This window comes from Carassius auratus, chromosome 44, assembly GCF_003368295.1.
Source record: "Carassius auratus strain Wakin chromosome 44, ASM336829v1, whole genome shotgun sequence".
Taxonomy (NCBI): domain Eukaryota; kingdom Metazoa; phylum Chordata; class Actinopteri; order Cypriniformes; family Cyprinidae; genus Carassius; species Carassius auratus.
This window is the reverse complement of record NC_039286.1, coordinates 11,321,601-11,465,779: the sequence shown is the minus strand read 5'-3', so window position 1 is coordinate 11,465,779 and position 144,179 is coordinate 11,321,601. Positions and strand designations below refer to the sequence as shown.

General features: G+C 37.2%; 10 protein-coding genes and 2 long non-coding RNA genes across 18 annotated transcripts in view; 5 read left to right on the top strand and 7 right to left on the bottom strand.

Moving 5' to 3' along the window:
- Positions 1 to 3,265, top strand: part of LOC113062508 (transmembrane protein 79-like) — a 5,856-nt gene extending 2,591 nt beyond the window's left edge. Inside the window, exons 3-5 of the mRNA XM_026232411.1 lie at positions 616 to 798; positions 904 to 1,126; positions 2,434 to 3,265. Coding sequence (XP_026088196.1) covers positions 616 to 798; positions 904 to 1,126; positions 2,434 to 2,626 — 599 coding nt within the window. The 3' untranslated portion in view covers positions 2,627 to 3,265. The remainder of the gene's footprint in view (positions 1 to 615; positions 799 to 903; positions 1,127 to 2,433) is intronic.
- A 754-nt stretch (positions 3,266 to 4,019) lies between these two features.
- On the bottom strand, positions 4,020 to 11,254 carry LOC113062500 (glycosylated lysosomal membrane protein-like). Its single transcript, XM_026232401.1, has 6 exons — positions 11,057 to 11,254; positions 8,783 to 9,055; positions 8,340 to 8,534; positions 8,051 to 8,269; positions 6,075 to 6,340; positions 4,020 to 4,765 (listed from the first exon to the last, which is right to left on the bottom strand). The coding sequence occupies exons 1-6, from the start codon at positions 11,153 to 11,155 to the stop codon at positions 4,594 to 4,596; spliced, it is 1,224 nt and encodes a 407-aa protein (XP_026088186.1). The 5' UTR covers positions 11,156 to 11,254; the 3' UTR covers positions 4,020 to 4,593.
- A 1,848-nt stretch (positions 11,255 to 13,102) lies between these two features.
- Positions 13,103 to 16,311, top strand: LOC113062515 (uncharacterized). Its single transcript, XM_026232424.1, has 5 exons — positions 13,103 to 13,229; positions 13,677 to 13,717; positions 15,163 to 15,462; positions 15,620 to 15,958; positions 16,053 to 16,311. Exons 1-5 carry the CDS (start codon positions 13,216 to 13,218, stop codon positions 16,142 to 16,144), a joined length of 786 nt encoding a protein of 261 aa, XP_026088209.1. The 5' UTR covers positions 13,103 to 13,215; the 3' UTR covers positions 16,145 to 16,311.
- Positions 16,312 to 28,903: 12,592 nt separating this feature from the next.
- Positions 28,904 to 38,527, top strand: LOC113062522 (uncharacterized). The gene is made up of 6 exons (XM_026232431.1): positions 28,904 to 28,989; positions 29,330 to 29,388; positions 36,962 to 37,267; positions 37,407 to 37,655; positions 37,767 to 37,781; positions 37,867 to 38,527. Coding segments are annotated over exons 1-6 (765 nt in total). The 5' UTR covers positions 28,904 to 28,987; the 3' UTR covers positions 38,001 to 38,527.
- Positions 38,528 to 38,985: 458 nt separating this feature from the next.
- LOC113062517 (uncharacterized) lies at positions 38,986 to 41,824 on the bottom strand. Its single transcript, XM_026232426.1, has 6 exons — positions 41,459 to 41,824; positions 40,725 to 40,774; positions 40,139 to 40,438; positions 39,805 to 40,056; positions 39,670 to 39,717; positions 38,986 to 39,598 (listed from the first exon to the last, which is right to left on the bottom strand). Coding segments are annotated over exons 1-6 (780 nt in total). The 5' UTR covers positions 41,461 to 41,824; the 3' UTR covers positions 38,986 to 39,470.
- Positions 41,825 to 65,871: 24,047 nt separating this feature from the next.
- LOC113062513 (uncharacterized) lies at positions 65,872 to 68,492 on the bottom strand. 2 transcript variants are annotated; one of them, XM_026232417.1, is made up of 6 exons: positions 68,373 to 68,492; positions 67,609 to 67,683; positions 67,104 to 67,376; positions 66,726 to 66,977; positions 66,590 to 66,634; positions 65,872 to 66,495 (listed from the first exon to the last, which is right to left on the bottom strand). In XM_026232417.1, the coding sequence occupies exons 1-6, from the start codon at positions 68,407 to 68,409 to the stop codon at positions 66,350 to 66,352; spliced, it is 828 nt and encodes a 275-aa protein (XP_026088202.1). In that variant the 5' UTR covers positions 68,410 to 68,492; the 3' UTR covers positions 65,872 to 66,349. The 2 variants fall into 2 exon arrangements, with proteins under 2 accessions (XP_026088202.1, XP_026088203.1); XM_026232418.1 differs by having other exon boundaries at positions 65,873 to 66,495; positions 67,609 to 67,649; positions 68,373 to 68,459.
- Positions 68,493 to 68,685: 193 nt separating this feature from the next.
- Positions 68,686 to 76,630, top strand: LOC113062505 (uncharacterized). 4 transcript variants are annotated; one of them, XM_026232405.1, is made up of 5 exons: positions 68,686 to 68,804; positions 73,689 to 73,857; positions 74,007 to 74,048; positions 74,129 to 74,185; positions 74,273 to 76,630. In XM_026232405.1, exon 5 carries the CDS (start codon positions 75,326 to 75,328, stop codon positions 76,421 to 76,423), a length of 1,098 nt encoding a protein of 365 aa, XP_026088190.1. In that variant the 5' UTR covers positions 68,686 to 68,804; positions 73,689 to 73,857; positions 74,007 to 74,048; positions 74,129 to 74,185; positions 74,273 to 75,325; the 3' UTR covers positions 76,424 to 76,630. The 4 variants fall into 3 exon arrangements, with proteins under 4 accessions (XP_026088190.1, XP_026088192.1, XP_026088191.1 ...); XM_026232406.1 differs by lacking the exon at positions 68,686 to 68,804 and having other exon boundaries at positions 72,737 to 73,857; XM_026232407.1 differs by lacking the exon at positions 73,689 to 73,857 and having other exon boundaries at positions 68,744 to 68,804.
- A 262-nt stretch (positions 76,631 to 76,892) lies between these two features.
- Positions 76,893 to 92,914, top strand: LOC113062510 (uncharacterized). 2 transcript variants are annotated; one of them, XM_026232414.1, is made up of 7 exons: positions 76,893 to 77,718; positions 81,320 to 81,484; positions 85,963 to 85,997; positions 86,105 to 86,377; positions 91,152 to 91,397; positions 92,278 to 92,337; positions 92,435 to 92,914. In XM_026232414.1, exons 1-7 carry the CDS (start codon positions 77,660 to 77,662, stop codon positions 92,560 to 92,562), a joined length of 966 nt encoding a protein of 321 aa, XP_026088199.1. In that variant the 5' UTR covers positions 76,893 to 77,659; the 3' UTR covers positions 92,563 to 92,914. The 2 variants fall into 2 exon arrangements, with proteins under 2 accessions (XP_026088199.1, XP_026088200.1); XM_026232415.1 differs by lacking the exon at positions 76,893 to 77,718 and adding an exon at positions 77,751 to 78,214.
- On the bottom strand, positions 88,249 to 90,500 carry LOC113062539 (uncharacterized). The gene is made up of 3 exons (XR_003278554.1): positions 89,073 to 90,500; positions 88,901 to 88,968; positions 88,249 to 88,752 (listed from the first exon to the last, which is right to left on the bottom strand). It is a non-coding gene; the product is annotated as an uncharacterized LOC113062539 (long non-coding RNA).
- Positions 92,915 to 98,951: 6,037 nt separating the features above from the next.
- Positions 98,952 to 109,783, bottom strand: LOC113062528 (uncharacterized). 2 transcript variants are annotated; one of them, XM_026232440.1, is made up of 4 exons: positions 109,714 to 109,783; positions 101,471 to 101,842; positions 100,012 to 100,038; positions 98,952 to 99,868 (listed from the first exon to the last, which is right to left on the bottom strand). In XM_026232440.1, the coding sequence occupies exons 1-4, from the start codon at positions 109,781 to 109,783 to the stop codon at positions 99,696 to 99,698; spliced, it is 642 nt and encodes a 213-aa protein (XP_026088225.1). In that variant the 3' UTR covers positions 98,952 to 99,695. The 2 variants fall into 2 exon arrangements, with proteins under 2 accessions (XP_026088225.1, XP_026088223.1); XM_026232438.1 differs by lacking the exon at positions 109,714 to 109,783 and adding an exon at positions 101,948 to 102,054.
- A 1,242-nt stretch (positions 109,784 to 111,025) lies between these two features.
- On the bottom strand, positions 111,026 to 119,263 carry LOC113062511 (uncharacterized). Its single transcript, XM_026232416.1, has 7 exons — positions 118,414 to 119,263; positions 117,135 to 117,277; positions 113,909 to 113,943; positions 113,534 to 113,806; positions 113,145 to 113,390; positions 112,959 to 113,018; positions 111,026 to 112,869 (listed from the first exon to the last, which is right to left on the bottom strand). The coding sequence occupies exons 1-7, from the start codon at positions 118,441 to 118,443 to the stop codon at positions 112,799 to 112,801; spliced, it is 858 nt and encodes a 285-aa protein (XP_026088201.1). The 5' UTR covers positions 118,444 to 119,263; the 3' UTR covers positions 111,026 to 112,798.
- Positions 119,264 to 138,824: 19,561 nt separating this feature from the next.
- On the bottom strand, positions 138,825 to 139,927 carry LOC113062488 (uncharacterized). The gene is made up of 2 exons (XR_003278540.1): positions 139,489 to 139,927; positions 138,825 to 139,034 (listed from the first exon to the last, which is right to left on the bottom strand). It is a non-coding gene; the product is annotated as an uncharacterized LOC113062488 (long non-coding RNA).
- Positions 139,928 to 144,179: the final 4,252 nt, after the last annotated feature.

Genomic DNA, 144,179 nt, shown 5'->3' with positions numbered 1-144,179 from the left:
TAATATATTGCTTTTATTATTATTTTAGTTTATTCACATCAAGTTAAACCAAACAAAAATGAAGCAAATAAGCTGAAATGCATATGTTTAAGTTGCTTTAATATTTTCTTATCCTTCAGTTAAAGTTAGCATTATATTTTAGTTTTACTTATTTTATTAATATTTTGAATGTTTTTTTTTTAGTATTTTTATATTTCCTGTTTTTGTTGTCATTTTTTTAATAAGATTTTTTTTAATAAGACTTTTTATTAGTTTCAATTTAAGTTATTTTAGTAAGTTAAACTAAATAACAATGAGAAATGTTGTGTTAGCAACTAAAATAAATTGTTTATTCACGTTATTCCAGTTAACATTTATCTTACGTAACATATATTTTTTGATATTTAAATTTTAACTTGTATTTCAAGTTACAATATAAAATATCTAAACTTTTTTGTTAAATAGTTACTTAAAATACATGTTAAATTCAAATGGAGTCGTTATGTTTATTTCGAGTAACTTTTTTATATGATACAATAATAACCTGGGTCAAGCAGAGTGCATTGCATTGTGGGATACAGTATCAAAAGTTTATTGACATGTTGTTGATCACAGATCTGTGTCTCTCTCTCTCAGACAGTTGTGTGGACGCTATGCGATTGTGTGTTTGTGTAACGGCTGCCGCGGTGTTTTTCCCGTTACTAACATGGGGAGGATACAAGCTCCTCCCCTTTGATGCCCCTCCCCTCGACAGCTCCGCCCTCAGACTGATCTACACACTGCGCTGTGCATTCTTTGCCATCATTCCCATCGTGCTGGGTGAGCAAATATGCATATATTTATATATATATATAAATTATAGACACACAAAAGAGTTGTACTGCACAATATGTTTGTGGAAACCGTGATGCATTTGATTTTCAGGAGTGCTGGTTCAGGGTGTGTCTCGTGTGAGGTTCGGGACGCTGAAGCCTCTGTTTGACGGGACGTGGGAGAATCGTGAGGTGGTTGTTCACCATCATTTCGTGCGAGACTCGCTGCACCTGTACCTGCTCTACTTCCTGCAGCTCGCGGTCATGGCAACGTACACCCAACAGGAAATGCTCAAACTGGTGCCGCTCCTCACCATCATCTTCGTCCTCGGCAGGTGCGTGTTGGGAGCTACTTTTAAGACACTTATATGTGACCCTGGAGCACAAAACCAGTCATGAGGGCCAATCTCTCGAAATTGAGATCTATACATTATCTGAAAACTGAATAAATGATCTCTCCAGTGATGTGTGGTTTGTGAGGAAGACAATATTTGGAGGAGATGCAACTATTTGAAAATCTGAGGGAGCAAAAAAATCTAAATATTGAGAAAATCATCTTTAAAGTTGTCCAAATTAATTCTTAGCAATGCATGTTACTAATCAAAAATTAAGTTTTGATATATTTACCGTAGGACATTTACTAAATATGTTCATGGAACATGATCTGATTTTTGGCATAAAATAAAAATGTATAATGTTGACCCATACAATGTATTTTTGGCCATTTCTACAAATATACCCCAAGACTTCAGACTGCTTCTGTGCTCCAGGGACACTGATGTAACATTTACATTAATCACAACACTCCAAAATTGTTACCAATATTTATGTTACAATGTTTAAACATTTTCTTTGAAAATGTTACTTTTAAAACTTAATGTAATATTTACACTACTACAGTACGCTAAAATGACTAAATATGTTACACTGGGGAATTGAAGATATTTTCAACTGTATTAATAAATAAATTCAATAAATAAAAGTTACATGTTTCATTCTTGGAAAAAAGTTAGTTTATATTTATTGCAATACTCTAAAATTACATTGTGTTGCATTTTTGGGGAAGGGAGAGCTTTTCACTTATATTTTCATGTAAATAAATCTTATACACAATGTTACGTTTATTGTGTAAATGTTTCTTCTAAGACTTAATGTAACATTTACATTATTGCAATGATCTAAAAATGTGCTTCTTAGAAAAATGATACTTTTAAGTTGGAAAGTGTTACTTCTAAGACTTTTAAATGTAGCACTTGCATTATTAAAATTCTCTAAAGTTACGTCACTGTTACATTGAGGCAGAGATTTTCAACTATTAAAAATAAATTCAATATTATCCATTACAAGGGAGAGATTTTGAACTGTGTTTGCAAGTAAATTCAATGAATGGAAATGTTACGTGTTTCCTACTTGGAAAAATGTTACTTATGACTTTTAAATGTAGCATTTACATGATTAAAATACCAAGTAAATAAATGTAATATGTTTTTATTTGGAAATAGAGATCTGGATATTATGCTGGGTATTCAGAAAGTAACGCGTTAAGTACTTGTTGATTCCAAAAAGTAGACCTTTTTTTTTTCTTCTTTTCAGTTTACACAATTTCTGAATGTATGTGTGTGTGTGTGTGTTTTATTCTCAGGTTGATCTACTGGGTGTGTGTTGTGTTCGGCAGCAGTGTACGAGCGTTTGGATTCGCTCTCTCCTTCCTGCCTCTGCTTGTTCTGCTGGGCGCAAACCTTTATTTCATTGGCTCAGTGAGCGGACAGGAGGCGGTGTTTCATTTGGCCCCGCCCCCAACAGCTCCGCCCCCTAAACAGAGGTGGTGGGGCTGAAAACCACTTCTGAATAAAAAGTGAGTGCTTTACCGCAGACTTCACATCCATCCATCCAGAAGATCAAAACATAAAGACTGAATGAAAGACTCCGCTCGCACTGAAAGGAAGAGAGGATGAATGAGACGAAACTCAATGTGTGTCATGAGACAAAACCAGTTTGACTGCTGCAAACGCTCCCGATTCAGCCTTTCAGGAAATCTGACCTGAGTAGTGACTCACTATGACTTCACACACTGATATATATACACACACACACACACGCGCGCATCTGAAATCAGAAGGAAACAAAAATCTGACTTGAAGAAAATGAAGCTTGTTTGAAGGATCATTATAATGTCTTGTTTTATTTCATGATAATTAAACATTCACATCCTAAATTCTCACTATTGCTCAAAAAATTTATTATCTTCACTGTATTGTGGAAAAAAAATTACTGGTATATTAAAAAAAAAAAAAAAAAAGTGATGTCACAATGCAAGAATAAGGGAACTAAAACAGTTAGATGTAATTGAATTGTAACCTTGATGTATATTTTCGTCTTTGATAATAATTGTAATGTTCTTTATTCTACATGAAGGTTTTTTTTATGTTGTTTTTTTGTCGTGCTGTCATTAAAATTGCTGATATTTCACTAAATCATGCCATATTCCTCATATGGTTTCTTATGCCTAGAATCTCATGTTTCCATCTGCACATGATGTTCATGAATAAATGATACAAAAGATGTTTGATTCAGATGCAGCAGATTCTACAGTAAAATCACTTCACTAAAACACTTTCTGTAATCCATAACCAGGAGAATTACTAACATAAGATTCAGCCTTATATCGTAGACTGAGAGCTTTTTATGAATGTGTTATCTGTATTTTTTCTTTTGATGTGATTAGTACACGTCCTGGGGTTTTAAAATGGTATGGGTGTGTATTTAATGTTTTGGCTACACATCGCAATAAGTCTGCGAAACATGCCCCACTTTAGGGGCAATTCACCCTATGCAATATATTTTTAATATTTAATATTTCTCCTAAAAGATTCTACAGTAAAATTACTTTACTAAAAAAAAAATTTCAATCTTTTAAACTTTAATATAAAAAAATTAAAAATATTTTTTTTATATCAGAAAATAATGATCAAAAAATACAAAAAAATGTAGTTTAAAGGAATAAAAATAAAATGTGCTTTATAATTGTAATTAGTCTAAAACAATATTTAAAAATTGCTCAATTATTATTTTTACCAATAATTTAAATACAAATGTTCAAACGTGTGTTATTTTATTTAGTAACGTTTATCATGTCACAGTTTTCAACCATCGTGTCTAAAATCTAAAGTTTCCATCTGTACACAACGTGAGATTGTGTTTATGATGAAATGATGCACAAGATGAAACTCCACAAGAAAGTGTTGGATACATTTATATAGCGAAAAATATTTTATAAATCACTTAAGGCAACAACAAAAGGAAAGATTTCATGGTGCAAACCAACGCTTACAACTCGTCTTAATCGCATTATCCACAGTTATGTTAAAAACATCAGAAATAAACATAGTGAGAATCCCTGAGAACCTCCAGCTGTGCAGTTTTGATTAAATATGAAAGCATTTGCATCAGGATTAAAGAGAAAATAATGTTTTAAATCTTTAAAATGTGCATTTTTTTGTGTGCAATTGCAAATGTGCAATTTTACAAGAAGGATTTTGGCACAAGTCTGAAAAATGATGGCGTAAAAACAATCAAATAGTAACTCCTTTGCACTTTTAGGTTTGATTTGGATCGACTGGCCAATGAGGTTTAAGTATAAAGCTGTAAAAAATATCAATGTAACACTTTTAAATCCAAACCCATCTGGAGAGAGTTTGTCTGGGTAATTGGTCAGCAGTGTTTAATGGTCAGTAACGTGTTTCTAATGGTCCAGTCAGGAACCAGGTGTGTGCATTGGGGGCGGGGCTTGTACCATAAGGTCTCAGTTGATTGGCTCGTAGCCTGAAGACTGTGACCTCTTCTTGCGGAGCCAAACAAACACTCCACCCACGATAATGATGACCAGAGGAGTGCCAAGTCCAACGGTTATGATGATAATGATTAACGTGGAGAACGAATCGGCTGGAGGATCGCCCAGGCCCACTAAAACCGTCCTGTGAAGTGAAGCAGAGGTCAGGATTCAGACAAAGTCCTCAGTCAGTGTATTTAGAGTCTCTATCAGTCAGTCACTGGTTATTTGAGGCCTATAAAACATTGATCTGTTTGTCTAATCGCCCTGCAATTTATGACTTAGACCAAACACGTGAGTTTGGGGGCGGGGCTATTTCTTTGACTGACCAATGGTAGATGAGGGTGTTCAGGAAACCTGTCTGAAAACAGTCAGCTTTAGCATCCAAAATAAATGTTTTTGTTTACATAATATGTGTGTGTGTACTGGGTATATTTATTATGTATATATGAATACACACATATACAGCATATATTTGAAAAATATTAACACATGTATACGTTTATATTCATGTAATTTATATTAAATATTTAATATATAAAACAAAATATTTCTCTTAATTATATACAGGTATTTATATATACATATTAAATAAACAGTACACACACATATATTAAAAATGTTTTAATTTTGGATACGATTAATTGTTTGACAGCACTAGTTACAAGTAACAAATAAATATTTATTATAATAATATCATAGTATTTTTTAAAATATTTTTCTTAAAATATACTACAGTAAAATAACTTTACTAAAAAGTTTAAAAACAAAGTTAAAATAAAATGCCCCATAAAAATGCAATCAATGAAGTAATAAACTTTTATTTGGATAAACTTGGATGATTAATTGTTTGACTGCACTAATTTTAAATATCAAACAATTCTCCAAACAATTACTACGGTAAAATTACTTTACAAAAATTTTTCACACAAAAAAAACACGCTTAATTATTATTATTAAAAAAATCAATATCCATATTATATATATATATATATATATATATATATATATATATATATATATATATATATATATATCATTCAGTTGGGCAATCAGACACAAAAAATATTATCAAAATTAACTAAATGTAATATTCACTAAATATATACAGTACTTTTAATATTTTCTCATATTCAAAAATAATATTTCTAATATTTTATTATTTTCTTCAGGTTGGCAAGTGAACCAAAAATAATTATATTTTATGTAAAAAAAAAAAAATACAGTAAAATCTGGACGGACTGTAGAAAAATGTATTCAAGTTAAAAATATTGTTTAACATAATTGAATATTTATATATTAATTTATACCAGCAAATTTTTTTTTTTTGGTTAAATCAGGTAGAAAATAGCTAATAATCGCAGGTTAACAGTTATTTAAAAAGTACATCTGATCCTCACAGCCTCGTTTTATTGATTGTTCTCAGTTCAGTCTCTATTTCTCATCACACTCACCAGCTGATGTATTTGGTGTCGCTGTAAAACGCTGGGTCTTTTTCGATGCCGAAGCTGATGTTGAGGCCGTACGTCTGAGTATCATTTGTGAAATACGCCTGAACCAGACGGGACTGAGGGATGTGGGTCATGGACACGAGCTGGGAGTGTTTGCACGGGGTGGCGTCCTCAAACACCGGATCAGCTTTACGATACGCCACGGGCTTCCACTGATTATAACCCCAAACACCAGTGCTGTTCACCGGAGACGACACCCACTGAGACACCTGACACGAGAGACTCACAATCAACTCAACACAACCTACACCAGATCTCACATTTACACTGTTGCAGTCACGCTTTTATCCAATGCAACATTTCGGTAAGACTTAAAGCCTTTATGAATAATGCATTATAAAGGAAGTGCACTGAAATCCATTGTATCTTTTCCACACACACAAAAAAAGTAAAGTGTTACTAGCATTTGAATTTTTTTAACCCCTTCTGTCACACACCATTTTTGAACATAGACGTGAAAGTGCACTATCCGAACTTAAATTGTTATAATTAATTAAAACACTTTTATGGACTATTTTTAAAGAAGACAATCAGCTGCTTATTGAAGATGGGGAATCATGTCAAAATATGAAAGTATCACAAAGTTACAGAAGTTTAAATTTACTGTTAAGAAAATGCACTGTACATTTTATATGAAATAAAAATACAAAGTTACTCTAAAATTGCTTTAAAAGTAAAGCATTTTGTATAAATAAGTTATGTTTCAAATTTGAAGTTGATCTTAAAAAAAGGTTTCTGTGACATTTTATTTAGTGCTCCATTGACATTCACAAAATAACTACAAAATATGAATTCTTGAGACTCTCCTTTCCATTGATATGTATTTTGTCAAGATTATTAAAAGTCTTGATTGTAAAATACCATAACACATTAAGTATTTTGACTCTTAATATCATCACTCACCATGACCACGCAATGTCCGATTTCAAAATGGCTTTCACAGGATGAATTTAAACTTTTTAAGCTATCAAATGAAAATCTAATTTAGGGTGATAACTAAAATATTTGATTGGGTAAAAAGGCAATAAAATATGTAATGGCTGCCGTTTAAATCAGTAGAGTGCTGGAGATGATTAAAGCCTCATAAATGCACAGGTTAATGTGTTTTAAGTACTTTACTGTAATATAAAACAAAAATACAAGTGTTTTTGTTGTGTCTTCATGAACCTGTACGTTATTGTCATTATCTTGAATACTTGATACTGCTGATCAACACTGATAAACGTAATCTGTTGCTGTTCTGTCGTGTATTTGTTATTTTTATTAACTAATGTTAATGAATCAATACTGTAGTAAAGGTATCGCTCACTGTTGATTGATAAATTAACCTACAAAAAAACTCTATTTTGTCTTTGTTTAAAGGGGTCATCGGATACCCATCCCTTAGGGTCATAATGCAAAGCCTGTAGTGTAAAAAACACTTTTTTTTTTTTGTGCTTTGCCATTTTGTAGCATGTTCCTTTAAATGTTAATGAGCTCTGCTGACTCCGCCCCTCTCTTCCGAGCTGCTCTCTGAGAGAATGTTTACTTTAGCTGCATTCAACTTGAAATTTGATAATTAGCAAATTATTAGGAAAGGTGGTTTGCAAAGATTCAAATAATGCTGGACTGATGACTCAAGGGGCGGGGCTAAGGTGAGACGCCAGTCTAACTGTCAATCAAACTATCGTGGGAGGGGCCAGTTTGTGTGATGTCACAGATGAGATCGGCTTGATTTCACAAAGGGAAAAAAATAAAACCCAGGGCAGATTTTTATCATTTTAGGGTGGTTGTGTACATACACTGCCAACACACATTTCAATTTAAACAACTTGTATAACCATGTAGCATCCGATGACTCCTTTTAAGTATCATATAGTGAGGTGAGAATAGTTTATCAAACCGAATCCTGACGTGGTCAGGTTTGCTGTGGTTTTCACCTTGAAGATGGAGGGTGTGTACTCATCGTCTATGGAGCTGTAAACATCCACTCGTCCCTCGAATCCAGAGTCGCCTACAGACTGAAACTCCAGAGCGAATCTGGAGTGGTTTCCTCGTGGCGTCACACCCTTCAGCCACACGTGAAGCTGCGAGGAGTTAGCGTTATGATGGAGACTCGGCCAGGGTTGATCACGACCCACTGACTCAAACGCTGAGAACTGACGATAGAAGAGAAATCAGACACAGCTCTACACAGAACCTGCTGTGTGTTCCTGTAGTTCTGCTCACCTGCAGACAAAGGGAGCCGTTGACGAAACTCTCCGTATTCTCTCCGCCGCACAGCTGTAATGTGTGATTTGACTGATCGCCCGTTTTGTTCAGGTCTGACCAGATGAAGTTCTGGAGCTCGTATGGAGGGTAAAAGCTGGACTCTGCGGTCTGCTGGGGGTCTGCGGTGTTATTGACATCATCATACTCCCAAACCTGAGAAACACACAGAAGCGTTTACACACTTTAATCTGTCTGTCTCTAAAGGCATCAGTGTCCCAAAGACAAGAACACACTAATCTGAATGTGAATTCTAATAATAATACTAATAAATCTTATAGCCTAAAAAACACACAGTACTCATAAAACAGTAAGCAAATGTTCTACTTCCACCGTGGTTCTGAAGTGTGCAAAAAGTATTCAGAGTATGTGATTTGGGACTGATTTGAGACTTTCACACTCACTCTGGTGAACACTAGTGCGCTGCTGTAGAGCACACTACTCTGCGGCTCCACCTTCAGGCTTCTGGGTGAACTGCTTTTGATGAAGGAAGGCCAGTCCACCTGCACTGATGACTGTGTGCTGTTCGTGTGAACCATTAACAGCGCTGGAGCTCCATGATTACACAACAGGAAGTGAAGGGTGTCATTGAGCCCCAGACCTTGCACATGAACCAGATTCACTCCAGGAGGAAGAACCCACGGATGAGTCAGACCGGGATTCAACTCTACAGACACCTGAGACCACGAGAGAGAAGACCACACATTACATTACACAACCCTTTATACCATCAGCTGAACTACACACGTCAGATTCGTTTCACACTATGTGTTGAACATGTACTAAATATATCAGTAAGGTAAACTTATCTAGCTGTTAATTGCAAAAACTCAGTTTTGATAGTTACAATAAAAAATGTTATGATCCATATGTTAGAAAAATAGAAATATAACAAAAAGATAGAATAGAAAAAGAATAGAGAATGCTAGTGTTAGAGGGTCATTTTTATAATAAATAGAAATATAACAATTAGATAGAATAGAAAAAGAATAAAAAATGCTAACGTTAAAGAGTCATTCTTATAATAAATAAAAATAAAACGAGAGAATAAAAAATTTATAGAAAATGCTAGTATTAAAGGCCATTTTGATAAAAATAGAAATAAAATAAGATAGAATAGAAAAAGAATAGAAAATGCTAGTGTTAGAGGGTCATTTTTATAATAAATAGAAATATAACAAGAAGATAGAATAGAAAAAGAATAGAAAATGCTAGTGTTAGAGGGTCATTTTTATAATAAATAGAAATATAACAAGAAGATAGAATAGAAAAATAGAAAATGCTAGTATTAAAGGCCATTTTGATAAAAATAGAAATAAAATAAGATAGAATAGAAAAAGAATAGAAAATGCTAGTGTTAGAGGGTCATTTTTATAATAAATAGAAATATAACAAGAAGATAGAATAGAAAAAGGATAGAAAATGCTAGTGTTAGAGGGTCATTTTTATAATAAATAGAAATATAACAAGAAGATAGAATAGAAAAATAGAAAATGCTAACGTTAAAGAGTCATTCTTATAATAAATAAAAATAAAACGAGAGAATAAAAAATGTATAGAAAATGCTAGTATTAAAGGCCATTTTTATAAAAATAGAAATAAAATAAGATAGAATAGAAAAAGAATAGAAAATGCTAGTGTTAGAGGGTCATTTTTATAATAAATAGAAATAAATCAAGAAGATAGAATAGAAAAAGAACAGGAAATGCTAACGTTAAAGGGTCATTTTTAATAAATAAAAATAAAACAAGAGAATAAAAAAGGAATAGAAAATGCTAGTATTAAAGGGTAATTTTATAATGAATTAAAATAAAACAAGAAGATAGAATAGAAAAAGAATAGAGTGCAAGGGTCAAGAGGTTTTTCTTTCTTAGAATAAAGAGTGCTAGAGTTAGAGGCTCAAATAAATGTTAAATAATAAAAACATAAAATTAAAAATCCCTCACTTTTAGGAAGAAAACCCTCATATTTAAGCCCAGGTTTAGTTTAAATATTTACATTTACATTTACATTTAATCATTTAGCAGACGCTTTTATCCAAAGCGACTTACAAATGAACATTAAATATTTAATATGTTTATCGCATTTCAATTAAAGATTATTTATAGCTTGCCAAACATCCAGAATGAAATGAAATGAAGTTCAAATGAATAATTCATCATCATTATCAACCGCTAAAAATACAGTAGCAAATGTAGAATTATGAAATAATATTATTGGTTTCAAAAGGTCCACATCAATCAGAGCTCTAAAAATATAATACACATGCTCCTGTCACTAATTATCCTGAAATATTATGAAGTTCTGCTCAAAAACAAACAAAGAGGAAGCTAATAGCTAACAGTAGATATACAATAGAGCTGCTATTGTGACTGCCTTGCATATTTACCATGGTATTAATTATGTAAATACCATTGTGAACTACATGTCATCAGAGTACTGTGGTAATATCAATCACTGAACCACTGTAAAATACTTTTGTGGTAAAATAATACATACTTGACACATTCATATAAATAAACCCCAGTGTGTCAGGATTAAAACACGAAGCGTAAAAGCACTTCTTCTTCTAAACGGTGTCTGTAATGTAAGTATTTGCAGCTTTGTTGTTGTTGTTGCAGCGGGATAAAGTTTGTTTGTTTGTTTGTTTTGTATCTCAGACAGTGATTGGTTTCTACCTTTCGTCGGAATTTATCTCCATTTCCCAGGAGTCCAAGCGCAGCACCAAACACGAGAAACAGCACAGAAAAGATCAAATTCGCTGTAAACGTCGACATGTTTTAAACTACAATCCCAGAAGAGGAATAAAGAAGTGATATTTCTGCTGTTCTGCTAACGTTAGCATCAGATCATGTGAGCCGTGCTGCAGGGTTGCCAGGTTTCCCAACAAAACCCACCGAATCGCTAAAATTCACGTTGTATTTTTATTATTATAATTTTTTTCTGTTTGATTATTATTATATATTTTTTCGACTTGCATTTTTTTAGCATTGATTTTCGTGAATGAAACCCCATTGTAAATTTAACTGGAACCGCTAACATGCGTGAAGTTTTTAAATATATAATATGTAAAATGTTTTAAATATAGCTCAGACTCATTCTGTATGATTTTGGCAATACATTTATGTCTGATTAGACTTCTCAAAAAAACAAATTAGCTTGCTAAGTAACAAAAAGTTTTGAGGTCATTGGACACGTCATTGTGCAATGCATTCTGGGAAGTGGTGTTTTTTTTCAAAGAGTTGAAACTTAACAAAAATAATTTGTCTGAAACATAATTAAGTAGCTAAATACATAAAGAAAAGGAGAAAATTAGGTTTTTGTGTGCAAGGTTAAATTCCAGTGTTAAAATTAAAAAATTTAAGGCTTTTTTCCTTTTCGTTAGTTTACAATTAGATTAGTTACAATGCACTCAGGATCTCACAGCAGCAACAAACATTAATCAACCACACACACTGGATAAAAACTTTACTCTGTTTTATTTTGAGCGACTCTGAAAACACAACCGAGAAAGATTTAAATCTCTTAAGTTGGGATGCCAACTAATGTTAATATCATGTAAAATAATGTTTTTCTATTTTAATATACATTAAAACCTAATTAATTTTTGTGATGCAAAGCTGTATTTTCAGCATCATTCCTCCAGTCTTCAGTGTCACGTGATCTTCAGAAATCATGAAAATATGATGATTTATTATCAGAGCTGACTCTGTTGCTGCTTCAGATTTCTTTGGAAACTTGTGATACTTTTCTTCAGCATTCTTTGATGAATATTTTAATTGATTTAAAATAAAAATCTAACAATATACACAACAGTTCAAATGTTTGGTGTCAGTACATTTTTATTCTTTTTTATTTTTGTTTGGAAAGAAATTAAAACTTTAACGAGGATGTGTCAAAGTGATAAGAAGTGATAGCAAAGATTTACATTGTTAGAAAAGATTTCTATTTTGAATACATGCTGTTCTTTTTAAACTTTTTATTCATCAAAGAATCCTGAACATTTTTTGCAGTTACCAAAACAAATATGAACAGTTGATAATTATAACAATAATTCAGTATATAAGAATGATTCCTGAAGATCATGTGACACTTTATACTGGAGTAATGATGCTGGAAATTCAGCTTTGCATCACAGAAATAAATTATATTTTAAAGGATATTAAACAGAAACCATTATTTTATATTCTAATAACATTATGCAAGATTACTGTTTTTTTTCTAAAGTGATTCAGTCTTTAGCTAACAATTTGTTATTTATTTTTTTGTTTTTGGCCATGGCAAAGCAGCGTAAGCTAATACTATAACAGATAACCAATGCACACTGGAAATTACCAAGCCCTGCACATCACATGCAGACAAATATATATATTACTCTCCCTGGTTTTAATTAAAAGGTCCCCCTCGGCGAGTCCCTAATGAGCCCGGGGCCATATGCACTTTCTGACCTCGCTGACGTTACACCCCTGTGTTTGAGTGTTAAACGAGAATCTGACCAACCCTGGGATCTATGGACTCATCCAGCCTGAAATACAGGTTTTGATTCAGGAACAGTCACAGTGACAGGCGTTCTCTCTAAAGAAAAGTCAGCTAAAGTTAATTATTCAATTTATAAGTAAATTACTAAACACACAGTTCACAAAATGATGTCAGTGAAAACATTCAAAGTTATGCTGATCTTCAGAGAGACCGGTCGGCTTCGAATGAATGCCTATAGAGACAGAGGAGTTTAGTCACACCCCTCTTACATTAGTGAGGAAGAATTCCCTCTTTGGAAGCGCTGTGTGTGTGTGTGTGTGTGTGTGTTAAACGTCTGACGGCTGAACAAGAGACATGCATGAGTTTTACCATGTAAGTTCTCATTTTAAACTCGATTCGTTTCATTTTGTTACTATACACATCGTTTTTGTTTGTTTGTGTGTTTTGTGGTAAACTAAAGCTGCTAAGGAAACAGTTATCATGTTTAGGATGAATGCATCTATAAAGTGATGATCAGATGATGGTTTTTATTCACTGGCATTGGTTTCACAGTTGAGAGGACTGCTTGGTCCTGTTCTCTGTGGATCTGGATTTAAATGAGCATTTGCCACAGAGGATTACACTGGAATAAATTCAGAATTATAGTTAGATTTTTTTTATCATGCAACTTCCATGTGTTAAATTTTCAGGCAAAATGAAAGTGAGTTTTTATTTTATCATTATTATTATCATTATTATTACATGATTCTCACATCAACCTGCTGTGTAAAACTGTCTGTAGTGAAGCCTGTATCAGCTGCTCTTCTGTGTTCCCATCAGGTTGAAGCTTCTGCTGCTATTATGGGTTTTCAATTACAGTGGTGAGTGTAGTAGTTTTTGTTTCTCACACAGCACTCAACTGTGTGTTTTTTGGGCTTAAATGGTCAAATACACACACTTTTCTGTTAAAACAATGTGTCTTCTTTAACAAAATCGTGTATGTCTCAAGTGAACGTAACAACTGAGAGAGAAAGTGAATGTGTCCAGTCCTTCTTAAAGGGACAGCAGCCTAATTTCATTTCACTAACGACAGACAGCAGAAGACTAACCCTATATATATATATACATGATCCAAAAATAGGTTTAATCTCCATACTTTCACCATAATTGCAGCAATTTCAGGTAATTATTAACACATAATGTGCATTAATTTTGCATAAGATTTGCATTTGAATGTATATTAAGACATTATATAAAAAAAACACTTGATTTTTATAAGTTTAGATTTTTAAATGTTACATTAAGAAAGGTTAATTACTCACATCCCAGTGTTATTTGGTGATATTCACATAAACATTCAACATAAGTGTATTTTACTAAAATGCAATCAGATACGTAATTTAACGTTTTTAAAACATAAGGCAACCAATTGCATTCAGCGAATCTCTTTATTGTATTTGTTCAGTATTGCTATTTTCTCCATTGCATTGCAGTGTCAGTTAAATTACCAAATGGTTTATTTAATAACTTATTCGCCTCACCAGAACGGCACGGGAGAGAGAAGTTGGTTATCAATCTATAACATGAGCAGGTGATTACTGATAGAAAGCCAGTTATCAGATGAGTTGTGAAACTATATGCAAACATCAGCTTATATGAAAAGCAGGTGCTAGATATATAAAGAAAACACCATATGAATTATTCACAAGCAGAAAGCTGGATGTTTCTTCATAATGCTGATATCTGGATCAATGTGTTTTGTTTGCAAACAAGAGAAAGGCCTATTAGAATAGATGCGAACAAGGTATTTTCATTGACTATGACAAAAAGAGGCTTATCCAGTGTATTATCCCAACACAAATAAGCTCTGAGCTTCTGAAATTAGAGATTTAATGCTGCTTCAAAGAGTGCACCCCGCATAAATATGCAGATGTCATTCCCGAAACTTTGTTCTACATTTAAAAGGATTATATACTGGGAAGCTTGAAAAGAGAGCTCACAACCACTAAAAAGCTGTCACTGTTTGATTAGTGAGTGTATAGACGATGTATAATACATAGATTGTGCCAAAACTGGTTTTGGTTCAGGTGTTGCCTGCTCATGACACGCTTTTCTTCCTCATTCTTCAGTTCCTATGGAAGCCTATGGGAGTTTCCCAACGGCTCTGAGGCCAGTTGCATAAACACACATTATGATAATATAAACTAGTTTGACCAACAAGCAGTCTGCCAAAGAGTACTTCACTTCTTTTTAAAAAATTTAAACAAGGAATGTTTTTTCAGTATCAGTTTTGACACTTTAATTGAATGTCTATTTGTGTTTGCAGAAACCATCCCTATACATGCGGCAGGAAAAAAGGGAGGCAGTGTCATCTTACCGTGTGAATTTAAGGCCAGGGAGATTTTTCATATTCGACTGAACAGACAGCCAACTTCCTTTGAAGGAGAAATCTTTGTGTATGATAAGAAATACTGCAGTAAGCGAGTTTGTAAAAAAGGAGCGTGTGACGTCGTCATCAAGGATCTGAGACTGAGTGATGCTGGGAAATACATTTTAAACGTCTATTACAATAATGCTGAGTCCCTGCTGGCGCCACAAGTCAGGTCGTACCAACTTCATATTTATGGTAAAGTCAAAACTGATCAAACCATCGGCTTTCTCTTAGCAAATGTGTGATATTGCATGAGGGTCTACCGAACATCCTGCTTAATATTCAGATTAGTCTGGGTTTTTATAAAATTATGTTGATACCATTTTACCAATGTCTTTCTGTTTCTCCTCAGATGATATTTCGGTCAAAATCGGTGAGGTGCTGAAGCTGGATGTTCTGTTGCCAGATGCTCTTCAAGTTATGCATCAGAACACAAGCAGCGCAGAGTGGAAGATGGTGTGGAAGAGAGGCAGCAAGTCAAGGGTTAATATAAAACAAGATCGACTGAAGGACAGTAATGGGAGTCTGAGCATTAAAAGGTTTATGGCTGAAGATGCAGGAACATACAGAGTTCTGGGCTATGAAGGAGAAATCTTGATCACAGTCACAGTCACAGTCACTGAAGAGAAATCAAAATCCCCTACAGAATCAAAAGGAAATCTGAACTACACGGATGATGAACAAAAACGTAGTAAGTAGGCATTACAAAATATTTAAATAGTAAGCATAAAAATAAATATATATATATTAAAAACAGTGTTCTTTCCCTCTCCTTCTTGCTGTAGATCACTGGAGTTTGTTCGGGCCGGCGGGACTGGTTGTGTTGTTTGTATTGTTTCTGATTCTGATTGCTGCTATCATCAAAAAGATGCAGTGACTTCTCTAACATCTGGACATAGGCTCTGTCCATCTGTCTTCGGGGGCCAAGAAATCTGTAGAGGATTTTGTCAACATATTCATGCAATATACACTGTATTTACAACCCTAATTCCAAAGAAGAAGTGATGCTGTGTAGAATGTAAATAAAAAAACAGAATGCAATGATTTGTAAATGTCATAAACCCATGTTTTATTCACAGTGGAACATATGGGAAACCAATCAGATTATTAAAATGTACAATTTCATGGGGAAAAGTAAGGTAATTTTGGGACAAGAAAAGGCTGGAACAGTAAGTGTTTCTAAAAATAAAATTTTACTAATTAGGGTAACTTTCAACAGGTCAGAAACATGATTGGATATAAAAAACACCGGTGAGAGAGTTCTTGTGCAAAGCTTGCATGCGGGTGCATGGGTTTTATTCTGACTACAGAATCCCAAAGTAGTGTTTTGTCAATTGCTTTATTGCATGGAATCTTTTTACTGTGTGTTCCTGAGTTTTGGCTTCATGAGGATTCCATTTCATAAGGAAATAATTTAATTCCTTACAGTATACAATATACAATAGCAACGGACCCATAATGGATCCTTGGGGTATACCTGCGAGTATACTTAAGGTTGTTGTTGATTTATAATTCTGTACTTGTACATATTGTGTTCGATTTGAGAAATATGATTTTATCCAATTCAAAATCTCTGGAGAAAGACTGAAAACAAATAATTATTAGGGATCCTCTGAACACAGAGACCAAACTGTGCTTGATGAAGTGGATAAATCAACTACAAACAACTGAAACAAAACACTACAAAATAATACAGTCTGCTTATAAAAATGAGACGAAACCACATGAATCGACCGGGAGATGATAGCAGCAGAGTAGATGAGGAATTAAATAATTTGAAATAAAATTAACATCGGAATAACGTCATCCAAAATAATTTTCTGGTACTCAACAGGGGTGTAAATTGCAAACTAAATTCTAATATGAATAATTTCCTGCAACCGGCAAAAAGGTATGTTTTGAACATTAGAAATGAAATTAGACATTAGAAACTCATTCATCTAAAACTGTAACGCACAGATAATAAGTTTGATTCTACTGAGAGGCTTGCAACCAAGCTTGAGCATTTAACCCTTTCAGAAGACATCTACAACATTTCCTGAGAGAGAATTAGTCAAACAGTCAAATTAATTAAATTAAATGGATTGAAAATCACTCAATAGTAGTAAAACCTCTGATCTCACCATATTTTGCCTCAACAATACGGTTTTAAAGCTTGGTTTTATTTTATATTTCATAAACTTTCCATAAACTTTTATGATTCTCAGGCTTGGTCTTTAAGCAAACAGACAAACATGAAGGGACCATAAATCTAAACAATGTGTACTTTGCATTTGCCTCTGCTTTGGGTTTCCCCAACCCCCAAACTTTCTCAGACTCAAAGAGATTCTCAACCGAATCAACTTAGGGATATCTCAGTTCATAAACAAAATAAATTTGTGTCCAGTCCCAAATTGTAGTCACAAAAATCCTTTGACCCATGCTTTCAGTATGTGCTTGTAGTTCATTGAATGTTTACAGCAGAAAAACCTGTAACTGGTTTCCAGTTTGACCTGCAGCTGTGCACACAATGCACATAAGAAATGATAATATTTTGTGCCTATATATTTAATATATAGGCACAAGAACAAATCGAAGGCGTATCTTCAAAAAGGTCAGTGAGATGATAACAACTCATTCTGAACAAGTTGCTCAGGAAGACCACCAGAGACCAGTAATAAAAGTACTTTAAGTTATGCAATTTTAAGTGTAATTTAATGTGCATTGTAACAACCTTATTATATATTATACTACAATGGTTTTTAGTCTCATTACTAGTCATCACTGATTTAGAAGAATAAAGAAAGTGAAACCATAAAGAAATCCAACCATGGCTATAAAATAAATCAAAATCTGTTTTCATTGATCTGCACCTCAGTAACAACGGAAGGAATATGTTTTGTCTTTTCTCTTGCATCAAAACCACAAGCACAGCTGTGAAATTGTTAGAAAACAAAACCATCCCTCTCTGGGAGTGCCAGCTCACACAGAATCTGATCAGAGAGCTCATTCTTTACTGGTCATGTCATTAAGGTTGTGTGTAATGTTAAAATCAGGCAGAGATTCACAAATCTTTACAGGGATGACAATGGTCAAATGTATGAATGCTATAAGAAAATGCCAATTGCTAAGCTAACAGTACAGCACCAAATCTGGCAAACTAATGCCCTGAGCACAGATCCGACTAGTCTAAACAGTATCATTTAAAGAGATGTTTGAGATCTGGGTGTAATAATGTCTGCAACACAGCAGACTGTGTAAACTCATCTGTAACAGCAGTTTAAAGTCAAGTTCCACCTACAGCAACTTGTAAACACACACACAAGTGTGGCTCAGTGTTAGAGCATTGTGTTAGCAGCGCAAAAGGTTGTGGGTTCCATTCAAATTCATACATACAGAACACACTCTCATTATTACAACTGCACAATAAACACACCTGGCTTAAATCATTAGCCGGGTGGATTCTTAAAGTATTATTGCTTATGGTACATTTACACCCCCTAGTTGTAGAAGATTCAAGATTTTTATTCTTAACATACACAATTATATCTAGCATATATAACCAGCAGTGAAATGTGAGTCAGGTCCGCTCCATGGACCAAAGAAAACAACACAGATGAAAATATACATAAATATAGCTATGTAACAATGAAATAAAAGTAAACAAAAATATAAGAAAAAAAATTGTATATTGTAGAATTAAATATACAACGCAGAATAATGTGCATGAGTGTAAACTGTAGTCTTAAATATTAAGGTACACAGGGATGTACAAGAGGCAAATGAGCAAACAGTGAATGATGAATATCTTACTGATAAAGTGAACATTAAGTGGAAGCATGAGGATGTTAAGAAGCTGGTTTAGAGTTTAAGAGCCTGATGGCCTGGGGGAAGAAACTTCTCATGAGTCTCTCAGTTTTTGCCATCAGGCTACGGAAGCACTTACCAGATGGCAGCAAAGTGAAAAGATGGTTACTGGGGTGGATGGAGTCTTTGATGATTTTTGCAGCTCTACTTCTGCAGCGTTTGAGGTAGATGTCCTGCAGAGAGGGAGAGCAGACCCTGAAATGCGCTCAGCTAAGCGCACAACTCTCTGCAGGGCTTTGCAGTCTTGACTGGAGCTGTTCCCATACCACACTGAGATACACTGAGTCAATACACTTTCTATAGCCCCAGAATAGAAAGTTTTCAGGATTGCTGGTGAGACCCTGAATTTCCTCAGCTGTCGCAGATGGTACAGTCTTTGCCTGGATTTATTAACCTGTGTTTGAATGTGAGTAGTCCAAGTGAGGTCCTCCGAGATGTTTACACCAAGGTACTTGAAGCTGCTCACCCTCTCCACAGGGGTCCCGCTGATCATAAGAGGAGTATAGGGCTGCTGCGGTCTCTTCCTGAAGTCCACAATCAGTTCTTTAGTTTTGCTCACATTCAGAGAGAGACAGTTGTCCTGGCACCATGATGTCAATTTCTCTACCTCATCCAAGTATGCGGTCTCATTATTGTTGTGAATGAGGCCCAGAACCACAGTATCATCAGCAAAACTAAGTTTACATGTTGAAATTATATCAGTAACATCATAAGTTGCATCACCAGGGGTTCAGGGTAGTTCCTCCAGTTCCTGTGGGGGATCTGCTGGAACCGGTGTGTGATCTCTGTGCTGACGTCTCCATATGAAGACAGAAATCACAATCACAGCCAGAATCACCAAACACACGACAACTGACACAATCCAGTTCTCTACAGATGGAGGAGGAAGATGGGAAGAGAGCACATTTAATTTTCTTTCATTATTAAACTCACTGCTTGAAGATGTTGTAAAGCTCTTAATGTCTTTGTGACTTACTGCGTTGTTCAGTGTCGTCCAGTTTTTCCTTTGATTCTAGAAGATATTGAGAGGTCAGTCACACAGTTCAGCATCAATGTGATGTTCAGATCATGATGAATAAACCTTAGTTGTCCACATGCTTTATAAATAATATTTCCTCATACCTGAGTTTCTCTCACCTGTGATTGTGACTGTGATCAAGATTTCTCCTTCAGTGTCCAGAACTCTGTATGTTCCTGCATCACTGTCCAGAAATGATTTAATGATCAGGTTTCCATCATTATCATCATTCATTCGGTCGCTCTGAACCCCGTGATCTCTCGTCCAAACCTCCTTCCACTCTCCACTAGAGTTTGTCTTCACTTTATCAGCATCAGACACCAGAACAGACATCTTTAGTGGCTTTCCTATTTTCCCAGATATCTCATCTGAGGAGAAACAGAAAGATATTAATCATTATTATAATGCTGTCAATCAATCAAAGCCAAAAATGTCACACTAAGCCACTGGAAGGAACACGGAGCCAAGGATAATCAAGATAGTCTTTATTAATCCAACACAGCAGTAAAGCCAACGATGGCGATGGGGGGAGGAGCCATGGAGGAGGAATGGGCGCGGACTCCAGGGGGCAGACCAATGACGGCGGAGCAGGTGGAGGAGGAGCCTGACATAATGAGGAAACAGAGGATGAAGGAGGGCTAGATGGGACCAGCGGAGACAACGGAGAGAGGAAAGGGGGTAGTTCAACCTCCAGTTCTGATTCTCAATCAATAAGATCCTCCTCCTCATTTTGGCCCTTTTGGTGTTCCATAGTCTGTTCACCATCAGCCGTGATGCAGGGGCAGAGTGAAAACTGATGGAGGAAAAAACACGGAAAACAAACAGAGGGTAGAAACTCAATTTACACTGTTTGATCAGTTATTAATTTACCATGAATATGAAGTTGGTACGTCCTGATTTGTCGCTCCAGCTCTGTCCGATCATTATTGTAATAAATTCTCAAAGTGTATTTCCCAGCGTCACTGAAGATCAGATTCTTGAAGACGACGTCACAGTTTCCTTCCTTAAACACTCGTCCACTGCATCCTTCATTTTGACAAACATCAATTCCTCCAGACTCACCGATTAGCTTAATATGAAAAATATTTTTGGCCTCAGATTCACATGTGAGTGTGATGTTTCCTCCCTTCTTTCCTGACACAGATATAGATGTGTTTTCTGCAAATACAGACAATTAAAATTCAATAAGATTCAATTTAAAGTGTCTATACTGAAACATACATGTGTGTGGCGAGGAAGGTGGAAAGCTGCAGTGGGAGAAAGAATGTGGGGACGAGTGGTAATAAGGATTATAAATGATTAATGGTTAACACCTGTTTGTAATTCCAGTGATTGGGGAAGAGAGGAGTTATAAGCGCCCAGCAGACCGGGGAAAGGGAGAGATAGATGGATCTTTGGGAGAGCCAGAGCTGAGCCGAGTCAAGTGTGTGTGCGCGCGCATATATGTGTGAAGGCAGAGAGCCGAGTCGCAGTTTACTTTGGTTTACCTTGTTTTATTTTGAGTTAATAAAGAGCCTTTTTCACCACCCCTGACTTCCTTGTCCAGTATCTATCAAACTGTTTTACAATGTGTTTCAGTCTATTCTCTGTAATTAATGTTATTATAAAATATTATAATAGAGTTAAGTCAGTATTTTCTTCTGCTGCAGATATTTCATCTCAGTGGAAGTGGATTCATCAGCTGTGAACTGATGGAGGAGTTTCTCTAATATTTAAGATCAGAAATGAATGTAAATATTAAGGATGTTCATTGCTCATCAGAAACATGATCTATTTTGTCTTTGTGCTCTTCATCTAGACTCTCAACCTCAGGTTTCTTCATCGTCTCTACATGAAATAAAATCATTAAATGCTGAATCTCAAGCACTAATGACTAATGAGATCTGCTTCATGAATGAACAGAAAACAGCAGCTTCATCAGAATCTAAATCTAACACTGAACACCAAGAATGAATAGAGTTTCTGAACATAAATGACACTGACCGCTGTGATAAACCTGACAAAACAGCAGCAGAAGAAGATTGAAGCATCTGAACCTGATGAGAATAAGAGACAGATACAGACACACATCACAAACACATTAATACAGACAGAAAACACTGATCTGAGAGAGAAAACACTACACAACTCACACAATACACAGACTACTAACATTCAGTTTCAGTGGCACATCTAGATCACAGGATTATTCAGTCATTTTTCATAAATCACTGAAGTAAGCTATAACGATTTAAACTCTAATGAATGTTTCGTCATGTTTCATTTATCTGACAAATAATTTTGTTTTGTGTCATGTGGCACAGCAGCCACGATAGCACTGTATAACTGATTTAGACTCATGTTTTTTTTATTTCCATTTTATTCAAAATATTCCCAAACTTGTTTGCTATATCAAGAAATATCTCCATTCTCAAATATGTGTGAGTAAATGCATGTTGCAGCTTAGTTCATCTATAATGGGAGATGGACAAAGTAGCATACTAGTGTTATTTATTAACTATGCAAAACTTAATTACTTAAGTAGGACTATATGGGTGTTATGTCATGAAATATTTTAAATGCAACAAACTTTGTATTTAAATGTTTGTAAGTAACAAATTATAACACTTTCATGGTACAGAAAGAGAGCAAAGAACATTTATGGAAAAAATATCACTGTCTTCAGTCTAGCCAGAGTTCAAGCACTCTCTTAAACTCCCATTAAAAGAAATTAAAAGTCAAACTGCACATTTCACCCAAATATGTTTTGTGTGATACGATTCCAAATTTAGGATGCCAGAGCGAGGGCTAAAGCTTGTTGACACGGGACACTGGCAAATGTGTGTGTACAGAGTAATCAAACAATTCTCACATCAATGTAGAAAACATTTGACTGCACTGAGTTATCGATGTAGAACACTTTAAAACTTACATTAATAAATCCATTAATAAAAAAGTATTATCATAATCAGTGCATAATAATAAGCATGTTGAATTTTTTAGCACCCTTAGCATTATTAACAGGTTATAAGGCAACCCTTTTCAACGAATAAACTGTCACTGGGAGTGCTCGTCACACCCCCCCCCCCCCCAAGCGTCGTTCTGGTCCTGCGAAGACATGTAGAAAGTAGGGGTGAAATTAGGGGAGGGTGGGGAATGACCCCTGACAGACCTGCATAAGCGGTCCAGATCCGGGAGAGGCCATCAGCATTCGCGTTGGCGGCCCCAGCTCGAAGGCGGGCTTCGAAGTGGAAGTCCTGGAGCGCTAGGAACCAGCGAGTCACCCTGGCGTTGGTGTCCTTGGCGCGGGCCATCCACTGTAGGGGCGCATGGTCGGTTACCAGGGTGAACTTGCAGCCCAGGAGGTAGTACCGGAGCTCCAGGACTGCCCACCTGATGGCCAGGGCTTCCTTCTCCACGGCGGCGTACTTCCTCTCGACGGGGGACAGCTTCCTGCTGATGTAGATGATCGGATGCTCCTCACCTTCCTGAATTTGGGAGAGGACCGCTCCTAGTCCTGTGTCGGAAGCATCCGTCTGCAACAGGAAGGGGCAGCCAAAGTCCGGGGCGCGGAGTACCTGGGAGAAGGCTTCTTCCGCCGACGGGGTCCAGCATACTTTCTCCGGCTGCCCCGGTCGTGGATGCGTTGAGCAGTATTGGCTGCCGCGAGGTGTCCTGCCATGGGGTGGGAATGGGCCAGCTCTAGAATGGTCTCGGTCTTGGCTCGAGGCACAACTAGTAACTTTTTCTCCTCCCCCCTATGCTGGGCGACACAATACAGCAGGCCATTCTCGACAACAAAATGTGGGAGAGGGTGGGGCCGGGGGAGGATGTCCTCTCCATCCACGACTCGCACCTGGCTCCAACAGTGCTTGAGTCGGTCGTCCTCCCGCTGTTCCTTGGCGAAAGAGCCCCCTCCAGCGGCCTGTTGGTAGACATCATAAAACAGATTAGTGGACTGGGAGGGGGCCTCACCTTCTCTCCCACTGTCGGAGACGAGCAGGGCCGGTCGGCGGCGGGGTCCAGGCGGCCGACTCGGTCTTCGACGGTTCCCCTTGGGGCTGGCAGGCTGAGTGGCGGCGGACAGCAGCTTCTCGAAGCCGGGCCAATCCCTTCCGAGCAGTACGGCCACCGGCAGGTCCTTCACCAGGCCTACCTCCACCGGCCAGGTGCCCTGGGGGGAAGAAATGACCATCTCACGGGCCGGTACTTAGCGAGTGTCTCCGTGCACACAGGTTATCGGTAGGAAGTTTTTCTGTCCGCTTCGAGGGGCGCACAGTCACGACTGGATGAGGGTGACCGCACTGCCTGAGTCCAATAGGGCCCGGAACCGTCTTCCATCCACCTTCACCTCTGCTTCAGGGGCTCCCGTCGGCACCCGTTGGTGGAGGATGCAGCCTGCCAGCCAGGCTCGCGGAGGCGACGGTGGTTCTGCACTGGGCATGGGCTCGTCTCGCGTTGGGGGAACCGTCGGCCTGCTGACTGGTCGCGCGGTGCCTTCGAGCGGGTGTCGCTCCTGGACCACCCTCCGGGGGAATGGCGGCAGCCGGTCCCCTGCCCCGCTGCGATGGACAGCATCCGCCAGCTCGATCGCCTCCACCTGCTTTGGGGTGGGGTTTCCTGCCAACAGCCAGTGCTGGGCGATGGGGCTGAGTTCGGCCACCTGGGCACGGGCTGGCACCCAGGGCTTGTATTCCCACTCATGGAACTGCTTGGTGGCGCTCACAGGGGAGAGGCCCAGCCTCGCCAGGATCTCTCGCTTCACTTCGATATAATTGTCGGCACTCGTCAGGGGGAGCGAGAAGTAAGCCCTCTGTGCTTCACCGGTGAGGAGGGGTGCCAGCGTACATGCCCACTCGTCCTCTGGCCATCCCTCTCAGTGGGCGGTGTTTTCGAAGACCTGAAGGAAGGCTTCCACATCGTCATCGGCCGTCATCTTAGGTAACAGACGGGTGGCTTGTGCCCGAGGCTCAGGTAGCGGAACGCGCTGGGCCGCGGCTGCCCGGACGGCGGCGAGTTCATCCTCCATCCTGCCCAGGCGAGTGGCGAGGTGTTCCGCTATTTGCTGCTGGCGGATGCTTACTTCAGCGAGGTATTGTAAGACGTCCTCCATCGCGGGGACGCACGTGCTGCCTTCCTTGGTGCTGGTGAAGACACAGGGAAAGAAAAGAAAAAAAATTAGGCGTTGGGGCGGTGATCTTGTCGGTGATTCCTCACTGTTCTGCCCACATTCTCCACCACTGTCACAGGGTGAAGAATCACTCAACAAGAGATGCGTGAATTAAATGCCCCGAAGGGTGGGTTTATTGATAAGTGAAGGGTGCCTGGTGAAGTGTCCTGATCCGCTTTCTGCTGCTTGGTGCTTCCCGTGTGCTCTCCGTGCTCTTCGGTGCCAATCAAGGTGAAAGTGGGTGTCCTGACGTGCTCCAAAGTGTGTGGGCTGTCGGTCACTCGCTGCTTTCTGTGAAGGAAGGAGAGGGGGATTAGACCAGTGTTGCATTCGGTTCGAGAACCTCTTCTGAGTGTAACATGTGCTCCTTTTAAATGTGCTGGCTGATGGGGAGCAGCTGTGACCGATCAGCCGGTGACGAGGACGTGCAGGTGTTTTGCTTTGGTTTCCAGGGCGACGCTGATTCCTCTGGGAGTGCTCGTCACAAAACACAACTATTAGTATGATGAGACAAAAACACACAGGCTTTATATTTAAAAGAATTTGAAAAAAACTTACATTGTAAAAGTTCTGCATGACTTTTAGATTCTGGCTGTTTAATTCAGTAAACCACTGCACATTTATTGAGATATGAGTAATGACAAAACCACAAGTATCACCCCCCCTCCCACACACACACACAGGTCAAAGTCTTTCACAGTGTATGTGTTTGGCTCCTCCCACTAAAGGAGAGTCTGTGTTTGGCTCCTCCCACTAAAGGGGGGGGGGGGTGTTTGGCTCCTCCCACTAAAAAAAGAGAGTCTGTGTTTGGCTCCTCCCACTAAATGAGAGTATGTGTTCGGCTCCTCCCACTAAAGGGGGGGGGGGGTTGTTTGGCTCCTCCTACTAAATGAGAGTATGTGTTTGGCTCCTCCCACTAAATGAGAGTATGTGTTTGTCTCCTCCCACTAAAAGAGAGTCTGTGTTTGGCTCCTCCCACTAAATGAGAGTATGTGTTTGGCTCCTCCCACTAAATGAGAGTATGTGTTTGGCTCCTCCCACTAAAAGAGAGTCTGTGTTTGGCTCCTCCCACTAAATGAGAGTATGTGTTTGGCTCCTCTTACTAAAGGAGAGTCTGTGTTTGGCTCCTTCCACTAAAGGAGAGTTTTGCTGTTTGCAGTCAGATGAAGTTCATTTTCAACAGTTTGAGCAGCAGATTTCAGCTCAGATTGTGATTAATTTGTGATGTGTCTCCTAGCAATAAAGCACATGTTTCTGCTTGAGTTTGTTCATTTAGATTGACTGTGTGTGATCTTCAGTTATTTAGTGTATGATGATACTAGTTTTTAGCTTGGCTATGCCTCATCATCCGTGTAGAACTTGATTTTGTAGAAGATATTGAAAGGTCAGTCACACAGTTTAGCATTTAATGTTCAAATCATGAACAAAAAAGACATGCAGAAAAGAAAAGTTATTTCTTCCCGGTGCAGATCACTGGGGTTTGTTCGGGCCAGCTGTATATCAGTTTGTTTCTGATATTTCTGCAATATATTTATTTTTTTCATTCCACTGTATTTTCAACCCCATGCCAGGATTCTGTTTGTCAACAGTTAAAAATGCCTAGTTAAAGATCTGCACTGGTAAATGAAAGGTTACCAGCTCTATGTAATGAATTAGAAGGCATGGTTTGTATTGAATCCATCACCTAAACAATCATGACAGTATTCACTATAAAACATTTGGGAATGCATGACAATCTCTGAAAAAATTCTGTATGAATTCAATATTTTGCTAATTATTTTAACACTATATTAACGATGGATTATGAAATGGAAATTGCAATTGTCTTTTTTCCTCTATTGTGATATATATCAAGTAAAATGGGCTTGATTTTGTCAAAAGTGAATTGATTGGACGGTTATGTGACTGTGGTTTGCTAATGGTGGTTTTCAAATCTTATGTGTCTTCTGCTGTTTTGTCTTGTCAATAACGGTCAGTATAAATATAAACCTTAAACCTATATATATATATATATTCTAACCATTTATTTATTTTCAGTTCCAGCTACAGTTACTTGATAGTTTCTATGTTGTGTCACTCAGACAATTTACTTTAGTTGATTGTATATTGCTGGTTGAAATTTCACAATATATAACGTCATTGTGACATCACTGATTAATCTTTGCAGTTAATCTGTTAAAAACATTGTTTAGGAATTCACTTGGTTCCCCTTAAAATGTCTAGAGGAGGCATTGAGAGCTGTACAAAAACCTTAATCAGTGTGTTAAAAAAATACATTATTAAAAAAAAAAATTTTCTTCCCACTTTCCCTCTTCCAGCTGTTTGGATTTGTCTTTTGACTTCTGTAATGTCTTTTTGTCTGTGTTTTTGGTTCTAGTGCTTCTGGACATTTTTCAAACTGGAGTCATCACTGAAACATCAACGTCTGCACAGAAATGTGGAACGTGGATCAAAAGAGTCTCAATTCAATAAACTGTAAAAGAGCATCAACATCACTGGTTACTGGAAATCTGCTTTCAGAGTTAAAAGATCTGCAGGAGATTCTGGCAACAATATATTTGCAATAAACATTTATTTACAACATATATGAACATATGGACTGCATTCCTACAGCACTGTTGTGTTTGTTGACTGTCTCTACATTTAAAGTGACTTACAGATAAACCAGAGTTCTGTGGCTAGAAATGATCTGATCAGACAGAGAATTATTTTTATTTATCTTTTTTTTTTTTGTATGCGGTGATGCATGTTCAGATTAACAGTGATTTGTTCTGAGTATAACTGTATTCTTGTTTATAATATATTTATTTGTATAGCATCTTTGTATTGTTATAAGCTATTTAATGTACTGTACATGCAGCAGGATATTGAAAACTACATTAGAAAACCATTAGGGTTTTAAATACAGTAAATCTTGGGGGGAATGCAACGCTTGAACTGGAATACAGCTCTTGAAAGTATCTAATCTAATCAGATTTAAACAATTACATGTTTTAATCTCTAAAGAAGAATTCAGAAGTGATGTTTCTTCAGTGTTGTGACTTCGGATAAGTCACGAGAAATATTCAGCTTATCTGAGATCAGATTTTACTGTCTGCTTCATCATGAACATGAAGAAACAGGAAACCGACCTTCCTTTATAATTCTTAAACTCATATGCAAATTATTCAACAAATAAATCACAAAATCATGTTGAATCAGAATCATTTTCTGACGGCTCAATGTGTTTTAACAGAACAGTCACTAATGATCATCACACTATTCGTTAGTAGGAGGCTCTAAATATTCCATGTTCACCAAAGTTACTTTCAGTTTTGTTTTAATCCTGCAAAACCTGCTGGTTTGCAAAACAAAACACTCAGGTAAAATGTTTTCTATCTATGTTTTAATTAGTGGTTCAACGGATCACAAATCTCACGGTTCGGATCACAATATGTTTTCTTTTATCGCAGCTGTTTTGTAGTTTGATGATCTCTAATGACAGCAGCAGTATTTATAGGGCGCTGTCTCTTTAAGACCTGATGCAGAGATCTGATAGATACACAACACATTTCTTTCTCAGCTGTTTTCTTTAACTTGACACATCTGTCTGTGTTTACCTGAATGACTGTCCAGAAGGGTATTTTGTCATAGTTTAATGTGTCTGTTCAGAGGATTCAGAAGAGGATTCAGTTTGGTGTTCAAAAGACTCATGCAGAAGTTTCACCATGTAAGTTTAGATGGTATTAAATATAAAGCGTGTGTGTTTTTGTGTTATTATAACCTATCGATGTGTTTCTATTTCTGTAAACTTAACCTGCGATGAAGAAATGTGTTGACATGTTTATGCTGAATGTCTGATGAAAAATAATTGTATAAAGTTTTGTGTCCATTGGACATTTGTGTTTGACGGATCCGTCTTCTTGAGGATTACACTGGCATCATTAATAAAACTAAGATTCAGATTTGTTTCTTATTCTTATTATAATGTTCTAATCAGAAGCCGAGTAAAGTATTTTATCTTTTGTGGCGTATGTCTCTGTCTAATAACAGCCTTCTATTTTCATCAGGTCCAAATGCTTGAATCTTCTTCTTCTTCTGCTGATGTTTTGTTTCTTCTATCAAAAGGGTCAGTGTCATTTGTTTGTTAATGGACTGAAACTTTTTTAAGTGTTAGAGTTATTAAATCTAGTCAATTATTTATCACACCACTCATCCAAGTGATTTCTTAAAAATTGAATAAACCCTAAATGGTTCGGACTCTAAACAATATCCAGCAAATATTTTAAGCTATTTAACACAAAGCATAGGATAGCTAAATTGTAATCTAAATTTATTAAATGTAGCTTTGTTTTCCTCTTTTTTCCTGAAACATTCTGGAAATCAATATCCAAACACCATGAAGTGAAATACATTAAAAATAATAGTTCATCCACATTTAAGATTCTGTCACCATTTGCTAACCCTCTTTGTGTTTATCAGAAGAAAGAAACTCATAAAGGTTTCAAATGACTTGAGGGTGAGTCCATGATGACAGAAACTATCCCTTTAAGATATGCATTTTAGGATAACTATCTATTGCCACGTTTCCACTGACAATACCAAAAACCTTTTTTCCCAGGAACTATTTTCCCTCAGACCTGTTGCTTTCTGTGTTTCCAGCGTGGTGTAAAGTACCGGGAAGATAATGCAAATAGCCTGGTGACGTAGGTCTGCGCATGTTACCCAATACAAAATAGTCTATTCAAATTTTGGATGTACATCCTCGGTAGCTCAGACTTTGTGCAATCGACTCAGGAATGTGATGTCCACGACGACACAAATCCGGTAATTCTGTTTGATGACTTGGCTACTGCTGTTTTCCTCTCTGTAAATCTACAATTAAACGAAATAGGATATCAAATACCATTGCCTCCTTTCATTTTTATTTACACATAATAACAGATGCAGAAATGTAGGCTACTTAGTTCATGGAAATGTGTATACATACAGCCATTACAATGAAACGAAATAGACAAAAGATTACCTGTTAGATTTACCCAAAACAAATTATATTTTATGTTTAACCACTAAAGAGACATCAGAGCCAGCGGCACACATCATAAGGTCTAGCCGAGGTGAGGTAATTTTTTAAATAGACACTGTCTTTTAAAAAAAAAACACAGATTTGACTTTGAAACAACTACATTCTTGCCTAAAATACTTTTAAAATTAAATTTCATGACACAGTAACAGTATTATTTTGAAAATGATCTGAATAAATGGTGGTTGAAATCACAATGCTGCGTGAACTCAACCAATCAGGATGTTTAGCGCTGAAGTCTCGTCCCAAAAGTTCCAGAACTTTGAAAAAGTAGTACCTCGCCAGCAGGGACAATTGCCCCGTTTCCACTGAAATTACCCAGGAAATTGTGTCAGGGAATTTTTCCCCCAGGAACTACAACCGCATTTCCACCGCAGGAACTTTACTCCAGGGGGGCAGGGTTTCATATTTTATTGAAGCACCCCTGGGCGCCGCCATTGGCTAGCGGACCCCCACCTGCTGTTAACATTAAATTGACTCCCATTCATTTTGGCGTCACTTTAACAGCGAATAACTTTACATCCGAGGCGTTTAAAGACTCCATTTGTCCATTCATTATTTATAAAGAAACACAATACCACCTTCAATACCACCTGAGTATGGGTCACCATACTTGGCTGAATGTCACTTTCACTTCACAAAATACACGTAATAACCTGCGACTCTCTGTCAGACAGTAGAGAAATTACCATATGGACAGGAGGAGAAGCTCGCAGGGAATCATTTACTGTCTATGAGGCTATTGGGGGGACGTGGAGGTATAAAGTCAAGGGAGAAGCCCATAGAGAGTCCATAAAAGCAACGGGACAAAATTGTTCAACAACGTCTGCAAGATTCGGTGGGTGATTTAGATTTCTCTTGATAGAGTGATGAGAAGACAATTGTCAGACTGGTTGCTCACGTGACATTTACGTCATCAAGCTCAGTTAGAGTCTGCGCAGTACGCCTGACCCCCAGAAAGTGCGTGCTTCTAATTGATTTCACTTGTCTCCGTTAAATCCAAAGGGGTCGCTGCTTCCATTTCTTTTACTGTCTATGATTTATTCATGCAAACAGCCACACCTGCAGACCGACTTGACCCATGACTGGAGAAGCACTGCAGCTTGGAGATCTCTAAATAGGGGTGGGAGCTCCAAAATAGAGTGGGAGCTCCAAAATAGGGCGTGGCTTCCTCCCATTGACAGACAGGCGCATCCACTTCAGTGCCCCACAGCTGATTCTGAAGTTTTTATCGGTTGTGTCAGTTAAAATGTTTCCTACACTAAAGCCCCTTTCACACTGCACGTCGGACCCGCAATATTCCCGTAACATTGCCTGGTCGCCTTCTGTGTGAAAGCAACCACGTCCCGGAATTGCTTACCGAATCGAACCCGGGTCGGGGACATAGTAACATTGCGGTAATCGATCCGGAACGAGCGCTGTGTGAACAAAAGCCAGATCTAATTCTGTATCGAAGTGATGACGCGCGTTATCGCGCGACTTTTTTTTACCGGCTGTTTTGAAGGAAGATCAACATTCGTGACGAAAATATATGTGCAAACTGTAATGAAGCAGAGATCAGTTAGTTCCTCACTTTCCGCACTGACGCCGAGATCGTTTGCTTGCTTCAGTTAAAGTATAACGTGCCAAGCGCTGTCGACTCATACATTACACGTCACGCGCTGATGTCACGTGTCGTTACGGGATCTTCAAGGGTTGTGTGTGAAAGCACGCACATATACCGGGTCATCACTGGCAGTGTGAAAGTGCCAAATCTAGCGACCAGGGAACAATTACAGGAACACTTTACCCCTGTATTTGCCGGAATGGCAGTGTGAAAGGGGCTTAAGTAACAAAAAACGCTAACCCCCTAAACCTACCCCACACCTTACCTTGACCACTGAAATGGACTGAATGGCGGGATTGGTACTGAATAGCGTGGTAAAGAGAGTTGCAGTTCAAGAGATAAACAGTTAATAAGATCATGCGATATGAGACTCACCAGACAATGGCACCTTGGGGGAGTCGTGGCCTAATGGTTAGAGAGTCAGACTCGCAAATGAAGGGTTGTGAGTTCAAGTCTCTGGCCAGCAGGAAATTTAGGTGGGGGGGAGTGCATGTACAGTGCTTGTACAGCTTTCTCTCAACCCTCAATACCACGACTGAGGTGCCCTTGAGCAAGGCATCGAACCCCCAACTGCTCCCCAGGCGCCGCAGCATAAATTATCAAGCTCAGTTTGAGTCTGCGCAGTACGCCCGACCCCCAGGAAGTGCTGCTTCTAATTGACTTCACTTGTCTCCGTTGAATCCAATGGGGTCGCTGCGTCCATTTCTTTTATTGTCTATGATTTATTCATGCAAACAGTGACACCTGCAGACTGACTTGACCCATGACTGGAGAAGGGTATAACTGCAGCTTGGAGATCTCTAAATAGGGGTGGGAGCTCCAAAACAGAGTGGGAGCTCCAAAATAGGGCGTGGCTTCCTCCCATTGACAGACAGGCGCATCCACTTCAGTGCCCCACAGCTGATTCTGATGTTTTTATCGGTTGTGTCAGTTAAAGTGTTTCCTACACTAAGCAACAAAAGACACTAACCCCTAAACCTACCCCACACCTTACAATAACCACTGAAATGGACTGAATGGCGGGATTGGCGCTGAATAGCGTGGTAAAGAAAGTTGCAGTTCAAGAGAGAAAAAGTTAATAAGATCATGCGATATGAGACTCACCAGACAATGGCACCTTGGGGGAGTCGTGGCCTAATGGTTAGAGAGTCAGACTCGCAAATGAAGGGTTGTGAGTTCAAGTCTCTGGCCAGCAGGAACTGTGGGTGGGGGGAGTGCATGTATAGTTCTCTCTCCACCTTCAATACCACGACTTAGGTGCCCTTGAGCAAGGCATCGAACCCCCAACTGCTCCCCGGGCGCCGCAGCATAAATGGCTGCCCACTGCTCCGGGTGTGTCCTCACAGTGTGTGTGTGTGTGTTCACTGCTCTGTGTGTGTGCACTTTGGATGGGTTAAAAGCAGAGCACGAATTCCGAGTATGGGTCACCATACTTGGCTGTATGTCACGTCACTTTTTTAAGTTACACCCAGCATCACTAACCCCTCCTAGCCTGCGAATTTCATGTCCCGGGACAGCCCCGTTGCTTGGAATAAAATGATAGAGTAAAATATTTCCCCTCCACTGGGACACTCCTGAGTGATTCCTGTTTAAATAATTTTATTTTAGATGAACTAGAAACAATGTTTAATTTATAAAGTTTTATTTTGAAATGTAAGTCAGTAACAATTGGCTGAAGCCACAGCCAGTGGTGAAAGTCTTTGTGAAAGGAGACCCCGCCCCATTTTGGAGGTTCTGCCCAATTTTGAAGATCTTCAGTCTGCAGTTATACCCACTTGGATGCAAAGACCAAGAAGGGCACACTTCAGATGGAGTCTTCAGCATTTATCCACAAGCTTCCCCTCCAGCAGCCAATCAGAGCAACCAGGTGATTGATGACAATCGGAACCAGCTGATCTTCATTAAAGGGGGGGTGAAATGCTCGTTTTCACTCAATATCCTGTTAATCTTGAGTACCTATAGAGTAGTACTGCATCCTTCATAACTCCAAAAAGTCTTTAGTTTTATTATATTCATAAGAGAAAGATAGTCTGTACCGATTTTTCCCAGAAAAACACAAGCATCTGGAGGCGTGGCATGTGGGCGGAGCTAAAGAATCACGAGCGCCAGTAGGATTTGCGTCGAGAGCGTTTGGAAGCTGTGACAGCTGTGAAGGCTGAAACTGAACGAGAGCAGCAGCAGCAACGACTCGCTCCAAGCGGGGCTCGAACCCGGGTCTCTGGCAGGGGATGCGGACGCACTAACAAGGAAGCAGAGATATTTGAAGCAGTTTTACTCACCGCCTGCGGTTCCAACACACGATCGTGGCCCTTTTTCGTTGGGACTGCATTATCCTTATGAAATAAACGATGTGCAAATCCGGCGTCAAACTGGGACTTGTTTGTAAAACAAGCATTTTCGAAATGCAGGGAAAAAACACAAACACTTGCACAACTCCGTTGATGCTCTGTAAAAATAAACTCCATCCACTGGTCCCTTAATGCAGTTTCTCTTTTGGTAATCTGTGCAGGGTTGTCTTGCCCTGGCAACCAAAAACACACTTCTTTTGTGACATTTCGCGACGCTCTCGCTCTGATCAGTGAATGCCTGTGCTCTCTCAGTGCTCTGCTATACCCGGCAGACGTCCCCTTATAAGGAAATTCCACGCCATCTAACGTCACACAGAGCCATACTCGAAAAATCTTTCCAAAACTTGTGACAAACCGGAAGGAGTATTTTTGGAACAGAAATACTCCTTCAAACGTACAACTTAATTTTTGAAACTTTGTCCATGTTTAGCATGGGAATCCAACTCTTTAACAGTGTAAAAAACTCAGTATGCATGAAATAGCATTTCACCCCCCCTTTAAACTTTTGGATGGCGTAGAGAGAATAGAGACAAAACACTGCCAAAACAAACTGTAATCAACATAGTGGCAATAATTAAATACTGCACAAATAACACCTTAAATTACGCCTAAGGACATAACTGTAGGTTATTCCAGAGTTTAGGCGCCAAATAGGAAAAGGATCTGCCGCCCGCAGTTGATTTTGATATTCTAGGTATTATCAAATTGCCTGAGTTTTGAGAACGTAGCGGACGTAGAGGAGTATAATGTAAAAGGAGCTCATTCAAATACTGAGGTGCTAAACCATTCAGGGCTTTATAAGTAATAAGCAATATTTTAAAATCTATACAATGTTTGATAGGGAGCCAGTGCAGTGTGGACAGGACCGGGCTAATATGGTCATACTTCCTGGTTCTAGTAAGAGCTCTTGCTGTTGCATTTGGGACTAGCTGTAGTTTGTTTACTAAGCGTGCAGAACAACCACCCAATAAAGCATTACAATAGTCTAACCTTGAGGTCATAAATGCATGGATTAACATTTCTGCATTTGACATTGAGAGCATAGGCCGTAATTTAGATATATTTTTGAGATGGAAAAATGCAGTTTTACAAATGCTAGAAACGTGGCTTTCTAAGTAAAGATTGTGATCAAATAGCACACCTAGGCTCCTAACTGATGACGAAGAATTGACAGAGCAACCATCAAGTCTTAGACAGTGTTCTAGGTTATTACATGCAGAGTTTTTAGGTCCTATAATTAACACCTCTGTTTTTTTTTTCAGAATTTAGCAGTAAGAAATTACTCATCATCCAGTTTTTTATATCGACTATGCATTCCATTAGTTTTTCAAACTGGTGTGTTTCACCGGGCCGTGAAGAAATATAGAGCTGAGTATCATCAGCATAACAGTGAAAGCTAACACCATGTTTCCTGATGATATCTCCCAAGGGTAACATATAAAGCGTGAAGAGTAGCGGCCCTAGTACTGAGCCTTGAGGTACTCATTCACTGCTTGAGGTACTCATTCAGTGCTACGAACTGATGGTGGTCATATAAGTATGATTAAAACCATGATAATGTACTTCCATTAATGCCAACAAAGTGTTCAATCTATGCAAAAGAATGTTGTGGTCAATTGTGTCAAACGCAGCACTAAGATCCAATAAAACTAATAGAGAGATACACCCACGATCAGATGATAAGAGCAGATCATTTGTAACTCTAAGGAGAGCAGTCTCAGTACTATGATACGGTCTAAATCCTGACTGGAAATCCTCACATATACCATTTTTCTCCAAGAAGGAATATAATTGTGAGGATACCACCTTTTCTAGTATCTTGGACAGAAAAGGGAGATTCGAGATTGGTCGCACTGTCTGATGCGATACTGTGGCTGACGGCTGAATGGTTACAATTTTAACTCTTAATAGAATCGATTTTAGAAGTAAAGTAGTTTATAAAGTTATTACTGCTGTGATGTTGGGAAAATGTTATTTTAAAAGTATTTCTAGCAAGAATGTAGTGGTTTAAAACTCAAATCTGTGGTTTATTTATAAAGAGAGTGCCTATTTAAAAATAAGTTCCAACACTGCATTTCTGAGGGGCTTTTTTTTGTTCCTGAGGTGGAAACACAAAGAGTACCAGCCCAAAGTCCCTAGTTTCTGGGTAAAGTTCCTGCGGTTTATGTGTTTTCCTCATGTGTACAGTAAATTTATTTGAATGTTGCTCAAATCGTAGTAATGTTGGTTAATCGTAGGTTAGTCATATAGTCTATAACACAACCCAAAATCTGTCCATTTGAGTTTATAGCTGATACTGGGATTGATTTCACAGCATATTACACCATCACACTTCATAAGATGAACCGTTTCTGAACTCTGCAGAACGTGAGAATTATCAGCTGCCATTCAAACACAATCTCATGCTTTCATGAGCAAAAGATCACCAACAACCTTAAAGTTTAATATTATCATTACAATTTCTGATGCTAAATATTGGAGAAATGCCACAATCAGTTCACAGTTGTTGAATCCACACGAATGTGTGGTGAAACGTCTTGAAAATAAAAGCTGAGTAAAATAATCACTAGAATATGATAACATTGATTACAGAGAATAAACAGATACACCACATGTATTTTTCACATGTATTGATTCTTTGAATTGAATGGATCTGTTTTTGCAGAAATCCTGCCAGCAGGAAACTCATCTATATCTGTGTCGGGAAAAAAGAGAGGAAACATCACACTCAGATGTGAACATGAGGACGATAATATTGTTCACGTTGAGTTGTTCACTCCATCAAGAAACATATCTGTGTGTGAGACTGAAGAATGTAGAGGACGAGTGTTTAAAGAAGGAAACTGTGACGTCGTCATCAAGAATCTGATCTTCAGTGACGCTGGGAAATACACTTTGAGAATCTATTACAATAATGATCAGACAGAGCTGAAGCCAAAAAAGGACTGGACGTACCATCTTCATATTCATGGTGAAGACTAAACTGATCAAACATCAGCATCTGCTTCTTTAAATGATTACATCTGGTCACCAATCATAAATCTGTGTTTATGGTCTTGATAGATTGACAGCATTATAATAATGATTAATATCTTTCTGTTTCTCCTCAGATGAGATTTCTGTGAAAACAGGCGAGGAGCTAAAGATGTCTGTTCTGTGGATCGATGCTGATAAAGTGAAGACAAACTCTAGTGGAGAGTGGAAGGAGGTTTGGACGAGAGATCACGGGGTTCAGAGCGACCGAATGAATGATGATAATGATGGAAACCTGATCATTAAATCATTTCTGGACAGCGATGCAGGAACATACAGAGTTCTGGACACTGAAGGAGAAATCTTGATTACAGTCACAATCACAGGTGAGCGGGTGTTTAGAAATATTTCTAACATCATGAGTTTGGGATTTGATATGTTAAACTGACTAATGTTATCAAATCTTGTTCATATTTCGTCATATCTATCTGGTTCAGCGGGAGAAAACACAGGTAAGACAGAAGAGCAGTAAAGTAAGAAGCTCTAAAAAACATGAACAATCATTTTAAAAATATAAAATTTGTTCTTTCTTTCTAGTTTCGCACCGTTCTGCTCCAGAGCATTGGAGCTGGGTAGAAAATGTTCATTTTGGTTTTGTGATTATTGTATTTTTCATGTATATAGTGATTATAGCAGTTCAGTTTTTGCTTATGTTTGCTGGAATTATCTGATGTAATTACACTTGCTGTTTTATTAAGAATATATTTGCTATAAGTTGGATTGCAACATTGCTGTTCATAGTATTTATCGTCTTTAATTGATTTTTCCATACATTTCTGTCATCATGGCATTTAACTGTAATGACTTTAAATATTATAGAAACATGAATTTTCTGTAAAGTTGCTTTGCAACGATTTATAAAGTAAAAAGCGCTATACAAACAAACTTGACTTCATAAACGACTGAAATGAGATGATTATGTCAGAAGCTGATTCATTCATTGGAGCTGGGTAGAAAAATTTCTCTTTGGTTTTGTGACTTCTGTATTTTTTGCATATATAGTGATTATAGCAGTTCAGTTTTTGCTTATATTTGCTGGGAGGATCTGATGTAATCACACTTGCTATTTTATTGTGTTTATTAGGAATATATTTGCTAGAAGTTGGATTGCAACATATAATATTTGCTGTATTCATTGTCTGATTATGTCATTAATTTATTTTTCCGTACATTTCTATCATAAGTGATAAGCTACTACTAAATAATATAGAAACATCAATTTTCTGTAAAGTTGCTTTGCAACGATTTATAAAGTAAAAAGCGCTGTACAAATAAACTTGACTTCATAAACGACTGAAATGAGATGATTATGTCAGAAGCTGATTCTCCGGCGCTGCTAGATGCTTTGCTGTTTGATACCGCTGACAAACTAAGCTTGTAAACTATTTGCTTTGGTTTATTCTAGTATTTTGTATGAGAAGTATAGTCAATAAAATTATATGCAATTAAAACCAAGAAGCTTGTCTGTCAAAAGTCTCTAATTTCTAAACTTGAGCCAAACAGATGAAGACTTCTGTGACCTAAGAAAACTCAGATGCTTGTGATATAAGAAAGATCTGACTTTAGCTAACCCGAGAATAATTAAAATATGATAGGAGGTGATTAATAAATACGCACCATTAAATATATAACTGAGCCACTAAAGGGACATGATTAGCCAATGATATAACTCTGAGAGAAAGCAATGAAATATATGTTCAGTCCCATATTTATTCCCTTTACACTCTTAAAAATCAAGGAGCTAGAATTACTGTCATCATCACTGCTTTAGATGTGAAGAAACCTAACCTGCAGTATTGTATGTGTCCATTAGTCTACTGTTGATAAACTGAGGAGGATTTCTGTCGATAAAAAGTGAGTTAGCAGCAGCTTCAACATTTCAATTCAGTTTTGAGCACAGAAATCACAGAGGTGACTTCAATCTCGTCTAAGTCATTATTAGAAGAATAAGTTTGAATAAAGTTTTGTTTCTTGTATACGTGTGTGTGTTTGTGATGCGTCCTTTTATTAATTCATTTACTTCTTTATTCATGTTTCCTATTGTTGTCAATAAAAATATGTATATATTATATATATATTTAATTAACTTATGAATTAATTAACATTAGCTGCATTATTAGTCAAGTATGTAGGCATGCCCTTCAGCAAACGTGCAGTTGTGCTCCTGGACATCTGTGCATCCTTTTTCCTTTCAAAGCAACCAGAATCACCAAAAACACTGAGAGTTCAACCGGGACGATCCAGTACGCTTCAGGTAGAAGAGAGGGAGCTGTGAAGAGAGCGTATGAATTAATTCATCAGAGATTTTGTGAAGCTGTCAAAGGCTCTTGTTTTACTCACTACGCTGCTGTTTGTCATCATTCATGAGGGTCATCTTGTCCTCTGATTCTGCAGGTGATGTTGAAAGATAATCATTCAGTTTAGCATCAATCTGATGTTCAAATCATGATCATGAAATGATATCTCTTCTCTCACCTGTGACTGTCACCATGATCAGGATTTCTCCTTCAGTGTCCAGAACCTCATATGTTCCTGTGTCTCTGGCTGTAAAGTTACTAATGATCAGGTTTCTATCTCTGATGCTCATTCGATCACTTCTGAGCCCATGGCTTCTGCTCCAGTCCTCCTTCGGTCCTGTGCTTCTTCTGGTCCAGTGCACTACTTTATTAGCATTGGGCAACAGAACATCTAACTTCAGCTCCTCTCCTTTCTTCACTGAAACCTCATCTGAGGAGAAGCAGACACATGCTGGGTCCTGGCCTTCATGCAATATCAGCACAATACTAAAGGACATCAGTTTTGACATTACCCTGAAAATGAAGTCGGTATGTCCTGATTTGACGCTTCACTTCTGCCTGAGTATTAGTATAATAGACTGTTAAAATGTATTTCCCAGCATCACTCAGTCTCAGATTCTTGATAATCACGGCACATGATCCTGTTTTAAACACTCGTTCATTCTGACTTTCACTTTCACTCTCACATTCTTCATTCTGACAAGAAAGGATGCTTGATAACCTGCTCAAATCAAGATAATGAGTGTCTTTAAATTCACATGACAGGGTGGCGTCGCCTCCTTTTATTCCTTTCACAGATCGAGTGATGGATCCTGCAAACACATATAGAATAATATTCATTCAATATACTGAAAATACATGCATTTCTCTCTGTGTATCATAAATAAATTGTTATTTTAGTCGACTGGATAGTAATAATAATACACAAATATATCAATCAAAGCATTAAGGAGCCAACAATACTATCTAAGCCTCATTTTTATGTTTTAAGTGTTGATGACAATAGTATCAGATGAATTTCAGCACAGAAGCAATCAACTAGAGTAACTCTACACGGTGAAAATCAAAGTAAAGAAAGTAAAACGAGTGAATACTGACCGCTGTGATTGAAAAGGCTGAGCAGAAGCAGCAGATTCAAGTGTTTGAACCTGACGAGAAAACAGAAGAGATGTCACAGAGACGTCACAAACACAGTCATACAGGGATATAAGATGCACTCCTGAGATTACACAACAAACAAAATAACTTTCACTTTCACTTTGTCTGAATATTTAACATGTGAATCTTACATACCAAAGATACCTGATCAGAAACATCAGACTAATTCTCAGAACAAAAGGTACAAAAGCTGTCACTGGGGTGGCACACTTTTAAACAGTGATAAGGGGGATATTATAAGGGGACAGCTTTTGTACCTTTTTCCCTGAGATTGTGAATGATTCTTGTGTAATAGTCAAATGATTACTCAAACCAAAAGTCATTAATACACACAAAAAAAAAGGTTTTAGAAATTCAGTAACAGTCTAATAATTATATGAATCACCTCGTTAATTAAAACCATCATCATAATAATTGTAATATCATCTAATCACAGTTATGGATACGTTATGCATTAAGATGTTGTTTCATTTCCTTGGTTTCACTGGCAGAAACACTTCAATTGTTACACACTCTCAGAAAAAAAGGTACCTTTTCAAAGGGTACGCTTTTGTACCTTTAGGTCCTAAGATGTACAATTTAGGTACTAATGTGTACTCTTAACACACCAACATGAAAAGCCTTTTGAAAAGATACTACTTAATATATATATTTTAAATTCAATAAAAACTTACATGTTAAGAATCCTGCGGGAGATGTCTGGACGTCTTCATTCATCACAGCATGTTTAGTGAGATGTGACATTTCAGGAAAAACAAAACTAAAAGAATGGCCCAGACGCAGGTGAGTTTCCAGACAATGGTAATCTGGTGCCTCCCACTAAAGGTGAGTGACTGGTTATTCTTTCAAAGCAGATTAATATAATATCATAATGGTATCTGTTAGAGCTGGACCGGTCACGAGATTGATGTGAAATCACAACACAGCAGAAAGCTCACTTCTCCTCTTCTGTGTTTATAATTGATCATTAGATCACGCTCCACAAACTCTTTCCACTTCCTCTCAGAGCAATGTAAACTGTGCCATGTTTATGTCTTGTTCTAAACTTAGTTTTAGTTTTCTTTTGGTTATGTTCCTGTTTACTGTGTCACTTTTATACAAAATGATTATATATATTACGGACCGCCATCAAACACATAACATTTGGTCACTTTATTTTAAGGTTTAAGGTTCTCTCTATTAACAAATCATTAAATATGCCATTTTCCTCAACAAACTCCTAATTAGCTGATTATCAATAGTTAGGAAGCTAGTTAAGTTCAGGTATTGGGTATGTTTACGGATGTAGAATATTGTCATGTAGAATAAATGCTTAATACGTAAACAGCCAATATTTAATAATCAACTAGTCAGTAATGAGAATCGTTCCCTAAGTGTTACCAAACATTTTTTTCTAAAGCTTACGGTTTAAATGAATCCTTCCTACTTTATAAAAAACTGTATCTATACACCTTTTAAGCATATAAACATTTTAACTGAAAACGTATTTTATAATCAGTAACTTTTTTAACTAATCAGTAAGAGAGCTTAACAAATTTGAATACCCTGTTTTTATTACTAACTATTGGTATCACTTCATTTACCCTTTATTATTATAATTTTTTTATTTTTTTTGTATCTCGTGCTTACACAGAGAGTTAAATAGCATTCTGTCAGTGCTATAAACAATGTTAGCTTGCTTATTGTGCTCTAAAGCATAATTTATTTAAGTCCATACGTCTAACTAACAAGTTTATTAGTTTGAACTAAGGTCTCAGGAAACATCTAATCGTTGAACTATTTTGGTAATGACGGAACTGAATAATAATAATAATAATAATAATAATAATAATAATAATAATAAATTGCGACTTTATATCTCACAAATTTGACTTTCAATTGCGATTTTATATTTTTTAATTCTGAGTAAAAAAAAAGTAGAAATTCTGCGAAACTTTTTTATTCAGTGGCGGAAACTATATTTTTCAACCATTAACTAAAGCCATTCATGCAAATATGGCTCAAGCTGCATCCAGCCTGGCAATTTATGTTTATTAACACACAAACTAGTGTTTAATGCTAGCCTACATTGCATAAGGCCTAAATAACCAAAACATGAGTTCATTATAGGAGAGAAGCTGAAATATCATGACAAAACCATTGTGGTTGATTATTGCCCTTAAAATAGTACACATGATTATTAAGTCGACAATGTTTTTAGTAATATTCTCTTTGCCACATATAGTGTATTGATGGGTACTGGCGTCACCAATGAGGTAATGATATTTGGATCACGTGTCACTTACAGTGTGGTTATGAGCATAGACATATAAATACCTAGAAGCCTCATTGGCCGCTTTGAGCCGTTGTCGCGATACGTCAACGCGTCCGCCATGTTAGTGAGGGCAAGACTGCCTTAAAACCATTGACAGTAAAAGAAATGGACACAGCGACCCCATTGAAACTCAATTGAGACAAGTGAAGCCCATTTTTAGTGTTTTTTAGCACTTCCGTTTCTGACGCGCAGACTCAAACGAAGCTTGATGACGTCAGCAACCTGTCTGCCAGAAGTAAATCTTCTAGTAGCTGTGTGTGCAAACTGCCCTCGTTAATCTTGCAGAGACGGAGAGCTTGAGCGGGGAGTTCTTTGTCGTGAGTGAGCAGGAGTAAGTATTCTGATTCATTATTTTGTATAGTGTTTTAAAATGTAACGCCAGTACGCCATATGAAGTTAATTGCCTGCGAGCTTCTCCACCTGTCTGTACGGTAATGCGACAGAGAGTCGAGTGGTTATGACGCAATCGTTAGCCTATTTTTTACAAAAACTGTTTATACGGGGCCATAATGTAACATAGAAGGTAATGGAGCCCTTTATAGATTGTCGTGTATCTTTAGAAATAAATAATGGACAAACTGAGTCTTTAAACGCCTCAGATGTAAAGTTATTCACTGTCAAAGTGACGCCAAAATGAATGGGAGTCAATGGGAATGCTAACGCAAGTGAAGTTCTGCTACAAGATGGCAGCCCCCACCCGATTTCAACTTCTGGTCGAGTTCCTTGCCGCCTGCTTAAAACAAATGACGGTAAACGGGGAAGCTGCGGTTTTTACTGAATAAAAACACGATAAGGTTCACATTTATCAATCGATTTCAGAGGTTTGTGATCTAAGTGCAGTTAAAAAAAAAAACTTTGCCTCCAGTTATTTAGCTAGTTTGGAAAATTATTAATTGAAAGCTCACATTTGTCTCACTTGTTGATTTTGTTGATTTTTTCGGTTTACAAATCTGTTAATTTAGTATAACTGTGACATGTTCATGTAATGTAATTTGAATGTACATTACATGATATGTAGTTGTTTTATTGCTTTGTCTGTGTTCAATCCCAACATTTTTCTTTCTTTTTGTGTCTCTCTTTCTTGTGTCTCATGTCAGAAGTTCAGCTCATTCCCTTTGAAATACTGGGATAAAATCTAAATAATACATCTTTAAACATTTGACTCCGAATAGCGCGTTTCGGGAATCATTTGATCGGGGCTTCGAGCGAGTTCGCAAAACATTTGATTCAGATCGGGACTCCGAGGCGCGTTTCGCGAATCCAGGGGTTAAAGTGGAAAAAAATCCTGAGGCTGAACGTTTTTGATGGGTCTTGGAGAGAAACTCCACACACAGACTTAATTCAAATATTGACGATAATAACAAAAATACAGTAAAAACAGCTTAAAGTGCTTACAAAAAAAATGGTAAACAGACTGAGATAGACATGAATCTCTTCAATGATTATCTTTGGCACCATTTATTTAAAAGTACTATGTCAAATAAAGTGTTTTCTTCTAAACAATAACAAGTGCTTAAAGTCTGAATGGCAAATCATGTTCTGGTATAAATGTGCACAAACGTATTTTTTAATCGCAGACATGGTCAGTCATAGACAACGGTGTGTCAGCTAATAGTTGCTCCCGGCTAGAGACCTGCACTCCCGAGTTCGCAAACCGCCACCGAGTGCGGCGCTGGACAATATTTGATGGGTGAATGCGGACGCTGACGGCAAGATATTATTGTGTGCGGGTCGCGGGAAAATAAAATTATTTGTGGGACTCCCGCAAAGTGGAAATATCTAACAAAATAGAATAACTAGAAACAAATAGACCTTTATTTATAATAAATTAAAATAGACTTTGCGGAATGGGAGGATCTGGATGATACGGAGTAAAAATATTTACTGTATTGCGCAAGTTAGTTCATAATTAGATATAATTTTATATGCAATATTACCTTTTCTTTTCATCATCATCTTTAAGAGTTCATGATAATTTATGTTCAACTTTATTTCTCAGTTGATTAATCCATCCACAATTCATAAAACACAACACATGCAACTGAGGTATAAGAAGTATTGACTTCCAAAAGTCATTGAAATCAATTAAAAATCACATCGACAGGTTAAAAAAAAGCCTCAGGTCAAATATTCATTTATCACAAATTAACTGTTTGACAAACACTTCCTGCTCTGAAGTCCCGATCTGAATCAACCAAGTCGCGAACAGGCTCCGAAGTCCCGATCTGAAAACTTCGACCAAAGAATGTAAAAAATAACTATATTTCTCTAATAAGTCTACAATTCTCTGAAAGACTCACATCACGTATTTAAAAATAAATAGCCATAGTAAAAGAGGAATAATAAGAAGAGTGAAGTTTCCTCCTCATGCGTGTCTGACGCTCTGCGGCGCGTCTCCGCCCCTCACACGAGCGTTTACAGCGCTTAATTAATCATATTTGCTAATTATTATACATTTACTTAATTGTCAGCTTCAGGTACTTCATTTATTATTGTTTAATGAACTATTTGAAACAAAAAAGGTATTTCAGTAATAATTAAAAATTATCAAAATAAAATATATAAAATAATGGTTTCTATTTTAATATCCTTTAAAATATAATTTATTTTTGTGATGTGCAGCTGTATTTTCAGCATCATTCCTCCAGTCTTCAGTGTCACATGATCTTTAGAAATCATGAAAATATGATAATTTATTATTAGAACTATTAATAGTGGGTGCTACCAAATATTATTTTGGAATCTGGGACACTTTTTTCAGGATTCTTCGATGTATATATATATTTTTAAAGAACAGCTTTTATTCCAAATATAAATCTATTCTAACAATATTAATCTTTGATACCAATTCTTATCAATTGAACACATCCTGAATAAAAGATTCTAAAATCTAATAAAGAATACAATTTCTTATATAAAAAAAGAAAGGATAAAAATTTACTGAGTCGCGAACATGCGCCGAAGTGCCGATCTGAATCAACCGAGTCACGAACAGGCTCCGATGTCCCGATCTGAAAACCTCGACCAAAGAATGTAAAAAATAACTATATTTATCTAATAACTCTACAACTCTATGAAAGACTCAGATCACGTATCTAAAAATAAATCGCTATAGTAAAAGAGAAATAATAAGAGGAGTGAAGTTTCCACCGTTCTGCCGTTTTTGGTCCTCAAGCGGTCTCTGCCCCTCACACGCACGTTTACAGCTCTAAATTAATCATCTTTGCTAATTATTATACATTTTCTTCATTGTCAGCTTCAGGTACTTCATTTATTATTGTTCAATTAACGGTTTGAAACAAAAAAAGGTTGTATTTCAGTAATAATTCAAAATTATCAAAATAAAATATATAAAATAATGGTTTCTATTTTAATATCCTTTAAAATAAAATTTTATTTCTGTGATGTGCAGCTGTATTTTCAGCATCATTCCTCCAGTCTTCAGTGTCACATGATCTTTTGAAATCATGGAAAATATGATGATTTATTCTTAGAACTATTAATAGTTGTGCTACCAAATATTATTTTGGAATCTGCTATACTTTTTTCAGGATTCTTCGATGTATAATTTTTTTAAAGAACAGTGTTTATTCCAAATATAAATCTCTTCTGACAATATTAATCTTTTATATCACTTCTTATCAATTACATGCTGAATAAAATATTCTAAAATCTAATAAAGGATACAATTTCTTATAAAAAAAAGAAAGGATAAAAATGTACTGACCCCAAACTATTGAACTGTAGTGAATATTGTTAGAAAATATTTATATTTTAAATAAATGCTCTTCTTTTTAACTTTTTATTCATCAAAGAAGCCTGAAAAAGTATAACAGATTCCAAAATAATATTTATCAGCAAAAGTGTTGATAATTCTAATAATAAATCATCATATTATTCTGATTTCTGATGATCATGTGACACTGAAGACTGGAGGAATGATGCTGAAAATACAGCTGCACATCACAATGAATAAATTACACTTTCATGTATATTAAAATAGAAAAATGTTAATAATATTTCACAATATTACATGTTTTCCAGTATTTTTGATCAAATAAATGCTGTCTTGATGAGTAAAATAAATTCCTGTAAAAAAACATTAAAAATCATTCTGATCCCAAACTCTGACCGGTAGTGTGTGTGTGTGTGTGTGTGTGTGTGTATATATATAAACCCACTAACACACTAGGCAAGGCAAGGCAAGTTTATTTATAGCACATTTCATACACAATGGTAATTCAAAGTGCTTTACATAAAAGAAAGTAAAATAATCATAAAGAAAAATGATAAAAATAAAACAAGCAATTTTAAAACTTTTAAAATGATTAAAAAATTTACTTAAAATGAATTTAAAAACGGTTACTAAATTATTTTACATAAAAAACTGTGAAAATATAGTGCAATCAGTTCAGACATTGCACAGTGCTCATTCAATAAATGCAAAGCTAAACATATGAGTTTTAAGTCTAGATTTAAATGTGACTAGTGTTTTAGCACATCTGATCTCTTCTGGAAGCTGATTCCAACTGCGAGCGGCATTAGAAACTAAAAGCAGATTTCCCTTGTTTTGTGTGAACACTTGGTATTTCTAACTGACTCGATCCTAATGATCTGAGTGCTCTGTTACGTATCTAAAAATAAATCGCTATAGTAAAAGAGAAATAATAAGAGGAGTGAAGTTTCCTACTTTTTTCAGGATTCTTTGATGTATATATTTTTTTAAAGAACAGCGTTTATTCCAAATATAAATCTCTTCTAACGATATTAATCTTTGTTATCACTTCTTATCAATTTAACACATCCTGAATAAAAGATTCTAAAATCTAATAAAGAATACAATTTTTTAAAAAAAAAGAAAGGATAAAAATTTACCAAGTCGCGAACAGGCTCCGAAGTGCCGATCTGAAAACTTCAACCAAGGAATGTAAAAAATAACTCTGTTTATCTAATAACTCTACAACTCTATGATAGACTCAGATCACTTATCTAAAAATAAATCGCTATAGTAAAAGAGAAATAATAAGAGGAGTGAAGTTTCCACGTTCTGCTGTTTTTGGTCCTCAAGCGGTCTCTGCCCCTCACACGAACGTTTACAGCTCTAAATTAATCATCTTTGCTAATTATTATACATTTTCTTCATTGTCAACTTCAGGTACTTTATTTATTATTGTTCAATTAACTATTTGAAACAAAAAAGGTTGTATTTCAGTAATAATTCAAAATTATGAAAATAAAATATATAAAATAATGGTTTCTATTTTAATATCCTTTAAAATATAATTTATTTCTGTGATGTGCAGCTGTATTTTCAGCATCATTCCTCCAGTCTTCAGTGTCACATGATCTTTTGAAATCATGGAAAATATGATGATTTATTCTTAGAACTATTAATAGTTGTGCTACCAAATATTATTTTGGAATCTGTGATACTTTTTTTAGGATTCTTCGATGTATAATTTTTTTTAAAGAACAGTGTTTATTCCAAATATAAATCTCTTCTAACAATATTAATATTTGATATCACTTCTTATCAATTTAACACATCCTGAATAAAATATTCTAAAATCTAATAAAGGATACAATTTCTTATAAAAAAAGAAAGGATAAAAATGTACTGACCCCAAACTATTGAACTGTAGTGAATATTGTTAGAAAATATTTATATTTTAAATAATTGCTCTTCTTTTTAACTTTTTATTCATCAAAGAAGCCTGAAAAAGTATAACAGATTCCAAAATAATATTTATCAGCAAAAGTGTTGATAATTCTAATAATAAATCATCATATTATTCTGATTTCTGATGATCATGTGACACTGAAGACTGGAGGAATGATGCTGAAAATACAGCTGCACATCACAATGAATAAATTACACTTTCATGTATATTAAAATAGAAAAATGTTAATAATATTTCACAATATTACATGTTTTCCAGTATTTTTGATCAAATAAATGCTGTCTGGATGAGTAAAATAAATTCCTGTAAAAAAACATTAAAAATCATTCTGATCCCAAACTCTGACCGCTAGTGTGTGTGTCAGGGCCGTGCACAGACCTTTTGAGGGGCATGTGCTGAAAATGAAAAAGGGCACCCCCCACCCTTTTTTTATATCAAGATTATTTAGTAAGCCTGCATAACAGGAAGAAATGGTCACATCTTCATGACAAATTCAATAACACAAAATAATAGTCTCAAAAGATTTAGATTTATTCACGATTAATAACAACCATAATTATATATTATATAGGTTAATTAGATAATATATAAACCAGCGGCATAACGAGATGGAAATATAAACTAGAAAAAATATTAACAGGTCCTCCATCCATGACACTGACTCACTGCTGAGTTGCGTGAAGGAGAGGATAGAGATTCTGACGCTGATTATATCCTTTCTTCAAAATATATTATCTCATTAATATTGTGTGATTATTAATCAAGTGTTTGATCAGTATTTAACCTCCAAGATTGTTGTATGATGTGATTAAATAAAGAAGCCATCTATATAACTATAGATTGATGCATGCTTACTTAGAAACATATTATTTCTTCCTAGAAGTGTCAGGTTTTACATGTCATGAACATGTGTGTAAGTATTCTTTTTCCTAGGGTCACAAGGCCAGCTAAAAATGACCAGGGGGCCTCTTCTATGTACTATGAGGGAGACATGCCGTACTCTAACATGTCCAAATGTACATTAGATATTAAGAACTCTGTTTTATCCTGTATTCCTATTCTTCAAGATTAATGTACAGTTGCAGTGAAAAGCATTTCTGAAGGATCACGTGACACTGAAGAGTACTGATGGAGTAATGATGCTGAAAATTCAGATTTGATCACAAAAATGAATTACATTTTAAAGTATATTCAAATAGGAAACAGTTATTTAAGATTGTAAAAATATTACACAATATTACGGTTTTGTTGTATTTTGGATCAAATAAATGAAGCCTTGGAATGAATCACGAATTACATTCTGCATGATAAAATATAAAGATTTCACAGTGATCTTCTGTATTTTTTTTTTTTTTGTTACTACTACATTACTGTAGTAAAACCATGTTTTACTACATTTTATACATGTGAGGATGAGCGGAGAGTATACCATAACATGATTAGCCTAAATGTTAATAAATTAAGTGTATCAGGTGACCAGGATCACTTGCGCTTTGTGTAAGTTCCAGTACGAAACAGCGCGGGGGCGCACCTGTTATTATGATTTTCTGATGGTAAAAACAAATTATATGTTCTTGTATTACACAACATATTATTATCAATATATAGCTTTTGACCAGTGAATGTGTGCAAATGTGATTTTTTTTTTTTTTGTCCGTCATTAAAACGGCATCACATTACATTTTCATCTACATGTTACAAACTAGTTTTTGTAGCTATATAGACGGAGCACTCAGTTTTTCCTGTGGTAAAATGTATTTGGCCAAAATCGCATTTTATAAAAGATGAAATACTGTATGCACAGGCTTTTTAAGTGTTGGCTATGTATTGGCTATGACTAGATGGCAAATGCTAGCCCTCTCTCTCAAGCGACGTCCCACATGTCTCAGTGAGTCAGACAGACATCCAATAAATAAAATATGAGCCTTTATAGACATAGAGTTTAGTAGTAGCCTACTTATTCAAACAACAAGATATTTATTTACCCTTCGCAAAACTTTGTTCAGCTCCGCTGTTGTCTACTGTGCGGCTGCTGTGGAACTTCAGTTGATTCAATGAATATAGAGGGGGCGGAGTTATCAGCTTACTGACAGCTTGAGGATCGAATAAGATTTACACAAGCTCGTTTTAAGAACTTTCATTTGCGAAATATTTGTAAAACAGACAGACAAACGTAAAGGGTGACCAATAGCATTGATTAAAAAAAAAACACCAATAAAAGGGCACTTCGGAGTGTAAGGGCAAAAAGGGCATGTGCTCTGCACAGGTTGAGCCCTACCTGTGCACGTGCCTGGTGTGTGTGTGTGTGTGTGTGTGTGTTTGTGTGTGTATAAGCCCAATAACACACTAGGCAAGGCAAGGCAAGTTTATTTATATAGCAAATTTCATATACAATGGTAATTCAAAGTGCTTTACATAAAAGAAAGTGAAATAATCAAAGAAAAATTATAACAAAAATAAAACAAGCAATTTTAAAACTTTTAAAATGATTAAAAAATTTACTTAATTAAAATGAATTTTAAAACGGTTACTAAATTATTTTACATAAAAAAAACAGTGAAAATATAGTGCAATCAGTTCAGACATTGCACAGTGCTCATTCAATAAATTCACAGCTAAACAGATGAGTTTTAAGTCTAGATTTAAATGTGACTAGTGTTTTAGCACATCTGATCTCTTCTGGAAGCTGATTCCAACTGCGAGCGGCATAGAAACTAAAAGCAGATTTCCCTTGTTTTGTGTGAACCCTTGGTATTTCTAACTGACTCGATCCTAATGATCTGAGTGCTCTGTTACGTATCTAAAAATAAATCGCTATAGTAAAAGAGAAATAATAAGAGGAGTGAAGTTTCCTACTTTTTTCAGGATTCTTCGATGTATATATTTTTTTAAAGAACAGCGTTTATTCCAAATATAAATCTCTTTTAACGATTTTAATCTTTGTTATAATTTCTTATGAATTTAACACATCCTGAATAAAAGATTCTAAAATCTAATAAAGAATACAATTTCTTATAAAAAAAAAAAGAAAGGATAAAAATTTACCAAGTCGCGAACATGCTCCGAAGTGCCGATCTGAATCAACGAGTCGCGAACATGCTCCGAAGTGCCGATCTGAATCAACCGAGTCGCGAACATGCTCCGAAGTCCTGATCTGAATCAACCGAGTCGCGAACAGGCTCCGAAGTGCCGATCTGAATCAACCGAGTCGCGAACAGGCTACGAAGTGCCGATCTGAATCAACCAAATTGCGAACAGGCTCCGATGTCCCGATCTGAAAACTTCAACCAAGGAATGTAAAAAATAACTCTGTTTATCTAATAACTCTACAACTCTATGAAAGACTCAGATCACGTATCTAAAAATAAATCGCTATAGTAAAAGAGAAATAATAAGAGGAGTGAAGTTTCCACCGTTCTGCCGTTTTTGGTCCTCAAGCGGTCTCTGCCCCTCACACGCACGTTTACAGCTCTAAATTAATCATCTTTGCTAATTATTATACATTTTCTTCATTGTCAACTTCAGGTACTTTATTTATTATTGTTCAATTAACTGTTTGAAACAAAAAAAGGTTGTATTTCAGTAATAATTCAAAATTATAAAAATAAAATATATAAAAGAATGGTTTCTATTTTAAAATCCTTTAAAATATAATTTATTTCTGTGATGTGCAGCTGTATTTTCAGCATCATTCCTCCAGTCTTCAGTGTCACATGATCTTTTGAAATCATGGAAAATATGATGATTTATTCTTAGAACTATTAATAGTTGTGCTACCAAATATTATTTTGGAATCTGCGATACTTTTTTCAGGATTCTTCGATGTATAATTTTTTTTAAAGAACAGCGTTTATTCCAAATATAAATCTCTTCTAACAATATTAATCTTTTATATCACTTCTTATCAATTACATCCTGAATAAAATATTCTAAAATCTAATAAAGGATAGAATTTCTTATATGAAAAAAAGAAAGGATAAAAATTTACTGACCCCAAACTATTGAACTGTAGTGAATATTGTTAGAAAATATTTATATTTTAAATAAATGCTCTTCTTTTTAACTTTTTATTCATCAAAGAATCCTGAAAAAAGTATAACAGATTACAAAATATTTATCAGCAAAACTGTTGATAATTCTAATGATAAATCATCATATTATTCTGAATTCTGATGATCATGTGACACTGAAGACTGGAGGAATGATGCTGAAAATACAGCTGCACATCACATGAATAAATTACACTTTCATGTATATTAAAATAGAACAATGTTAATAATATTTCACAATATTACATGTTTTCCAGTATTTTTGATCAAATAAATGCTGTCTTGATGAGTAAAATAAATTCCTGTAAAAAAACGTTAAAACTCATTCTGATCCCAAACTCTGACCGGTAGTGTGTGTGTGTGTGTGTGTGTGTGTGTATATATATAAACCCACTAACACACTAGGCAAGGCAAGGCAAGTTTATTTATAGCACATTTCATACACAATGGTAATTCAAAGTGCTTTACATAAAAGAAAGTAAAATAATCATAAAGAAAAATGATAACAAAAATAAAACAAGCAATTTTAAAACTTTTAAAATGATTAAAAAATTTACTTAAAATGAATTTAAAAACGGTTACTAAATTATTTTACATAAAAAAAACAGTGAAAATATAGTGCAATCAGTTCAGACATTGCACAGTGCTCATTCAATAAATTCACAGCTAAACAGATGAGTTTTAAGTCTAGATTTAAATGTGACTAGTGTTTTAGCACATCTGATCTCTTCTGGAAGCTGATTCCAACTGCGAGCGGCATTAGAAACTAAAAGCAGATTTCCCTTGTTTTGTGTGAACCCTTGGTATTTCTAACTGACTCGATCCTAATGATCTGAGTGCTCTCTGCTCTGTTACGTATCTAAAATTAAATCGCTATAGTAAAAGAGAAATAATAAGAGGAGTGAAGTTTCCTACTTTTTTCAGGATTCTTCGATGTATATTTTTTTTTAAAGAACAGCGTTTATTCCAAATATAAATCTCTTTTAACGATATTAATCTTTGTTATCACTTCTTATCAATTTATCACATCCTGAATAAAAGATTCTAAAATCTAATAAAGAATACAATTTCTTATATAAAAAAAAAGAAAGGATAAAAATTTACCAAGTCGCGAACATGCTCCGAAGTACCGATCTGAATCAACCGAGCCGCGAACATGCTCCGAAGTCCTGATCTGAATCAACCGAGTCGCGAACATGCTCCGAAGTGCCGATCTGAATAAACCGTGCTGCCCAACATACATGGAAAAACAAACCACTGTTTCAAAATGTGTGTTTTCTGCATGAGTGTGTTTAATGTGCATTATAGAACAAAATGTCAAGCATCTTCAAGTATTTTACATTATTTTACTCATTAATTGAATAAAATAGAAAATCTTGAGGGAAGCGGCGGGGAATTAATGTTTAGTAGTCAGGTTTTGTCTTCACAAATAAACCACTTTATTCCAGAAAAAGGCAGAACTGAAAACTTAAATAAAATGTGTTTCTTGAGCTGAGATCGAATATTATATATATATATATATAGTCTTGCCCTCACTAACATGGCAGACGCGTTGACGTATCGTGGCAACGGCTCAAAGCGGCCAATGAGGTGTCTAGGTATTTATATGTCTATGCTGCTCCCACATGTTCACGTGATGCGAATTCGCAGGTCAGAGTTCACCAAACTTAAACTTTTAAATGCAGCGAAATGCGAAATTTTTTGCATGAGCTTGCGTTTCAGGTCTGACGCATTCGGATGCGTGTGAATGGAAGTCAATGAAACGAAAAGTGCAGTGTGACCACGCCATAAGACGCTCAAAGCTCAAGACGTTCGGTTTGACCTTTGATCGGTCGATCAGTCGTTCGATTGTTCAATTTTGCGCCATAATGAGGCACGCTGCGAATCATCAAAACAAAAAGGACAACTTCACCCAACTTCCGTGTGCTCAGAGCCAGCGCTTTTTTTTTTTTTTTTTTTTTTTTTTTGCAGTTTTCACAAGTCAGTTGAAATGAGTAGAACAGACAGGTACATAACTTTCAATATTTATTGCACGTCAACAGACAGCAAGAGTATTATCCTACACTTCAAGTATTATCTTTGTAAGAAGTGTTTTTGGCCACTAGCTTTGTAGATGCGTGTCACACATTACATCTACACATTACATGCACGTTCTTGCCTTTGACCACAATGAATTTGAATTAGTGCTTATATCTCCACCTTGAAAATGCCAACTTTTCATCGCATTGCTCCTGCCTCGCCATCTCTGCTGCGAATCTCTGTGTAGCTGTTGCGTGTGGTGTGTGTGTTTGGCGCCGCTGCCGTGTGTGCCGGCATGTGTGTAAAAACACTAGCTCTGATTAGCTACCATGAAACACATGACTCTGCCTTAGCCAATCACAACCGCTTATCTCGTCATTAACCCACCTGCTCACTCGCTGTGTGAGCCAGGGGTGCGTTCGGATTGCATAGTTTATTAAATCAATGCATAGTAACGCACCGCATTTAACGTTCAGTAACGCTAACAGCGTTGTAACGACGGGAAAAGTAATTAGTTAGATTACCACGTTACTGAAAAAATAACGTCGTTACCTAACGCCGTTCTTTTAAAACTAAAATTTTTATTTAAAACATTGTCTTACCTGCAAGCGACGCGCGAGCATCATCCTGATGTTGTCTCTTCTTTTTTTCTTTTTTCGGCCCCCCGACTCTTGGTGCCTTTTCGAGGCCATGTCTGAGGTCGGTGTCTGCCAAATTTGACATTGATTGAGGCATAATCGAACAGACCACTTGGAGGTGGGGAAGGGGGGGCACCAGAGGGAGACTGGCACAGAGATTCACCTTTTTCTCGACTAATTTGGTCTAGGCCTATATTACTTTTGTATTGCTTTGTATATTAACTTGCTTTTAGAAATATTTTATTTGTTATTTATACAAGTAGCCTATTGTGATTTTTTTCACGACCCAGATTTTTTGGTGCCCCCCCAAGCACTTGGTGCCCTACGCGCAGTGCGTGATGTGCGCGTGCGGAGCGCCGGCCCTGCATGTGCTTATCAGCGCCATGAAAGCTAAGTAGAAGTATTGTTGCTACCCATCCTTTATAGTACGGAATCGTCCCGTATTTGAGAATAAAATCGCTTGTCCCATTTTGAATCAATACAGGACGGTGTTTGTCCCGTATTTTCAGAGCTGTCTTCAATGCAGCATCTCTCTTTTTTTCTTTTTATTGCAAGAAAAAAAAAACTTGTACAAATATACAAAAACACAGGGAAGCGAGATATAAATACACTCCAATGAGAAGCAAACATAAAATAAAATAGACATTCTGGATTTGCATATACAATTATAGTATTATTGATACATAAAAGTGCAAAAATAAACTTACACTCTTTTGGAAAAGTTGTCATAATACATCAAAAACTTGCTACTCTTTTTGTTCTTTGTAAGTCTAAGAGATGAAACAAGAGAGTCCAATTCCATAAGAAAATAGGGGAAAGACAAAGGAGACTTAAGCCATTTCTGTTTATGAATGAAAAATTTTGCATTCAGTATAAGAAAATTAACAACATATTCAACAGATAATAGCTTTGGGTTTTCATAATAAAAGATAACATCTTTGAGGATAAAAGTGTGGGACACATTTGTAAGGTTAGAAATGTAGGTGCTTATGTCAACCCATAATTTGTTGGTAACACCACAATCAAAAAAAAAAAAAAAGGGCAGCTGTTTCCTCCACAAAACGAGCATGATTCATCGACATTAGAATATTTTGAGATAGACAAATTAACGGGGTAAATTTTATGAAGGATTTTATAATGGATCTCCTTTACCTTATTAGAAATGCAAAATTTACTTGGCAGGAGCCAGGCCTTTCTCCAATTTATATTTGCTATAAAGGAACCCCAATAGAATTTCCCTCTTGGAACAATCTTTCTTTTTGTCTGAAATATTTTGCGGATATGTCTGTTATTGCATTTCCGATCTAAAATACCAATACCCCCCAAACGTAAAGCCGGATAAACGCTGTTGCCTTTACTGAATTTAAGGTGACTTGAAATTAACTGAATTAAACCTACTGGGATGGCTCTCATCAAATTATTATATTCCTTTGGTGGGACTGGAAAATTATGAAGATTCATAAATTGTTCGTAAGTTAAAATATTACCAAACTTGTTTGTTAAAGTTATTATTAAACCATCTAGGGAAAAAAAGTGATTTATTTCTAACCGTTATATCAGCATTATTCCAAAGGAGAACTTTATGGGGGGAGAATCCATGGACAAAACACAATTTCCAGGAAAGAAGACATTGATGGTGGAAGTTAGATAAGGAAATAGGTAACTTACCAGGCAGAAAATTACATTTCAGTAAGAAAGATAGGCCACCAAGTTGGTCAAATATCTTATTTGGGATAAAAAACCACACTGACATTGGATTTGCAAGGCATCTTTTCAGCCAGTTTACTTTAAAGGTGTTTACAGTGTCTGCAAAGTCCAAAAAATCAAGGCCACCTTCGCTTCTGGAGTTAGTAAGCACATCTCTTTTTAACTTGTATGGTCTATTTTTCCAGATAAAATCCAAAAATATTTTATTAATTTCCTTTATAGCTTTATTGTTGACAAACAAAGAAAGAGCAGAATATACAAAGTGAGAGAGCCCTTCAACTTTAGATAAAAGAACTCTACCATATAATGTAAGATCTCTCTGAAGCCAGATATTAAAGATCTGTTTCGTTTTTATAATTTTATCAGAAAAATTTAAATGATGTCTACTGATTAAATTTCTACTGATATGAATTCCTAAATATTTTACACTTTTTTTTAACTAGGATGCCTCCTAAGACTATATCATCCATATCATGAATTTACATAATTTCACATTTCGAAGTATTAAGTTTTAGACCTGAAGCACTTGAGAATTGTTCAACCAAATCCAGAGCTTTTGGTAACTGACATTTGTCCTGCAAACACAGCGTAGTGTCATCTGCTAGCTGTGATATTTTGAACTCTCTGTCAAAAATTGAGATTCCTTTCAAACTTTCATCTTGTTTAATTCTTAACAGAGTAACTCTGTGGCTAAAAGAAATAAAAATGGGGAGATTGGACAGCCCTGTCTGACTCCACGATATATATTAAACCTCTTAGAAGTGTCAAAGTTCACAATTACTGAGCTGTTAATGCCTCTATAAAACATGGATACAGTCTCCATAAATGCTTTGCCAAATCCAAATAATTCTAGAGTACGAAAAAGAAATGTATGTTCTATGGAGTCAAAGGCTTTATGAAAGTCAAGAAAAAGTACCATCAGAATGAATTAAATCGGAATAATCCAGCAAGTCCAGTACTAATCTTATGTTGTTAGAAATGTGACGGCCTTTCATGAAACCAGATTGAGATTCTGAAATTATATTGTCTAAACCATAACTTAATCTTTTAGCATAGACAGAGGCTAATATTTTATAGTCTAATGTTAACAGAGTAATAGTTTGCCAATTGTCGATTTTTAAAGGATCCTTGTCTTGCTTGGGTATAAGAGAGATGACTCCCTGTTTCATAGTAGCCGTCATATCTCCCTGACTGATGCATTCATTATACATATGAAATAATGGTAATTTAATAAACTCCCAAAAATGAAGATAAAATTCTACCGAGAGCCCATCAATCCCAGGGGATCTACCTTTTTTCATTTTATGTAAAGCTTGCTTGATTTCATCAATTGATAAAGGAGAATCACAAATTTGACTATACTCTCGATCAGTAACTTTAATATGGTGTTTAATTAATTCAATAAATTTCTCAGAAATATTACGGTTGAAATTAGAGGTATAAAGAGTGCTATAAAAGTTTGCAACATAATCAGATATTACTTTTTGATCTTTAGAAATGACTCCATCAATGTTTAGTGCAGAGAGAGCTTTCCTCTGATCGTTCCTTTTTTTCCAGGGCAAAAAAATAACTAGAATTGCTTTCCCCCTCCTCCAACCATTTAGCACGAGACCTTGTATATGCACCTTTAGCCAAATCTAAGTAGGCTTTATCAAGCTCCAAATTTAACTTTTTTAGTTCTGAATGTTCTTCTTCTGTAATTTTACTTTTAGTCAATAATTCATTAAGTTTATTAACCAACTCTGAATCAGTTTGACATTTACTCTTTTTAACTCCTTTACTTCTTTTAACTGCTGTACACACACACACGCACACACACACACACACACACACACACACACACACACACACACACACACACACACACACACACACACACACACACACACACACACACACACACACGGTTCTGGGGTCCAAACAACATCAAGGTCTTTATAAACTGTTACAGCACTTACTCAGAGTGACACATAGCATAGCTTTTAGCCTCATGGTTGCAGTTTGAGGTTTAGGAATTAGTTTTATCAATTTTTTTTTTTAGCTTTTATGTTTATGTCAATTTAAATAATTTTACCATTTCAACTTTTTTGTAAAAAGTTACTACTTTAATTTTAGTACTGTTTTCATTTAATTTATAGTGCTTTTTCCTCTACAAATCATTGCAAAGCAACTTTACAGAAAATTAAGTTTCTACAATATTTAGTAGTAGCTTACACGATTTATCATTTTACTTTAGCTTTATTTCAATTAAAGAAAACAGTTTTTAGTAGTTTCAGTCTTAGTTAACAACAATGACACATAGTTGGTGTCTTTGGGAATTACTAGTTAGGAATATTTATTTTTTAAGATAAAATGTCAAAATTATATATTTTTTGTATGAGTTTCTGTCTTCTGCTGAAGGCTAAAAAGATGATGCTTTAAACACCAAACGGTTGCTGGCACCCATTCACTTCCATAGTATTTCTTCCTGTAGCATAGAATTCAATGGGTGCCGTCAACTGTTCGCTCTCAAAAAAACATCTTTAGTGTTCAGCAGAAGAAGAAAAAAAACACTTGTTCAGGCTGAGGAAGAGTAAACGATCGCAGGATTTGATTGTTTGATTCCTCTCACACAAAAGATACACTAGTATTACAGTGTGAGTGTGTTATATAAGTCACAATGCTGTCTATCTCCGTTTCGGCAAGAAAACACTTTTAACAAAGCCAGAGTAAGACCAATCGTGCGTCTCCGAGCACCACTGAATATTTTGTTACTGAATGAATCTTTTGAGTCAATGATTCAGTGTCCGTTCATAAGACAACGGCTGCGTCTGAAATGGCATACTTCCCTACTATATAGTGTGCAGAGAGCAGTAGGCGAGTGAATGAGTGTGTTTGAATCCTCAAGATTATTTTACTCATTTACTCATGTCTTCTGTTGTTGTCAGTAAATAAAATATCTAATTGTTTCATTACTTGACTCAATATTTAGCTGTATTTATCCAGTGTGAAGTCATATGGAATATGAAAAAAGCTAAATACAAAACATAATTATTAGTCACCATTTATGATTATTATTGTTGATAAGTGTTGCTTTCTGATGTAATCTTAATTTCTAATAATAATACTTACATTGTTCAAGTGTAAAATCAACAGTTTTCTCTAAAGATGAGATCAAGCAGCTGATCGATGTCTCCTTTGTGCAGATATTATAACTTGCTGCCATCTACTGGAGACTTTATTAATCCAGGACAGGTTTAAACCTGTTTTTATAGTCTATGGTTATACTACAATCATAATAAGGTGCAGACTTGCTGTCATCTACTGGAGACTTTAGTGTTATATTGATCCATGACAGGTTTAAACCAGACAAGAGGAAAGAGCCATTAATAAATAAAAATTTTCATGGTTAATAAGGACCATTTTGCTGATCTCACAAACACACTTCTGCAAAATAAGGTCATCACTGTATATATTTTACTTGCATCAAACTTGTGTCTTTACACAAAAATAGAATGTTTAGTACGCCAATAAATCAGTCCTACGTCATCTTTACAAAAAAAAAAAAAAAAAAAAAAAAAAAAAAAAAAAAAACACACCACACACTTATTACACTTGCTATCTTTTACAATAATGTCAGTAATTGTCGCCTCTCGCCGTATAGCCCAATTTCAACCCCCTTTTTTTTTTTTTTTTTTTTAATTAGAACACAAAAAGGCACACTATACACATCTGATTACTTTTGGTCTCCTCCATTTTTCGGCAAGCGAATGAACGCTAAAGCGCTTTCACTGGAAAATGACTTGAGATTCGGAGCGAGTTCACAAAACATTTGATTCAGATCGGGACTCCGAAGCGCGTTTCGTGAATCATTTGAGATCAGGTCTTTCGAGCGGATTTGCAAAACATTTGATTCTATCAGGTACTTGTCTAGATCAACTTTTAATAAAGAGAAAAGAGGTTTAGAGACAGATTTTTTGTTAATGGTCAGTTAGTAATCCCACAGTCCATAGCATCAGTAACTTTATAATTTAGTAAGAGAAAATTAAAACAAAACAGGATGAGTTTCAATTTTTATTTTATTTATGTAGCAATGGTCATCTTAACCTCTGTGCGGTGTTCAGGGTATTTCATGACCCCAAATTAAATTCTAATTCTAATACTGCATCACACAAGTGTTTATTTGAGTTGAATATTTCGATATTCATGTAAGGAAATGAAGCCATAATTTGATAAGTTTACATTTACATTTATTCATTTAGCAGATGCTTTTATCCAAAGCGACTTACAAATGAGGATAAAAACAACACAACAAAAAGAACAACAAAAAGTTTATAAGTGAGAGTAAACAAGATGCATGCAAAATGAAGGCAGATATTGTCTGATATGTTAAGAAATAATATAAAATAAAAATGCTAAAAAATGTTGCCAAAATGTTTGACTCAAAAAGTCCAGATGATTCAAGCTGTTCGTGACTGTGAGTGTAACAGCAGCAGCAGAGATTATTAACCGGAAATGAAAACATTTAAAACTCTGATTCCTCGATTTAAAAAAATAAATAAAAATGTAGCAAAACATTAGATTCAGATGATATGTAGAACTCTCTGTGATTATCAGTGTCAGACTGTGTGTGTTGTTTTGTCCGGGGCTCGTGCGACAGGCGTACTACTCTGACTGTGACGTCATCATCCTGGGGAGGGACTTTGAGAGGATTCAGATCATCCCAGGAGCCAAACACACACACACACACACACACACACACACACACACACACACACACACACGCACACACACACACACAGACACACACACAAACACACACACACACGGTTCTGGGGTCCAAACAACATCAAGGTCTTTATAAACTGTTACAGCACTTACTCAGAGTGACACATAGCATAGCTTTTAGCCTCATGGTTGCAGTCTGAGGTTTAGGGATTAGTTTTATTATTTTTTTTTTTAGCCTTTATGTTTATGTCAGTTGAAATAATTTTAGCATTTCAACTTTTTTGTAAAAAGTTACTACTTTAATTTTAGTACTGTTTTCATTTAATTTATAGTGCTTTTTACTTTACAAATCATTGCAAAGCAACTTTACAGAAAATTAAGTTTCTACAATATTTAGTAGTAGCTTACACGATTTATCTATATCATTTTATTTTAGCTTTATTTCAATTACAGAAAACAGTTTTTAGTAGTTTCAGTCTTAGTTAACAACAATGACACATAGTTGGTTGCTTTGGGAATTACTAGTTAGGAATATTTATTTTTTAAGATAAAATGTCAAAATTTTATATTTTTTGTATGAGTTTCTGTCTTCTGCTGAAGGCTAAAAAGATGATGCTTTAAACACCAAACGGTTGATGGTACCCATTCACTTCCATAGTATTTCTTCCTGTAGAATAGAAGTCAATGGGTGCCGTCAACTGTTCGCTCTCAAAAAAACATCTTTAGTGTTCAGCAGAATAAAAACACTTGTTCAGGCTGAGGAAGAGTAAACGATCGCAGGATTTGATTGTTTGATTCCTCTCTCACAGACAATACAGTTATATGAGTGTTAATCTAAACTGTGTTTGAATATGAAGCACTTTGTGTGTGAAGACATTTGTGAATCAACCAATCAGCTGTCACTCGATTTCAGAGCCGCTAACTAGAATAAGATCACAGCTACTTTTATTTTCAGTATAAATATGGAGTTGAACACAAGGCTTGATGAAATAATACTGTGATAAAGATAATTTATTGGCAATTTTCTGGTGATTTTAAACATGTCCAAAAGAAGACATATGACCCAGAAGGGCTGACAGGATATTTAAGGAGAAATGGAAAAAAGGTTTTGTCTCAACGCTGACAGGTTTGTTTAATCACAGCTCGTGGCTAATATTACATGATACTGTGACACATGGGACAGCTTCGGATGGAGAAAGTAAATGAGTCAGGAGTGTGCAATATTTATCGTGAACTAATATCCTAACTGTTGATTTAATGTGCAACTTACATTTTATAACTTTGCAAAAAAAAAAAAAAAAAAAAAAAGTGTCGGATGAAGGATATCAGATTACAATATAATTCAAGATATGAGGCAAAAATGCCCTTTAAGACATTTTGTTTTAATATTTATGTCATAATAGTAAAGTAATTTCTGGTGTTGCTTTCCTGAATGTCAGCAAGATTGCAAATGAATTGATTTTCTACAATAGCTCAACAAAAGATACACTAGTATTACAGTGTGAGTGTGTTATATTAGTCACAATGCTGTCTATCTCCGTTTCGGCAAGAAAACACTTTTAACAAAGCCAGAGTAAGACCAATCGTGCGTCTCCGAGCACCACTGAGTATTTTGTTACTGAATGAATCTTTTGAGTCAATGATTCAGTGTCCGTTCATAAGACAATGGCTGCGTCTGAAATGGCATACTTCCCTACTATATAGTGTGCAGAGAGCAGTAGGCGAGTGAATGAGTGTGTTTGAATCCTCAAGAGCAGTAGATTTACACTAGTTCTCATGAGATTCAGACGTGTGCATCTGGTGGAGACGACTGCAGAGATTGATCCAGCAACCTTCTGCTGACCAGTCCACTTCACTACAGCACAGAAGTAAAGAAGCTTTAGCAAATTAACATGCAGCTGTAAATATGACATTAAATGTAGCAATAACATGAGATATAAAGTGTTTCACTCTGTGTAAGTGTTTCACAGGTCGTGTGCTCATGGAGAGCAGACACAGCACGAGTTCTCCTGCTCTTCATCATGGTCTTCCTCATCCTCTCTGTTCACTCAGACAGGACTCGATGTCTCTCTCTCATCATGATCAGATTCAGGACCTGATGGACAGATGTGGGGTCACAGTCTGTACACTTTCAGAAACAGTGTTTGAATAAAGCTTTGTTTCATCTGTTGTTGACTTGTATTCATTTATTGTGACTGTTACTTTTATTTATTCTTTTACTCATTTATTCATGTCTTCTGTTGTTGTCAGTAAATAAAATTATAGTCTAATTGTTTCATTAACACATGCATTCATTCATTACTTGACTCAATATTTGGATGTATTCATCTTAGCTGCATTTGTCCAGTGTGAAGTCATATGGCATATGAAAAAAAGCTAAATACAAAACATATATAATTAGTCAAAATGTATTATTATTATTGTTGATAAGTGTTGGGGTGGGCTATAAATGTTTTCTGATGTAAACTTAATTTCTAATAATAATACTTACATTGTTCAAGTGTAAAATCAACAGTTTTCTCTAAAGATGAGATCAAGCAGCTGATCGATGTCTCCTTTGTGCAGATATTATAACTTGCTGCCATCTACTGGAGACTTTATTAATCCAGGACAGGTTTAAACCTGTTTTTATAGTCTATGGTTATACTACAATCATAATAAGGTGCAGACTTGCTGCCATCTACTGGAGACTTTGGGGTTATATATTTATTCATCCAGGTGCCCGTTCTTCGTACGTCGCTTACATCCGAGATCAAATGACACATCCAAGATGATATCATCGTGCTAATCATGATCCGGCTAATTGGGTTTCTTCGAACACACCTGTTGTGTATGATTAGTATCGCTGGATTGAGTTATGTGAGATAATTGCGCGTTCATGTGTTGGCTTAAAAGAGGATATGTATCCATACTCGAAACCATGATCAGCAGTGCAGCGATTGGCTGGTGGCAAGACGGCAATGTAATGACGTCATATAATTTAAAACGACACCTGACGAAAAACTTGACAAATTTCTGGACTTTTATAAGGAAACAGCCAAGCTACATAAATGTTATAATAGATACATGAAACAGATAATAGATACATGTTTTTATTTTATTATATTTTTTTTCATGATTCCCAATTATTTAGATTCGCAATTTATAATAGTTGTGCAGTCTTTACATTTTTATTTCAATGTAGAAATTATCTATTCATTTTATTTAATATTTGGACAGATTTGTTACGTGACAGCATTAGTGAAAGTTTCTTAAGGGTCAATATCATGTTATCTGCATCTCCTGCGCTCCATCAAGCCACTCAATAGCAGCCATCAATCAATATAATGCACGACTCTGTTATCTGTATAGCATGTGTGTAAGACTCTAATACAATTCTGAAGTAATACTTTTATGACAAATAAATATTTTACTGAGTAAAACTGGCTGTGTCTATAGTAGGCTGTTATGGGAAATACCCAAAGATATTAATATTATCCATATCTTCTCTAAAGCTTCAGGCCTTCATTTGAATATTAATTAGTTTGAATTAATGTCTCTTAAGCAGTGTGATTTACCATCTATTTGTGGCATCCCTATAAAAAAATGAAGTCATGTATTTACGTATAAAGATTGTAAAGAATGAAGAGAGAAGATGTGAGCTTAATTTCAAACACACAAGATTTATATGCAAAAGGATAAAAACTTAGAGTCTTTCAGAGAGAAAATGGTTGAGTCTCGAGGTGTTTATTGTCCTCTGATTCTGTCAAAGCAGATTGAGCTGAAGATGTGTGCTCTATCAGCTTTAATTAGTATTATTATTATTAATTGTTTTATTTTGTCAGGAATTATCCCAATGAGATATCAATATTTTCTATCAAGGAGTCCTGGCCAAAATTCATACAAAAATACAATCCAATAAAACAACAACAAAATGTTTCACAAAAAAGTGCTTTAATATATATTTTCCTCCACAATAAATACTGTTTCAAAGAAGATTTACAAAGATTATTGTGATTGCACTATTAAACAAACAAACGCAACATAAACATTATTAAAACATATAAACAATAGAAAACTGTACAAATACACATATTTACATGCACACTGTCTAATGCTGAATGCAGATACAGTTAACAAACAGAGACAGGCTCCAGCTCAAATGTTCATAAACACTGAAAACAGTGTGAGCTGCTAGACTTTGCTCAGATCTGACAGATCCACCAGAAAATCCTGAGCTGTGTGATGAACACATGATTTCTTTAGTTTCAGACTTTGATTTCATCCAGTCTGAGAGTTTCACACACGTCTGATATTTGGAGCCAGTTCTTGAACACATATTGTTTCTAACCGTTTCTGCAGTTGTGAAGTGTGTGCTGTTTCTGTTGAAGTGTTGGTGAGTTCAGTGTCCAGCAGTGAGGTCACTAATGTCCTGCACACCTCTCCGGTTTAATCAGAGTCTGTGGGGCCCTCAGCAGACATCATTATGGGCCCTCAGTGCTTCTGGAGAGACAGCGCAGGTATAACCTCTGAGCAGACGCTTGTGTAACGTGACAGCAGTCAGAATCAGAGCCAGCAGAAGCACAACCACAGTCAGTGCAATCCAAGAGACGACAGCTGAAGAGAGAAGTAGAGACAGAGCACTTCTTTTAGTTTGACATTCACTCTTTAACAGATTTGTGAAGCTCTCGATGTCTCCTGTTTCACTCACCGTCAGATTTAGTGTCATCAGTGTGCTCCAGTGTTTCCTTTGATTCTGTACAGAATATTGAAAGATTAGTCTCACAGTTTAGTCTGAATTTGCTGTTTAAAGATAATATTTCTACACATCACTGAGCTTCTCTCACCTGTGATTGAGACTGTGATCAAGATTTCTCCTTCAGTGTCCAGAACTCTGTATGTTCCTGCGTCTCTGGCTGTAAAGTGATTAATGATCAGGTTTCTATCTCTGATGCTGATTCTTTGGCTCTGAACTCCATCACTTCTGCTCCAGACCTTCATCCAGTCTGTGCTTCTTCTGCTCTGATGCTGCACTTCATCAGCTTCTGACAACAGAACATCTAACTTCAGCTGCTCACCCATGTTCACAGAGACCTCGTCTGAGGACAAACACAGACAATCATTATTATGATGGAGTCATATCAAGACCAGAAGCTCATATTTAGGATCGGAGGACCAAGTGTTATCATTCATTATTTAGATGAAATCAGAAAACCAGAATTCACCATGAATATGAAGTTGGTACTTCAGCTCTGTCTGATCATTATTGTAATAGATTCTCAAAGTGTATTTCCCAGCGTCACTGAAGATCAGATTCTTGATGACGACGTCACAGTTTCCTTCTTTAAACACTCGTCCACTACATTCTTCAGTCTCACACACATCTATGAGTCTTGACCGAGTGAATAAATAAATCTGATCAATATTACTGTCCTCATGTTCACATCTGAGTGTGATGTTTCCTCTCTTTTCTCCTGACACAGATATAGCGGAGGTTTCTGCAAATAAAGACAGTAGAATATTAATTTAATACAATACAAAGTTCAATACAAAGTATACACTGTTCTCTGTCATGAAGGTCGCCATAAAATATAAATATTCTAGTTAGTTTAGTCAACTCAATTTGACCAAATCTCTGGACTGAGAGACACAACAGAGAAACAGTTGACTAGAATAACTCTAGCTGACAGTGAAATCATAAATGTATGTATTATTATAAATGATACTGACCGCTGTAAGTGATCAAACCCAGCAGCAGCAGCAGATTCACCCTGATCAGAAACACAAGAGATGATGGAATGGGACCTGGGGTTACAAATTTAAGAATCGGTTTAAACTATGCTGAATCACATGAAAAACTAAGATTATGTGCATTGTGGATTAGATTTTGAGGTTAAAGATGAAGACTTTCTAAGATCAAGTCAAGCAGCCCAGGTGTGAGAAATAATGACCGATGGTCTTCATGCTCTTCCTGACCATTTGACTTGTTAAACCCTCGGGTAATGTCAAGGTAGGTTTAAATAAAAATTGTGTTCACTGATATATAATAGAGAACATTTATAGATCAGAGGTGATTCTGGTGTATTTGTCTCGTCGAGTGAAGCCCCGGTGTCAACATTCATCTTTCTCGTAAAAAAACACTTTTTTTTATTTTTTTATTTTTTAAATAATACATTTTCTACATTACTGAAGAGTAATCCTCAGATTGAGAATGGTCCAGATTCAGTCAAACCCAAAGTCCCAAAACACAAGCAAGAGCTTCTAGAAGTTATTTATTTTTCACCGATCTGAGTAATCATGGTAGAACAACTGAACATTTATATTAATAATCCCACTGTAAAATTTTAATCATAATCATCATCGTATCCACAATAATGTTCATACAGCAGAGACACAAAATCCTTCACTAGGTTTACACAAACAAACTAAAATACTGGTATAACACAACACACAAAAGTTGGCTCTAAATACAAACAGGTAAAAAGTAAACTTACATGATAAAAGTTCTTGATGTATCATAGTTTCAGTCATCCAAACACTGAAATCACATCTATACCACAGACGAGACTGATGCAGAAAGCCAAGTACAGAGCGGCTTCAATACACTCATTCGCGTGCTGCAAAAAGATACGGATGCGTCGCTGAGATGTTAGGCCACGCCTCTCTGGTTTGTCACCATTTTCTGAAAGTGGAGTGTCTATGGTGAACATGAAGAGCTAGCTGCTCGGGTTAGTTACGGGAAGCTGTGCTTACGTACGATAATTATTCAGGGGCGGAGATTATATTGGTCACCCCCAGGTTCCACCCAAAAATCCTACTCTACGATGAGCCATTAACGTGTTCAAAGGCGGAATCTTTGTTAACTGTACTTTGCTGCTTTTAAATCAGCGCGGAGCTTGGACAGTCAGACACCAGAACCCAGAAATGTAAGTAGCAAGTGTTTGATATTAGCTAACCAACGATACATGACTTATTGTTTTTTAGCATGTGAGTTTACAGCACTACTACTTGTGCTAGCACGTAAATATATCTATTTACCTATCACATCTGCCTTGATATCTAATCGCACACACAGCCCAGTATCACGTCTGTTGAATCACGTCATGTAGGCTAGTTTATCCAAGTAGCCCAGAGTGCAGTCTGGACGATGGGGCGGGGCGACACGTTGGGGCGGAGCGACACGTGTCGCCACGCCCACTTAAGCGGTTATTGGTTTATAATTAAGATGAGCTTATTGGTGTAGAGATGAGTGACGATTTTACAGCTTATTGGAGAGAATTATGACGCTGTGAGCAGGATTGGAATGCGGAAGTAGACACTCAGATGAATAAACTTTTAATATAAATTAAAAAGCGAATATAAATGTTGTGTTTTTGCATTTATTGTTGCGTTTCCACAACATCCCGTATAAATACAAAGAGTTTTGGATTACGAGGAACAGAATAGAAATAAATGGTCTACTCCCTCAATGGCTGTAGTGTAGACGCTTTACTCGCTGGTTTGAAAAGGTGTGTTCGACATCGGCTGCGGCTGGATGCAACCGATCGGCGAGAGTAGCCGCGTGCAGGTGGGGAGGAGCTGCAAGCGGAGATATGAAGCCGGACACGTGGCTCCCGTAGTTTGCTGCAATTACGTCAGTCATGGCAGATCACGTGGCGATTGCTTACTTGATCGCGTTTAAATGTGTGTATAAGTGGTGTTTTGAAAAAAAAAAAAAAAAAGTGGTGTTTTGGAAGGGTGCCTTCCAAAACAAGATACCATATTGGATATATACTTTATCAGTATGACATGGGTGTTTCTGCTTATACAAAATGATAAAAGTAACCTATAAAAAAATTCCCTGGTGGGTATGTGTTTTTTAAGAAGGTTTCAGCAACAAGATTTACAGTGCCCTCCTGCTGAGCTTTTTAACATTTTAAACATAACACCACTGATTTTCATATACAGAAAAGCACAATTCTGTTGGATTTATATTGTGATTTAGACCAACTATTTGAAAGTGAACAGAATGTTGTCAAGTTGTTAAGTTGAAGTTACAGCAAGTTGTTAGCAGTTTGCTAACCACATGCAGGTGAAGTATAAACACAGCTAAATAAACTAGAGAATATGAAGAAACCAAACAAATGGAGGAACATAATGTATTATGTATCATTTGTATAGGAGCATACATTTATGACCACATTAGATTGTATGCTTTTTAGATCTTAAAAATGCTCATTTGAATAGGTTATGCTGCTGAATACTGTAAAAGGTCTGTATAAAAAAGAAAGTCATGCAAAATAAACATACACAAACTTTATATTAACAATAAAGTAAATACAGTAAAACAATATTTAATAAATATGATTTATAAGATGAAGACGACATAAAAACGTATTGAACTGTTTTAAAAGTCCATATGAGAATTTCTGAAACTGAAGCCGACTCGCAATAAACTTGAAACGCACGTCATCGGTGTCATCAGTGAATCCAGCCAATCGTGGATCAGTTGTGTCGTCATCAGAACCTGTGCAGCCGCTCTTCAGAAGCTGCGCTGGCTGAGTTCTCCGGCTACTCTCGAATCGCTCTCGTGGTACTTTGACGGCACACGTCACAGTCACGTGGAGTCAGCGCTGTATCAAGTCGGACAAAATTTCTAACCGGCATGCACTGCTTCAAGTCAGCCGACGATCGGTTTGCGCAAAACTGCATGAAGTCGAACAAGCCTAATATGACACGGCAATATTATGCGAAGTATGGTTACGTAGATAGTCATGGAGTAGTAGGAGTACCTTGATTTATATATTCAAATTATATATATATAAATATATATATGTGTGTGTATGTATGTGTGTGTGTAACAAATTGTCACCAGTCTAAACTATGGTGTTTTTATAATTACAGCACATGGTAATTAATATGCCAATACTAATTACAATACATTTTTTACTACAATAAATCCATGGTTACTTTTTGCAAGGAAGGAACTATACAGGTTCTAAAGAACTTGCCCAAAAACACTCGTCACTTTGTTATTTGTTTTCTGAAATGCACTACTGAAACCCTCATTAATTCTGAATTTATTTAGTTACCCTCTTCTATATAAAAACATAATACATTTAATCACCCCTTTAAACACTTTATAAAATCATTGGTAATTGAAATAAATATTACACCGAATTGTCACAACTAAATTAAAAATTCATTATGAGCAATGCATAGCAAATGATGTTATCATCAAATATGAGAAACCTTAAAGAATGGAGGACTGATGTAAATGACTGAAACCTGTTGTCATGCACGTGTTTGCCATAGCTTTTTTATTAAAACATTATACACTGCAAAGTTGAACTTTAAATGACATCAATTAATACATCAAAACCAGTTGATCTCAGTCCATTCTCTATTTCCCTTCAATGAATTTAACACACAAATGTGTTTCATGCCTCTTCCCTGTACCCTGGTGGGTTACACTTGAAAAGGACTCTGCACTGCAAGCATTCCCTGATGCAGTACATCCGTCTGAACTCGTTCCGGTCAGGAAACAGGAGGACAATTCTTCCAGTTGGCCACAACTTATAGTGTAAAGACAAAATACAGGAAAGATAATAAAAGAAGTTTAACAGCCTCGTACTACACAATTAAACTGGAGAATGAGCATTAAACGGGGAAATCTTACTGTCTAGCCAGGCAAACTGTGCCGCTTTCCGAAAAACTTCGGAGCACATCCCTAAACCATCTGCAAACCAGAGAAAGTGTCAAATATGGAGAGTCACCCGCCGACAAAATAACTTCCCTGAGAATTTCCAGTGGAAGCTGTTGAATCAAAAACATACATAGGTTTATTTATACATGTATATAAAAGTTATTAAACATTATATAAACACTGACTACAGACAACCTTGCTTTAAACAAACTCTATAGATTGTTGTCACAACTGCATACTCATTCTTTTATAATAACACTAATAAAATGTTAATATATACAGTACTGTGCAGAAGTATTAGGCATGTTAGTATTTTCACATTGAAAAAAAAAATAGTTTTAAGACAATTATTTATATCTTTTGCTGTTGTGTGTCAGTAGGATATATTAGTTTACATTTCCACACATTCATTTTGCCATTAATTGTAATAATCCAGTGAGATATTTGTATATATTTGTATGCATGATCCACATGAAGATCTTTTACATTGAATATAAATATTTCTGTCTTATATGGTGAACAAAATCCACATTAGATCGCAAACAGAAGTTATTTAAAAAACTCGCTGAAAATGAATTAAGCTGAAATGTTTTTAAATGTCTTTGATGCTGATGTTAACTGATAGCTATATATGAAATAATCCACGGTGCTGACCAATATAGTACTTGTACATAATACCAATTTCACATCTGAACAACTATGTAGCTGTAATAACTAAAATACCTCTGCATGTACACACATGTAATTATTAGTTCTTATTGAATGTATGTGCACAAATAACCTGCTTTGCTGGACTCTGCCTGAAGACATGGTGAATGGTGAAGTTCCTCCCCTCAGTCGTTGAGCTCTAAAAGAACAAATGTCAAGAGGTAGGTATATTGCTAGATATAGTACAGAGTAATGTTTCATGTAGCAACATTCAAACAGCTACATACATTTGCGGAGTAAAGCTGTCCAGGAGAACAGAACACCACCACCACCTGATCATGTCATCCTGAATAATAATAATAATAATAATATACACACAAAAATCATGCATGTCTGTTCAAATAACTTGACAAATGTAATGCCATACCTCTGTAAAATCGAACCTATGAACTAAAGCCATGTACAGAGTGTACTGTTACAATCCACAAAGAACAATAAAACGAGCAATTTATAACAATTATTAACAATAACTATTCAAATTTAGCGTACCATGGATAAATAAATGATCGAACATCGCATTTCATATTATAAGATATTTACACAACCACTTTTTCTCACCTCAAGCAATCAACGTGGAATAGCGGATTAGCAGACGCAAAAAAACGTAGCCTACATTATATTTTAACCACGTTTTAACACGCCATAGCTCGCCCCTACCTTCAGTAAGTTAGGCTTCGGCTTTATTCCCAGATAAATTCCACGCAGGGTTTCGTTTTTGTTTGTTCTATAGGCTATACAGTCAATGTTTTCAAGCCCTGTGTTGCTAACATACCTAAGCTGTGAAATTAAGGTCTAGCCTACTGGTGGGTTTAGTTAAATTTGAGTAATAGGATATGCAACCATTTACAGCTGGAGATAGTTATTTGTGCTCGCCAAAATCATAGAAATTATCATTACAAGACACTTACAGCATCTCCTGTAATCCAAGACAGATTTTCTTCGAGTTGTTAGGCTTTAGAGCATTTATTTTAACAAACGACATGGAAAACATAATTCATTTCATCCACATATCCTTATGCACAATGCACAACAACAATTTAGCTTAAACCGTGAGAATCAAGCAAACCTCACGGCCATCAGGGCCTTAAAGTGACAGGCACTGAATTCGACTTGCACATCACCAATGCAGTAATGACATGAAAGAGTAGTCTATATCGTTTAAACTTTATAAATAGTAACAGTTTGGCTCACAGGTCAGATGTGGCCTTTGATTAAGCTTTAATTTTGTGTAATTAATTGTAAATAATACGTTCTTCGTTGTGCATTGTGCCATTTCATGTTTGTTTCATTTCAATTTCTAATAATAATGTAAGTAATAATTACTAATAATGTAAATGGGAAAAAAAGTATTTAATTGGTGTTTATGTAGCCTAGGGGTTGGTTGGACTGTTCTGATGGAAATCTGACTTCGTTGCAGTATGAAAAGGAACCAGAATATCCAACAGTTCTTCATTAGCAAGAAAAGCAAACCTGATGAAGACAGTGAACTGATCAGAGCAGCTGACGTTAGCAGTACCAGCAGTGGTTCAGATAATGTTAGCGAGTCAGATCAGGATGATGACAGGCAGCTTCACCTGATGACCTGGGTATGTAAAATCTAGAATTAGATTTTATGGTATCATTGATTTAATAGGCTATGTATTTGGAAAAAAAATATTAACAGCATTTTTATTCAGCCTACACAAAATAAAAATGTTTAGGCATCTAAGTGAAATCATTCTAAATGCTATTTCAGATTCAGACAAGGGTGCTGGAGACACTTCAGATCCTTATAGGGGTATGACATCTCAGCTATATCTGATTGAATTGCACTTGTTTTAGTTAATACAACAAAATGTATTTTACATTTAAATTTAGGTCCATCATCATCATCTTGTCCATGTGCAGCTACAAACCCAACCCCTGGACCTCATGGTGTGTACTGTATGTTTTATCCTGGTTAAAATATATATAGAAAACACATGTTTGTATGATTTGCTGAATTACTTTTGTTCTTTCCAGACATCTCCCAATCAAGGGCAGCAAATCCAACTCAACCTGTGCTGAGGATGTTTCCCAAGACCACACAAGGTCAGAAATGAAGCGCATTCAACCCGCAGTGGTACAGCAAGTATTCTTGGTTAGAGTACTCCGTTAGCAAAGATTCAGCTTACTGTTATGCATGTAGACATTTCTCACTCCCTTCAGCATCAGAATCAGTATTTACGTCCCAGGCAGGTTTTTCACATTGGAAGAAAGCGCTGTATAAAGATGGAGGCCTTACATTGCATGACCGGTCTGACAGTCACGTGAATGCAATGTTTGCTTGGAGAGAATATAAGAATCGTATGCTGTCTGATTCTGGGTTAATGGATTTAATCGATCAAGAGTACAAAAGAAAAGTTGAGGAGAACAGGAGATACATTAAAACAATCTGTTGTTAACAGCAACTCAGAAGCAGGCTCAGAGGGGCCACCGGGAGTCAGAGGACTCTGACAATAGGGGGAATTTCATAGAAACTCTAACTGTGATTGCTAATCATGATGCCCTTATACGTGAGAAAATTAGGGAAAAGGGGAATGCAAAGTACACATCTGGAACCATACAGAATGAAATTCTGGAGTGTCTTGCAAACATGGTGAGGGATGACATTGTAAAGGAGGTGAAGGAGAGTGAGGTTTTCTCAGTAATTGCAGATGAAAGCAAAGACCTCCAGAAAAAGGAGCAGCTGTTGTTGGTAGTGAGGTATTACTACAGTGGGGCTATACATGAAAGTTTCCTTGATTTTCAGCATGCTCAGGATTTGGATGCTAAGGGACTTAGTGATAAAATCATACAATGCCTTGAAAAATATGGGCTCAATGACAAGGAGAACCTGATTGGTCAAGGCTATGATGGAGCAGCTGTGATGAGTGGGAAACACTCGGGTGTGGCAGCCAGAATTCAGGCAGAGGCTAAACAGGCATTTTATGTCCACTGTAATGCCCACTGCCTGAATCTAGTCTTAGTGGACACAGTGAAGTCAGCGGCAGAGGTAGATGTTTCTTCACCCTCCTCCAAAGACTCTATGTGTATATGACCGGGTCCTATGTACATCAAAAATGGATGGAGGTTCAAAAAGATATGTATGGTGGCCAATGCAGAGAGTTGCAAAAACTGAGTGATACACGATGGGCGTGTAGAGCAGTGGCTTGCAGGAACTTATTGGATAGATTACCAGCCGTCCTGCATGTTCTTGAACAGATCAGTTCAGAGGACAATGGGGACAGATCTGTTGATGCTCGAGGTTTATTAGCACAGACTGACCTTACATTCATAGCCTTACTGACAACTTTCCAAAAACTCCTTGGAACCACAAATCGCCTCTCTGACCTGCTACAGGTCCCCTCACTTGACTTAGCCATAGCAGTTGATTTGATTGAATCACTTCATGCTACATTTCAGGAGTACAGGAACGAGACATTTGCACATGATTTGTGGCAAGAAATATCTGATAAAGCCAAGCTGTGTAATGTAGCAGTTGAAAATGTCACAAAAAAGAGAGAACAGAGAGTAAGCTCAAAACTGGGTGGGTCTCATATAACTTGTACTATAGGCCTACGCAGGGGTTATGAAGATAAAAACTCATTCAGGCAAAGGTTACTGTACCCAATCCTAGACTGCATCATGAGTGAGATGGACAGAAGGTTTTCAAAGTCAAACTGTGTACTCATGAATGGGATACAGGCACTGAACCCTCAAAGCTGTACATTCCTAGACAAGGGTCAAGTCTTACAATTAGGTGATTTGTATGGCAGTGATCAAGAGGACTTGACCCATGAGCTGCATCAGGCCAGAAGGGTTGTAAAGAGAAAGATGGACAGTGGGGCAGTACAATTGGGAAGTGTTACAGACTTCACTGTATTTTTGGAACCCTATAAAGAGGTGTTCCCTGACCTCTTTAGGCTTTGCAAGGTTGCCACAGCTATCCCAGTGAGTACTGCAGGCTGTGAACGGAGCTTCTCAGCCCTGAAGCTAATAAAGACACACTTGCAGACCACCATGGTTGATGGTAGGTTTAGCCACTTAGGTGTGTTAAGTATTGAATCCAGGAGAGCAAAAGCTTTAAATATGGATGACTTTATCAAGGTTTTCACCAGCTCACACAAAAATCAGCTCATTCAGTTGTTTTAACACCAATATATAGATGGACAAACAAATTGTAATTCATTGTTCCATGAATAAATAGTATTTAGCTGAGAACTTGGATTTTGGATGTTAACAGCTATAGAAATAGATGGGCAAAGATATTATGTTTGAATTGTTATTGTGAAAAACAAAATGTCTTGAAGGTGTATTTTTATGTTTGAGATGTTTGTTTATTTATATTTGATTTTATTCAAATAAAAATAAATTTAATGTAAGAGTACAGCCTTTGTCCTTCAGTTTATGAGTATGCAATTCCAGAATCGCCACTGAATATATGACAGAATTTCTGAGAGCAAACCTGCCACCCTGTGGAATTCTACTTTAATAAAGCGCACAGGTTTATGGCCAGGAACTGTACTAAAGTGTGTAGAAACCGTTTCAGTTCCATACATACTGTACGAACGGCTCTACACACTGTTGTCTTTCCCACGTGCTCTGCATCGGCCACATTATAGAGAGAACTCCCCGTAGCAAAAAAGCGCAGAGCCATACAGCGAATATGTTCTCTGAATCCGCGGTTTGTCACGTTTGAGATGTGTGGTTTTAGTAGGTTTGTTAAATAAATTAACGACTCCCTAGAAAAACAATAGCGTTCCTGCAAATATTCGTTAGAATAAGAAAAGACATCGATGCTTGGTCTGACTGTCTTACTGACATAACCCGAAAGTTACCTCCGTTTTTGGAAACCCAACCCTAAAACAATCTCCTCTCCTCTCGGACAATTGGAAAGGGCAAGAAGACCGACTTCGAAGACTATCCTACTCTCGGATGCCCCGCCCAAGTGAGTTTTTCAGAGGTTTTAGGCGAAACACTACTGATGTGCGCTTTCGAAACACTGCTCCCTGAAGCTTCGAATCCTTGGTGAATCATTTGTGTCGAACCGAGCTGTCACGTGATTTCAGTGAACTGCACAAAACAAGGCCCACGAACCTCAAAGAAGCAAGTCGTTTGGTTCGTTTTATTACAAACAACACAGTCAAAACGACGAAATGATGGAGTCGGTGCAGCATTTTCGGATTTTATACAGAGAAAAAGAGGTTGTTAATGGGGAAGGCGAAGAGGAAAGAAATTCAAAAACTAGAATTAAGAATTTGGAGGCTTTTATTACACAAATAGACTTTGACGCATTATCTAAGACGCACTGGATTAATTAATCGGATATATGGAGTTATGAAAAAAAAAAGCAATTGCAGCAGATGTGAAGTTTATATTGTGTAGGAAATGAACTGGATTGTGAGACTGCAGCAGAAACTGGATTTCGACGGCCACGCGAGGAGCGGGTGAGTAATGCTACAACGGCCTACAACACTACACCATTTGAGCCTTTATTTTCATGTTTTCACAGTTAAAGAGTAAAGACACTAGTTCATGTGTGGATTTCCAAAGACCCGATATGAGAGAAAAGAGCAGATGAAACAGATATTCAAACAAACACGAGCATGATGCAATAACCCGGACATCAGTATTCGTTACGTCTAACGTTAAAAGGGAAAAAAACACAACGGAATAAAAACCCAGCTCACTCTCCCAAACAAAACAGGCCATACACACATTACAGACACATATTTAATTGTATTTAACTGTGGACATTCCATTTAATAGATTATACTTTCAATAACATCTAATCGTCACCAGCGTGCCTCGTTTCGAAACGTTTTTTTGTGCAAATCTCGTGACGGTCAAAACAGCAAGCGCTTCGCGCACTGTGATTGCCATGCTGTATCCGTGTATCCGACAGTAGGCTTTAACTCGGAGGCTCTTCAGCACAATTTGGAAGTAAGTTAATACTTTTCTGCTGTTTTTCTTTTTCATCGAGCATCGAAATCCGCTCGCTATGGGCTGACAGTTTTTCAGCATACATTTAATTTTAAAAAAAGCACTAAAGTAAAGGTACGCGTCTGTCACTTGTCCGTGCGTTAGCAGCAAAAGCTAACCAGCCGTACCTTTTCTGTCTATGGTACTAACGCGCAATCTGAAGTGCAAAACGCCAATTATAATTAACGTTACAAGCTTGTCAATTCAGCATCATAGTTATTTACCTTTCAGTTACTAACACCAATGGTGTTTTGGCAGAAATGCATTTATTATGGCCTATACGTTACTGTTATTACTTATATGAAATATTGTGGAATACCTTTTATAGAAGTTTTTCATTTCTTTTTTAAGTAACGTTTAATTTAAGTTACATGTTAATAGGTTTATTATTACTTCGTTTATTTAAAAAAAAACATAGCCGTGAGAATTAGGACCATGGTTTCACTTGAAGTGACCCCCATTATTATTGTTATTGTTATCTTTTATAGAAATTTATATTCAGTTATTTGTTTTATAATTATTTGTATCAATTTATTTGTTTATTGTATTTGTATTTTGTGTTCTATAATTCTAATGTATGTGAGGCTGATGTGAAAATAAACTTACATTTAACTGAAACTAATACTAGTCAGTTAAACTGCTTTAAACAAAGAGCTATAGTAAGTGTCATTAGGGCAAACTGACAATAATTTAACATAGATTTAATAGCTTCTTTCTCTATAAATGTTTAGTTATAATTAATTGATGTAAAATGTTGATTTAATAAGAGCATGATTAGAGATAAATATCCTATTAAATTCAGCCTGTGTTATTACAAATAATATAATGCATATGATAATACTTTAATGCATAAGTACACTGAGTACACAGCCAGTGTAATAATCATTAACACCTGATTACAGTCTGAAAAATGCAATCTTTATTTCCAAAAGATACGCAGGCATGTAGTTGACGTGTTGAACACACACACACACACACACACACACACACACACACACCGCAGTCACTCTCTAGTCCAGTGCATCTTCCTCCAGATTCCAGAAGATTTGATCTCCCGTTACCCTTTAGTCTCTGTTCCCCTTGAGCGGGACGCGTCCCATAGTTTAAAGGAACACTCCACCGTTTTTTGAAATAGGGCTTATTCACATTATTTCCTACATTTAGATAAGTGGGCAAATGCATTTTTGTGTCAGTGCATGCATTGTTTTAGTTTGACTGGGTCGGCGTTAGCTTAGCTTAGCACAATGAATGGAATCCTTTGTTGCCAGCTAGCATGGCCTGAGTAAAAGTGATCAAAAAAAAAAAAAAACGCACCTAATTACTTCTTGTGGCCTGCGTATTCACAACGAGTACAAATAGCGATCCAGATTAACACTAGGCGATTTCCTAGGCAGATATTGACTTGGGACTATATTATGGGGAAGCACAGAAGAAAGCACTGCTACTTCGGCGCAGAGATATCACGCAACACATGAAAACATCAACTCTATGTGAATACAGGTATAATATGGGTCGATCTATACATGCGTCATGATTAAAATAATCACTTACTCTGTGGACAGCTGTCCATTTGGTCCATTCGGCGTGGGGCGTTTTTTCCAGTTCACTTTGTCACACCGGAAAAAAAATCGAGTACTGCAGAATGGATCAGCGCCATGAAATCCTCTGTAGATGTGACACAACTTCGGGCACGCTCATCTTGATCTGACGTGTTGAGCCTGGTCATCAATGGCAAAAACATGTCCCACTCTCTACAGCAAAGACACTCTATTTCCGTCGGCATAGATTGGCATATTCCCCCACATTCACACCACCAGTTCATGTTGGCTCTCATCCTCACGTCCTCAGGCTGTTGAACGATCGCAACTAATACACGCGCATATAAATTTCACTCGCGGCTGGCTTGACGGTGTTTTTCTGAAGTGCGGCTGGCTTGACCGCAGTCTCCTACTGTCGTTCTATTTCCAAAGCACGCAGCTCGTCTTCTGTAAACTCTGGTTCAAATAGGTATGGTTCTGGTTCTTGACTGTCTGAGAAGTCACCCTCTTCGTCTCTCTCAAAATCAGCCATGTTCATCGCCATTCCTGTATTGGCAGGCAGCTACTATTCACGCCGGTATGTTGACGGAAGTCGTGGGATTTCATGTGTTGCGTGATATCTCTGCGCCGAAGTAGCAGTGCTTCGCCTAAGCAGCAGTGCTTCGCCTGTGCTTCCCCATAATATAGTCCCAAGCCAATATCTGCCTAGGAAATCGCCTAGTGTTAATCTGGATCGCTATTTGTACTCGTTGTGAATACGCAGTCCACAAGAAGTAATAAGGTGCGTTTTTTTTATTTTTTTGATTACTTTTACTCAGGCCATGCTAGCTGGCAACAAAGGATTCCATTCATTGTGCTAAGCTAAGCTAACGCCGACCCAGTCAAACTAAAACAATGCATGCACTGACACAAAAATGCATTTGCCCACTTATCTAAATGTAGGAAATAATGTGAATAAGCCCTATTTCAAAAAACGGTGGAGTGTTCCTTTAAGAAACGCTGCTATAGGGAGAAGAGAGGTTCTGTGTTGTGTAACGGTCAACTAAGATCATGTGTGCCTTAATAACCAATCACATTACAGCCTTGACGTTAATTAAAGTCAGTTGTGCGACACTCAGTCACTGTTCACAGATCCTATAGGACTGAATCAGAAGTGAGCCACCTGTCGAAAAAAGTCAGTCACTTCTCATATAAAACCAAATTAAATTTTTTTCTGAGTAAACTTAAAAATTGTTTAATCCAAAAGCATTGATTAGTGTAAAACATGTTGGAGATTAGCCGTTATAAGCTGTCGAGTCATTAAATGATACAAAGTGGCATGTAAAAATACAAAATGAAACTGTATAATTAGTATTGAACAATATAGCAGACACAGAATAACATACATTTAGGGCAATCTAGGTAAATTGATCTATTCAGTAAGTGTAAAATAGATGCAGTAGTAGTACATTTGAATGCTTATGACATGACACTTGTTGTGACATATTTTTCTACATACTGTTGTATACGTGTGTGATTGTATTCACAGGTTCTGGAGGAGAGGGACAGAGATGGCAGCTATCAAGGGACGACAGCGAAGAGGCAGTGAGGACAGAAGAAAAGCAAAGAAGAGAAAACACCCCATCAGCAAGAACCGATCTGAGAAGAGTCTGAGAACACACCTGAGAACACACCTGAACATCTACCTCTACTGGTGAGACCTTCAGATCTCTCTAGCCCCTTTCACACTGCACGTCGGACCCGCAATATTCCCGTAACATTGCCTGGTCGCCTTCTGTGTGAAAGCAACCACGTCCCGGAATTGATTACCGAATCGAACCCGGGTCGGGGACATAGTAACATTGCGGTAATCGATCCGGAACGAGCGCTGTGTGAACAAAAGCCAGATCTAATTCTGTATCGAAGTGATGACGCGCGTTATCGCGCGACTTTTTTACCGGCTGTTTTGAAGGAAGATCAACATTCGCGACGAAAACATATGTGCAAACTGTAATGAAGCAGAGATCAGTTAGTTCCTCACTTTCCGTGCTGACGCCGAGATCTTTTGATTGCTTCAGTTTAAGTATAACGTGCCAAGCGCTGTCGACTGGTACATTACACGTCACGCGCTGATGTCACGTGTCGTTACGGGATCTTCAGGGGTTGTGTATGAAAGCACGCACATATACCGGGTCATCACTGGCAGTGTGAAAGTGCCAAATCTAGCGACCAGGGAACAATTACTGGAACACTTTACCCCTGTATTTGCCGGAATGGCAGTGTGAAAGGGGCTTCTGTGATCATATTGTGTGTTAATGATGCTGACAGTTACACTGAAAACTAAAGGTTTGAAATGGTGTTCAAGAGTTTTTGGTGACACTGATTGTGTAGTCAAAGAGTATATATCATATTTTAAAATAATTCATATTTTGATGCTTTGCCCTGCATCCTTTAAAGTTGTATTCATAACTGTGGGTTGGAAACTCGTATCAAGTGAGAAACACAACAGATCTGTAGCTGCGCTCTATGGTTTATGAAGCTCTTGAGCTCAGATGGAGTGACCATAATTAACAAAAGAAAATGAAAGTGCATGACAATACAATCTTCTATCTCATTCATAGCTTGGATTTCGACATCCACATGGATATAAATGACTCCACATAACAACAGTCATTTGTTGTTAACAGCGCTTTGAGTCAAACCAGCTTGTGCTGCACATGACAAAGGCCACACTTTAGATCTTGTGATTCCCAAAGGTTCATTTGTGTCTCGATTGTGAACCTCTGATTTAGTGTTGGGCGATATGGTCATTTTTCAGATCGTCATATCGTCAGTCCGTGAGATCAATGATACACGATATTATTGTGCTTGTGTGGAGCAAGAGAGAGACTCTTTGTTCTTGTCATAGCAGAACTGTTTGGTGTTTTAAACCATGCATGTGTGCGAGAGAGAGAGAGCCTGGAATCAGCAGTAATCTAAAAAATATACTTTCAAACATACAGTAGTTTATATTTAACTTTAGTTTATCAGTATTTAAAACAGGTTAGTTGATGTATTTGGAGTGAAGTTGAACTGATCATCAGTCACACATCACTCCGGACCGGACGCCTCATGATGAGCTCGACACAGAAACAAGAATGAGATGCATCTAACATACAGTAACTGTGGCATTAAACTCAGTGAGTGAGGGCTCGTTTAAAATACTGCACTTATATAGGCCGTTCAGATTACTTGTTAAAGTGTAATGAAATGCCTTCTATTAGCAGACGATGTACTTGGACACTTTGTAACAGCCGAAACATGAAAATAATAAAAGGCGGCAGAATGAACTTCTCATCCATAGTAGTGCTCACATAGTACTTCTACTTCATCACCACATAGTGTGTGTTATAAGTGATCAGTCTTTAAGAGAAGGACTGCGTGAGAACCACTATGGATAAGTTTGTTCTAGTTATTATTTTGTCTTTACTTTATTTGTAACACCTAGAAAGAGTTAATCTCTCGTGTTTGAGAAGAGCGCGTTGTCGTGTAGCAGTCATTAAATGTGTGGGACGCCTTCTCCTCGTTTTCTATCTCTTTAATTTCATGGATTAATGAGTTATCCGAGTCAAAGCGTTACTTAAACTCCTGCGACTTCAGGATCTAATCCTCTTTTGTGCACTGAAGACTCCCAGTCTCTCTGTGATATGGTTTCACAAAAGAAAGCTTTGACTTCTAGAGTTGATCCGATATCATCCAGTCTGTTCAAATCATGTTTTAATTCTTTCTTCTGTTGTTTAGAGAATTATCAATGACTCTCTGAGGTTAAAACTGCTGCTGTCCCCCCCGTACCGAAAACTAACAACATGGATATTGAACTCTGTTGTTTGGTCTGTTTGATATAATGTAATTCTGTAGGGTTTAGTTTGTGTAGTGCAGTGTAGTGCAGCAGCAAGGTCCTGGAGGAGCACTGTATTGATTCAGCTGTATGGAGCTAAAGTGATGATAAAGGCCCCATTTACACTGCATGGTTCAAGTGACCCAAATCCGATTTTTTTTCCCCCTCATGTGGCACAGATCGGATATGACCGGTGAACGTGTAAGAAAAAACCACATGGATTACGATGTTCTCAGATCGGATTCAGGCCTCATTCATATGTGGTAATAAATCGGATATGAATCGGATAAGTGCATTTGCGTGTGCCATGTAAGCAGACAAAACAGATATTCCCCAGTAAATGCGAGCCGTACATCATTAAAAAAGTGACGTCAACTCAGGTGGACACCGCCACAAGACTTATTATAGGCGTGATTGAGGATGAAGGATGCACACAGTGGAGCAATGCCGAGGTTTCATGTCTTTAGGGTGAAGAGATGGGGCAAAAATGCAGGATTGTTACAGAAATATGCACAGACACTATTTAACTGAACAGAGATGACATCACTGAATTCAATGATGAACTGCCTTTAACTATCATTCTGCATTATTGAGACACTGTTTTCCAAATGAATGTTGTTCAGTGCTTTGACGCAATGTATTTTGTTTAAAGCGCTATATAAATACAGGTGATTGATTGATTGATTTGATTGAAATAAAGGGCTCTCCTTTTTTTCTCCGCCATACGAGAACAATGTTTTGCTGATTTTTTTTTTTTTTTTTTTTCTTGCTGCTCCCCGGCCCTTGACAAATGTAAATCGCGGATAGATAGAGAGTGTGCGTGAGAGACAGCGAGAGAGAGAGAGCGAGCCCCGGCTGCACGCTCACCATCTTCAAACACGAGTGCTGTCTTGCTCTCTCTCCCTCGCACATATTAATCAATTGACACGACGGTGTCATAATCATTTAAAATGAGAATGTAAATCTGCTCTCCCCATTTTTGTTTGGAAGAAAAAATTTGATTAGATTTCATATCGCAATATATATCGTAGAAAAATAAAATATTGCAATGTCATTTTTTCCCAATATCATGCAGCCCTACTGTATAATTTTATTTACATCTGCATCCATTGTATTTTGTGCTGTTTTACTTCTTTTCCGGGTCAGAACGTCTACGTTTGGTATTTTCAGCAGTGTATAGTGTAAATGCAAAAAATCGGATACGGACACTTTTAAAAGATGATGTAAGCAGGTCGTCAAAAAAATCGGATATAGTCAGAAAATCGGATTTGGGCATCAAGACCTGCAGTGTAAATGCAGCCGAAGTCACTCTGACTCTGGTCTTCATGACTCGTCTGGATTGTTCACTAGTGATTCAGACGCTAGCCGTGTTTCCACTATCGATCTAAGACCGGGCGTGCTAGTGCGTGCCAGGGCCAGTCACTTCCGGGGCTTGATCGTGCCTCGCCGGATATGCTCGCTAAACATTAACGTTACCATAGTAAACATAGTAAATATGACCGCTTGGATAAATCAGACGTCAGCTTCTTATTCTCTATTACAATCGTATTTATTTAGTAACTTATATTATCAGTCTCGTCTCGAGAGTTTAGCTATATATATCTATCTATCATAGAAATATATCATAGAAATATAATAATGTTTTTGTTCGGGAGCTTTTATAAAAATAGAGATATTATCATTCATTCTAAATGTGACGGCTACTGTAAACTGAAACAGACTCGACTGAATAAGCAGGCTATTTTCATAAGCATTACAAATAAAAAAATATATATTTATTTCTGTGTGATTAATTTTGAGTCCTGATAAATTAATTCATTATGATCAATGTATCATGTATTCTATAGTAAAACATTGATGCTTTTGAATTAAAATATATAAGAAAGCATGCAAACAAACGGATACTTTTATCATGTTCCTGTGTTCTCGCACATGTTCCAGTGACTTATTCTTAGTTTTCTGATAACTTCTCTTTGTTGGTGAAGTGATGATGGGGTTTTGTGATGTTGTTCTGAGAGGCGTGTAAAGGGCGTGTTTTAGTGACGTGCAGTGAAGCCCCTGACTGACTGAAGCCCCCCACGGCCCGCTTTAAGCCCTGGCTCACACTGCCCCAACAGTGGAAATGCGGCTAATGTGAGGCGTTCTGTAACAAGGCCAATCTTTTTCACTCTCAGTGTTTTAATAGACTGACGGTAGACAGGAGAGTCAATGAAGTTTGTGCAGTTAAAGAAGTGAAGCAGTGTCAGTGTTTCTGAACAGTATTCTTTACTTCAGCTGAGATCTGAGGATCACTCTGTTTTCTTTCTCTTTATCAGGTGCCTGCTGTTTTTCCTGCCGTCTGTCCTGTCTGGTGAGTATGTGTAATGTAAAGAAAAATGATTTGTAAATTGGATCGGTGACTTTAATAAGATTAATGAATATATCATTGTTCAGTGATTAAACAGTTTTTATTTGTAGGTGCTGATTCTTTACCTGTGGTGGGAAAGATGGGAGGCAGTATCACTCTGAAGTGTAATTCTGACAACACACAGGACCCCATCCTGACATTTGGGACCAAAACTGCTTATGGTGGCCTACAGAATGAACACTTCAGGGACCGCGTGCACAAGACTGACACCTGTGACCTCATTCTGAAAGACTTGAAGACCACTGATGCTGGAAAATACCTTTTAACTCTTTATGTCGAGGGTGAACCACTATGCAGCTACAGTTATGAGGTCCGTGTTGATGGTAAGGTCAAAACTGATTTATATGTTGATTTGGATTTTTGTTGCTTTTATTTGTTACCAGTGTTTTTCATCTTACGTGTCCTACATTAGAGCTGCATGATGATCTCATTTCTAACTGACAACAATTCTGAGTCTGTTAAACCTTTGACAAAGTCTTACCGGATCATCCAGATCCGTGTTCAGTCTGCCGCTAACACATAGAGAGCAGAAACATCTTTTCAACTACACAGTAATATTTCTGTCTTACAGTCATTTATATTATCACACAAATACTGGAATAAGCTTATAGTTCAGATATAAACATCGATGTCTATCTGGCAGCGATCAAAATAGAGCAAATCCCCTTTTGAAAGTACTGCGCTTTAAATAACGTTTGTGTCGATTGCACTGTTTCACCACTAGGGGGCGACAAATGTCTTAAAGGCTATGGTGCAGGTTAAACACTACTTTCGATTAATGGGTACGTAAAGCAGTCAAGATATGTATATAAAGTTAGAAATGTCTCCAAAATGGTGTTAAAGTCCAGTTTTTGTAGTTTTTGGTTAGTAACGGTTATTTTTTACGCAATTCTGCAATGACGTCACATGAGGTAGACGTGCTGGAAGGTAGCCCCAGCCTTGCAGCTCAGCTACTAGAACTAGTTCTAGCACTCAGTGACTATGGCGTCTAACTGGGATGAGGAAGAGGTGGAAAGACCCACAGTTAACATTTATGATGGCCCACAGCCATATAATTTCGAACCGTTTAGACGTGACAGGGCGAATGAGGAAATACCGAGAGCCGATGGCAATCAAAGACAAATAAATGCATGGTCAGAGGAGAATGAGTGGAGAGTTGGTGAAGTGTCCTGGTGAGTTGCTACCATTTAGAAACGAAGCAATGACCGCTGGAGCTAGTAGTCTGTGAACAGCAGTGCATACAATAACAACTTTTTTTTTACTGTCAGTGAATAGCACCGAATAAAAGTCAATGTTTTCTTTATATCTAGTGACAGTGATTAGCTATGGGCTAGCTTGACAGTCCCACCTGTGAACCCCTACTGTTAATTTCTAAGCTTTTACCACCTCCTCCGGTGAAAATGTTGTTTGCAAACGTAGCCGACGCCGACGGCTGGTCATGTCTTCAGTGTGATCATTGTTGATAGTGCCAACTAGTTTTCCTCGTGATTAATTGTCATTGACACCGTCAGGCTTACCGGTAGAGGGAGTGAGTAGTATGCGTCTGTGTGGGCGGTGTCGTCCCATGGAAACTGTGGTGGAGAGCTTGTGTTGTAGGGAGGTGAGAGCGTTTTGGTCGCTGGTCGAGGACCTCACCCCGCGGCCAGCAGATGTAACGTGCCTAACGCAGCATCCTGGATTTGAGGCATGCTGCCTGAATCCGTTTGTGCTACACATAGCATACTCACACTTCAGGCAGGATCATGGTCCCCTTCAAGCCAGCACGCACGAGTATGTTCATGGTTTGTTTACTTTACCAATCTTTTTACACTGAGTCTTTTGAACAACAGCTATAGGTGACAGAATATGTGTTGCATACACAATAAACATGCATAAGAGACAGGCTTAAAATGATGTTTCCAACCTACTTACAGTTTTAAACTTAAGAATCTTTCCTACTTATCCCTAGGCAATACCGGTACACTGCGTACAGGCAGGCTATACGCTGGGCTTATGGAGTTTTAGGCAGGAGTATAAGGAAGCCTCTACCCTCTTGTGTGGTTTCAACCATCAGACAACAATTTCAAAGTGGTGACCAGACCTATAAGGGCTTTCAATGGCCTCGTTTGGATGAAAATGAATAAAAATAATTGCTTATTCTGTTGTGATCCCCCAATTGCCCTTAAAATGTTATAAAGCACACAGAACACATGAATTTTGATAAGAAAACACAGTTTATTGGCATTGCTTGTAACGGTTACTGAACATTTACTGAACAAGGACGAAGATTACTGACCTGAAACGTTTGCACAGTTTCTTTTGTTTCTCTCTCTCACACACACACACACACACGCAAAAGCACATCAAGCAGACACACAGTGAGCCCAGACAACACCGCACACAGAGGTTGACAAGGCACAGGTAAAATGATTGGTAAATTATTTTTAATTACATACAACAAATTTCATGCAAATAACAGACGGAGGAGCAGACATGCAGCATGCAGGACCCCTTGAATGGGGTACAGCGACAATTATTGCCACTTACAAAGATGGAAAAAAGTAATAATTTTGTGCAAAGTAAAACCAAAGCAACAGCACACAAAGAAAAAACAAACCATGCAGCATGCAGGAAACCACCACCAAATGAGATGACCGGGACAGAGGGAAAGAAGATAACTAACTAAAATAAATACTTACAACTAAATCATTGGACTTGTCTGTGGAAAAAAAAATAATAATGTGAAATTAGTTTTTTTTGTAACGTGACTGCCGGGCTAGGTAGAGGCTGACGGCCTCCTCCTTAGGAACCTGTTCGAAGGATTCGGCGATGGGGGCGGGTGCATCAGAGGATAAATTGTCGCTAACCTCTCGAAGAGCTGCAGGTGAATTGGTGTAGCTTTCCCGAAGGGCCTTCATTAATGATGTTGCATAACCTGCAGACATAATAATAATAATACTGTATAAAGATCATTGCCACTGATCACAGATGTCTCGTGCACCATCTCAAAATATGATAGAACTGCATTACACTGCTTACCGTATGAGGCTGCCTCTTTGATGGGAAGCACCACATGGGCACTTTTTCTGAAGCGCGGATACCGCACGCAGTACTTCTCCGTCCCATCACTTCTCCGTGCTGTCTCGCGGTTGGCATTGTGATTATAATTTACTGAGAGGTAGCTAAACTTTGAAGTGAAAAGTGGATAAACTGTTTCTGACATTTCAGAGGTGGGTAAACTGTGTTTACTTGCGTTTAGCCTCCACTACACGGTCACGGTCAAATATATGTGAAAGAGAACTGTAGCAGTCTAACACAAAACGCAAACACACTATTGTGAAAGGCGATTGCCGATGACGATTCCCGATGTCCATATTATGGACATTTACTTCAGGGCAATTTTGTTTTGGCTCCTATTCGTGAATCACGAAATATGCTCTTCTAATGTCAGAATGATCATGCTTGTAGTGGAGGCTGTGTCAAAGGGAACACGGTATGCAAAATAGAAACAGAGCTAGCTAAAACGCAGCTTGTAAACATTAACGTTAGCATGATGCTTACCGTGGCAATATATCGCTTGCGGCAGACGGTGTCTCTCGACCTCGGGACAGGACAAGCAGAGAGGTTTGCATTCACAGATGGCACGGCGGTAGGAATTAACTTAGCCATCCTCATACTTTTTAAAGAAAGTGCGACCATCTTGGCATCCCCTGAGTGGTAATCCTCCTCCTTGAAATGCGCGCTGCATATTCTCGAGTAGGCGGTGACAGAGCTAGCTGAAAATCTGCCCGCCTAATCTTGACAAATTGCACCCAGCTTCGGAAGATCCCTTTGTCCTTGGGGAAACAATGGACCCTATGTCCAGTTTTGCTGGAGTTCTTGCACCCGCCACAAACACAGTAATAAACCATGTTGTCTACTTATTCTCTACTCTTTCTCTAAGCTATCTGTTATGCTATGCTATCTCTGACTATATATTTATGCTATGCTATGATATCTATCTATCTATCTATCTATCAATCTATCGATCTCTTTCACTAGCTACTACTCTCACTACTCGTCTCACTCTCTCAATGGTATCAAGGCGGGCTTTCGTTTGTCGTCCAAAAGCAAGTACCTCATGTGACGTCATGCAATGCATTGTGGGAGAAACAAGATTCATTTCTAACCTGTAGCTAACCGCTAAGATATCACCTACTTTTCCTTATTATATTTATTTTTTGTAATACCCTTCAACATCAAATACAATGGATAACTGTTTAAATGTTTATTATGAACTAGAAAATTGCCAGAAAAAAAAAACCTGCAACATAGCCTTTAAATGTATTTGTCAATTAATTAATTTTTCATTCACAGAATCGTTCAAAATCGCTGATTAATCCAGTAATGACACAAGGGAAGTAGGTTTATGATTGAGTTGATGAATCAGTGATTTAAACAACTTTTTCATCACGCTAATATAAAAAACTGGGGTTTTAAATATATTATATATACACTACCAGTCAAAAGTTTTTGAACCATAAGATGTGTAATGTTTTTTAAAGAAGTCTCTTCTGCTCACCAAACCTGCATTTATTTGATCCAAAGAACAGCAAAAACAGTAAAGTTCAATTTAAAATAACTGCTTTCTACTTGAATATATTTTAAAGTGTAATTTATTTCTGTGATGCTCCGCTGTATTTTCAGCATCATTCCTCCAGTCTTCAGTGTCACATGATCTTCAGAAATCATGAAAATATGATGATTTACAGTTAAAAAAAAAAAAACATTGTTGTTGTTATTATTATTATGTTGAAAACAGATGAGTCGATTTTTTTTTTTCAGGTTTCTTTGATAGAAAGTTCAGAAGAACAAAATTTATGTAAAATAGAAATATTTTGTTATAAATGTCTTTGTCACACTTGGTCAATTCAAAGAATCCTAGCAAAATAAAAGTATTAATTTATATACTTGTGATAATGATATTAGTAATAATACTAAAAAAAGATCCGTAGGAGAATCGTGATCTCTATAAATTGTGATTCTCAATTTATCCAGAATCGTGCAGCCCTAGTCATACATCATCAGTTTTATGAAAGCATCATGCCACAATTGTTTTCTTGTTTTATTTCTCTTCAGTTAATTTAACAGCTCGGATAGGTGAAGAAGTGATGCTTGTTGATCTGCCGGGTGATGCTGAGAGCGTGGAGCATTTATCAAACACCAGCTCGACAGAAGTCTGGAGGAGAGGGATGGGTGTCCGGACTGATCGACTGATGGACAAGGATGGTCACCTGATCATTAGGAGCTACACTTTAAGAGACGCTGGAACATACAGAGTCCTGAACTCAACAGGAGGAGTCCTGGTCACTGTGACCCTCACCGGTGAGAGAAGACGGATGGATGTTTAGAAATATTAATTATAAAGTAGACAAGTGAGGGTTAATCATCATGATTTGAACAGGAAATTAATATTAAACTGTGTGATTAACATTTCAATATTCTGTACAGAATGGGATACAGAATTGTAGCCACACTGGGTTGTACAGAATAATTAACTCAAATGATATATTGGGAATTTGAATAATTAATCAGGAATATGATTAATATATATATCTCATATGACAGTTACACTAAATTTTATTGATTATGAAAATAGCTCAATTGCCTATACCAATAACTCATTACAGAGCACTGTAATTTACTCAATATGTCAATATAATAAAGTTATCACTTATAATTCAAGGAAAAATATTCTCTGGCCATGAAAACATTATCCTATCATTATGATAAATTTAGTTTCTAAATGTAAAGCTTGTAGCTAAAGATCAGACACTTCAGTGACTCGTAATGTGAGCGGGTGGTGGAGACAAGAATCATGAATATTTGGGTTTTTAATGATTGACTAATAATACATCAAAACTACAGATCACACAGAGTAAATACACGTACGACAATACAGACAGTAAACTTTTTACAAGACATAACGGAGAGAGACCTACAATTAGAATCCTCGCATAACAAGGATTAACCATTGTACCCACAAACATATTCAAAATACATATTATTAATAAAATGATGAAGATAAGGAACTTTAAGAAAGGTTTCTTGGTGTGTGTGTGTGTGGAATGTGGGGGGCTTTGTTTCTCCTTTGAGGCTCGCACGGGTATCGTAAATAATTTAACGCCAGGCATTTAGTGGAAAAAGGTTTCCTTTATATGCCTGAATTTAACCTATGAATCGATGACCTGCATATCTTTTACAGAATCAAAGTATGAACAGGACAGCACACGTGATGATAACACTAAAGGCACTGAGCGACATCGTAAGTAAAACAAGAGGCATTGAGAACTTTACAAAATCTTTAAGCAGTGAGTGAAAAAAATAAAAATTTATCAATTGTGCTCTCTTCCTTCTTCCAGATGTTTGGGTTTGGATGATGGCTCTGGTGGCTGTGATTGCGTTTACTGGCTTCATGATCTATCGATGTCTGAACCGGAACAAGGCACAAGGAGTCCTAATGAAAGAAATTGTACAGCTTCCCATCTGAGCCAAACATCTCCCGTGTGTGTGTGTGTGTGTGTGAGGAATCGCAGGAGCGGAGTCCTGTGTGGGTTTTATTCATTCAAAGACTTTGAGGGCCACTGCTTAACTGATTCAGTTTATAAAACGAATGCCACCTTATTGGGAAAATACAGCCCTCCCTCACAACTTTTTGATTATTCCCTTCATTTTATTCAGATTTGAACCTGGGTCGACTGCATCAAATTGTGAACAACACATGGTTTTTTTTTTATCTGCACCACATAAGTGAAAGTGAAGTGAAAGTGACATTCAGCCAAGTATGGTGACCCATACTCAGAATTTGTGCTCTGCATTTAACCCATCCAAAGTGCACACACACAGAGCAGTGAAAACACACACACACACACACACACACTGTGAGCACACACCCAGAGCAGTGTTCATCATTTATGCTGCGGCGCCCGGGGAGCAGTTGGGGGTTCAATGCCTTGCTCAAGGACACCTAAGTCGTGGTATTGAAGGTGGAGAGAGAACTGAAAGCTTACAGAGGTCATATGAGAACATACATAAAAGTACATACTTTTGAGTGTGTAGCAAAAGAGTATGCACGTTGTGGGACATACTTCGCCTAGTTACGCACACCACAACTGTTAACGTTTCATTCATTCTTTATGTCCAATAAAATTTTACTATGTGTGCTTCTACCAAGTTGAGGAGTGAAGAAGCAGGGCGGCGGCGTCGTAGAACCAAACGCAGGTCGTTTGTGAGGCAGCTGGTTCTGACGTTCATGTGCAATGTGTGTAACGAAATAAAAGATAACTTTAATTAGGGTTAAAAATTTGAATTCTTACACTTAAAAGCTGAGAGCGCTTCTCCGCTGCTGCTAAAGCTGCCATGTTTACATCACCGCAAAGCTCCTCCCTCCCGCACGCAATGGGTTGTGGGCAATATTAGCACTTAGACCGGAAATAGTAGACCATCCGGGTATCTTTGGAACACTCTTTTCAACATACTATGATTTGGGACGTACTAATTCTAGTTTCGCATACTATTTAGGACGGATAGTATGCGAATTGGGACTCAGCAATGGTTTTTAATGTTACCAGCCAGTTCCAGAAAGTTTGGTTTCTTTTTTTTTTTATTTTGACTTGTGCAAATAAAATTTGGATAAAATAATTGAATGTATCACACAATACTCTGAACATAGACTTTTGTCATTTTGAGTAAAACCAAACTAAACATTTTCCCACCGTAGTGCAAATTGAGGGTAAATATGAAGAACAAAAATGCAAATTTCTTTTTTTTTTTTTCAGGTAATAGTTAATGTTGTTGGAGATATGCCTCTTAGACATAAAACCTGATTGCGCTCCATCAATTATAGAATCTAATCCTTTTTTTATTGTTTTATTATTTTTTTAAATAATATATTGCAGATATGCTCACTGAATATAAACCTAACAGAGCACTCAGATCACTAGGATCGAGTCAGTTAGAAATACCAAGGGTTCACACAAAACAAGGGGAGTCCTCCTTTAGTTACTATGCTGCCCACAGTTGGAATCAGCTTCCAGAAGAGATCAGATGTGCTAAAACACTAGTCACATTTAAATCTAGACTTAAAACTCATCTGTTTAGCTGTGAATTTATTGAATGAGCACTGTGCTATGTCTGAACAGATTGCACTATATTTTCACTGTTTTTTATGTAAAATCATTTTCTAACTGTTTTTAAATGTTTTGATCATTTTAAAAGTTTTAAAATTGCTTGTTTTATTTCTGTTATTATTTTTTTCATGATTATTTTACTTTCTTTTATGTAAACCACTTTGAATTACCATTGTGTACGAAATGTGCTATAAATAAACTTGTCTTGCCTTAAAAATGTATCATTGTTTTAATAGGCTAATAGGACGCCAATGATCAATATAAAGCAAATCTTTGCATGGTTTAGGGAGTAAAGTAATCAAACCTTGAGTAATACTCCATGGTAAGGTTTTGCATTTTATACTTTGATTAAATACCTGCAGTAAGACGGGCGCCATCTGCTGGGAAAACAATGTATAAAACTCAGACGATAGGCCATCTGTCCCAGGTGACTCTTTTAACAGTTCTAAACACTGAGAGACTTCTGCCAGGGATAACGGGAGGTCACAAAAATCCTTTTCTGAGTTGTCGAGCTTAGGAGTATTATGTAAAGAGTTAAGAAATATCGAAGAATTATCGTCAGCATATTCTGAGGTATATAGCTTTTTATAAAATGAGGAACAAAAATCAGATATTACACGTTGATCATCACCTATAGAATTGCCAATTTTTAATTAATTAATAGTATTCATTTTTGTATATGATACTTTTCCAGTTTGAAGAAGTATGCTGAATTTTGTTCCCCTTCTTCTAACCAACCGTTTCCCTCTGCCTTCTTTATATATATATTAACCAGGCTCTCTTGTAAATTAAAGCATTTCTATTTTTTCTTGCTCTGTTAAGGTGTCTGGTGTAATTTGAGACATTACCGAGAATTCTCCACCACAGCTTTGTTGAAGAAATGTTTAATCAACGGTGGGATTTTCTGATTAACCTCCTCCACTTTAAGAATAGAGTTAAGTTTCCTGTAATTGGCTTTGTAATCATTATCTGATAATAATTTAATAGAAATGAATACTGCTTTATGATCGCTTAAAGGACAGGGAAGAATGTTAAGTGAGATGAAATTGTATTAGTAATGTGTTATATTCCTGCTGTCACACTACACTGCCAGAAGGAACACAGAGCTGAGGATAACTGAAAGAGTCTTTATTAATCAACACAGGGATAAATCCAACATGGAGAATAGGCAGAGGACATGGGTTTAAAAAGGCAAGATAATGTGTACACAGCTGTATGGAATGAATAAATTAACTGGAACACATGGGAAAGAAACTAGACACACCTGGAGTCACGGGGCAAATTTATTTTTCTATATTTAAAATTTTGTTCTGTACTGATTACATCAGCAAATGTTTCCATTTAATGTTTGTAATGATATACTGAATAATGTATCATCCTGTACATGCTAAAAATCTCTAAATATGTTACCGTTCACTGAATCTTCCTTCATCTTTTCATATATTCAGTGATTCTGACCTAATGTTTTTCTTCTATTAGAGATTTCTCAGCATGAATAATGCTCTGTAGTGTTAGTCATAGCTGGTTTGTTTTCACCTCATATTTTTGTGGTTTTAGTTGGATGATCTTAATGCAGTCAGTCAGGAAATCATGTTTGTTCATTGTGTGACACTGATGTGAAAGCATTTTTTTTCTTTTTCTGAAACTGTGAGGGCAGATCTGACATCAGTGCATATATACAGCTGTGTTTGAAGAGCTTTAGCATTGCTAATGATCAGGCTTTCCATAAGAAACGTGTGATTTCTTAGTTTTATTGTGGTTTATTTGATCATGATTTAACAAACAAATTTAATAATCAAGACATATTTAATCAATCTTTATGTGCCATAAAACAGACATGTCAGATACAGATCCCCTGTAAAGACCTTGTCTCAGAGGAGCACCAGGACAAGACCACAGGAAACAGATGATTCTTCTGCACAATCTGACTTTGCTGCAGCATGGAATTGAACTACTGGTTTCGTCTGGTCAGAGGAGAACTGACCCCAACTGAGCCTGGTTTCTCCCAAGGTTTTTTTCTCCATTCTGTCACCGATGGAGTTTCGGTTCCTTGCCGCTGTCGCCTCTGGCTTGCTTAGTTGGGGTCACTTCATCTACAGCGATATCATTGACTTGATTGCAAATTAAAACAGACACTATTTCAACTGAACAGAGATGACATCAATGAATTCAATGATGAACTGCCTTTAACTATCATTTTGCCTTATTGAGACACTGTTTTCCAAATGAATGTTGTTCAGTGCTTTGACGCAATGTATTTTGTTTAAAGCACTATATAAATAAAGGTGATTGATTGATTGATTGAAAACGCTAGGCGCGCCGCTCTCCTTATTTCCAAAGCACTCTGTAATCTGCGCTTGCGCTCCAGTGGCGTCTGCTGTTGCTGGGCAACCATGACTCGCTCTTCATGAAGATGATGAAGTTTCAGCAAAGAATAAATGGAATTCACTTAAAATCACTTGCAGTAGCTCTGCTAATACATTCATTTAAAAAATGGCTATCCTTGTACAACTATGATCATCCGTTTCTCCATCTTAGCTTTCAGTATTGTTCCGGGAAAGGATGTGCATGACCAGTGGTGCACTTACTGCGACCTGAAAAGTTTAGATGTTTCTAATTGTGTTTTATTTACGTCTACACCTAGATAGCATTAACCGTCCCCTTTACAATAATGAAATACTAATTGTTGTACAGTATAGGGGTTGCAAGACTACTGATTTTTTTAATAAAAAAAAATGCCCGAGTTACTCGGCTATACTCGTGGTTCATGCTATTGTAAATGAAAACACATTAAATAGTTTTTTTTTTTTTTTTTTTTTTTTATCAATCAACGCTTATTAATGTATAGGCTTATGCAACAAAAACATATGTAAAATTTTTAAACTTCATAATTATGACATTACATATTTACATTGTCATGTAACAGCCAGTAGCTACCTATTTGTATCTGTTACAATCACAACATTTTTCCTATCTGCATTCGGAAACATCAGTTACTTGATAAGACCGTTACTTGTTTTCGTAGTTATCACTGAACAAGTTTGTCGTGTTAAAATAAAATAATTATTAATTTATAAAATAATATTTATCATGCAAGCCATGACAAATGTTTAGTGATCATTTGAACACGACTGAATCCATTCAATGCACACATTCTCATTATGCAGAAAACTTTGAGCGAGTCTTAATGTTAATGAACCTCACTAAACAGATGTGTGTGTTCCGCGCAAACCAGCAAAAGGTAAAGATGCAAACATGTAGGACAAGTAGACAATGTATCCGTATCTAAGCTGATTATTAGCCTACTCTTGAGAGAGAACTGGTTTGGTTTTTGAGAGACTGAGACGCGCAGCGCGGCTGTTTGATTGGCGAGCGCGCTGTGCTTATTCCATTCATTCGGATCACATCTTAGCCTAAGCTTTAAATCATTGCCATTTAAATATATACAAATACTATAACGTGTATGATCTATTATTATAGGTAAAATTCCTCTTGCAACGCTCTGATTTCTGAGAGATGCACAGAGAGGCGACAACAATGCGGTGTTTGATTTGCGCTCTTTTCACTCATAAAGTTTACATTCATTCACTTCTGGCGCTGATCCCCCTGGCTCACCTGTTATCTAGCAAACACCAGACTGTGTCAGCTTCAGCCGAGTATTCAGGCAGAATTATTCCTTGTGCGTTATTCGTTTTTTAAGCCATTATCCGTGCCATTCCGTATAAGGTATTCGGCTTCAGGCACAACCCTAATTATTACATTACATATTTTATTTTTACATGCAACATAGATAAGGTCATAAAGTAACAGCTCCACGCAATATTGTAATTCTAAAATTCACGTCATAGCCTACTTGCAAACACTTTGTATTCATTATGGTTAATGCATGCTGGAGTAGTTGATTGTTTCCGACAGCGACGAGTAGTCTATGCAAGCCCTAGTACAGTATGACAAAAATTTCGCTGTATTTATGTGCGCATGCCCAGTAGAGCCAAACGTATCCATTCTAGCCTTGCTGCGCGCATTTGTCATATCACGAGCTTTGCGTGTGTCTGTGCACTGTGCCAATTAGGCATAGTCATATACATTTTTAAATAAATATACATATACAAAGTAAATAAAATGAAAATAAAGTACATAAAAATAATTTGACCTTACAGCTCCAAACTCTGTTCTAGAGGGCCAGTTTCCTTTATAGTTTAGCTCCCAGGGTCGGACTGGGGGTAAAACCAGTACTCATTAGCAAGGCCCCAAAGGAAGAGAGGGCCCTTGAAAAGTATGAATCTGAAATATAATTTATTTTACCTGGATATTTTCATGGGTGGGGGGCATGGGGGCCCATCAGGACAGCCTATGCATAGGGCCCAGGATCTTGTTTAACGCCCCTGTTAGCTTTAACCCTAATTATACTTGAACCTAATCAAGCTCTTACTAGACACACTAATCTTGCAGGTGTGTTAAGGCTAGTTGGAGCTAAACTTTTCAGGACATTGGCCATCCAGGATGTAGTTTGGAGACCCCTGTCCTACAGAGTTGTTACTTTGCACATGCTTTTTGATCATTACAAATAATAATGTAAAATAAATTTTCTTAGAATAGGAGATATGCTTTCTCTCGCATCACAAACATTATCAGTAGTTAAGTATGTGGTCTTGAAGAGGACCCTTTTTTCTCTCATTTGGACTCGAACCTCTTTGGACTCGGTCTTGACTCGGTCTCGACTAGTCCTAGACTTGGACTTGACTTGGACTCGACAAAGCTGGACTTGACTACAGCTCTACCTCGTTCTAACACGCTCCACATCTCTACATCACTATGTGGGAAGATTAGCATAACACAGGCCTAGTGATTAGCATCGGGGGAGTTTCCTGATCCTGGGAGAGAAGACACAAGGTTCTGTTACCAATGAATCTCACACTGCACGATTAATATATTATTAACATTGTGTATCCCCCCCCCCCCCTAAAATGCTCTGGACACGCTCCAATAGACGCCTTAGATGACACTCAAGGACAACCTACAACGAATTCATTAAACCCACCTTAAAACATATCTTTTCCTTTCTTGTTTCTCTTAACTCTGGCTGCACAATCTGATTCATGCCATTGATTTCATGTTTATCTGTATTTTTATTTATTTATTTTTGTATGCTGTCATGTTTATCTGTTTTGATATTGTAAAGCCACTTTGAGTTTTCAGAAAGGGGCTATATAAAATAGACTTTATTATGATTATTATAATTATTATTATCATTATTAAGTTAAAAAGACAAAGTTCTTTTAGAAAAACTGAATTTAGTTTTTACTGGTGCTGAAAAAGGTAACTTTTGCCACAATATCTCAGCTTTTTTAAAGTGAAAGTATCTAGCCGACAGGAAAACACATCTGAGCCAATGACCTCCGTTTCAGTTTGTGGTTAGCTACATCATTGCATATTTTACTGGCAGTGCAAGGTTCAGACATATTGAGACTTGAAAATAAAGCACATAAATGTGTTATTTGGCTGATTTGTGATGAATCCTAGATGAGCGTTTGGCTGCACTCCATCCTTTTTGCCAGCCGCGATGGTGAATGATTCTTCCAGCAATGACTGTAGCCAGAAAAAACACAAGAATAGCCAGCCCAACACCACCAAACATCAGCACACGCTCCGTCAGCGTCACCTCGTCTACAGACAGACACACAGGAGAATTACTCATGTTTGTACTGATCTGAACTGATGACTAGATTTAGAGCTGGATCTCCACAGAAGAGCAGTTACATTATTAATAATCAACTAAAGAAACAACAGACATAACGCTCAACACTTACCTGTGTTGTCAGCTTCTTTTGGCAGTTCTGTTTTAAAAAGACAAGTAAACATATATTACTCTATTAAAAACACAGTAAGCAATCAAAACACAGGGCTTCTGCGGCTCTTAAAAACTCTTAGCCTTCCACAAGTTAAGGACTTAAATAAAGTTATGGCATTAAATGATGCATGCACTGAAACAGATAATATTTTTCACTATTTTTCCATTACAAATACCTCAAAATCAAGATACATTTACTTGAGATACAAAATGAATATATAAAGCAATGTCATTTTGATATTTTTTCAGAAAAAAAAACTTCTTTGTTATTTGATCTTGAATAAACAGCTTTGCACTGGAAAACAACACAGAAAGTACAGTAAAAGTTATTCCCATATTCTAGTTAAGATGTTTTTGTAAAATAAATTAAAAAGTAATGGAGATTGGTTGGAATTTGCATTTTCAAACTTGTAATTTACTTAAAATTTGATTTGACATATTGTGTTTCCTTTCATATAAATTAGAAACCTTTGCAGAAATCCTGAAAACTAGTACTGCAGAAAAGTGAGGTGAGGGCTTTTAAGTTGTCAGAAATATGACTTCTCAAACTAAATCTTATTAATTGTGGGTTAATTAAGCAATGAGAAATGGTAAATTGAGATTTCTTTGAAACTGTGAAATGAGTAACATGTCTTACACCCAGTGCGATAACTTTCTAATTGTAGTCTCCACTGATTCAGATTACTTGATGAAAACTGTAGTTAGTTCTTGTAAATTGTAGTTAACGTAATCGGTTTCTCGTTTTAAGTCATGTATTCTGATTACTTTTAGATTACTCTTAACCTTGTTTACTACTTTTCATTTGGTTTCATTAAATGAACCATATTGACATAAAAAATACAATAAAAACAACAACAAGCATTTTTTACATCAACATGAAGTGCATTAAACTTTACATTATGCCTGTGTTTCCCTAACAGGGGTTAGTGTAAAAATTGAGGTTAACTAGGTTAACACTAGAAAGAGAAATGTGTGATTTGTTAACCTGCATGTCTAGTTTAGGTATTCGGTCATATTAGGGATATGGAATATGTGCTTTATAAATACTAATAAACAGCCAATATGTTAATGATAGGTTTGCTAGAGAAGTAGGAGAATTTGTCCCTTTACTAAAGTGTTACACCATTTTACATATTTGTTAGTCAGTCATACTTCAGTACAATTAGTTTTTGTCTTAACAAGCCCATTTCAGCCTTCTTTTTGATAGGTAATGTGTGTTTTTGATCTGAAAATAAAAATAAAACCTATTTAGCATTTAAAACCACACATGTGCGGCTCTCAATCACAAGCAGCAGCATCTATATCACATACTAAAAACTGATGTACAGATCTCATCTCAGCTGGTTCATCTTACCCATCCCTCCCTTCCCTGATAAATTAATGAAGGTGTTTTTGGAAGTCAAACTGAAATCTGTTACCAGTGCACCGATCCTCGGCTTGTTGACCCTCGATCTCTAGTCTGATGGGTCGATCGAAGTGCATCTCGGTAGTGTCCGACTTCGTTCCACAGAAATAAAGACCTGAATCTGACTCGGTTACTCCAGAAATCTCTAGCGTGGCTCTGGTGATCCATGGGTCTGTAGAGATTTTCAGACGAGTCCGGTTTGGATTGTAGGTGGTCAGAAGTTTTCTCCTAGTTATGTCAGTTTGTGCAGAAATCAATAGTTTGAATCGTTTAGCTCTGAGGTGATACCAGGCGATTTCTTTTCGGTTGCTCATGTTGTATTTCAGACTGATGTTTTCTCCCTTCTGAACTCTCAGCAGATCAGAAGATCCTTGAATTGATTCATCTGAAGAGACATTGATAATTATCACATTGGTTAAAAATAATAATTGAATTTATATATTTAAAATAACTGTAATGATTAGAAATAATTATAAGTTTGATAATTTACCACTGGAAGTGATTTGTATATTTATGATCCAAAGTACACAGAAGAAAATTATATTTTTCATGTCTTGCATGTCAGGTTTCTGAACAAAGTGCAAACCCTTAAACCACTATTCATTTCCTGCTATACACTGCTATTCATTTCCTTTGGTAATCGCTTCTACCTGCTGCTTTTCCGGCTGTGAAAACATTGCCATTTGTGGTTTGCATCAGATATGTTTAAAGCACTAACGGTAAATGCATATGTAGCACACTGACAACCATGTATCTCTCTCTCATTCCAATTTGGTTTATTTCAGTTCACGAACTCAAGGATAGTGTACCATGTTCAATTCCTACACAAAAGTCAGAATTTAATATTCACATAGCTTGACCTTACAGGGCACCTATTTGATTTAATGTTTTGTTTGAACTTTGAACATAAGTGTGTTTCAGCTGTATGTGGACACAACCATCCTATAATGATAAAAAAAAAAAAATCATAAGCACTGTCTCAGAAAAAAGCTGTTCACAGAATCTGTAAAATGACATTTTATAGGCCTCGCCCACGACTGTTGACTGACACTGCGTTATTACCAGAGACTCACCCTGTGTGAGCTGAACATGATTTGCCATGTTTATCTTCACAAAAGAGCATTTAAAAGCAGCATTCAGGTGGGAAACGTCTTTGAATAAAAGCTATAGAAGCTATTCAGTCCATAGCAGCGAATGAATTTAAATCAGTTGTGTTAACTAAGAGAGACATGCAAAATATACAGTGTACAATATATGGGTTGACTGGGATTTGGAACCGCTGGTATAGGCCTATGTATGAAGTGGAATAATGTCCAGGTTTTGGCAGTTTGCGGCTCCATCATTGTGTGAAGTTCCTGATAGCCATACATAGAGCAGACAGCTCGTTATGCTTTTAATCGCTCTTACATCTACTTTGATGTCATTTTTGATTGGTGTGAGCAATCCTTAAAGTCAAATAAATGAACAAACACTTGCGCATATGTGCATCAGTTTAATCATTCCCTGTAGAGCTCACCTTCTCATGCGCAGCAGGTAACTCATCCTAAGTTTGTGCCAGTTTTTCAAAGCAAAATTCGATTGGATCACCCTGATCCAGGTACACACTTTTTCAGAATTACAAACCTGGATTAATAATGCTCTAAGGAGACCCTAAAGCAGGGGTGTTAAACTCAGTTCCTGGTGGAAACGCCGCCCTGCAGAGTTTTGTTCCAACCCTGCACCAACACACATACCATGTAGTTTTCAAATAAGACTGAAGGACTTTAGATATTTAGATCAGGTGTGTTTAATTAGGGTTGGAGCTAAACTCTGCAGGGCTCCGGCCCTCCAGGAACTGAGTTTGAATCCCTGGTCCAGATCAAAACCAAGATTGGATTTTGTGATTGAATCCCAATTTAGAATCCTTTTGTTCTCCAACTACCCATTTTCAAGATTTTTTTCCAATCCAATGGTCAAAATCTGATTACTTCTGGCCCCTGGCAGTTGTGGCCTCATGCTTAGTCTTTTACTTTCACTTTGTTAGTGTTTAATGTTCAGTTATTTATTTATTTATTTTAAGTTTCTGTGGTTACCATTGTGCTGAAGATTATTGGGTTGTGGTTGCCATGTGTTATGTTTGTGTATTTCACTTCTCTCAGTGTTGCTGTATTGCAGCAATAAATGATTTGCTATGCAAGCTATAGAATGTTTTAAATGTACAATTACAAACAAGAGCCAAAATTACTTTGGACCCTACTTACATTTTTTTCCCTTTAAGAAATTAGTTGTGTTTGGAAGACTATTTGTTTTAGTTAGTTAGTTAGTAAGTAGTTAGCAATTAGTTGTGTTAGAATTTTCTTTAGTGTGTTATAGTTGTTAAATACAAACTTTTTCCTCAACACAGCATGAAGTCTGCCATTTGAACAAATTATAGGTATATTTTCACAGAAATAAGATTTTAAGATGGAGTAAAGTCACATAATCATAAAAACACTTACAACCAATAAAATGGTTTCATATTAAGTATCCAAATAGTAGTGAATGTCCCCTATAAGAGGTCTCTATGGGTTTCTGAAGTGAAATAATTAAATATTTCTCAAAAATACTTCCACAAGTTTATATGATTCTTTAGGGTCTTAATGAAAAGTTTGTAAAATAGTTTGCTTAACATTTTTCAATGGCAGCGGAAATAACTACTTTTTTATCTGTCAAAAACAGCTCTTTTCAGGCAGTTTTGTAGCATTTTCCTTTAAATGTTAATGAGCTCTGCTGACTCCGCCCACTCTTTAAGTTGCTCTCTGAGGGACCATTTAATTTGCATCATGCAACTTGCCAATAACCTTAAATAAAAAAAAATAAAAAACTTTAACTTTAAGTATTTAATTAACTTTTCATTTTCATTTAAAAGAGACTCAAAGACAAGTAAAGCTAAGCAAAATTATTATCAGTATAAAACTTACAAGGTTTGACACTTTTTTCCCCCCATTAATTGACTGGCTTGCAGTACGTTTTCCCATTGTGCACACACACAACAAAACAGAAATACAAAATAGTACCAAAATAGATATTCACAAGATTCACATAATGCTTTAAAAAAAAAAAATTAAATAAAAAGCTAGTTCAAGAGCCACACAGATTGGAAATCAAAAATGACCTGTATTACAGTGTATGATGTAGCTGTCCATCAGTGTAAACAATGTGCAAAGTAATTAAACCAAAAAGTGCACGATTTATAAAGTTATTGGCTTCTAAAGTAAGGAGTCGACTCTGAATCACTGAAACGAGTCGTTATAGATTTCAAATCTTTTGCCCATCTCTATGTACGTCACTAGAACACTTTGCATAATAATCTCCGCCTACCGTCTTGAGAGAAACTGACCTCTGACCTCTGGAGCCTTTTATACATTTTTGTGTTTCTTTAGAAATAATTAATGGACACATGGAGTCTTTAAACGCCTCAGATGTAAAGTTATTCGCTGTCAAAGTGACGCCAAAATGAATGGGAGTCAATGGAATGCTAACAGCAGGTGGGGGTCCGCTAGCCAATGGCGGCGCCCAGGGGTGCTTCAATAAAATGTGAAACCCTGCCCCCCTGGTTATAACTGCAACCGTTGCTATATCATCCAGTTCGGTAGGTGGCGCTGTCACAAAAAAAACTAGGGTCCTATAACCGGAGACGTGGTCCTAAAACTGCAACCTCCGGTTGTGCAGGAACATACTATTGAAACCCGGTACCAATATGTACCTATGGAACCGGTACGCACCGAACCGAATCAGAACGTAGATCTGTGCCTCATTTCGGTGCCTCTTAAATGCCTGAGCAATCGATTGAAATATTTTTCCTGGTTCTCCGGAATGTACACAAAAAGCATGGCCATCGCTAGGCTTTTTAGCAGGGCTATAGCTCCATACTCCTGCATTGTGTGTTTCATTCATATTAGCTCTATAAACTGTACACAAATTCGCGATCGCCTCAAGAGTAATTTCTGTCCCCCTAACTTCTGAAAAGATGGTTAAGCTTCAGGTTTGGTTTATGTGCCGCAATTATATCAATTGTGATTTTGAAATGTTTCTAAAGTGAGTATATACAGTTTCGAAACAGTGTAAGTTAATGCTGTCTTTGTGTGTTTAGAGATGAATTGTGACATTTGTACACCTGTGTGTTTAAAGCTCTGATCTGAACATTATGCAGCTCTGTAACTGTGTCTTTCTGTTGCTCTATTATCAGTGTTGACAGATGATGACATACAGGAACTGCAGGTTGTGGACCCCAGTGCTGGAGAATAGTGACACAGACACCGCATCATCTGACTCTGATTCAGAGGAGCATCCTGACTTACCTGAGCCTTTGACTGCTTTATTTGATGTAACACTCACCACAGGAACTGCAGGTGAAATGTGAGGATACATTTCACAGACCTAAAACTACATTACAACCACATCAATGTGAGAACCTGGAATTTGTGACACAGCAGCAGTCAAAGTCAAAGGACTGGTTCATCTAAAGGGCTGGTCGAATCACAAGCACTAAACTACACCAATTGACCACAACTGACAAGAAATACCTAAATGATATAATGCAGTATAAAAGAACAGAGTTAAATGTCCCATCTCTGGGGTAAGTACATGGAGGAAACGGCAAGACAAGCCTACACTGCATATATCCCAAAGCCATTCAGATTTCAGCGTCAGCTCATGCGGCTTAGTGCAACCTTCTGAGCCACACCTTGGATCATCTCCAGATGGGATAGCAAGATGTACCTGCTGTGGCAAAGGGGTGGTGGAGATCAAGTGTCCCTACAAATACAGCGATAGCCTTCAAGGATGTACAAAAGATGAGCAGTTCTGTCTGGACAAGTCATTCGCATTGAAGCAACAACACTTCCGAAAAAAGGTCTATAGTCTAGATGGAAATAGGGGTCCACGCGCACCCCCCGGCTTTTTTTATGCCACCTGATTTTTTTAAATCCTTAAAGTGTCTATTTTCATAATCTGCCAGGTGTCAAGCTGAAATAATGTCCCAACAGGTTCTTTTTTAACCCTTTGCTGCACCCGACCGGAACCCGAAAAATCTAAAAGTGAAATAGAAAGTGGCATAACATTAGAAGTAAACAACATACAGAGACAAATGAACACATTTTCCCATACAATTCTGACCCCAGGAATTTAATGGAATGGTTATTTTTGACATTTGACAACATATTGACCTTATTTCTGGACATAAATAGCAAAAAAATGGCCAAAGATGTGTAGAGGATCAACTATTTTTTGGCCGTTTTGGTGTTATATATACACACAAAAACTTTCTGGGTGATGGAGCCTAGAGAATATCCCTAAAATTCAAGAGTTCCCGTTTGAAATTTAGTCTCATATTTACATCACATAGTTAAGAAATATCACAGTAGCTGTAGGCTTAATGCAATATCACACGAGTGAAAATGTGGTACTCATACAACAGTTTAAGAATGTATTGTGTTATATTTTGCCAACCAAAATATAAAGACAAATCAGAACTGTTCATCCCCGAGCTACCCACAGTGGCATTTCATTTCTTAATTTCTTTGTCTGATGGTGATGATCCGCTTCAAGTCGAACAAGCCTAATCAATGAACCATTCATAAAGAACCCTTTACTTCACTCCTGAATCTGAACCATTCAAATTTGAACAAATCAAACCAATGAATAAATGACTCGAAGACTTAATCATTAAGATATTTACCACCACCTACTGGCAGTTTTAGTTTATTATTTAGAGTATCATTTCATTAAAGAAATAATTTCATATTTTCACAGTAATAATAATGAAATGAAGAAAATGAATGATTAAAGTTATAGTTCACCCAACCAAAAAGACAATTCTGTCATCATTTACCCACATCGTCCAAAAGAGTACATGTAATACATTTTATCAAGCTAAATATTTCTTGCTGAACCTTCTTTTTGTAATCTCTGTTTGATGCTTTGCACAAGAATGACTTTAAATGCAATTAATTAGATTCATTAATCAAAATATCATGTAATTAATTCGATTTAAAAATGTATCCTAATTTAAGACACATGGTCTAAAATGCATAAAGCACTCAGGTGTTTTAGAAAATAAACTTAACTAGTGCACAGGTAGTAGCACAAACCACAGTGTGCTCTATGGGCACAATATGTTTAACACAATTACATTTTTGAATAAATAATATTATAACTGACTTCAGGAAGATACATGGAATGGTGTTTCTTCCCTTGTATACTCAAGACCAGACAACAAAGAAAACTTCAAATCAGTTGTTAAAACAAAAAAGTTTTTTTTTTTTTTTTTTTATTCAAGAAATTGGATGAAAATATACAATCACCTTCAGGAGAACATTAACAAATAAAGAAGATAGAGGAGAAGAGGGGAAATAAAACACAATACAGGGGTTTGTAGCTTATAATCAAGAGAGAGAGAGAGGAAGAAAAAAATGACACATTTTTTATTGTTAGTTAAACAAAAGGATTTGAGCAGTGAGTCAACCTCAATCAGGAAATGTGAAAAAGTAGGAACGGAGCCCATACATTTTTGCTTATGGAGGAAGAATTTGCCGAACAAAAAAAAAAGTTGAATATATACTCTTTAGATTTGTTGGCAGATTCAGAGTAATAATAGATAATATCTTTCAAGCTAAAAGATTGTGCAAAGATAGGGGGTTTGTTTAAATGGGAATACAAGTCAAGCCAAAATTTCTGAACAAACTCACAAGAATAAAATAAATGTATTAGGGTTTCCTCTTCATTGCCACAAAATATGCAGGTACTAGGAATATCAACATATTTAGAAACAGATGAGTTAACGGGATATATTTTATGCAGTATTTTAAAGTGAATTTCTTTAGTCTTATTAGGAAGAAAATATTTATGAGGCAACAACCATGCTCTTCTCCAATCTATATTATTAATTAAAGCAGCCCAATGGGATCTACCTCGAGGAACAATGAGGTCTCTCTTTTGAAATATCTGGCGAACATGTTTATTATTACATTTCTTGTCATAAATGCCAATGCCGCCCAGTAACAAAGCCGATTCCTTCATAACTCTTTTGGTGTATAATATATGGCCTTTAACCAGATGCATTAAACCTGAGGGAATAGCTCTAAGAACATTATTATATTCTTTGAAAGGAATAGGAAAGTTATGGACAGTCATGAAGCGTTCATACGACAAGACATTGCCAAAATTGTCAAATAAAGAAAAATATATAAATTAAACCTCTGTTAAACCAATTAGTGCAAAAAAGAGACTTGTTCCTAACAGTTATATCCATATTATTCCACAAGAGAGTTTTATGTGGTGAGAAGTTGTGAACGTAACACAGCTTCCACGCAAGAAGAGCCTGTTGATGAAAATTAGCTAATTTAACCGGGAGCTTATTATGCATATAATTACATTTTAAGATAAAGGGGAGGCCTCCAATTTTATTGAATATATAATTAGGAATAAAAAACCATAAAGAATTTGGATTTAATAAACAACATCTTAGCCAGTGTAAATGGTATTATGAAAGTTTATAGCTTCAAGTCCCCCATCACTTCTACAACTAGATATCACTGCTTTTTTAAGTTTGTGAGACCTGTTTTTCCATATAAAGTGGAAGAGAAGTTTATTAACACCTTTGATAGTACAATCATTGACATATAAAGAAAATGAAGGATAGACGAAGCAAGAAAGACCTTCCGCTTTAGAGAGGAGAACCCTACCATAAAGCGAGAAGTCTTTTTGTAGCCAAAGATTAAAAATATTTTGAGTCTTCTTTAATCTACTAGAAAAATTAAGTTGTCATAATTGTTACGTCCTGCATATGTGTAGGAGTACATGTGAATGCAACAAAAGTAAAAAATTTTAAAGTCCTGCCACAGCACCACTAGCAACAAGTTGTCCAGTAAAATATTTTGTTATTTTACAGCTCATGGAACACGTACAAAAAAGAAAGCAAGCAATAAGTTCAGGCGAGGATAAGGCCAAAACAACAAACAAAACAAGCTAACTGGAATTAATGACCTATAACTAACAAAGAAAAAGAGAAAAAAATAACAGGTTTGTACCCTAGCTCCCTTCCTAGCCCCAAAACAGGAGAAAACAGGGTTAAACAGAAATGGCATCCACCTCCCTACAGCTTCCAAATTGTGACGGTCACGGAAAGACCGCACATTCAACATGGACTTTAATACACACACATACTCACAAACACACACAGAGACTGTTTAGTGATAAGAGTTGTATTGTAATTATTGATCAGAGTGAATGGAATACCTGTAAATGATGTGTATTGTTCCCGTGTAGCATTTATCCCGTGATTTTTAGAGTCCCGGTAGGAAACCATGGCAGGAATTATTGGTTCCGCTTAGGGTGGGAATCTACCATGTATTAATTGAGCGTGGGGGTTTCAGGGGCAACGCGGCCGAGTTGTTGCTGTTATTTCCTGTTTAATGTGAATGATTTAATAACATCAAAGTAGATTTATAAATTAGAACATCATGCCAATATGTTTCTTTTAGACTCTGTATATTTAGGTGAACATGTGTAAAGTGTTGTATGTGAGTTTGTCCCTCCCCATGGGGTAATGGTGCTGGCCACCAGTATAAATGTGAATGACTTTGTAATGGAAGGGAGTCTGTGTTTGTTGCTGCAGTGGAGAGTGTGGCCTGAGGGTTGTAGGTATTGTGTTTAGTTATTTAGAAATTGACCTTGTTGTTAAGGAAGTTATTTTTGGAAACTTTATTTTGCATTTGAAATTAATTTGGATTTTTCTTTTTGGTTAAGACTTTGTTCCTTCTATTTTTTGTCATGTTTAATTATATTATTGGGCTTGGATGATTGCCCTTTTGTAAGTTTAAATAAATATTTGTTTACATTTCAAAGTTGTGTATTCATACTGCCTCTGTTTAATTTGGCTACAAAATTTGTGGTGCCTATTAGTAGGCTGACCATTACACAAATCAAGTAATAAACAGAACACAAGTAGGCAAACATAGCGCTAAATGAGATGTTAATAATAACAGCTACAAACTAAGGAAAATAACAAAAGGTAATCTGGCTATTAAATTTTTTGATACATAAATACCCAAATACTTTGTGTCTTTAACTGGAATACCCTGAATTAATGAGTCATCACATTTATGCAGTGACATTATCTCACATTTGGACAAATTTAGCCTTAACCCAGAAGCACACGAGAAATGTTTAATTATCTGAGTGGCTATAGAAAGTAGACTTTTATCTTTTAAAAAAAGAGTGGTATCATCCACTAGCTGAGAGATTTTAACTTCCCTATCAAAGATGGAAATACCTCTAAAATTCTGATTATGTATAACACTTAATGATAATTCAGTAACCAAAATAAATAAAAAAGGGGAAATCGGGCAACCTTGTCTGACACCACATCTTATAGAAAATCTTTTAGAGGTGAACATATTAACTATGACACCTTTATAAAACATAAAAAAAGATTTTTCAGTTCTTTAGGTTCCCGTGATGACATCAGGGTCACACCTCTCCAAGCAAGTGTGGCTAACAGCACTTTATGAGAGACTTGAGATCAAACAGCTTAACACACAGGAGCCAGCATGTCAAATACATTCAAAGAGAGACACACAGCACAATGTTCACAGCTAGCAACAGGTTTCCAAACTGATGAGGGCCCCGCAGACTCACTTCTTGCTAGACACCAGTGGATGGACAGCAGACATCATTTCCGTATCGTCATTCACTTTTCAATTTTGACGCGCCATGCAGATGTCAGCGGTAAGAAAAAATAATAAACTGTCGATGATTTATAGGTCATGTCAGAATTCAAATGTACAAACTAGCTAGTTAAAAAAAATCGTCTTGTTTTCAAGGTATTGTGTCGTGTGTTTTAAAGGTATTAGTGAACTCTGGTGTGCCTCAATTCTAGAGCTAACATTGGGTTGCTACCATACAAGACTTGTACTCTAATATAGTTAAATATAAACATGCTCATTCTAATCATATTGTACATCTGTTCTTGCTTTAGGTGTGGTGAATGTCAAAAAACTGCCCCAGGCTGTAAGAGACATGTGTGTCCCTTTTAAAATTGTACAATGCAGAAATTGCAGATGTTTTTTCAAAGACTGGGTGGGGTACTGTGTAAACGGAAGATGTGGAGACCTGCGAGGGTTTTATACAGACCCTGAATTTCCTGAGCATTGCCCAGACTGCCAGTTTTAGGGGGCAGGAATGAGGTGTGGTGTGCACAGTGTGCAATAGTCTATTTGGAACTGTTCATGTTTTATTTTCTCTTGAAATAGGGCCTGACTGTGGCATCTTCGTTCTGATGGTCAGATTTGACAAGTTTTACTAATTAGATTAATTTCCAATAAATATTGCAAAACCATGAAGTCTTAATTTGATCTGGATTGTTTGGTAAATTGTCTGATCATGTGAATCTACGTATATTTTAAAAACAGAAGTGGTTACATTTACAAAAAAAAAAAAAAAGGATTGAATATCCAAATGGGCAAGGCAAAAAAACTGTGGTCCATTAACATATACAAGTCTGTTGTATTGACAAAACGTTATAGTCATTGATCTAGGCTGAATTTAAGTCACAAAAAATAGTGATATGATCTGAACAATATATATTTTCAAGGTGGTTCTTGTGAATGCAGTTTGCATGAATTATTGATGTTATAATATTAAGTGTATTATTGAGAATTGTTTTATGTAAAGAGATATGATAAAGATAATATTTCAATTTGCACACAGCTTTTATATTATATATTTTAAGTCATAAAGGTAAAATGACAATACGGAAAAGACGTGTGCAATTAAGCCTGCAAAGAATACTGTCTATCCACTGGTGAAAACAGAAAATAAATATGCTGTCCATCCAGAGGTGAAAATATAAAATAAATATATCTCAATCCAGAGGTATTGCACGTAGTGTCCATGACGTAACCCGTAGACTCCTGAAGAGCATTTTTAAAGCTTAAAGTGTGCAGAGCTAGCCGTCGACATCTTGGCAGCGACTCATGACTCTCCCAGACAGTCGAAAATGAGCAATAGGCGGGAGCTGGTTGCTGAAGCCACGCCCACCTAGCACCATGGCAGTGACAGCAGCGGGAATCCACCTGTCACTCAAGTGGCCAAACTTCAAGACTCAATATAATTTAAACTGATGAGTTATAAAAAAATTCACCCCCCTTAAAGTTGTCATGAAGCATAAAATTAACTATATAGACCAAACTCTTTTTTTACTCTAGGCTGTAAACATGTTTTTCCTGCTTTAAAGTCCCTTCTGCAAACAGCTTCAAAAAGCCAGTCAATGAATTACAGTAATAGTGTGGTACAAATAGGCAGAGGAGCACCAATGATCCTTTCAGCAGTCCTGACTGTTAGACCAGAAGAACCACATCAGAGCTACCAGAAACACAACGCCAATACTAGCATCTGGAAGGGGAAAGTGGGAAGGGAGCACAATTAATGAATTCGTTTTTTTCAACTCACAAAGATTTTGTTTAAGCTTCTGTTTTACTTACTAACTCGTTCAGCGCCATCAGGTATGTCAGAATGTGTACGGTGCTGGTTGCTCTGTGATTCTGTACAGAATATTGAAATGTTAATCACACAGTTCAGTATTCATTTCCTGTTCACATCATGAGGATTAACCCTCACCAGTCTACTTTATAATTAATATTTCTAAACATCCATCAGTCTTCTCTCACCGGTGAGCGTCACAGTGACCAGGACTCCTCCTGTTGAGTTCAGGACTCTGTATGTTCCAGCGTCTCTTAAAGTGTAGCTCCTAATGATCAGGTGACCATCCTTGTCCATCAGTCGATCAGTCAGGACACCCATCCCTCTCCTCCAGACTTCTGTCGAGCTGGTGTTTGATAAATGCTCCACGCTCTCAGCATCACCCGGCAGATCATCAAACATCACCTCTTCACCTATCAGTGCTGTTAAAGGAACTGAAGAGAAATAAAACAAGAAAACAATTGTGGCATGATGCTTTCATAAAACTGATGATGTAGTACACGTAAGATGAAAAACACTGGTAACAAATAAAAGCAACAAAAATCCAAATCAACATATAAATCAGTTTTGACCTTACCATCAACACGGAGTTCATAACTGTAGCTGCATAGTGGTTCACCCTCAACATAAAGAGTTAAAAGGTATTTTCCAGCATCGGTGGTCTTCAAGTCTTTCAGAATGAGGTCACAGGTGTCAGTCTTGTGCACACGGTCCCTGAAGTGTTCATTCTGTAGGCCACCATAAGCAGTTTTGGTCCCAAATGTCAGGATGGGGTCCTGTGTGTTGGTGTAATTACACTTCAGAGTGATACTGCCTCCTATCTCTCCCACCACAGGTAAAGAATCAGCACCTACAAATAAAAACTGTTTAATCACTGAACAATGATATATTCATTAATCTCAATGTCAACCGATCCAATTTACAAATCATTTTTTCTTTACATTATACTCACCAGGCAGGACAGACGGCAGGAAAAACAGCAGGCACCTGATAAAGAGAAAGAAAACAGAGTGATCCTCAGATCTCAGCTGAAGTAAAGAATACTGTTCAGAAACACTGACACTGTTTCACTTCTGTAACTGCACAAACTTCATTGACTCTCCTGTCTAGCATCAGTCTATTAAAACACTGAGAGTGAACAAGATTGGCCTCACAATGTCTGTGAACACTAGTGAACAAGCCAGATGAGTCAGAGTGACTTTGTCATCACTTTAGCTCTATACAGCTGAATCTGTGCTCCTCCAGGACCCTGCTGCTACAGAACACAAACTAAAGGGGGGAGGAACGCAAGAGAAGTCTTGCTGCATTGCTCTTCCTGGGAGATATTTTGTATCCAGCCAAGACCAAATTGGAGAATTTGGAGACCAAAATGGACAATGAACAATCATAGTGACTGTTAAATCGGTTTTCATCTTCAGTTAAGTCTAGATTTAAATGTGACTAGTGTTTTAGCACATCTGATCTCTTCTGGAAGCTGATTCCAACTGCGGGCAGCATAGTAACTAAAGGAGGACTCCCCTTGTTTTGTGTGAACCCTTGGTATTTCTAACTGACTCCATCCTAATGATCTGAGTGCTCTGTTAGGTTTATATTCAGTCAACATATCAGAAATATATTTCAAGTCCTAGGTCATTTAGTGACTTATATACGAGTAAAAGTACTTTAAAATCAATCCTAAATGTAACTGGAAGCCAGTGTAAGGCAGGAGCAGATTTATGGGTGGGCCTGGGTGTGACTGGTGGCCCACCCAATCAGATTATCTGTGTGTGACCTGAACACCAGTAAAAACATGTTTGATAGCATTTGGTTGTTTGCCTTGTGAATATATAACACATAGCATAGGCCTACCTGTTTTCTTCTGTCACAATTCTTTTTAAAACACAGAATCAGCTCGTTCTCTTGTGAATTTTTTTTTCTGCACGGGCCGGCCATACGCTCTCAGTGCGCGCACTGAATTAAAAGTGGCATAATGCCACTGTTACACTGTGAAACACACATACTCCGTGTGTGCAGTGCGTGACTGATCCACGACTGTATGCTACCACGAACACATACTCACTATTTGTATTTCAAATCCAGAAGTTATCGGAAACTTTTATTAAAAATAGAAAAAAAAAGGATCGTCAGCATTGTGATTCTCTTTGTACATATACACTCTTTAATAGACGTTTAAACAGAATTTAAACAATGTATTATTCAGCGCTACTTATATAGATTTATATTAGGGCTGAAACGATTCCTCGAGTAACTCGATTACAAAAAATGATCGAGGCAAATTCCTCTGCCTCGAAGCCTCTTTTAATTTATTTTAAATCTCACATCAGGTTCTTTGGCAGTGATTTTTTTTAATGTCACAACGCATTTACGTCACCCAAAAAGCGGAAGGAGTGCCGTGTGTCCATTGCAAGATAGAGCTGTGTGAAGTTATTTTTGATTCAAAACAACTGAACACCTGTGGCAGTGCGATTTGTAGTTGTAAAGAAATCCACACTTGTTTATCAGTAAAATTGAAGCCACAGAGAGAAATGTTTTAAGAGTTGCAAACCTGTAGATTTTCTTTCTCTCCCACAAACACAACACAACAGTTACACCTTCTCAAATTCTTCATTGCAGGTGCACAAATCCTATTCTACAAATCACACATTTAGAAACTCGTACGCTCACATTTTTGAAACAATTGCTGCAGTGAATGTGGTGCAAAACGCATTTACACACCCGCATCAAGAAATGTGCAGTCGTGGAGTGTGAATGTGTCCACTGCAAACAGACCTGGCATTCCACAGCAGTACGACTTCAATTGATTCAGCATCTGAACCGAAAACATCCATGTAGCCTAAGCCTATTGAGATTGAGGAGTCACGTGCCGATTTGGGTTGATTTGGCAGGGGTCTAAGCCGGTCGGCCCTGATGGTAGGACACGCTATCTGTTGCCAGGGGCAATGCCTTCAGAACTTAACAGAGGCGCGACTAAACATTTCAGAGCGCTTTCATTTTTGCGCATTTATTTTGTCGCCGGAACAGATCGAGACGGGTCTACGAATACGTGAAAGAAAAGGAAGAAAGTAAAGCAATGCAAAAACCTAAGGCGAAAGAAAGGGGACCTTACAGGAACAAGCTCACATCAAGCGCAAAACAGCGGTGTTTGGAGAAGCTCTCAGGCAGCTCCCTGCAGCGGCACAGAGACCTGAACCATATACCTCAGTGCACACATATGGACATTGGGAATTATATTGTTTATAATGTAAGTCATTTTGCATTCACGCTGTTAATGGCTTAATCTAACCCGGACATTTACATCTCGCAATCACACATTTAACTACCCTAGCTAACCCAGAACTGGTTTGTCCACTTTGCAGCCCCCAACAAAAAAAACCTGGTACAGTATGTGTCATTGGGCTAAAATCAAATCATAACTAAACATACACAGCTTTAGCATACATCAAAACATGTTGGAAACGTTTGTGTACATTGAACATCTCGCTACAATCTAGTGTTCAGTCGCAGTTAATTCTGAATGCAATGTAATTACAATACACTAAAACTCATATGAATAAACTTACTTTGTCCAGTACAACACTGTTTTCATCACCTGCTGTAGAATGGACCCAGCCACAGCAGAAAGCCTCGTAACTTTCCAAAGACTTGTGGCTTTTAAACTCCTGCATTGTGTAGTAACTTAAACCAAAAAATATAATAATAATTCCCAATGTCCATATGTGTGCATGGAGGTAAATGGTCCAGGTCTCTGTGCCGCTTGAGAGCTTCTCCAAATACCGCTGTTTTGCGCTTGGTGTAACCTAAAAAAAACTGTATTCCATTGTTCCTATTTTTCCATATGTATCGTGTGAGGTACTGCAGCAGTAACTTCAAGGCATGGTAAAACAGTGCAGAATTGCGAGAACCTCCTCTTAACAACACATGTAAACAATCCTGTTTCACCGCTGGTATCATTCCAACATGGCGGAGACCGTGATATCGAGGGAGGGGCTTTGTGCTATGACAAATTCTCATTCTCAATACATTGATGTTCACTGATTTTAATCCCATACTGTATTTGTAGCGATGTCATGATGCGGTTTGACTATGATGTTTAGCTTTGATGTTTTTAAGTGGTAAACGTATTCACGTTCAATTGCAAGAGAGTAAAAACTGAATATTCTCACAATGAAAGTTCTCACCAGAGGATGTTAACAGTCCTCAGACCTTTTTCAGGTCTGTTCTTGCTACTGGAGTGTTTTCTCTTCTTTGCTTTTCTTCTGTCCTCACTGCCTCTTCGCTGCCGTCCCATGATAGCTGCCCTTCTCCAGAGTTCCTCCATAACCTGTGAATACAATCACACATAGAACATTTTCAAAAACAACAAGTGTCATGCCATAAGCATTCAATTCTGGCTGTGTTACACGGTTTGGTTCATTCATTGGCATTCTTGCTCCCGCAAAACTGATGCGACAGTAAGCCCTTTCACACATACAGACTTTTCCAGAAAATTACCAGTAAATTGCCGTAAAGAGAACATGTGTGAACAGGATCTTTTAAAAAATACCAATAAATTTGTTCCGGCAATTTACCAGTATGAGAAGTTTTAACATACACAGCAGAATTCTGCCAATTTACTGGTTGTGAACGCAGAAGGAAAATTATGGTATGAGCTCGTACGAGTTAAGAACGCAGTGACGTAAGACGTCGACCCCATTATTATCATAATGTGAAATTAAAGCGCTTTTCCTTATGGGCGGATGAAGAAATTTGTTGTCATCTGAGAGGAACATTTAGTGATGTAGTAATGTATAATAAATTAACTGTCTCCAAGAGCAAGGCATTCACAGGACAAAGTCAGGTCATCAATAAACTGAAAACATTGCGTCTTAAATATCTAAAAATATAAACGACCATCCAAACGAAGTAGTAGTGGAAGAATTTCTTGTTCCTGTTATGACTTTTGTCAATCTCTCTGGGGGTCCAGCTACTATTTCCCTTTGTCACATTAACTGTAATTACTTTTCCCTTGTTTTGCAACATCTTTTGAACGCATTTGCATGAATGCTAAAGTTTGAAACAAAAATGTAACATCAACAAAAAACACTGACTGCATATACTCCATGTTTACAAAAACAATCGCAGCGGTTTAGAGGTTAATGATTTCAGAGAATTTAACGGTATTTTGGAGCTTTTCCAGAAAAAGACGTAATGTTGTCGACTGTGTAAACAGTGCATTTTGAATTTACCGGTAAATTCGTTCCGGTAATTTTACGGCAATTTAGTGGTATTATTGTGTAAAAGGGGCTTGTGACAAGAACACAAGCGATCAGAGAAGACGCGTTTACAAACGCATCTAGACTGACAGCAAAAACCGTACACACACACAAAACACATTTTCATTCATTCAAAGTTCTACAAACAAATCAGTTTGCTCATTAGTACCGCTGGTTAACTTAGCTAAAGATGCAATCGGTTAACCTTGTATGTACAGTGTGCTGAAGACCTCATGTTCCTGTTCCTGTTCCTGTTCGATGATGTGACTAGACTTTCGGAGTTTTAGGCGGTTGAGGAAAAAAAAAAACTAAAACGTGCGCGCCACCAACTGGACAAGAGTGTGAAGCGTTAACTGAGTGAAGCAAATATTCAAAACGAATAAATACATTCAAAGTATCGCGAGAGTTACTATCCTCTCAAAGCTTCGAATGTTATTGAAGTGAAATACAATTAAATAAGCGTCTGTAATGTGTTGTATGGCCTGTTTTGTTTCTAGTGAGCTGGGTTTTTATTCCGTTTTTGTCCCCCCCTGCGCCTGGTTGTCCAAACGAAAGACGCCCAACTGGTACTCAGAACTAGCTGAATTGTATTTCGAAAGGCTTACCTTTTGTAAAATTACTTTTTAGGTGCTAAATATCATGTTATTTGGGTCGTATAAACCCGCGGCAGGAAAAAATCGCGGACTTGGCAACACTAACAGTTACTCAACCTTTCATGGCGTGGTCGCCTAAATCCAGTTTCTGCTGCAGCCTCGCAGTCGCAGTTTACTTAACGTTTGCTACAATTGCTTTTTAATCCATAACTCCATATATCCGATTAATGTATCCAGTGCTTTTAAGATAATGCGTCAAAATCGAATTGGTAGGCTACATATTTATGTAATAAAAGCATCCAAATTCTTAATTCTAGTTTTTGATTTTCTTTCCTCTTCGTCTTATTAACTTCTTTTTCTCTGTATAAAATCCGAAAATGCTGCACAGACTCCATTTCGTCGTTTTGGGTGTATGGTTTGTAATAAACCGAACCAAACGGCTTCCTGCTGATGTGTCGTTCTTGAACGATTCGTTCATTTTGAACGAATCTTTAATGTGACTCGGGAAGAACGAGTCGTCTCGGGGAGTGATTCGTTCAGTCGCGCATGCGCATTATTCTATGGGTTCTGTTCTAGTAGTAGTAATTCACCTGTCAGTCAATGCAGTCTTGAGCCGGAAAGAGAATTGATTAGTTCATAGTTCGGGTCTATCGGGTTTTTGACTCGTTCCTTGATCACGTGACAGCCCCATACGCTTACCCAATACAGTCTGAGCCGGAAAGAGAATTGATTAGTTCATAGTTCGGGTCTATCGGGTTTTTGACGCGTTCCTCAATCACGTGACAGCCCAATACGTTAAACCCAATGCAATAGGCTTGTTCGACTTCATGCAGTTTTGCGCAAACCGATCGTCGGCTGACTTGAAGCAGTGCATGCCGGTTAGAAATTTTGTCCGACTTGATACAGCGCTGACGCCACGTGACTGTGACGTGTGCCGTCAAAGTACCACGAGAGCGATTCGAGAGTAGCCGGAGAACTCAGCCAGCGCAGCTTCTGAAGAGCGGCTGCACAGATTCTGATGACGACACAACTGATCCACGATTGGCTGGATTCACTGATGACACAGATGACGTGCGTTTCAAGTTTATTGTGAGTCGGCTTCAGTTTCAGAAATTCTCATATGGACTTTTAAAACAGTTCAATACGTTTTTATGTCGTCTTCATCTTATAAATCATATTTATTAAATATTGTTTTACTGTATTTACTTTATTGTTAATATAAAGTTTGTGTGTGTTTATTTTGCATGACTTTCTTTTTTATACAGACCTTTTACAGTATTCAGCAGCATAACCTATTCAAATGAGCATTTTTAAGAACTAAAATGTTAATCTTAAAAGCATACAATCTAATGTGGTCATAAATGTATGCTCCTATACAAATGATACATAATACATTATGTTCCTCCATTTGTTTGGTTTCTTCATATTCTTTAGTTTATTTTGCTGTGTTTATACTTCACCTGCATGTGGTTAGCAAACTGCTAACAACTTGCTGTAACTTCAACTTAACATTCAAGACCCTTCCAAAACACCACTTATACACACATTAAACGCGATCAAGTAAGCAATCGCCACGTGATCCGCCATGACTGACGTAATTGGAGCAAACTACGGGAGCCACACATATGCCGCGTTTCCACCGAAATTACCCGGAACATTTTTACCAGGAACTTTTTTTCCCAGGAACTTTTTTCCCCCCAGACCTGTTGCTTTCTGCGTTTCCACCGCGGTGTAAAGTACCGGGTAGATTAGGCAAATAGACTGGTGACGTAGGTCTGCGCGCGTTTCTCAATACAAAGTACTGCTGATTTGTTTTTGTTTTTTTTAAGTACGCTGATTTTGGACGTGCATCCTCGGTAGTTAGTTCAGACTTTGTGCATTCGACTCGGGAGTGTGATGTCCGCGACGACGCAAGTCCGGTAAATCTATAAACAGCAGCGTACTTGATAACTTCAGTCAGCTCGTCTTGGCTACTGCAATTTTCCTATTTACAATAAAACGAAATGGGATATAAAATACCACTGCCTCCTTTGGTTTTCATTTAAGCATAATAACAGCTGCAGAAATGTACTTAGTTCAGGGATATGTGTATATGCAGCCATTACAATGAAACGAAATATTATATAAATTTGCCTTTTTTATTTTCATTTTAACATATAGATAAATTGAATACAGACCAAAGAAAACCTGTTAGATTTACCCCGCAGCTGAATTATATGTTATGTTTAACCACTAAAGACACATCAGAGCCAGCGGCACATATCAGAAGGTCTAGCCGATTTGAGGCTGCATCTCGGCGGATACATGAGGACTGAGCTCTCGCTGATCGAGTGGAGCTCACCGTCGCAGAGATCGGCGAAACACATTTTTTAAATAGGCACGGTCTTTATAAATAAACCATAGATTTGCGTTTTAAACAACTACATTCTCGCCTGAAATACTTTTAAAATTACATTTCATGACACAATAACAGTAATATTTGAAAATGATCCAAATAAATGGTGGTTGAACTCAACCAATGCTGCGTGAACTCAGATCGCTTTGGCTACTGCAATTTTCCCCTCAGTACATTTACAATAAAACGAAATAGGATATAAAATACCACTGCCTCCTTTCGTTTTCATTTAAACATAATAACAGCTGCAGAAATGTACTTAGTTCAGGGATATGTGTAACGTTATATACAGCCATTACAATGAAACGAAATATTATATAGACTTGCCTTTTTTATTTTCATTTTAACATATAGATAAATTGAATACAGACCAAAGAAAACCTGTTAGATTTACCCCGCAGCTGAATTATATGTTATGTTTAACCACTAAAGACACATCAGAGCCAGCGGCACATATCAGAAGGTCTATCCAAGGTGAGGCTGCCTCTGGGCGGATAGATGATCACTGAGCTCCCGCTGATCGAGTTAAGCTCTCCGTCGCAGAGATCGGCGAAACACATTTTTAAATAGGCGCTGTCTTTATAAATAAACAACAGATTTGAGTTTTAAACAACTACATTCTCGCCTGAAATACTTTTAAAATTACATTTCATGACACAATAACAGTAATATTTTGAAAATGTTGATCCGAATAAATGGTGGTTGAACTCAACCAATGCTGCGTCAACTCAACCAATCAGGATGTTTAGCGCCAAAGTCCCGCCCCCGAAAGTTCCTGAACTTTAAAAAAGTACCACCTCGCCAGCAGGGACTTTCTGGGGGGCATTTTTTTACCCGGAACTTTTATTTAGTTCCTGGTTCCTGCTGTGGAAACACACCAAGTACCGGACCAAGTCCCTAGTTCCTGGGTAAAGTTCCTGCGGTGGAAACGCGGCTATAGACAGTAAAAGAAATGGACACAGCGACCCCATTGGAACTCAATTGAGACAAATGAAGCCCAGTTTTAGCGTTTTTTAGCACTTCCGTTTCTGACGCGCAGACTCAAACGAAGCTTGACGACGTCAGCAACCTGTCTGGCAGATGTAAATCTTCTAGTAGCTGTGCGTGCAAACTGCCATCGTTAATCTTGCAGAGACGGCGAGCTTGAGCGGGGAGTTCTTTGTCGTGAGTGAGCAGGAGTAAGTATTCTGATTCATTATTTTGTATAGTATTTTAAAATGTAACGCCAGTACGCCATATTAAGTTAATTGCCTGCGAGCTTCTCCTCCTGTCTGTACGGTAATGCGACAGAGAGCCGAGTGGTTATGACGCAATCGTTAGCCTATTTTTTACAAAAACTGTTTATACGGGGCCATAATGTAACATAGAAGGTAATGGAGCCCTTTATACATTGTCGTGTATCTTTAGAAATAAATAATGGACAAACAGAGTCTTTAAACGCCTCAGATGTAAAGTTATTCGCTGTCAAAGTGACGCCAAAATGAATGGGAGTCAATGGGAATGCTAACGCAAGTGAAGTTCTGCTAAAAGATGGCAGCCCCCACCCGACTTCAACTTCCGGTCGAGTTCCTTGCCCCTTGGAGCCACAACGTGTCCGGCTTCATATCTCCGTTTTCAGCTCCTCCCCACCTGCACGCGGCTACTCTCGCCGATCGGTTGCATCCAGCCGCAGCCGATGTCGAACACACCTAATATGAGCCGGAAAGAGAATTGATTAGTTCATCTCATGAGTCTTCGGGTCGAGTCATTCCTTAATCACGTGACAGACCCAAACGCTAAAACCATAGACACTGACAGTAAAAGAATGCACATAATTGAATAGTTCATCTTTCGGTTCTTCGGGTTTTTCGTTCTTTTGTACTTTGATGTGACAACATTGGCTAGAGTAATTAGTTCATTTACAACTTTCCTTACAAAATGGGTGCGTAGTACTTATTTATTATTAGTATTATTTACTCTTACAGTAACGTGATGCATTTCTGGTTTCAAATTGTTGTTTTTAATTTCTGTCATGGTGGTACTTTTCCATAACACTGAATGTGGAAATAAAGAGTTGGTTATGCTTAAAATGTTGATCTTTTTTTCTGTCTGTTTGTTTGTTTTTGTTTAGTTGTGCAGTTATTAAATCAGATTGTCTGTGTAAACCATACTTTTGTAACATATGACACTTTATAAACATTAAAATCACTGTATACTTTTGAATAGTTGTTTATTGTTTATTACAGAAAAGCTTTGTAACAAAGAGGACAACTATTCCAAAATAAATTAAATTAAATTTAAAAGATAATAAAGCCACAGGGTCTAATAACCTTAACAAATGAACTTTAAAAGTACAATATAAAAAAAAGAAAAACTAAATATTGCACAACAAGTTATTCCCAAAATAATTTTAAACCATTTGAATAAAAAATAAATGAAAATTTAGATTATACTCTGATATATTTAGAGATACTAAAGCTACGGAGCCTTATAACAATAACAAATTACCTTTTAAAATCACAACAACAAAAATATTGCACAACAAGCTAGTCTTTTTCTAAATAAATAAAAATAAATAAGCTTTAAAAAAAAAACTATATTTGAAGTTAATTTAAACTATATTTGAAGTTAATTTAAATCTATATTTGTGGCTATATTTTTAGGACTTGCTTTAAGGCATGTTTACATTATAAAAAAAAAAAAAAACAAGCTCCCTGACCTTGGATGGGCTGAGTCTGTGAGTTCTTCTATCTGAGATAATCTGCCCAGTTTTAGAAAAAAAAATTCAGATGGCACGGATGTGGCCACAATGCAAAGTCTTGTCTTTGTGACTTCAGAAAGGCTTGTGTATACTGGTGAACATCTCCTCCACCAGGCCAGAGGGTCTGATGTGCGGGGTAAGAGTGGCTCTGCAAGGTTGGCATCTCCATCATAGCATCTGAGGTCTTAGAAGAGGTAGCAGAATGCCTCAAGCTTGCTACCCTCTCGTCAAAGTCTTCCCAAAACATGGCCCCTGCACTGGCAGTGCACCAGGATCTGAAACTCCTCACTCTGAGCTGGGTTAAAACTGTTAAAGCTGAAGTTATCATAACCTTAATGTCTTTAACATTTGCCTTTAACATTAATAATTCAAATTCAAAATGTTATTTGCTTTTAATGTATGTCATTATGTCCTTTTTTGAGCAATCTTCTTATACATATATTACACCAATATGTCAAGTCTGCCTAGGAAAAGCAATATTTATACCAGCAAACTCAAAATTGGAGTAAAAATGAACAAACTAGTCTATAAATACTTTTTATTGTAAGCTTGGATTATTATATTATTATATAGCCTAGTGTTTATTTACCGATAGACAGTCAAGAAGACAAAATAATCAAATTTGTATTTATAACAGGGTTTTATTTATTTATAAAATAATAACAAACCACAGATCCTCAAAAAACAGTAACAAAAACACAGTGACAGAAATGTCAGAAATAGCGCATGGGTCTGTCACGTGATTAAGGAACGAGTCAAACTCGACCCGAAAGACTCGTGAGATGAACTAATCAATTCTCTTTCCGGCTCAAGACCGCGTTAGTTTTGCGTATGGGGCTGTCACGTGATTAAGGAATGACTTAAACCCGAAGACTTCTTGTCAGATAAGAGGTGAGATGAGCTAATCACAGACTGAAGACCCAGGTAAAGAATGAGTATTTTTTTCTTTATCTCATAGCATTTTATTTTTGTATTGTTTGTAGTGTGATCAACGTTTGCGTAAGTACTAGATGTGTTGGGGAGGTAGCACTTAATATTTTAATAACATTTTGCTAAAATGAACGAAATGAACGAAATGACTCGAAAAAAGATTCGTTCATTTTGCTGAACGAGACTCAAAAGTCCGAGTCGGTAAAATGATCCGAACTTCCCATCACTACGAAGCGCGTTTAGCGAATCATTTGATCGGGGCTTCGGAGTTCAAAAACATTTGATTCAGATCGGGACTCCGAAGCGCGTTTCGCGAATCATAGATCAGGTCTTTCGAGCGGATTTGCAAAACATTTGATTCTATCATGTACTTGTCTAGATCAACTTTTAATAAAGAGAAAAGAGGTTTAGAGACAGATTTTTGTTAATAGTCAGTTAGTAATCCCACCGTCCATAGCATCAGTAACTGTATAATTTAGTAAGAGAAAATTAAAACAGAATAGGGTGAGATATAATTTTTTTATTTTTATTTTTTTATTTTTTTTTTATTAATGGTCATCTTTACCTCTGTGCAGTGTTCAGGGTATTTCAGGACCCCAAATTAAATTCTAATTCTAATACTGCATACAAGTGTTTATTTGAGTTGAATATTTCGATATTCATGTAAGGAAACGAAGCCATAATTTGATAAGTTTACATTTACATTTATTCATTTAGCAGATGCTTTTATCCAAAGCGACTTACAAATGAGGATAAAAACAACACAACAAAAAGAGCAACAAAAAGTTTATAAGTGAGAGTAAACAAGATGCATGCAAAATGAAGGCAGATATTGTCTGATATGTTAAGAAATAATATAAAATAAAAATGCTAAAAAATGTTGCCAAAATATTTGACTCAAAAAGTCCAGATGATTCAAGCTGTTCGTGACTGTGAGTGTAACAGCAGCAGCAGAGATTATTAACCGGAAATGAAAACATTTAAAACTCTGATTCCTCGATTTAAAAAAATAAATACAAATGTAGCAAAACATTAGATTCAGATGATATGTAGAACTCTCTGTGATTATCAGTGTCAGACTGTGTGTGTTGTTTTGTCCGGGGCTCGTGCGACAGGCGTACTACTCTGACTGTGACGTCATCATCCTGGGGAGGGACTTTGAGAGGATTCCAGGAGCCAAACACGGGAACATCCAGGTGGACACACACACACACACACACACACACACACACACACACACACACACACACACACACACACACACACACACACACACACACACACGGTTCTGGCGTCCAAACAACATCAAGGTCTTTATAAACTGTTACAGCACTTACTCAGAGTGACACATAGCATAGCTTTTAGCCTCATGGTTGCAGTTTGAGGTTTAGGAATTAGTTTTATTATTATTTTTTTAAGCCTTTATGTTTATGTCAGTTTTAATAATTTTAGCATTTCAACTTTTTTGTAAAAAGTTACTACTTTAATTTTAGTACTGTTTTCATTTAATTTATAGTGCTTTTTACTTTACAAATCATTGCAAAGCAACTTTACAGAAAATGTAGTTTCTACAATATTTAGTAGTAGCTTACACGATTTATCTATATCACTTTACTTTAGCTTTATTTCAATTACAGAAAACAGTTTTTAGTAGTTTCAGTCTTAGTTAACAACAATGACACATAGTAGGTGTCTTTGGGAATTACTAGTTAGGAATATTTATTTTTTAAGATAAAATGTCAAAATTGTATATTTTTTGTATGAGTTTCTGTCTTCTGCTGAAGGCTAAAAAGATGATGCTTTAAACACCAAACGGTTGATGGTACCCATTCACTTCCATAGTATTTCTTCCTGTAGCATAGAATTCAATGGGTGCCGTCAACTGTTCGCTCTCAAAAAATTTTTTACTGTTCAGCAGAATAAAAACACTTGTTCAGGCTGAGGAAGAGTAAACGATCGCAGGATTTGATTGTTTGATTCCTCTCACACAGACAATACAGTTATATGAGTGTTAATCTAAACTGTGTTTGAATATGAAGCACTTTGTGTGTGAAGACATTTGTGAATCAACCAATCAGCTGTCACTCGATTTCAGAGCCGCTAACTAGAATAAGATCACAGCTACTTTTATTTTCAGTATAAATATGGAGTTGAACACAAGGCTTGATGAAATAATACTGTGATAAAGATCATTTATTGGCGATTTTCTGGCGATTTTAAACATGTCCAAAAGAAGACATTTAACCCAGAAGGGCTGACAGGATATTTAAGGAGAAATGGAAAAAAGGTTTTGTCTCAACGCTGACAGGTTTGTTTAATCACAGCTTGTGGCTAATATTACATGACACTGTGACACACGGGACAGCTTCGGATGGAGAAAGTAAATGAGTCAGGAGTGTGCAATATTTATCGTGAACTTATATCCTAACTGTTGATTTAATGTGCAACTTACATTTAATAACTTTGCAAAAAAAAAGTGACGGATGAAGGATATCAGATTACAATATAATTCAAGATATGAGGCAAAAATGCCCTTTAAGACATTTTGTTTTTAATATTTATGTCATAAAAGTAAAGTAATTTCTGGTGTTGCTTTCCTGAATGTCAGCACGATCGAAAATGAATTGATTTTCTACAATAGCTCAACAAAAGATACACTAGTCTTTCTCCTCAAATGCTACTGAGATTGAAATTTGCCTTTGAGTCCATGTGAAACATTATATTGAATTGTGCATTATACCTGACACCTACATGAACAATTACAGTTGTTTTTATGACTGTAAGTCATTTTCCTCAAATGCTACTAACGTTAGAAAAGTCTATACCAATATCGCAAGTAACTTTAGAGACGGTCCCTAAATTTGAGACTCTCGAACGTCCAACGACAAGCCAACTTTATGTCCTTTTCTTATTTCTCTTTTCGGCACCAGAGGGATACATCCTTTTTGTGACATGGCTTATCATTTATTACAGTGATGCGCACTTGCGCTGGCGCGAATTGTCAATGCAGGCGAGATGTCTATGCGCATGACTCAAACGCTAGCAGACACAGCTGCAGTTGTCGTCTGTAAATAAGAATTTTCTTGTCTTTAATTATTATTTTTTTCGTTCATTATTCATTCATTCGTATCACTTGTTTAAGTTACTTAATTGTAAAAATAAATAAATAATTAATTAATAAAACAAATAAAGTAAAAAATAAAAATAAAAATAAAAAAAGATAAGCAGCCGCTTAGTTCGCTTATGCCTTGGGCCGGCCCTGGATCGGGACTCCGAAGCGCGTTTCGCGACTCATTTGATTCAGATCGGGACTCCGAAGCGTGTTTCGCGACTCATTTGATTCAGATCGGGACTCCGAAGCGCGTTTCCCGACTCATATGATTCAGATCGGGACTCCGAAGCGCGTTTCCCGACTCATTTGATTCAGATCGGGACTCCGAAGCGCGTTTCCCGACTCATATGATTCAGATCGGGACTCCGAAGCGCGTTTCGCGACTCATTTGATTCAGATCGGGACTCCGAAGCGCGTTTAGCGAATCATTTGATCGGGGCTTCGGAGTTCAAAAACATTTGATTCAGATCGGGACTCCGAAGCGCGTTTCCCGACTCATATGATTCAGATCGGGACTCCGAAGCGTGTTTCGCGACTCATTTGATTCAGATCGGGACTCCGAAGCGCGTTTCCCGACTCATATGATTCAGATCGGGACTCCGAAGCGCGTTTCCCGACTCATTTGATTCAGATCGGGACTCCGAAGCGCGTTTAGCGAATCATTTGATCGGGGCTTCGGAGTTCAAAAACATTTGATTCAGATCGGGACTCCGAAGCGCGTTTCACGACTCATATGATTCAGATCGGGACTCCGAAGCGTGTTTCGCGACTCATTTGATTCAGATCGGGACTCCGAAGCGCGTTTCCCGACTCATATGATTCAGATCGGGACTCCGAAGCGCGTTTCCCGACTCATTTGATTCAGATCGGGACTCCGAAGCGCGTTTCCCGACTCATATGATTCAGATCGGGACTCCGAAGCGCGTTTCGCGACTCATTTGATTCAGATCGGGACTCCGAAGCGCGTTTAGCGAATCATTTGATCGGGGCTTCGGAGTTCAAAAACATTTGATTCAGATCGGGACTCCGAAGCGCGTTTCCCGACTCATTTGACCGGGACTCCGAAGCGCGTTTCCCGACTCATATGATTCAGATCGGGACTCCGAAGCGCGTTTCGCGACTCATTTGATTCAGATCGGGACTCCGAAGCGCGTTTCGCGACTCATTTGATTCAGATCGGGACTCCGAAGCGCGTTTCGCGAATCATAGATCAGGTCTTTCGAGCGGATTTGCAAAACATTTGATTCTATCATGTACTTGCCTAGATCAACTTTTAATAAAGAGAAAAGAGGTTTAGAGACAGATTTTTGTTAATAGTCAGTTAGTAATCCCAGAGTCCATAGCATCAGTAACTGTATAATTTAGTAAGAGAAAATTAAAACAGAATAGGGTGAGATATAATTTTTTTTATTTTATTTATGAAGCAATGGTCATCTTAACCTCTGTGCGGTGTTCAGGGTATTTCAGGACCCCAAATTAAATTCTAATTCTAATACTGCATCATACAGGTGTTTATTTGAGTTGAATATTTCGATATTCATGTAAGGAAACAAAGCCATAATTTGATAAGTTTACATTTACATTTATTCATTTAGCAGATGCTTTTATCCAAAGCGACTTACAAATGAGGATAAAAAAACTACACAACAAAAAGAGCAACAAAAAGTTTATAAGTGACAGTAAACAAGATGCATGCAAAATGAAGGCAGATATTGTCTGATATGTTAAGAAATAATATAAAATAAAAATGCTAAAAAATGTTGCCAAAATATTTGACACAAAAAGTCCAGATGATTCAAGCTGTTCGTGACTGTGAGTGTAACAGCAGCAGCAGAGATTATTAACCGGAAATGAAAACATTTAAAACTCTGATTCCTCGATTTAAAAAAAAAAAAAAAAAATGTATCAAAACATTAGATTCAGATGATATGTAGAACTCTCTGTGATTATCAGTGTCAGACTGTGTGTGTTGTTTTGTCCGGGGCTCGTGCGACAGGCGTACTACTCTGACTGTGACGTCATCATCCTGGGGAGGGACTTTGAGAGGATTCAGATCATCCCAGGAGCCAAACACACACACACACACGCACACGCACACGCACACACACACGCACACACACACACACACGCACACACACACACACGGTTCTGGCGTCCAAACAACATCAAGGTCTTTATAAACTGTTACAGCACTTACTCAGAGTGACACATAGCATAGCTTTTAGCCTCATGGTTGCAGTTTGTGGTTTAGGAATTAGTTTTATTAATTTTTTTTTTAGCCTTTATGTTTATGTCAATTTAAATAATTTTAGCATTTCAACTTTTTTGTAAAAAGTTACTACTTTAATTTTAGTACTGTTTTCATTTAATTTATAGTGCTTTTTATTTACAAATCATTGCAAAGCAACTTTACAGAAATTAAGTTTCTACAATATTTAGTAGTAGCTTACACGATTTATCATTTTACTTTAGCTTTATTTCAATTACAGAAAACAGTTTTTAGTAGTTTCAGTCTTAGTTTACAACAATGACACATAGTTGGTGTCTTTGGGAATTACTAGTTAGGAATAAAAGTTTAACTTTGTGTGCTTATTTTACATATTTATTTTTTAAGATAAAATGTCAAAATTGTATATTTTTTGTATGAGTTTCTGTCTTCTGCTGAATGCTAAAAAGATGATGCTTTAAACACCAAACGGTTGCTGGCACCCATTCACTTCCATAGTATGTCTTCCTGTAGCATAGAAGTCAATGGGTGCCGTCAACTGTTCGCTCTCAAAAAAAACATCTTTAGTGTTCAGCAGAAGAAGAAAAAAAACACTTGTTCAGGCTGAGGAAGAGTAAACGATCGCAGGATTTGATTAATTGATTCTTCTCACACAAAAGATACACTAGTATTACAGTGTGTTATATTAGTCACAATGCTGTCTATCTCCGTTTCGGAAAGAAAACACTTTTAACAAAGCCAGAGTAAGACCAATCGTGCGTCTCCGAGCACCACTGAGTATTTTGTTACTGAATGAATCTTTTGAGTCAATATTTCAGTGTCCGTTCATAAGACAATGGCTGCGTCTGAAATGGCATACTTCCCTACTATATAGTGTGCAGAGAGCAGTAGGCGAGTGAATGAGTGTGTTTGAATCCTCAAGAGCAGTAGATTTACACTAGTTCTCGTGAGATTCAGACGTGTGTATCTGGTGGAGACGACTGCAGAGATTGATCCAACAACCTTCTGCTGACCAGTCCACTTCACTACAGCACAGAAGTAATGAAGCTTTAGCAAATTAACATGCAGCTGTAAATATGACACTAAATGTAGCAATAACATGAGATATAAAGTGTTTCACTCTGTGTAAGTGTTTCACAGGTCGTGTGCTCATGGAGAGCAGACACAGCAGCACATGTTCTCCTGCTCTTCATCATGGTCTTCCTCATCCTCTCTGTTCACTCAGACAGGACTCGATGTCTCTCTCTCATCATGATCAGATTCAGGACCTGATGGACAGATGTGGGGTCACCGTCTGTACACTTTCAGAAACAGAACAGTGTTTGAATAAAGCTTTGTTTCATCTGTTGTTGACTTGTATTTATTTATTGTGATGCTTACTTTTATTTATTCTTTTACTCATTTATTCATGTCTTCTGTTGTTGTCAGTAAATAAAATATAGTCTAATTGTTTCATTAACACATGCATTCATTCATTACTTGACTCAATATTTAGATGTATTCATCTTAGCTGCATTTGTCCAGTGTGAAGTCATATGGCATATGAAAAAAGCTAAATACAAAACATATATAATTATTAGTCAAAATGTATTATTATTATTGTTGATAAGTGTTGCTTTCTGATGTAATCTTAATTTCTAATAATAATAATACTTACATTGTTCAAGTGTAAAATCAACAGTTTTCTCTAAAGATGAGATCAAGCAGCTGATCCATGTCTCCTTTGTGCAGATATTATAACTTGCTGCCATCTACTGGAGACTTTATTAATCCAGGACAGGTTTAAACCTGTTTTTATAGTCTATGGTTATACTACAATCATAATAAGGTGCAGACTTGCTGCCATCTACTGGAGACTTTATTAATCCATGACAGGTTTAAACCAGACAAGAGGAAAGAGCAATTAATAAATAAAGATTTTCATGGTTAATAAGGACCATTTTGTTGATCTCACAAACACACTTCTGCAAAATAAGGTCATCACTGTATATATTTTACTTGCATCAAACTTGTGTCTTTACACAAAAATAGAATGTTTAGTACGCCAATAAATTAGTCCTACGTCATCTTTACAAAAGAACACAAACATGAACATTGAAAAAAAAAAAAATTGCATTTGCTATCTTGTGCAATAATGTCAGTAATTGTCGCCTCCTCCTCTCGCCGTATAACCCAATTTCAACGCTTCGGTGGGAAAACTATGAAATGATAAAGAAGTTTTTTTTTTTAATTAGAACACAAAAGGCACAATATACACATCTGATTACTTTTGGTCTCCGCCATTTTTCGGCAAGCGAATGAACGCTAAAGCACTTTCACTGGAAAATAACTTGAGATTCGGAGCGAGTTCACAAAACATTTGATTCAGATCGGGACTCCGAAATATCTCGCGCTAAATATCTAGCCATGTGAAAAACTGGGCGGCAACGTCATCAGAACGCAAAGAATTATGGGTGTGTTTGGCCAGTTAACATCGTCTGGCATAGCAGGCTAGTGTTCTGGCATGGAAATAATGAAAAATTAGCGTGAAAAACAGAATATAATCCCACAAAATGCAGCGAGCTAAAGAAAACATTGTCGGAGCATACTGCCTAAAACTAAATCCTAATGCAAAGATGAGATATGACGAGAAAATAAAGAGAATCAAAGGACTCGATCCTTACGAGCAGAGCGACTGGTCAAGGTAACACCCTCCAGCCCAAAAGAAGGGCATGTGAAAAGGCTGTGTTGTGGTGCTTTTGCAGACAGCCTGAAGAGCTTGATGACATGATGTTTGCTTGCGATAATCAGAACTGTCCTATACAGTGGTTCCCTTTAGACTGCGTGGGACTCCGCCGCACCAGCCAGAGAAGAGTCATGTGTCTGTGACTTATCACCCACAACCTACCTCATACATCTCCAGTTTCTCATCATTTCTATGGAATCTTTATAAAATGTATTAATCTAATTGCATTTACATGTTAATGTATTCATCTAAATTTACATGTTAAATATGTAAAGAAACTGAAATTAAGTTGGTTGTTACTACTATTTAAGTTGTGTAATTGAGTTTGCAACCAAAGAACACTGATTTCGCACAATTCTTCCACAATTACATGCAAGAAGATACATTGCAAAATCTTTTTTTAGAAAACAAAAAAACATTTATATATTAGATGTGAGCATGGTGTATAATTCTAACATGACGCCTTCACAACAACACTTGGACACATTGGTCAAAGCACAGCACACAATCACAATTATTATCCAGCAAAGTCTTCAGCTCAGTCTCATGACCGGTGTGGACAGTGTCCGGCGATGGGAGGGGATTCTCAGGATCTTCCATCTGAGGAGCAGGTGTAGTGTCTGACAGTAACAATATAAAGAAATCGTGTCTTATCACAACCTCTGTTCCTAAGGAATCCAGATTATCTATACACAGGGGGCAACATACACTACCGTTCAAGAGTTTGGGGTCAGTAAGATTTTTTAAATGTTTTTAAAAGAAGCATCTTCTGCTCACCAAGTCTGCATTTATTTGATTAAAAATAATAAAAACAGTAATATTGTGATATATTATGACAATTTAAAATGACTTTTCTATTTTAAACTAATTTATTCCTGTAATCAAAGCAGGATCACACTCCAACATTTCATTGGCAGGTTTGCCTGCAGACAGTCACCAAATAAATTGCAATGTAACCTAGATGTACAACATTTAAAACTGATTAAAGTTACGCTTTAATACGCTGGTAACTTAAGCTCATTTTCTAGCCATGTCATGCTAGTTAGCATTTACAGAGAGTTATTGTAACTTACCTTTGTGAAAATGCTTTGAACACACATGATGTGTGGTGGAGTGTTATCGAAGGTAATCTTGGCCTCCGTCGCTGAGATCCACGCCATTCGTTGCGTTTTTGTCATCTCTGAAACATGACTTCGAAGCGCGTTTCGCGACTCATATGATTCAGATCGGGACTCCGAAGCGCGTTTAGCGAATCATTTGATCGGGGCTTCGGAGTTCAAAAACATTTGATTCAGATCGGGACTCCGAAGCGCGTTTCGCGACTCATTTGATTCAGATCGAGACTCCGAAGCGCGTTTCGCGACTCATATGATTCAGATCGGGACTCCGAAGCGCGTTTCGCGACTCATTTGATTCAGACTGGGACTCCGAAGCGCGTTTAGCGAATCATTTGATCGGGGCTTCGGAGTTCAAAAACATTTGATTCAGATCGGGACTCCGAAGCGCGTTTCGCGACTCATTTGATTCAGATCGAGACTCCAAAGCGCGTTTCGCGACTCATATGATTCAGATCGGGACTCCGAAGCGCGTTTCGCGACTCATTTGATCGGGGCTTCGGAGTTCAAAAACATTTGATTCAGATCGGGACTCCGAAGCGCGTTTCGCGACTCATTTGATTCAGATCGGGACTCCGAAGCGCGTTTCGCGACTCATTTGATTCAGACTGGGACTCCGAAGCGCGTTTAGCGAATCATTTGATCGGGGCTTCGGAGTTCAAAAACATTTGATTCAGATCGGGACTCCGAAGCGCGTTTCGCGACTCATTTGATTCAGATCGGGACTCCGAAGCGCGCGAATCATAGATCAGGTCTTTCGAGCGGATTTGGTACTTGTCTAGATCAACTTTTAATAAAGAGAAAAGAGGTTTAGACACAGATTTTTGTTAATAGTCAGTTAGTAATCCCACAGTCCATAGCATCAGTAACTTTATAATTTAGTAAGGGAAAATTAAAACAGAATAGGGTGAGTTATAATTTTTTTATTTTATTTATGTAGCAATGGTCATCTTTACCTCTGTGCAGTGTTCAGGGTATTTCAGGACCCCAAATTAAATTCTAATTCTAATACTGCATACAAGTGTTTATTTGAGTTGAATATTTCGATATTCATGTAAGGAAACAAAGCCATAATTTGATAAGTTTACATTTACATTTATTCATTTAGCAGATGCTTTTATCCAAAGCGACTTACAAATGAGGATAAAAAACAACACAACAAAGAGAGCAACAAAAAGTTTATAAGTGAGAGTAAACAAGATGCTTGCAAAATGAAGGCAGATATTGTCTGATATGTTAAGAAATAATATAAAATAAAAATGCTAAAAAATGTTGCCAAAATGTTTGACTCAAAAAGTCCAGATGATTCAAGCTGTTCGTGACTGTGAGTGTAACAGCAGCAGCAGAGATTATTAACCGGAAATGAAAACATTTAAAACTCTGATTCCTCGATTTAAAAAAATAAATAAAAATGTAGCAAAACATTAGATTCAGATGATATGTAGAACTCTCTGTGATTATCAGTGTCAGACTGTGTGTGTTGCTTTGTCCGGGGCTCGTGCGACAGGCGTACTACTCTGACTGTGACGTCATCATCCTGGGGAGGGACTTTGAGAGGATTCAGATCATCCCAGGAGCCAAACACGGGAACATCCAGGTGGACACACACGCACGCACACACACACACACACACACAGACACACACACGGTTCTGGCGTCCAAACAACATCAAGGTCTTTATAAACTGTTACAGCACTTACTCAGAGTGACACATAGCATAGCTTTTAGCCTCATGGTTGCAGTTTGTGGTTTAGGAATTAGTTTTATTAATTATTTTTTTTTAGCCTTTATGTTTATGTCAATTTAAATAATTTTAGCATTTCAACTTTTTTGTAAAAAGTTACTACTTTAATTTTAGTACTGTTTTCATTTAATTTATAGTGCTTTTTACTTTACAAATCATTGCAAAGCAACTTTACAGAAAATGTAGTTTCTACAATATTTAGTAGTAGCTCACACGATTTATCATTTTACTTTAGCTTTATTTCAATTACAGAAAACAGTTTTTAGTAGTTTCAGTCTTAGTTAACAACAATGACACATAGTTGGTGTCTTTGGGAATTACTAGTTAGGAATATTTATTTTTTAAGATAAAATGTCAAAATTGTATATTTTTTTTATGAGTTTCTGTCTTCTGCTGAAGGCTAAAAAGATGATGCTTTAAACACCAAACGGTTGATGGTACCCATTCACTTCCATAGTATTTCTTCCTGTAGCATAGAAGTCAATGGGTGCCGTCAACTGTTCGCTCTCAAAAAAACATCTTTAGTGTTCAGCAGAATAAAAACACTTGTTCAGGCTGAGGAAGAGTAAACAATCGCAGAATTTGATTAATTGATTCCTCTCACACAAAAGATACACTAGTATTACAGTGTGAGTGTGTTATATTAGTCACAATGCTGTCTATCTCCGTTTCGGCAAGAAAACACTTTTAACAAAGCCAAAGTAAGACCAATCGTGCGTCTCCGAGCACCACTGAGTGTATTTTGTTACTGAATGAATCTTTTGAGTCAATGATTCAGTGTCTGTTCATAAGACAACGGCTGCGTCTGAAATGGCATACTTCCCTACTATATAGTGTGCAGAGAGCAGTAGGCGAGTGAATGAGTGTGTTTGAATCCTCAAGAGCAGTAGATTTACACTAGTTCTCGTGAGATTCAGACGTGTGTATCTGGTGGAGACGACAGCAGAGATTGATCCAGCAACCTTCTGCTGACCAGTCCACTTCACTACAGCACAGAAGTAATGAAGCTTTAGCAAATTAACATGCAGCTGTAAATATGAAATTAAATGTAGCAATAACATGAGATATAAAGTGTTTCACTCTGTGTAAGTGTTTCACAGGTCGTGTGCTCATGGAGAGCAGACACAGCAGCACATGTTCTCCTGCTCTTCATCATGGTCCTCCTCATCCTCTCTGTTCACTCAGACAGGACTCGATGTCTCTCTCTCATCATGATGAAGAGCAGGAGAACATGTGCTGCTGTGTGAAACACTTACACAGAGTGAAACACTTTCATGCTGTCAGCTTCTGTTTATTGCTACATTTAATGTCATATTTACAGCTGTATGTTAATTTGCTAAAGCTTCATTACTTCTGTGCTGTAGTGAAGTGGACTGGTCAGCAGAAGGTTGCTGGATCAATCTCAAATACAAAACATATATAATTAGTCACCATTTATGATTATTATTGTTGATAAGTGTTGGGGTGGGCTATAAATTTTTTCTGATGTAATCTTAATTTCTAATAATACTACTTACATTGTTCAAGTGTAAAATCAACAGTTTTCTCTAAAGATGAGATCAAGCAGCTGATCGAGGTCTCCTTTGTGCAGATATTATAACTTGCTGCCATCTACTGGAGACTTTATTAATCCAGGACAGGTTTAAACCTGTTTTTATAGTCTATGGTTATACTACAATCATAATAAGGTGCACACTTGCTGCCAACTACTGGAGACTTTAGTGTTATATTGATCGATGACAGGTTTAAACCAGACAAGAGGAAAGAGCAATTAAGAAATAAAAATTTTCATGGTTAATAAGGACCATTTTGCTGATCTCACAAACACACTTCTGCAAAATAAGGTCATCACTGTATTTTACTTGCATCAAACTTGTGTCTTTACACAAAAATAGAATGTTTAGTACGCCAATAAATTAGTCCTACGTCATCTTTACAAAAGAACACAACACAAACATGAACATTGAAAAAAAAAAAAAAAAACACTTAGTATTTGCTATCTTGTGCAATAATGTCAGTAATTGTCGCCTCCTCCTCTCGCTGTATAACCCAATTTCAACGCTTCGGTGGGAAAACTATGAAATGATAAATACGTTTTTTTTTTTTTTTTTTTTATTAGAACACAAAAGGCACACTATACACATCTGATTACTTTTGGTCTCCGCCATTTTTCGGCAAGCGAATGAACGCTATAGCGCTTTCACTGGAAAATAACTTGAGATTCGGAGCGTGTTCACAAAACATTTGATTGAGATCGGGACTCCGAAATATCTCGCGCTAAATATCTAGCCGTAGTCAACTGTATAGAGATCGCTAACACATGTGAAAAACTGGGCGGCAACGTCATCAGAACGCAAAGAATTATGGGTATGTTTGGCCAGTTAACATCGTCTGGCATAGCAGGCTAGTGTTCTGGCATGGAAATAATGAAGAATTAGCGTGAAAAACAGAATATAATCCCACAAAATGCAGCGAGATAAAGAAAACATTGTCGGAGCATACTGCCTAAAACTAAATCCTAATGCAAATATGAGATATGACGAGAAAATAAAGAGAATCAAAGGACTCGATCCTTACGAGCAGAGCGACTGGTCAAGGTAACACCCTCCAGCCCAAAAGAAGAGCATGTGAAAAGGCTGTGTTGTGGTGCTTTTGCAGACAGCCTAAAGAACTTGATGACGTTTGCTTGCGATAATCAGAACTGTCCTATACAGTGGTTCCCTTTAGACTGCGTGGGACTCAGCAGCGCACCAGCCAGAGAAGAGTCATGTGTCTGTGACTTATCACCCAAAACCTGCCTCATACATCTCCAGTTTCTCATCATTTCTATGGAATCTTTATAAAATGTATTAATCTAATTGCATTTACATGTTAATGTATTCATCTAAATTTACATGTTAAATATGTAAAGAAACTGAAATTGTTACTACTATAAGTTGTGTAATTGAGTTTGAAACCAAAGAACACTGATTTCGCACAATTCTTCCACAATTACATGTAAGAAGATACATTGCAAAATCTTTTTTTAGAAAACAAAAAAACACTTATATATTAGATGTGAGCATGGTGTATAATTCTAACATGACGCCTTCACAACAACACTTGGACACATTGGTCAAAGCACAGCACACAATCACAATTATTATCCAGCAAAGTCTTCAGCTCAGTCTCATGACCGGTGTGGACAGTGTCCGGCGATGGAGGTGGATTCACAGGATCTTCCATCTGAGGAGCAGGTGTAGTGTCTGACAGTAACAATATAAAGAAATCATGTCTGATCACAACCTCTGTCCCTAAGGAATCCAGATTATCTATACACAGGGGGCAACATACACTACCGTTCAAGAGTTTGGGGTCAGTAAGATTTTTAAAATGTTTTTAAAAGAAGCATCTTCTACTCACCAAGGCTGCATTTATTTGATTAAAAAAATAATAAAAACAGTAATATTGTGATATATTATGACAATTTAAAATGACTTTTCTATTTTAAACTAATTTATTCCTGTAATCAAAGCAGGATCACACTCCAACATTTCATAGGCAAGTTTGCCTGCAGACAGTCACCAAATAAATTGCAATGTAACCTAGACGTACAACATTTAAAACTGATTAACGTTACGCTTTAATACGCTGGTAACTTAAGCTCATTTTCTAGCATGTCATGCTAGTTAGCATTTACAGAGAGTTATTGTAACTTACCTTTGTGAAAACACACATGATGTGTAGTGGAGTGTTATCGAAGGTAATCTTGGCCTCCGTCGCTGAGATCCACGCCATTCGTTGCGTTTTTGTCATCTCTGAAACATGACTTGTACTATTATTTTTCCTCGCTGGAAAACGATAAAAGGATATTCCATTCTTAAGCTTTATGCCGCTTCTATCGTGAGAACGACTATTGCGGTTTATAGGTAGACAGCATCTTGAACACTGTTCTCTTCCCTCATGCAAAGAAGTCTAGCGCCTAATGTTTGTGCCGCGGATTCCCAAAATGCTTTGCGTTCACCACTGGGAAAACGTCACGATGACGACACATTAGCGATCTCTTATAGGAGGCGTATGGAAAAGGATAACCTCCCCACCCCCTTACACACACACTCACTCTACACACAAATAGCGCTGGGGGACCATTACATCAGGGTCTCCCCGGCAAACACAGCAGGGACCGAGATTAACACCCAATACAATAATAAAAGCTAAATGTACTGCTGGCTTTCTTACCCGCTATCGGTGGGTTCCGGGTTCAGTGAACCCTACGGCGGCTGCCAAACATAAACGGGGAAAAACCCCAGCAAAATATCCCTCCCGATCAATTCACACGGGTCGCACAACAATCTTAAACCCACGTCCCGGAACGGCAGCTTTGGCAAGGAACTCAGCGGCAACAACCCGAAAAACCCTCTCGCAACAACCAATACATCATACATTTATAATGCTTCCCTCTAATTACTAATGCCACACAGGTGTTCCTTTTCCCCAGCGCGTCATGAGGAAACACGGAGGACGCTCTCAGTATTACCACTCCCCTTATTTAAGGATGAGCAGCTTACAAGTTCACGAATCATTTGATTCAGATCGGGACTCCGAAGCGCGTTTCGCGAATCATTTGATTCAGATCGGGACTCCGAAGCGCGTTTCGCGAATCATTTGATTCAGATCGGGACTCCGAAGCGCGTTTCGCGAATCATTTGATTCAGATCGCGACTCCGAAGCGCGTTTCGCGAATCATTTGATTCAGATCGCGACTCCGAAGCGCGTTTCGCGAATCATTTGATTCAGATCGGGACTCCGAAGCGTTTCGCGAATCATTTGATTCAGATCGCGACTCCGAAGCGCGTTTCGCGAATCATTTGATTCAGATCGCGACTCCGAAGCGCGTTTCGCGAATCATTTGATTCAGATCGCGACTCCGAAGCACCTTTCACAATTCATTTATAGGGACTCCGAAAGCGCGTTTCGCGAATCATTTGAGATCAGGTCTTTCCAGCGGATTTGCAAAGCATTTGATTCAATCATGTACTTGTCTAGATCAACTTTTAATAAAGAGAAAAGAGGTTTAGAGACATATTTTTGTTAATAGTCAGTTAGTAATCCCACAGTCCATAGCATCAGTAACTGTATAATTTAGTAAGAGAAAATTAAAACAAAATAGCATGAGTTTAAATTTTTATTTTATTTTTGTAGCAATGGACATCTTAACCTCTGTGCAGTGTTCAGGGTATTTCATGACCCCAAATTAAATTCTAATTCTAATACTGCATCATAGTGTTTATTTGAGTTAAATATTTTGATATTCATGTAAGGAAACGAAGCCATAATTTGATAAGTTTACATTTACATTTATTCATTTAGCAGACGCTTTTATCCAAAGCGACTTACAAAAAAAACAACACAACAAAAAGAGCAACAAAAAGTTTAGTTTCAGTCTTAGTTAACAACAATGACACATAGTTGGTTGCTTTGGAAATTACTAGTTCGGAATAAAAGTTTAACTGCGTTTGCTTATTTTACATATTAATTTTTTTAATAAAATGTAAAGATTATATATTTTTTGTACGAGTTTCTGTCTTCTGCTGAATGCTAAAAAGATGATGCTTTAAACACCAAACGGTTGATGGTACCCATTCACTTCCATAGTATTTCTTCCTGTTGCATAGAAGTCAATGGGTGCCGTCAACTGTTCGCTCTCAAAAAAACATCTTCTTTAGTGTTCAGCAGAAAAAAACAGTTGTTCAGGCTGAGGAAGAGTAAACGATCGCAGAATTTGATTGTTTGATTCCTCTCACACAGACAATACAGTTATATGAGTGTTAATCTAAACTGCGTTTGAATATGAAGCACTTTGTGTGTGAAGACATTTGTGAATCAACCAATCAGCTGTCACTCGATTCAGAGCTGCTAACTAGAATAAGATTATAAAGAAATTAGCGTTTACAAGCAGCAAAACTGTGGTTAAAGGGGGGGGGGGGTGAAATGCTATTTCCTGCATACTGAGTTTTTTACACTGTTAAAGAGTTGGATTCCCATGCTAAACATGGACAAAGTTTCAAAAATTAAGTTGTACGTTTGAAGGAGTATTTTTGTTCCAAAAATACCTCTTCCGGTTTGTCACAAGTTTGGGAAAGTTTTTTTCGAGTATGGCTCTGTGTGACGTTAGATGGAGCAGAATTTCCTTATATGGGTCCTGAGGCACTTCTGCCGGAAGAGCGCGCTCCTGTATAGCAGAGCACTGAGAGCACAACAGACTTCACTGATCAGAGCCAGAGCGTCGCCAAATGTCACAAAAGAAGTGTGTTTTTGGTTGCCAGGGCAAGACAACCCTGCACAGATTACCAAAAGAGAAACAGCATTAAGGGACCAGTGGATGGAGTTTATTTTTACAGAGCATCAACGGAGTTGTGCAAGTGTTTGTGTTTGTTCCCCTGCATTTCGAAGATGCTTGTTTTACAAACAAGGCCCAGTTTGACGCCGGATTTGCACATCGTTTATTTCTTAAGGATAATGCAGTCCCAACGACAAAGGGTCACGATTGTGTGTTGGAACCGCAGGCGGTGAGTAAAACTGCTTCAAATATCTCTGTGTTGTTAACTATCACATGTAAGCATATCAAGTAAGTAAGCACATCAAGTAAACAACATGCGATGTTGTCATCAAACTGCACTTTCCACATGTACAGCTTAAAAAAAAAAAAAAAAAAAAAACGGAACTTAGGAACATACAGTATCAAGTAAACAACATGCGATGTACGGTGTGTGTGTATGAAAGTGAAGTGAAGTGAAGTGACATTCAGCCAAGTATGGTGACCCATACTCAGAATTTGTGCTCTGCATTTAACCCATCCGAAATGCACACACACAGAGCAGTGAACACACACACACACACTGTGAGCACACACCCGGAGCAGTGGGCAGCCATTTATGCTGCGGCGCCCGGGGAGCAGTTGGGGGTTCGATGCCTTGCTCAAGGGCACCTAAGTCGTGGTATTGAAGGTATTTAAAAACATTTGTTTAGCTGGCCACATAATGCATTTCAAGACATAAGTATAACCGGTTCTATTTCTTGGCAGCAAACGTTTTCCGCCTCAGTTGGCATCAAACTGCACTTCCCACATGTACACCTTAAAAAAAAAAAAAAGGATGACATAAAGTGGAACTAAGCAAATATATACAGTTTCAGTACATACCACAGAGAAGTCGTTGCTGCTGCTGCTCTCGTTCAGTTTCAGCCTCTGGATCTGATTCTGGATCATAAATAAACGGCTGAATCTGACTGTTAGCCATGGTTTGTTTTGGATGATGTTTTTTTCCTCACGGTAATGTCACAGCTTCCAAATGCTCTCAACACAAAATCCTACTGGCGCTCGTGATTCTTTAGCTCCGCCCACACGTCACGCCCTCCAGCCGCTCGTGTTTTTCCGGGAAAAATCGGTACAGACTATCTTTCTCTTATGAATATAATAAAACTAAAGACTTTTTGGAGTTATGAAGGATGCAGTACTACTCTATAGGTACTCAAGATTAACAGGATATTGAGTGAAAACGAGCATTTCCCCAGGATATTGATTAAATCCCCCCCCCCAACCTGGCCCAAGGAAGGACTTTTATCCTTTTTTGGGAACAGTAAGCTCGCGAGGTGTTTTATTCATTCACATGTCATTGTTTTTAGTAATATAGTACTGTAGTGCTATAATGAACAACGATTCGTCACTACATATAAGCATACTGACTGATAAAACTATAACACTGCACTAAAGATCACTCGATGTGCTGTGTTTGAGTCTAGTGTCAGTGACGTCACACAGCTTGGTTTCACAGGTCACGTGACAGCCGCAGAACGCTTTCATCTTTGAGCTCCAGAAGGAGGCAGCAAACTCCGCTCAGCTTCATCAGTCTCATGTTTATAAACAAAACAAGTAGGCTACAGTTAAAAACCTAACTATTCATTTAATGATGAATACATTTCATGTTTTTTTTTAGCTTAAAATGTCCGGGTTCACTTGTTGTTTTAATCAGCGCTGAATGTAATGATTGAAAGCTTGTTTGACCAATAGCGTGCCGAGCCGTGGCGCGAGAGGGCGGGATCTACAGACCATCAGGAGGAAACAACAGCATAATCTGCACTTTTCTAGAAAACATGTCTGGGGAAAAAAGTGATGAATGGTGATCCTAATGAAATAAAAGTGTGATTCAGTGTTTGTGTGTTGAGGTGTTCATTCATTTGTGTTGCTAGGATGCTTTTATTGTGTGTGTTTTTTGTCTTTTGTGTAGCACATAACATCATAAGCCCAAAGAAACATGCATGTGCTGACAGAAATGTGTTCCAGCTGCATTCTGATCATACCAGACATTCTTCTGAGGAACTAAATCTGGCATCTCATCCCACATGCAAAAAAA

What these genes read in the sequence shown, in the direction of transcription:
- LOC113062500 (XM_026232401.1), bottom strand. Translation starts at nt 11,155, where the DNA reads ATGTCGACGTTTACAGCGAATTTGATCTTTTCTGTGCTGTTTCTCGTG. An exon ending in GAGATAAATTCCGACGAAAG is followed by an intron (nt 9,056 to 11,056) that starts GTAGAAACCAAT and finishes TCGTGGTCTCAG; the next exon opens with GTGTCTGTAGAGTTGAATCC. An exon ending in ACGGCTCCCTTTGTCTGCAG is followed by an intron (nt 8,270 to 8,339) that starts GTGAGCAGAACT and finishes TTCTATCGTCAG; the next exon opens with TTCTCAGCGTTTGAGTCAGT.
- LOC113062515 (XM_026232424.1), top strand. An exon ending in ATGGGTTTTCAATTACAGTG is followed by an intron (nt 13,718 to 15,162) that starts GTGAGTGTAGTA and finishes TTGTGTTTGCAG; the next exon opens with AAACCATCCCTATACATGCG. An exon ending in GTACCAACTTCATATTTATG is followed by an intron (nt 15,463 to 15,619) that starts GTAAAGTCAAAA and finishes GTTTCTCCTCAG; the next exon opens with ATGATATTTCGGTCAAAATC.
- LOC113062522 (XM_026232431.1), top strand. An exon ending in TTGTTTCTTCTATCAAAAGG is followed by an intron (nt 29,389 to 36,961) that starts GTCAGTGTCATT and finishes CTGTTTTTGCAG; the next exon opens with AAATCCTGCCAGCAGGAAAC. An exon ending in GTACCATCTTCATATTCATG is followed by an intron (nt 37,268 to 37,406) that starts GTGAAGACTAAA and finishes GTTTCTCCTCAG; the next exon opens with ATGAGATTTCTGTGAAAACA.
- LOC113062517 (XM_026232426.1), bottom strand. An exon ending in ATACCGACTTCATTTTCAGG is followed by an intron (nt 40,057 to 40,138) that starts GTAATGTCAAAA and finishes GCTTCTCCTCAG; the next exon opens with ATGAGGTTTCAGTGAAGAAA. An exon ending in GATCATGGTGACAGTCACAG is followed by an intron (nt 39,718 to 39,804) that starts GTGAGAGAAGAG and finishes CATCACCTGCAG; the next exon opens with AATCAGAGGACAAGATGACC.
- LOC113062513 (XM_026232417.1), bottom strand. Translation starts at nt 68,409, where the DNA reads ATGACTGAAACTATGATACATCAAGAACTTTTATCAT. An exon ending in GGGTTTGATCACTTACAGCG is followed by an intron (nt 67,377 to 67,608) that starts GTCAGTATCATT and finishes CTTTATTTGCAG; the next exon opens with AAACCTCCGCTATATCTGTG. An exon ending in GTACCAACTTCATATTCATG is followed by an intron (nt 66,978 to 67,103) that starts GTGAATTCTGGT and finishes GTTTGTCCTCAG; the next exon opens with ACGAGGTCTCTGTGAACATG.
- LOC113062505 (XM_026232405.1), top strand. Translation starts at nt 75,326, where the DNA reads ATGACCGGGTCCTATGTACATCAAAAATGGATGGAGGTTCAAAAAGAT.
- LOC113062510 (XM_026232414.1), top strand. Translation starts at nt 77,660, where the DNA reads ATGAACTGGATTGTGAGACTGCAGCAGAAACTGGATTTCGACGGCCAC. An exon ending in GACGGCCACGCGAGGAGCGG is followed by an intron (nt 77,719 to 81,319) that starts GTGAGTAATGCT and finishes TTGTATTCACAG; the next exon opens with GTTCTGGAGGAGAGGGACAG. An exon ending in GGTCACTGTGACCCTCACCG is followed by an intron (nt 91,398 to 92,277) that starts GTGAGAGAAGAC and finishes TATCTTTTACAG; the next exon opens with AATCAAAGTATGAACAGGAC.
- LOC113062528 (XM_026232440.1), bottom strand. Translation starts at nt 109,783, where the DNA reads ATGGTTTCCTACCGGGACTCTAAAAATCACGGGATAAATGCTACACGG. An exon ending in ACAATACACATCATTTACAG is followed by an intron (nt 101,843 to 109,713) that starts GTATTCCATTCA and finishes ATGTCTCTTCAG; the next exon opens with ATGAATCAATTCAAGGATCT. An exon ending in AGCCGAGGATCGGTGCACTG is followed by an intron (nt 100,039 to 101,470) that starts GTAACAGATTTC and finishes TTTTTAAAACAG; the next exon opens with AACTGCCAAAAGAAGCTGAC.
- LOC113062511 (XM_026232416.1), bottom strand. Translation starts at nt 118,443, where the DNA reads ATGAGGTCTTCAGCACACTGTACATACAAG. An exon ending in CAGCACACTGTACATACAAG is followed by an intron (nt 117,278 to 118,413) that starts GTTAACCGATTG and finishes TTGTATTCACAG; the next exon opens with GTTATGGAGGAACTCTGGAG. An exon ending in CCTGCCGTCTGTCCTGCCTG is followed by an intron (nt 113,807 to 113,908) that starts GTGAGTATAATG and finishes TTTTATTTGTAG; the next exon opens with GTGCTGATTCTTTACCTGTG.